Source organism: Scomber japonicus, chromosome 14 (assembly GCF_027409825.1).
Source record: "Scomber japonicus isolate fScoJap1 chromosome 14, fScoJap1.pri, whole genome shotgun sequence".
NCBI lineage: Eukaryota > Metazoa > Chordata > Actinopteri > Scombriformes > Scombridae > Scomber > Scomber japonicus.
Window position 1 is genome coordinate 22,024,060 of NC_070591.1, and position 112,696 is coordinate 22,136,755.

At 42.1% G+C, this 112,696-nt stretch overlaps 4 protein-coding genes across 9 annotated transcripts; 2 read left to right on the forward strand and 2 right to left on the reverse strand.

Moving 5' to 3' along the window:
- Positions 1-3,424: 3,424 nt before the first annotated feature.
- mcu (mitochondrial calcium uniporter) lies at positions 3,425-72,923 on the reverse strand. Of its 6 annotated transcripts, XM_053333119.1 has the most exons (10): positions 72,801-72,923; positions 68,629-68,759; positions 31,965-32,078; positions 7,811-7,874; positions 5,857-6,027; positions 5,400-5,504; positions 5,079-5,239; positions 4,183-4,386; positions 3,789-3,905; positions 3,425-3,606 (listed from the first exon to the last, which is right to left on the reverse strand). In XM_053333119.1, exons 2-10 carry the CDS (start codon positions 68,755-68,757, stop codon positions 3,526-3,528), a joined length of 1,146 nt encoding a protein of 381 aa, XP_053189094.1. In that variant the 5' UTR covers positions 68,758-68,759; positions 72,801-72,923; the 3' UTR covers positions 3,425-3,525. The 6 variants fall into 6 exon arrangements, with proteins under 6 accessions (XP_053189094.1, XP_053189096.1, XP_053189097.1 ...); XM_053333121.1 differs by lacking the exon at positions 68,629-68,759 and having other exon boundaries at positions 72,801-72,905; XM_053333122.1 differs by lacking the exon at positions 68,629-68,759 and having other exon boundaries at positions 31,965-32,075; positions 72,801-72,844.
- Positions 72,824-99,390, forward strand: micu1 (mitochondrial calcium uptake 1). Its single transcript, XM_053333113.1, has 11 exons — positions 72,824-72,987; positions 74,208-74,400; positions 76,402-76,564; positions 79,418-79,461; positions 90,670-90,784; positions 92,533-92,615; positions 92,831-93,031; positions 94,615-94,752; positions 96,276-96,384; positions 98,074-98,163; positions 98,357-99,390. Exons 1-11 carry the CDS (start codon positions 72,824-72,826, stop codon positions 98,515-98,517), a joined length of 1,461 nt encoding a protein of 486 aa, XP_053189088.1. The 3' UTR covers positions 98,518-99,390.
- Positions 99,391-102,494: 3,104 nt separating this feature from the next.
- Positions 102,495-109,403, reverse strand: nolc1 (nucleolar and coiled-body phosphoprotein 1). The gene is made up of 15 exons (XM_053333110.1): positions 109,284-109,403; positions 108,934-108,989; positions 107,884-108,041; positions 107,676-107,788; positions 107,461-107,572; positions 107,210-107,334; positions 106,981-107,095; positions 106,239-106,370; positions 106,067-106,159; positions 105,858-105,983; positions 105,246-105,688; positions 104,183-105,125; positions 103,954-104,078; positions 103,715-103,798; positions 102,495-103,614 (listed from the first exon to the last, which is right to left on the reverse strand). Exons 1-15 carry the CDS (start codon positions 109,392-109,394, stop codon positions 103,456-103,458), a joined length of 2,895 nt encoding a protein of 964 aa, XP_053189085.1. The 5' UTR covers positions 109,395-109,403; the 3' UTR covers positions 102,495-103,455.
- Positions 109,404-110,671: 1,268 nt separating this feature from the next.
- On the forward strand, positions 110,672-112,486 carry mrps6 (mitochondrial ribosomal protein S6). The gene is made up of 2 exons (XM_053333126.1): positions 110,672-111,132; positions 112,359-112,486. Exon 1 carries the CDS (start codon positions 110,794-110,796, stop codon positions 111,124-111,126), a length of 333 nt encoding a protein of 110 aa, XP_053189101.1. The 5' UTR covers positions 110,672-110,793; the 3' UTR covers positions 111,127-111,132; positions 112,359-112,486.
- Positions 112,487-112,696: the final 210 nt, after the last annotated feature.

Below are 112,696 nucleotides of genomic sequence, written 5' to 3' on the forward strand. Positions count from 1 at the left end.
TTTCCTTTGGACTTAGATCCAGGACGTTAGTAACTGAGGTCATGAGGTCCTAAAGCCTCCTTTATAGGTGCACCGAGGATGGAGGGTGTTTTTCCATTTATTGGGGAGTATAAATGCAAGCTGAGGAGGAATTATGGGGTAAATAAGCTGAAGATGGGGCTGGGGTTTGATGGAGAGCAGCTGGTTGGCTGGGATTAAGTCAGATTTGGCAGGGCAGATTCTAAAGACGCAGCCCTGTCCACTGCCCCTTTATAACTAGGAATCTCTACAAACAACGTTCTTAAACTATCTTTGCGTTTTTTTTGATAAATTGTCTTTTTTATTTTTACATAATTTTCCCATGTAAACATACATTCATGCAACACCCTCATTATAATAAAGTTCCCTATATTTGATATATTTTTGTTTTTTTTAAAGAAATGAGATAGAGAGAAAAATAAAAAGGCAATAAATGGCTGATGGCGTGATAAAAAGGAGGAGGTGATGATGGAGAGAAGTGTAGAAACAGCAGAGAGGAGGAGCAGACTGCGGACAGGGGCCTAAATTCTCTCACCTCCCATGGTCACCAATCACCAATGAAACACTGTCACTTTGAGTGTGTGTGTGTGTGTGTGTGTGTGTGTGAGAGAGACATTGTGTGTGCAAGTTGGCCTATTCAGGGGGGAAAAAATGAATTTAAAGCTAATGACTGCTATGAAGTGGGATGAGAGTGGAAGTGATTTTTTTACCACTACTGACAAGAAGTGATTAGGGGCAAAGAATTCATGAATATGGTGATCTGCACTTTGCCCCGTAGTTCACACACACACTCCTCAACACACACAGCAAAACTGATTTCCACTTCCCAATTTTCAAGGCTAATCTTCCTTTACATGAGTGTTTTTTTAACCTAAATAAGATCTTATCATTGCTGTTTACCAAATTGCTACACTGTTTATACTGTTGAAATCATCCATTAATCAACATTAATCATCCAAAAGGCACCATTTCCCTTGGAGATAACACACACACACACAGACACACACTCGTGTGTCTGTGTATCTGTGTATATATATATATATATATATATATATATATATATATATATATACCAGATTAGATCAAATCCTACTTTGAGATCTACATGGGTAACTCTTGATTTGAGCTAAAATCATGCATTTTTATAGAAAATCTGCAGTTAAACACACAGATCTCACCAGTAGGATTCAGCCAACTGTCCACACACAAGCAGGAGAAGATGAGTCTATGCACAGGGACAACATGTCATTGTGCATCCCCTCTGGAAAGGTGATCCACATTGAAAACAAGTGCTTTGGAGACATTTAAAGGGACGGAGAGAGGGCCAATCAATCCTCACCCTGAACAGAAAACTAAGTGAATCTGACAAAGGTTTATTCAGTGAACCACCCCCCAACAAAAATGAACATAAACATATGGCTTCTATAATCTTTAAAATAACCAATCAAAAGATGAGACTTCAGCTAGATGTGGCAAACAAAGGTGTCCAATTGAGTACAAAACTGCAATAATGCTCCTACACATTCACAAGTTTCTACTGAGGGCTTACCACAGCATGCAGTTTACCCTGCCTTGCCATGGAGGGAGTAGGGGGGCATTACAGCAACAGTGGGAGGAGAAAACCCTGGCTTTACTTCAAAGCCTCTGTGAATCAATGCCATGATGCTCTTTTCGTTATGTTTAGTTCATGTCATTTTGACTATAAGCATCACGAGGAAGAGTTATTAAAAAAAGCACATATGCTGCGAAAGAAAAATCCAATTCATGTAAAATCTGTTCAATTCTGGAAATGGTCATTTTATACCTCAGAGCACAATGTTTTTATTTGTAAAAAGAACAAAAATATAGGTAATGAATTAAACTTTTACAGAGTAGCATTCTTTCATTTAAAGTCACATTTTGCATGTTTTAAATTCATCACATATCTTCAACTATAACATGCCTGTGCCTGGGGAAACTGACTTAACAGTTTAACCTCTTCAGTATTACAGCAGATATGTTGGTTTTCATGATATGATTATAGTTGAAAAGCATGGTGTCATCCACATAGATATTCTGTGTTGCTAAAAAAACAAAAAACAAAACAGCAATTCCAATCAAAGCCATTATAGCCCTGATTTTGGCTTCAGCATGGTTCCCCCTGTCTGGTGGGCATGCGCAGGAGCCTTACGCCCAACCTGGACGTAGTTATTTATCATCACAGATATGAAATTGTTACTTCAAGGTAGTAAATGCCTATAATGTTTTTTGTATGTGTGCACTGGACTGTTAGAGGGGGGTGCTTCATGGTGGTTGATCTTCAGATGTAAATGAATTGCAGATGAAATGACATTTGTAAGAGAGCTCCTCCCCCCACTGAATGAAACTAGCCTCTGGTCATCTGTTTATTTGATTGTATACATATATATATTTATATTTATATTCTTTTCATAACAAATATACTATGGCTTTTAAAATAAAAAGTGCCAAAATATTTTTTTGGAATAAAAGAACACACAGTGATGTTGTTGTCGGTAGTACTCTCATACTTGCGAGACCGGGCCGCTACAGGATATCAACAGGAAGAGGAAACGAGGTGCGCTGCCCGTCATCTTCCCTGCATCCTGCGAGTCGAGACAGGCTCCTGACAAAGGTCACATGGGGAAGGACAGCTGTCTATCGCCTGGAGGAGGAGTCGCCCAGACAGGGAGAGGCAGCAGTGTTCAGCCGCAGGAAGACGAAAGTCTCCCTGATGGTGCGACTGCAGTCAGCCCCAGCTGTGGCATGTCGCAGCAGGTGGGGCGAGGACTTCCATGTAAACTTTAATGTGTGGGATAGAGACTCTTCCTAGAGCCTGCCCCAGCCAAGTGTGTGTGTCGACAGTTTGACTGCAAGGAGATGCAGGACTGCTGTACACTGCTGTGTCGACCCCCAGAATGGCCAGGGTCGGTGTCCCAGTGTAACCTGAAAGTCCTCCCCACACACACACACACACACACACATACACAGACACGCACACACCCAACAATGGCTGTCCCTCTGAGTGTCCTCTGTCCTGGCTTGTCACGAGAAGAGGCGCCCACCCTGGAGTTCCCTGCAGGCTGTCCCTCTGGAGACTTGAGGCATTTCCCTTGTGCCCAGTTTAATTCCATCATCATCATCATCATCATCGTCGTCGTCCTTTTCATCATCCTCACCATCCTTCAGGCTGTGAGAGTTTTTCTGTTCCCGGTATTCCCATCCTTTGTGTTTTAGCGGTTTTCACTTGCAATTCCAGCTGGAGTTTTTTTAAGAGGAAAGTAAAAAGAAAAAAAGAAAAAGAAAAAGGAAAAAAAAGGGGAAAAAAACTAACTCCCACAGTCAAGAAGGGGATGGGCTTATTGGGTGTGGGAGGGATGGGGAGGAAGGAGGGTTTGATATTGGGAGGGGCGGGGTGTTGGATGGAGGGAGGGGATATAGGGGATGGGAAAGAGGGAGGTGGGGGGGGGGCTTTGTAGGAGCTGAGAGAGGAGAGAGTCATTCTTCCCATCAATTTTTATCGGCGGTGAACTGCTGAACTGGGAGCTGGAGCTGGAGTGGGTCCCGAAGACGCTTCAGATCCAACTCCACCTGGAGAGTATCGACGGAGAGAGAAAGAGAGAGACAGAGAGAGACAAATGTGACATGTGTTTGGTATGAAAGTAGGTCTATGTACAGTGGTTACAAAGCCAAAACTATGAAATGTGTCAATCTACACTGTGGCTTCAGCATTTTACATAACAAAACATCCAGATTTCATCAAGCGACCGTACCTCAGCGATATCATCCTTCAGCTTGTTGTACTTCTCAATGTCGAAGCGTGTCCTTTTCACCCCCTTGTGGAAGAACAGCAGATACTGTCTGTCTCTAGCGTCGGGGTAAATGTACTCCTGCAGGTTATGAAGACACACAGACAGAGCACATTGTAAGAGGAACCAGTTTATCAAGATGTCCTCCATATTCTGATTTCTTGTTCTTGGACTAGAGCACACTATGGAGAAATCCAATATCAAATGGAACTCCCTGTCCCTGGAGTTAAAACTTTGTCATTTATCACCAGATCAAACTTTTTAAATAGCTAAGAAAATATGAAGATTTAGTGCAGGAAGTAACTGAGAGTGTCATAATATAAAATATGCACATGTTTTGCATTTCCTTTTGTCTTACCTGGCGTGTGAGTACAAAGTAGGCATACATGGCCATTGCAGTGCCGTAGGTGATGAAGTAAGTGACGGGCTCCATGATATCCCAGGAGTACTCCCACCAGGTCAGTCTGGCCAGAATGCCAAACTGGGTGGCCATGTACGCCATGCCGCCCCACAGCACCCAGGTGGTACGCCGCTCTGCCTTCTTACTCAACTCCTCCCTCACCTACACACAAAGCAAGAGGAAAACAGTCACACATACAACAGAAATCAGTGTTTAAAAAATCTCATGGAAAACAAGCGCAATAATTCCCCCAAAATGACATTATGGATATTCAGCACAAAAACACTAAGCACCAGTTGCTGATTAAGACTTAATACAAGATTAGCTGTCCTGCTGTAATCTCTCATATTCTACTTGTTAAGCCCTCAGTTATAACCATGATAGCTCCACTGGTCAGATCTTCTTTACTATGTTATTTTTAATATATGGGGGGAAACAAGGCCAGACATCTTGAACTAATGCTATGATTAAATAATTATCTGTGGATAAGACGATTATAACCAAGCCTAAAAACTATAAGTGACTATAAGTACCTGTGAAGTATTCAAGAGCATGTGACTTCTGAATTTAAAGGAGCAGTTTGACATTCTGGGGAGTAGACTAATTTGCTTTGTTGCTGAGAGTCAGATGAGAAGATTGAAGTCACGGTCACATCAGTTTAGCTTAGCATAAAGACTGGAAACAGGGGGAAACAGATTGCATGATTCTGTCCAAAAGTACTAAGACCCACCTACAAACACCTCTAAAGCTAATTAATTAACACATCATAACTACTATAGGAGTCTGGAGTGTCTAAAGAGCAGTCACCAGCAACTAGAAAATCCAAATTGTTGACCATGTTAAGGAAGTCAGACCTTCTCTAGGGGGCGGAGTTGAGAGTTGAGGTCCTCCAGTCGTCCAATTAGCTCACGTTCTTTGCCGAGTTGGTGCTCCTCGATGCGCAGGGTGGTGTATAGCTGCTGCACCAGAAACTTGACATCATTCAGCCTCTCCCCCTCCTCATGAGGCAGCAGGTCTGAGGCACACACACACACACACAAAGAAATGCAAACTGACTTCAATATGAACTTCTATCAACAAAGCAGTCTTTCCTCTTATTGGTAGCGACCCTGACAGTGAGGGAGCGACTCAAGAGTAGACAGTGCAGACTCCGCTTTTTCTTTGCAAGTCCTCACCTCTCCTTGGTGGCCGCACGAGGTGTGTGGTGTCATTGATGACAAGCTTGAAGTCATCCAGCAGCAGGATGTCTATACCTGTGGAGGAGGCAACCCTCGCTCCATCTGGAGAGAGACAAATGGGGACAAAAGGGAGGTGTTAATAGGAATGCAGCGCTGATGGGTGGCCACTTCATACACCCTTCACCTCTCTTACTAATAGAGCTTGTTTCTGTCCTGATCACCAAGAGAGAGGGATGCTGATGCACTACACACTAAGATTAGATCAGTTGTTAATGAAGCCACTGAGAGGGGTGAGGGCCGTAAAAATATTTCATGGAAAATGCAGCAGTGATAAATTCTAGTCCTGAACTGCAGCAGCAGGAACACTTAACAAAATACACTTGAAAGCACGTAAGGGCATTTATATGTGTAACCTGATGGGGTAAATGGAGATGTGCTTGTGTTGTGAGCATACCTGTGGAGTAGATGGCTACCCGGTCGATGCCTCTGTCCTCCGCCTGGAGCTGTTGCAGGAAAACTCCCACACAGTCACTGAGAGGCTTGAGGGTGAACTGACAGCGCTCTCGCCTGGACGGCAAACTGACTGAGATCACTGGCAGCCCGTTCTGATACACCACTGTCACCTCTGAGGGGGTTGCAGGCAAGAAAACGGGAATCATGACAAAATGTCACAAAAGCAGAAAATGTGAAATGACACCCTAAGCTAAGGTCTTGGATGAATCATGCAAAGAGCTTTTGTGTACTGTACTCCCTCTGAGTCAAGTAACTGAGGTTATCAGTAATCATGTTTGGCACATTAACACTTTTAACTTGAGCAGTTTGCTTGGATGGCACTGACCCAATCATTATCTGCAACAACACCACAAAACCTGCAGAGTCTGCTATTTCAGTGTTGCTAATTTTCAAAGGGTACCTTAATTTTTCAAAAATAGGGCATTCATTTGAATTTCCAGGAGTGTGGTTAGAGACCCAGCAGGGGGCAGTGCAGCAGCAGCATCACCTGATGGAGGTGTTTAACAGCAAGCAGCAGCCCTGAACTGGACTGTTCACATTAAACGCAACACATGACTAAGTCTCATTGATCAGCATGCTACACACATGCTGGAAAGCAGGTAGATATCGAAATACTCCAAGTGTTATTTGTCAAAAATTGGCCCTCTTTGGACTGTCAGATCCTGAGGATCAATACCGTAGATACTAACCTTTCCCTCATGGAACTGTGATGTCGATTTGTTGATGCCAAATATTGATATTTCTTATTCCCATAGAAAGGCTAAAAAACACCTCTAAATGATGCTCGTGTGATAGGACTGACAATCACAAATACCTTCAGGAACACAACACAATTTATCTAATTCTTGAAAGGTTTGACATGGAAGAAAAATAGAACACATGAAATGAACAGAATCTACTCCCAACACTCTCAGGTTTATACTGTATGGTGATAAATGTGTTTAGCGCTTGTTGCTGTAGCAAAACTATAAAAATTGCCATTTGCCAACAGTTGAGCCACTGTTCTGTTCAGTAACACTTCAGCTTTTTTTGGGCATAATAATGATAATCTGTAATGTAGACCTATTAGTCCGTAACCAACCTCTGGTTATAATGAGCCTGCACAGCTTATACCATTATCATGAGTGGCCCCTAATGACAAAGCGGTGAGCCCACAGCGGAGGTTATCCAACCTGCTGCTGCACCCAAAAACCTCTACCTCCTCCCCAGGACCACTGCAGTGAATCAGCAGATCTCTGCTTGGGCCCGCACCAACAAGAGAAACATCACCTGCTAGCACAGGCAGTGCCAGTAGGGCACAGTTTCAACAGTGTCTTCATCATTTTCAAAAACCACAGCGGCACAGGCACTTCATTTTCACCCATTTCTCCTAATACAGTGACAATTTGAAACCTAGCCCAGAGTGTCTGGGCTGTTGTGTGCCTGCACCTGTTCCCTTTGTCCTCCACTATCCTGTCATCACAGACATATCGCTGAAGGCAGGACGGTCCTGTGCCTATCTCTGCTCCAATCCCACAGCCATTAAAGCTCACTTTAAAATCAAATCAGCATTTTCTGCAATGCTGCTGCCTTCTTCTAACCCCCCCCCCCCCCACACACACACACACACAGAACCACACCTGCATATTCCATATTAATTTCTACTGGCTGTTAACTCTTAATGAGTCTCTGCTGTCTGATCGATGCAGAATTCCTCTCTTGCACAGGACTAATGTCTCTCGGACTGGGGTATTAGCTGGATTTGGGGTTGTACTCTAAAGAGGGAAACCCAAGCTTCTGGATGAGTTACACCTCAGTGCTGCTGCGGCACATATGGACAGTCATAAAGGGCTACGGTACGAGCCCAGCGCCTGTTATTAGCCGGGTGAATGAACTGAGAGGTAGTGAGCACTTACCTTCTGGAGTAGTGGAGGTACACATAAGTCTCTGGCCATGCCAAGAGGGGGCGCCCCTCCAAACCTGCAGACAGGAAGAGAAAGTGCAACAAATTGGTTATTTCACTTGCTTTCTCTCATCTAACACGGACACACTAATCTTGAGCGCAACATGACACCACCGTGATTTGTGCCTTTAACTCGTCTAATTGTTTACATATGAAACTGGTCGGGTATTATGTTACAAAATGGCTTCCTCTGTCTCAGTTTCCAGACATGTTTCTATATGCAGACTGGAGCCACACCCAAGAGGAGCAGATTAATAGATCTAACTGCAACTTCCCAGTCATGGAAATATTTTATAATGGGCTTATGCATGAAACAAAGAAAACACAGACACACACGCGCACACATACAAACTGTCACGTCCTGTCTGAATTCAGCATTTACAAAGAAACCACCACTTGGAGAAAAACACCACAGTGGGAGACACAGAAGGAAGGCAGCCAAATGCAGCCTGAATAACAACAGCGCGGTTCAGCAAGTATTCTCCACTTGTGTCACTGGAGGGAGGGGAGGAGACTGGAGGGAAGGAGTGAGGCAGGGAGAGAGGGAGGGAAGGAGGGAGGGGATGAAGACGAGGAGAGGAGCAGAGCTTGGGGAAACCCTCATCTTCTGTGTTGCTACTGAATACTCTTAGCACAGCAGAGTAGGAGCGTCCGTATATGCTGCACATGTTTCAAATTACAGAGCTCGTCACGTTTTCGGCTGAGCTGCGATCGAGCCTTTTAAGGCATAAGACGGGGCTGTCTGATCTACTCACACTTAAACAGAGCGAAGGGGGGAGAGGATGAGGCATCGGAAATCAAGCACAAAAAATTTGCCAGGGGGTAAAAACACAACTTTACTGATTTAAGTTTTAGTTCTGCACACACACACGAACAAAAGATGCCTCTACAGCATCAAAAAAGAGAAAAAAAGAGGGCTGTTTCTATGCCAACCAGGCCTAATATTTAATAACTGCTGGATGGAATCACCCAATATGTCACACTCTAATGCTGTATAAAGTGGGTGCTCATATGAATGAAGGATGTTGCCTCTGAAACAGGCTCTCAGTAACATGTTCATTAACCCATTGATTTCTTGAAGAACAGCGTCTCTTTCACACTGACTGCATAAGCCTTCAAATCAATCCGACTGTGTTGCATTCACTCTGTGCAGAAGTGTAGAGACCAGAATTATGCTGTGCACACACTAACTGAAACAAACTGAGCAAAACCACAAAGCTATTGCAACTTCTCATCTATGACTGTACACTGACAATTATGGACAGAAAAGATAGGCCACCACTGTAACTAGATGTGCTCTAAATCTGTAGCACTGAGCTGAAATCAAGTGTGCACTGTGGTTAACCGTCTACACGTCACAGCATCTCTGTGCTGGGCAGCGTACACTAGACCAGATGTTATCATTGCTCAGCAGGTGATATCCAGACTAACTCTGTGAACCAGAGCAACAACAGAGGAAGCACAGGTGCTCAGAAGACAAAGTTTTTTTCCTCTGAGCACCTGCACAGAGGTCCCAGTGACGCCAGCCTGAGACATGGGGAATATACTGTAGTGGCTCATGCTTCACAGTTCTGTTTCAGGTTTCTCTTGTACTTCCACATCTTTTTGTGGTTTATTTTGTTTACTCAGGTAAGGTTTGTCAAAGCCAGTTAGTGTTAAAAAAAAAAAATGTTATACAAATGCACAAAGTTCAAATTCTGTCACCTTTGCTATAACCTTGAACTGTCTGAACGTTTACTGTGGGCCAATCGGCACTCATTGAGCATTTATAGCCAACTTCTTGTAATTGTGTAATATTAATTAAACTTGCTAGCATTAGCTACCTTCATACATTTTGTCCAGTAATTTATCTGACAGCTTTAGTTAATAGTTACATTGCAGATTCCAATAATACAAAATACAAATTATGATATTAATATATCAATAAGGCCTTATTGTTCCCCAAGGGTGGAACTCACAAGCTAGTCAGCAGTATGTAAAGTAATGTATTTAAATAAATGAAAATGAGCTCCATATGAACACATTAATGCACCGATCATCATAATGCAATAATACAACATAATATATTAGGGGTGGGAATCTTTGGGAATCTCATGAGTACTCCAGTACACTGTGTGCCAAACCACTAACTGCTGTCCTTTATCCAAAGAAATACATTAGGAAATATAATTGGCATATAAAATAAATGGTTGCAGTCTTTTCATTTAAAAAAGTTTACTGCATTAATGAATTAATTTGAAAACATCTTACAGTCTCCTGTCTGTATGAGATTAATAAAATGAGGAGGAGGAGGAGGAGGAGGAGGAGGAGGAGGAGGAGGAACATTTTCAATGCAGGACTTGTCGTAATTTTACTCGAGTAAAAGTTTTGAGTACTTTTTTTCAGAATGAGAGCTTAAGGAGGACAGCGCTATACATATAGCACAGATGGATTCAGGGGTGACATGTAAGTAGAACTTAAAGTGGAGGAGAGTCCAGCACACAATGTCTCTTTCCTCAGTATTTTAATAAGTAGACAAACTGGATCAACTGAGATAACTTGCTCTTCAGGATTCCATTATTTAAGTATTGCAGCAATCTAAAAACATCAGACAGTATCTGTATATATTTCTTTTATTCATAAAGACATACAAAATTAGTGAAATATCTTGGTTGACCTCTTCATTATCTCTCTGATTAAATAATGTATGCAATGAAACCCGTGATCTGAGACAAATATGTTATGGCATCAGCATTAAAATAATGCTTCCTACCTACAAAGTCCTCTACTTCAGGTTCATGAATGAAGAAGACAAGGCCCTCTACAAGAAAGAATTGGAACAACTCTACGCTGATCAGTGTGAATGAAAAGGCCCAGAGACATATTCTATCTTGTCACTGTAACCTCAGGAAGAGTGACTCAGTGCATAGTTATTTTAAATGAACTGGTATACATGGAGGGTGTGTCAAAGTTGGCCTGAATCCTATGAAGAGGTGTTTGTTCTGTATACAAATGTTCTCTTCTAGGAATAACACAGCAAGCCAAAGACAGTCAGGAGGGTGTGGCATGAAGTCATCAAAGCCTCTGACGGTTATTATAAAGAACATTAACATTAAAGTGTTAAACAATTCCACACTGAGTACAATCCAATCTGTTGAACACACCTTTGCTGACCCAGAAGCAGACAGCAGTGGAAACATTCAAAAGAGAAGACATTAAGTTTGGGCCAATGGACAAGAGGATGCGCCAAAACATGACATCAGTGGGCACCAAGGACAAAGCTCTGAGACAGCAAGTAGCTCTGAGGGAGTGAGAGTGAAGGAGAGACTTTAACTGCCAGCCATGCACAAGTGCTGCTTAACACAATGAGGCATGACTGAGCAAGATTCTTGTCACCTTTTTCACTAATCTAGAGTTTGTAGATGTGAAAGTTAGAAAGGACCCAGCAGTGGGACTACCTATAACCACAGCATCAAACTGAGTTACAGAGACAAACAGTTAACAGCTGCTGATTAAATGTCTCAATTGTCAATTAGGGACTGTGACTGTCAATCGCATTTTCACAGTTTTGAATGAAACAGTCAGACAGTTGGCACAAGACAACAAGTAAAGATGGTGATGAGGGACAGTTAGCCGCCACTTAACACTCCAAACCCTGAAAACTGTTGAGAACGTGTCAATAAGCAGAACATGACCGGCATGAATTACCCAAGAGGTGCTAACCAGCATGTGGTCTGCTCAGGATCTCGATTGCTGCCACTGTAGAGCGACCAGGCATCTGCAATGCAACACTGACTGTCCAAGTCGTTCAGAGGCTCATGGAGCATACAGACACAGGCTTTACTAAGTGTTTATTATTCTGGTGTTGCATCTAGCTCCAACCAAGAGAAAGTGGTCATATCATGCCTCTTTTCCTGTTCTATATTTTATTTAATGGTCAAAACACATCTAGTCACAGCTGTAGAAGCCATGGTAGCAGCCCCTGTGTCTCTCTCAGCCTGAGTTGGACTGTTTGGTGGCTGCTCAATGCCCCCTCTCTTCTGATAGGCTGTTTTCTGGATGACACTGGGACAGATGGTAGCCCACTGTAGCTAGGTAAAACTCATCAGTAACTTGTAATATCCACTGCTGAGGATATTGTTGTATCTAACCTTTGGAAGGCTGTGCAATGGTAAATGTGCTTCCTAACATCCAACAACAGTGTTTTTTCTGTGACTTGTCTCTCCTCTCCTCTGCTCCATGTCTGTGTGTGAGCTCCACCCTCAGAGAAACGCAGAGGAGGAGAGAAACTAGTTTGACCATAGATGACAGCAATACGCAGTGGAGACTCTCACACTGTTGCTGAAAGGACAAAAGTGCACATAAATTAAGCAAGTAACATGAATCATGGTCAGCCCACCCCAAAAAAGCCTGTAGCCATCAGACTTTACAATGATAACATCATAAGATAGTAACGGCACTGCAATAATTCTGTATAGTCCTTCTTCCTTTTAATATTAATTTCTTATATATTTTTGCTTCATTTTATAACTTTTAGGTTTTTTTTGCATATTTTATTAGTTTGTATTTATTCATGTATATATGTTTATTTGTGTATATGTTTGAGCTATTGGATGCATGAATTTCCCCTATGGGGATGAATAAAATCAATCAATCAATCAATCAATCAATCAATCAATCAATCAATCTATCTATCTATCAATATATCAATCTATCAATCTATCTCTCTATCAATCAATCTATCAATCTATCTCTCTATCAATCAATCTATCAATCTATCGGAATGTGTTCATTACTCCATGGACTGAGTGATTGGATGCTTTCACAGTATTCATAAAGTCTTGCTTTATAATCAAATAAAGAAATGGAAATCACCCTTAACATTACGTCAACTTGAAAACTTTGTTTGGTATCTTTCAATCAGAGCAGATGGTAAAAGAAGTCTGAAAACACTTCAAGAACCACTGTAGCAGTGACACTGACAGGCCATAAAAGAGTGAATGATGAATGAGGCATGGAGAGAAGTGTGTTTGTGTGTCCTATACTGATTATCATCCAATGATACCAAGCGGAGTCCAAACAGTGATTAGGCTGATCAGATGTCATGCTCTGAAGGGCGTTTGGCTGGTCTGGAATAACTGCACAGTCTGGGAAGAGCAGTCCAGCTCTGTTTGCTCATTCATTAACTTCAGCTGCTGGAAGCCAAAGAGGAAAGATTTCACAGAGATACCCACAGCATCACCAGCATGGACCCACGCACCCTGAGACTGGGCGGCATCACAAACATATGCAAATATGCTTCTAGTGTGTGTATCCATCCATCTGTGGACTGACATGCACGTGTGAATGCACCTCTGTGTGTTTGCAGGTGGTGTGTGCGTGCGTTATGTGTGTGTCCACCCGTCTGTTCACCAGCCTGTTTGTCAGCAGTAGTTGGAGAGCAGCTGACTGAAGACCCCCTCCTTCCCCTCCCTCGGCACACAGCCACTGAAACACTGCCTGAAATATTTAGCAGCATAGCATAGCAGCAGTCAATAGCACAGCAACCTTGGAATCAATGTCATACGACTAAGAGAGTGGGAGAAAGAAAGAAACGGCGAGTACGGATGGGGAGATGGACAGATGAGCCGGAGAAGTGAAAGAGGTGTGGAGGGATGGAGGAGGAGGAGGAGAAGAATGCAAGGATAAATGGAGGAGCAGCAAGGGAGTGATAGAGATAAATGAAGGCTGGAGTAAAGCGGTGTGAGTCACGAGTGCGCTTGCGTTCCTAACCATGTGCTGCATATACTGTACAGTGCAGCAGACAATCCCTCCCTGCTGAAACGTGACTGTAGAGTGTGTGAGTGTGTGTGTGTGTGTGTGTGTGTGTGTGTGTGTGTGTGTGTGTGTGGTCAAATGAAGCAGAGAGATGGCGGCTGGGAAGAAACAAAGGAGGAGTGAGATGAAAGGAAACAGGAAAGGAAGACAAAGGGAGGAAAAGAGAAACCACGAGTGTGAGGAAAAGCAGAAGGAAGGAAGGAGAGGTGCTGTAGACTTGCTGGGGAGGAGTGGAGGGAGGAGGAGGAAGAGGAGGAGGAGGAGGAAGAGGAGGAGGAGGAGGAGGAGGAGGGGAGGGAGGGAGGTGGGGGGGCTGCTGATCACTGCAGTAAAGGAATCCCTTGTCTAGAAAGGGGGGTTGCCCCTCTCTTTCACCCCCCTCCTCCATCTCTTATTTTACTCCCGCTGAATCCTGATGCGCTGGTTTGATCTTCTCTCAATTCTCATCTGCACTGCGCTTTAACTTCCGCTGCATTTCATCAGACCCCCATGTGTGCATGTGTGCATTTCCCTTCAAACACAGTCCTCAATAACTAATCTCACTTTCAGTCCCTTAAGCATAAGGTAAGCAGGGACCAAGTAGATTATATGAACTGTGGGAGATGAAAATAAATTTGATACACTAAGGGGAAATATATGACTTCTTGCTAGCTGCACAGACTGCGAGTCCTTCCCTGCTCTCCACATGGCATAGTAACACCTGCGAGAGGCATGATATTGATCAGAAGCAAAAAATTAATCATACTCATACAGTACAGCTGGAACAATTTCACACACAGATGGGCCAGTTTTCAGGGAGAGAAACAAAAACAAAACACCTGAGGAGGAATTCAACATGTAACCTTTGAGAGTGAAACCGCTGCAGCTCTGTATACTATCAATATCTTGCCTGTGTGTAACCGTTGCCCTGTGCTGTGTTGTGAATTCCAGCATACATAATGACATTCTTGTTCTCATTTCAGTCCAAATTATGTATGTTGTGGAGAAATTTGCAAGATTGATTTGCCTCCTCCTCCTCCGGCACAGTCACACAGATTCATCAACTGTTAGCAGAGCTGCTTTGAGAGTGGATGGAAACTACTGCCAAGCTTGTTCAGCCACAGAAATAACAGTGTTATTTCAGGGATTTCCGTGCAAGTGACAGAAATCTGGAGGAGTCAGTGAATTGTATAACGTCTCGTGTCTAACTCACACTGTGGTTGCATATATAACACACATGTATGGACTGTTACTTCCTACCCCCACCTTTTTTGTTAGTACAGCTGGATCTGAACACAAAATGACACAGCAATTTAAAAATCTCTTCCTCCTCAGAACACATCCTTTTATCCCCAGACACACCGCAGGGAAAATCTGGATGTAGAGCAAAAGCATGTCTGAGTGTGTGCTGGTAACAGACACCAGTACTGAGGAATAATGTCACTGACATAATTCCCATTTCACAGTGCCCTTCTGGGGGTGTGGAAACCTCTATCATTTATCTCCACAATGACTACATCCATCTATGTGGTAATATGCTGTCCTGGGCCATGGCTGTGGACCAGATAACATGGGCAGCCACACAAAGTCACTCATGAAATCGTTCATGCATACAGAGGTCCGTATGCACCTCATGCATGTCAATAGAGCACATAGTCCTTCTAGGCATCGCTGCACAAACACATTTAGATGATCTTTTTAATATGATTAAACCCTTTTTACTTCTACTCTTCCTTTCACTGGTTGACATCAAACTGTGAGGACAGATTTACAGTCAAAGGCGCTGGGATCAATTTCCCATTGGCCCAGTCGTTTGATAAAGTCTAGGGTCAAGGAGAGGCGCCGCGCTCAATCATGCTACCATGACAGACAAAGCCAGGAGAGGAAGCACAATCAAGGTGGGGTCAGTAGGAGGCCAGTGTATGTAAAACAACAGCATACACCAAGATGGATCAATATGAAGCCGGTGAGCACATCCTGCCCCGAACCAAGAGACGTCCCCAAAAAACTTCTTCCATTAACCGAGTTCCTGGTGTCAGGTGCATCCTCTATCTCCATTTCCCATTATGCACTCTTTGAGCAATGTTGAGCTGATGTTAATGAGGATATAATTAAATTCAGAGGAACACCATCATATCACAGTATATCAACGACAATCAGCTGTGACACCCAGCTGACTCAACTTTTGAGGACTATTTCCATGTGGATTATTAAAAAAAAAGGGCAAGTGAGCTTTATGAGCTATTAAATTAGAAATCTACTATCTCCTCAACTGCTGGAAGGAATGTGTGTGTGTGTGTGTGTGTGTGTGTGTGTGTGTGTGTGTGTGTGTGTGTGTGTGTGTGTGTGTGTGTGTGTGTGTGTGTGATATCCACAGTTTTTCAGTGTCCTAGGGTTTCTGGCTTTATTACTCTTTTATAGCACATTAAGAGACTGCTGACACTTTAAAAACCCCTTTTTGCTCGAAATTCCTTACGTAGGCAGTATTTTTTTTATTTTCTCCAACAAATCAGCTAAATTATATTAAAAGAGGCATTTGTTTGATTTAAAACTAATTAGTTTAGGCCTCAGTATAGGTTAACTATAGGTTCTAAACCATAGTGGTAACCAAAAGATCAAACTGTGGCTGAAGGTACTCCAGCAATTTAATATTAATGCTAGAAATTTAGGGGAAAAATGATAAATTCCCATTTCCCAAATCCCAGGCTGTTATCTTCAAATGGCTTTGAAATTAAATGAAACAGAAAAAGAAGCAAATCTGTACATTTGAGAAGCTGCAAATGTTTGAAGGTGTTGCTTGATAACTTACAATTAATTGATTATGAATATTGTTTATTATATCCTGTTGATTGGCTAATCAATAAACTTCCTAAATTCTGTCAAACTAAAGCAAAAAGTCTTGCATGGGACAAAACAATGTCCGTCTCATACTTTATGAATTATACAGCTAGTATGTAAAGGTCATATTGCAGGACAGCTGATGTGTCCAGTTTTCTGCCTCACTGCTACGCTGCATGTCACCTCCTCTTCCTATCCAACTCTGGGGGCGAGGTCCTGTCCACTCAGCTCCTCGTAGCTCACACCTCCCGACTGCGGGGTTAACAAGTTGAAAAGCACAGCTGCGCCTGTTTCCGAAGCATTCACAATCCCTTGCATGAAGGAACCCCACATTCTCTGTCCCGCCCTCAGAAATGGCACACATACACCTCAGTTAAGGGCGGGCACTCAGCAATTGCCATAGAAGAAAGTGGATTTGAGTGCAGTGTGACAGTAATCACTCTGTTCTTTTTTTTTCAGGCCTCAGCACTGACAAGCTTATGTAACGAAGAAAAAATGCTGCCTTTTCTCTTCGGCGGTGTTCCTCGCCTGGTAAAAAGCCATTAACAGATATGAAATCTGCAGTCACATTCACGAACGCAACAGTAATAAGCAATCCCCGCTCCCATACTGAGAGGGAAACCGTGACAAAGCACAGCACGCCCAACAAAAGCCTGTACCAATCTGATCTCTCCACTGCAATGCAGAGTTGATAGTGAAAACAACCTTCCCCTGATTAGGCTATTTCAAACATCCAAACCCCACACCAGTTACAGCACGCTATAAATAATTCCGGCTTAATCTTTGGTTCCATTTCAATAAATTGCCTTTCAGACCCTGGATACGCTTTGATTAATTAATGCCAACTCATGGCCTGCTCACGGGATAAGATCTCAGCTGTGAATGAATCCTCTTCTGTGGCATGTGAGCTACTTCAGAGAGGCCACATGGATTGTCATACCCACACACCACCCCTGATACCACTACTCCCCCCACCCCCAACCATCCAACCTTGCCTGTGACCAGCAGCAGTGGAACCTGATGCATTATTAAACAGCAGCACAGGCTTTCAGGTCTCTGCTTAGAAGACAGCCGGCGCTCAGCCATTGTGCTTCGCAGTGCTGCTCTTTGAAGAATTCAACCCAGCTGAGAAGCGCCATCTGCATTTTACCAACTTCCGCCAGGTCACTTTGGAGATGAAGGCGCCGGGGTGCAGAAATTGAAAATGGTGTTTGCATGCATAATGTGCACATACAGTAAATGTGTGTGGTCATTCTGCAGGCACAGTATGACCCCCCCTCTCTGATTGCTCATACACCAGATGGCACTAGCTGCTTGTGTCAGTGTTAATTTCAGTTCAGGTCACGCAACACTCAGCCCTGCGCGCTGTTGCAGCCTGTGATGAAGGGACTTCTCCTTGCTCTCTTCATCACTTTTTCCCTCCTTTGAAAATATCTCACACCTGGCTGACATTCAGAGATACAGCTCGCATATAAGGATTGAAAGCAAATCCAGCCTTCTACATGCATACACACTTCACTGTTACTCTACGCTGGCCCCGATTTCCCCCAGTGATCGTACCAGCTCTGATTAAGCATCAAGAGTGTGAAAAGGTAGAGCCCTGCAGCTCCTTCACATCACACGCATCACAGGCTAATCAATGCAGCTGAATAAGCACTGTTCCATTCTTATTATCCTCCCTTTCTTTCTTCCCCACCATCATCAGTGTGCCGAGAAGCTTCCAATCCATCTATACTTTCCACCATTATAGTTATTCTCTTTACAAGTACGCCTTAGAGAGCAGAACTACATTTTACTCCAACATTTCCCATTGTTTCTGAATGCATTAATTACAGTGGGTGATAATGCACTGTGTTCCAAATTGAGGAATAATGTACCTCACGTGTGTTCTCTACAAGACGCTGTGGTCCTCTGTGGCCACAGCGCTGACTTTTCCCGCCGAAGTTGCTTGAGGCAACAGATAAGTAGCAGTATTCTGTCGAGGTTTACATTCAAGTTAGGCCTCAGGATTTTCTGTTAAACCGGCATGATTGCTAGGTGTAAGAAAACGGGTCCATTAAAGAAGTGTAAAAACACAACTTTTCGCAGGAGTCCTGTGGCAAAAACATTCCCTGTAGGATTCAAAGTTCATGATCACTTTTATTAAAACCCACACTGAATAAAATATCATGTTCAGAGTACATGCATTAGTACTGGGTCATCACCAATTTATCTCTCATCTGTGATGCTGAAGGGCGTAAGATGCTCCACTTTTTTTCTGTGCTGCTTCATCTCCTGCCTCGCTTTCGTAATCTGACCCCCAAGTTATGTTTTGGCAAACTTTTGTACCTCGTCTCATTTTCAACGGTAAATGATGAAATTAATCTTGTTCTCCACGTCACAAATCAGGTACATTAGGACAGTGGTTCTCACTTAAGGAAATCAGATCACGGATCCCCATCTGAAAGTGCGTGTAATCCATGACCAAAGCAGTCATACATTTAGTCATTGTGTTTTTATGGATAAATTAAAAGTGAAAATATACCCTGTAACCCCTTCAGGGACTCCTGGGAGTCCCTGGACCCCACTTTGAGAACCACTGCATTATAGGCTTTACGCTGATCTGATCGGCTATATCGGATCAGCCGATATTTTGCATTTTCACAATTCCATAGCCTCTCCTTTAGGAGAATGATATGAGTATTTTAATAATATAAGTGATCAAATCAGGAATCTAATGCACATGTAAATCAATAATGAAAGTTAGTTATTTGTAGCTAGTTGTAGCTCTAGATTTTAGTTTACTGTGCTACAACCTTCCCATGTGCATTTATTAAAGTAACTTCCAGTTAATCTGAAGTCCTTAATAGTTTTAAAAAGGTACAAAAGGCACTGAGCTTTTCACTGGGTTTGTTCACTTGAAGGACTGAATAATTAAATGTCAGCTGAGAGAAAACATGCACTGAAACTCACCAATGAAAATGTCAAGTTTAAATAACACGGCAGTCAGATTGCTATTTGTCTCAACTGGGGTGCTGTTTCTAGCTTTACAGTGGAATGAGGTGAAATTGGCATTATTGTTTGGCTATTAGAGACAAAGATGAAGTGAAGTATACAGGATCAGTTGATACAGTGAGTACATCACACACTGTTATTTTCCCTCTTTTTAAAACTTCAGCTAAATACATTTAACACTCATACACAGTCTTAAAAGTTAATACATTAACACATGGGACTTAAAGAAAGCCTTATTCATATGAGAAAAACGATTCAAGTCTCCCCCTGGATCTGAGAACCATAAGGGGATCTGTGGTAGCTGTAAAAACCTACCCACTGTTAGTTATTCATGAGAGTTGCTACCGTAAATGGTCAAAAAGCAGCAGGCGAAGTGCACGTCTTCACAATGTTTCCTTGATGCACAGCTGCTGCTGTAATGGGATTGGATGCTGTAGTCTCTGTTTTCTGAGAGTGTGTGAGGTGATATTCGGGGCAGTGTTCAGCATCCCACAGGCCACTATAAATTCCTCCCGCAGCAGCAACTGTTATTTATGGAGCGGAGCCTGGGAATGCTCCTTTTGAGGAATTCTGACAATATTCTTATTTCCTCTGGCCATCAATCCCTTAAACACGATGTAGACTGTAAAAATACAATGTTCATGAAAGCGCCCTCTAAAGTCGCCTGGAATATCAATGCAAGCTCCTCCGAGGTCACGGTTCAGCCATCAATCTGCTGCAGTAGCTGTCAAGCCTCATCACTGCATGGTCCATGGAGAGGACTAGAAAGTCCTGAAAACTGAATCCACAAAACTGTAACTCTCTGCCATCTAGGCTGCGTCAGCCAGTCTGTCACATTTTTATTTTGCGGCTGTGGTCCACATGGACACATGGCATACAGACATGCCAAAGCTAGAACTGGGCTAATGAATGCCACTCTGACACACACTGGGCCAGACGTCGCTAAAGTATCTGAGGGGAGGCTGCATATAACAGCTGACTCATACAGAGCAAGCTGTAGTGACACCCAGCACTCCTTGTAATAAATACAACTGGACCAGCAGCTGCTAGTGTGAAAATGAAGAGGAAAAAGTGTTTCGCATCTACAGCCAAGAGCAAAGCAGCATAAAGTTTCCCTACAGTAAATCAATATTTACAGATCTGTGTCACACAGTAGCAGTAAAGAGTATTTATGCCATAAATAAATATCATACATTTTATGGTATCTGGCAAACACCATAGAGTGCCTTGATGTAAACCCTAATCCTTAAATACAGACTGATCCCTGTACAAAACTCTTGAGAAAGTCACGCTTCAGATTCTTTTATTTTAAATTACCCCTCAAAACATCTGCTGTAAATTTTGAGACAAATCAAGCAAGACATGTCCAACAGTTACAGTGTATACAACCTTAATGACACAAGAAATAAAGGATATGGAGAATTCATTTACTCTGATGTAAAACTATGGGAAATGCTCAAAGCACCAAGCAACCAAATTTAATTAATTCATAAATTTCAATTCAATTTAAACAAAATTATAATAGTCAATATGTATTTTATGCATGAAATCTTACTATTCTTAGCTAAATTAAGTCCAGTCTTGGGGGTGTTAAATATTGAAACGCAAATGCAAATCTTTCACATGAAGTTCAACTTGAAGTGAAAACACGTGAATTAACACCAGTATCTGATAGCAAAGTTTTCAAAGTCTCATCAGACTGATGGCGTTATGGTCACGTAGTAGTCTATTTGCTGATTGCACAACACTAAGCTATGTTAAACATTATCTGATAAAACATGTTATGTCATTTCCACGTAGATGCTGAACAGGCTACAACTCACATTATTATAGTTTATTATCAAAGCCTTTAGTTTATTGATCAGCTATGCTTTCACATTTTTATTTAAGTGAGCCCTGAAATACTACCTCATCAGCATTTTTAAAAATTATTTCTAATACTGTGGCTAGATTTGTAGGTGGTGTCAAATGAAATTGCACATTAACAGCCATTTGTTCTCTTAGTTTGACTCAAATACAATCGTTTTTCTTAAAATATGATACTTTTATATTTCCCATCTGGCAACAATGGCTTCACATCTTAGTTAGCAGTAAGTCACACAGCTGTCTGGATCAGGCTCAGTTTAAATAAATTCATGTCAGTGTTAAAATTTAATCATTCTGACTTGTTGGAGGAGAATTTAAAGAATTCTTTTTAGAGAGATACTATTCTTAGAAAGACAGTAAGTCTAGTCCTATTTTTACAGATACATCTCAGGTTCATATGAGAGCAGCTCACTCCCACACCAACTTTGGCCAGTTTGTGGAAAGTGGGCCAGCGTCTCTGAAATGTCCATCATTCTACTTACCTGCAGGGCTCAGGAAATGGAAGTCACAGTAGTCAAATAACCAGGCAGCCCTGCTTTTAGATCTTAAAGGGTCTCGTACACTCCTGCCTGCCTGCATGCAACGTGACATGCCGCTACTCTACCAGTTCTGGGAGTTGTGACAAACACGGCGCCCTGATTCACAGACCACAGCAGGGGGTGGCAGAGAGGATTGGCGATGGTAGTACAGCGTCTAAATAACACCAACTGACATCAACTGACATCAGACTGCATAGCTGATGACTTTGTTAAAGATTGTCCCCATCCTCTCATCTCCCCCTTTAGCTCTTCCTCTCATCTTTGCCCTTTCATTACCGTTTAAATGACATCATGACCCAAAATCGAAGTGAGCTAGTGAGTCTCCCTAATACTTTGACAAAAACTATGCCCCCATATCTCTCTGTCCTCATGCTCCCAATCTCAATATCTTAATCCTCATCATCAGTATGCGGTTCATTGTGCTGCCTTTCCTCCTTCATTCCTTCCAGTTTGGATGTGATTTGATTCTCCATCTTTCCCAAGAGCTTCCTCCATCGCTCGACCTCCCACTGCTATATTGTTCCCCCCTATTATTCTCTCCCTCTCTGCAGGATTCTGTCTAGCTCGGATGGTGGCGGATGAGCTCAGGCAAGGGCACCCCGAGTCTCCCCATTGTGCTCACTCCCGCCACTGCAGCTCCTCTTGCTTCCCATGGCTGCTTCTAAAACAACTCGAGCAATTCAGCTAGCTGGAAGGAAAACGTCTTCCTTTTGTCTAACACATGTTAATGATGTGTACGCTACGTTAATCTCCAAGGGTTACTATTACTACAAATGAGAGGTTTAACAGCTTCAGTGTGATTACAGTCTTTCTGAAAGCAGTGATCTACAGTTTCACCTGATGGCACACTGCCACACATGACCTCATCTTCATCACTGCTGTCAAGTGGATAGAAGGAAGTCCTTTGCATGGACCATAATCCACCTTTAAACTTTTAAATCATAACTGTTTGTTGGTGCATTTTTCTCATTCTTGAATAACTACCAAGCCTCCATATCATCATATCACTGAGTTTAATACAAAAAATATTTATCTAAAGCAAAAACTGTTGATGTCAGCATTTTTTTTGTTTATAAAATTCAAAGGCCAAAGCTGTGCAGACTCATCATTTTGCACACTCTCAACAGTGTCTACATTTATACATATATGAATATGCGATTAAGACAGTAATCCAGGTAAGGCGGAGTCCCCATAAATACCATAAATACCACAATATGACAATGTGATTATGATTTTAAAGCTATTCAGCCTGCATAGCTATGTCACAGTGGCACATTTACTGTAAGCTGTGGAAATAACCAGCTTCCAGTTCATATATTTGAGGTTGCCAAAAAATTAATATTATTGGGAATAAGTCAAGGATTTTTCTCTGAAGGAAGGCTAAAGAAAAAGCTGAAAATGTAGCAGTTGTGTGAGGAGTACATGGTTTATTATAACACTAAGTAGACTGAAAACAAGTGAGGAGATAAGAATGGAATAAAAAAATCAATCAATCAAGTTTTATGGATAGGGTTAGAAGAGGCTATGATGTAAATGAACATGTTCTTGAAGACAAAAATGTGTTTAGATTGCTTGAAAATATATAATACATTTAAATTATAAATCATGTGAATTTACTAACTTGGCCAATTTGCAAAATCTAAGAGAGAAAAAAAGAGGGAAGGGAAAAAAGGTGAAAACCAATGCAAAGTGAAAGTAAATAAATGAGTGAGAAAACTGGAAATATTAAGTCACACTATAGCATTGTTCTAGTGCTATCTGTGTATTTGTAAATAATTTAGTGCATTGTTCGTATATCATTTTGCATCATTCTGGTGTTTAAATGAATGACACACCTTCATCATTAATAAATTCATACAAATCTTGCATCCTTTAAACAGCTGTTTCCTGCCCCAGTTTGTGGTTTAAGCATGATTGCTCCCTTCTTCTTCCTCTACATGGTGTTAATCAATATATCCTGCCTGTAATGTAATCTCCACTGTATCTCATCGTCATCATGTTTGTTTCTCTGTCACACTTGTGAACTCTCATAAGCACAGGAAGTGAAAGTGGTGTTACAGTATCATTTTCACTTTAGATGTGCATGTATCAAATATACTGACTATACATTTTTAAATGACATTTCTTATCGAAACTAATGTTCCTCATCCCTACTGAACAGCATATATTGACAATATGTCAGTGTTAGAGGATCTGAGGGAAGACTTTAAGACAAAATCCTCAACTTTAACAGCGATGATGACTTTTGGAGTTAAGAGCTTGTTTAAATCAATGAAAGTTTAAAGTGTGAAGATCAATGAATTTGTTCTGGCAAAAATGTCAAATGACATCCAGAAAGAAATGTGCTTGCTTCTGTTCACAGTTCACAGTTTAGACACACATGCAGACAAAGCTGTTTTAATCTGATGTTCAAAATCAGGAATGCTAATAAACAATCTGATGTTTCATGAAATGATTTCCTGAAGAAGCATTAGTTTATTTATTTTACCCAAAACACACTCATGAACCAAAGTATAAATCAACTATCTTTTTTAAACTGTTGATATTTAATTTGGGACCCACAAACAGTGGTGGAAAGTAAATGAGTACATTTACTCAAGTACTGCACTTATACTTTCAGTATTTTCATTTGCTGCTACATCAATATAAATATTAATAAATATTGTAATTTCTAGGTTAGGAACCTCTTGACTAAACTGTATATGAAATAGTTCAAACTAGCTCCACCTCCAGCAGCTACAACAGTAACATGCTGTTTATACACTGATGCTTCTATATTAATAATGATAAATGATCATATAATAATGAGTCAGAGGGACCAAACCACTACTTTCACTGCAATACTTGCTAGCTGATAATACTACCTTTACTTAATAATTCATAATTCTTACATTGTTGTATTGGTAATTTTACCAGTAAAGGATACTTCAATACGTCTCCCACCACTGATCACAAAACTGTTACACAATAATCTTCATAGCTGCCTGCTTGATTCTCCAATTTCACTTGTTTGTTTGCCAATATTGAGCAATACACAGGATGCATTTATTTGCTGTCACCCTGCAGTTTGAAAAAGTAAACAGAAATAAACATCTCAATATGAACCAAAATCTCATTTTATGTCAATTTTACCCCTGCAATATCTGTGAACGTTACAAACACACAGACACACACACACACACACAAATGGATCAATAATGTAATTAGACACAGGGATGTTATCTCTGACTTACAGGTAGTTTTAAGCCTTAGTAAGCTATTCTGTATTGTTGATGTGTGCATCATGATGGAATAATCCATTTTATTTGAAGGCAATAAACACAATGATACAAGACTTTCCCAGTGTACTTCCTTCACCCAGCATCAATGACACAGAGAGTAGTTTACATATCCAATCTGATAACAGCTGTGAGTCTTCATCTCACTTTGTGGCACTCAAAACATACAATTATACATGAATGTGGTCTGCCAACGCCATCATTTACTGCTGAGTTCATTCACGCTGAACAAGTCTAGTGCTTTCTAGATGTTCAAGTAGAATGGAGGATTATGTCTGTTTGCAGGAGGTGAACTCGAGATAATCCGTGTGTGTTAACAGCAGTCGGCGATGTCGTAAAACTTAGACATACAAATGCAAACACGTATCAAACCCAGTCACGTTAAATGTTACAACTATGTTCTTTCCTCACTTATTTCTCCTGGTCTTTCCCTTTACCCTGCCAGCCATGAAGAGAAGCAAAATAACTCAAATTAAAAAAAAACTGCTTGAAACTACAGATTTAGCTCAGTGGTCCCCTGGGAGGGACTGCACAGAACAATCAAAGGAGACCTTAAGCACAAGCAGGCAAGTCCCATCAATCTTTCGGTAGTTTATCAGCGCCCATTATTAGCCCCTGCTTGAAGCTTTGAAGTAAACTGCACACACACACACACACCTTTACGGACAGGCTCTCAGTTGTGGTGTTCATTTGACACCACACTGCTAGTGAGGAGACAGTCAAATAAAGAGGTCTGTAGATGAATCTTAATTGTTCATTATTGTACAATAAAAAGGAAAGATTAGGCCAATCCCTGATGAAAAACTCTCTCAGGTTATGGAGTGTGTGTGTGTGTGTGTGTGTAGGTGTAGGTGTAGGTGTTGTGCAACTATGACGTCAATGACTTATAAAGGTGTGTTTGTGTGCAAAAGGGCAAAAGGGCGAGTGAGGAGTGTAAGTCTTAAGTACAGCTAGAACAACAGATGTGAGACTTCAAAAATGAGTCTGATTTTGAGAGAAGGGCGTTGACTGATAATACTTTGTGACACTATTCAAACTAAATCCCCTCTTTGACCTCTACTGGCTGGTAGATGACCCAGACGTTTAGACCCACTGTTCCACACAGTTTGTGATTAATCAGCGTAAGTGGTCGGTATGGCACGAACTCTTGAAACAGGAATGTACGTACAAATACTAACAGAGAGAGATCCACACACACACACACACACAAAAAAAACACAACTAAAGGGAACTCACATCAGAACGAAACCTTTTGTCTTGAGGAGGGAACTGTGTTTTTTCATCTGTCCGAGCAGTTTGATGTCTAAATTAAACAGAGCCACAAACTTTTTTTTTCTCTCTCTCTTCATGACACACCTGCTTCCTGGTGAAAACAGGAACCATTATGTTCTGTAACTGGCCGTTATCCAGTAACCAACTGATGCAAGCACGTTACATTGAGCTTTGTGAATCAAAGCGGCTCGTCCTATTCTCAAGCTGCACCCACCCGCCAGACTGGATCATGTTTGATTACCTGAGTCAGTGTACATTACAGACCAAATCACCCAACAAAGAAAGCAATTAACATTTGATCTGATTTTTTTATTACTATTCAGTGTCTTCAGGTAGAACATTTCAAGACACGGCCAGGAAGTGTGACCCACTCAAGAGCTCCACAAACTCCCATTCCCCTTCTCCCTGCCTATCAGCTGCAATCCTTCCTGTTCCATCTATCTCATCTTCAATCCATCCACCGATGCACCCTGCAATTGATTCTCGCGTACTGTAATACACATGAAGTCATATAAATTGCATGAATTGGTTTCCAGTTTCCGTTAAGGAACCGACAACTTGTTCCCCCTCCTCATTTTCGATTTCTCTCTTCATGTGTCAGCTAGTCATTTCACAACTTCTCCAAATTGCCACAGCTCCCATCTGAAAGAGCTGAGCTGCAGATGGGTCGAGAGGTCCGTGCGTGAATAGTACTGTGTGCATGCATGTGTGTGTTTGTAGCCGTGACCCATCAGGCCTCGTGGGAAGCTGCAGCTCAACTGATGGATGCCAAGGAAGTACAGAGAGAGGAGGGAGGGAGCGAGGGAGGGAGACAAGTGCCTGTACTGCAGCAATGCAGGAGCAGCGAGGGAGAGGGATGTCAATGAAATGAAGAGAGAGAAAAAAAATGAAATGTTGACTGGAAAACAAGGCAGTACACAAATGTCAGATGCATGCCTGGAGTCAGTGTTTGCAACTCTAACAAGTTTATGCTGATTTTCATTCTGGGAGCGTTTCTGTACGGTGTCACTGTTTTGCTGATCTATCCACCTTACACTGTGGTTATGACAATATCATCCTCAGCCCAACCTAGCAGAGAAAACAAGCCCCGGCAAGGCAAACACTCCCTGCTGAGCCTCCCATGTCTCCTCCCTCCCATGCCCCCTGAACAAACAGCTCTCCCTCTGGAGGCTACATGGCAGGGAGGGGGACCTCTCGGGACTATTGACTGGCTCGCTCTCAGGTCTGTTGTTTCACCCCGTCGTGAACACGGCCTTGCTTGGACGACCCATGGCTGGTGTTTTCACTTCCCAGCAGCGTAAGTAATGTATACTTTTCCTCTGTTCTCATTCAGCAACCTCCCTTCCGATGCCTTTCCCTTTCCGACTGGCCTGCTGCAGTATGTAAACACAGTCCGAGGGAAGCCTCTACTCATTTTTCACTGTACAACTACCCCCACCCTGTGCAAACCCCGTAGCTGCCTTCTCCATTTCATATAGCCCAATGACACAAACACGCACGCACTAACACAAAGCACATTAAACATACGCTCGCTCCTCGATGCATGTAACTGCACAAGCACAGAAAGAAAGAAGAGGAGAGGAGCTAATGCACTGCTACACACAGCAGAAGGATTGCAAGCACTCAAGGAACAAATATCCTGTTCTCGTCATAAAATTTTCATCTTGTGCGAGCTTGCCGGTGGGCCCGGCCTATATCCTGGTGAAAAATATACACACTTAACCTTGAGCTGATCTTTTTAACATAATGCGACTGCTTTATTGGATTGTAGCTGGCTGTTCTTCAGGAATACCAAGTGCAAAGAGCGGTCTGACCACGGCAAGTTGGGGAACAGGCAAGGACAAAGTGGCGGTGCTGAGAAGTCCTTGTCTCGGATCTTATGACTGGTCGTCATGTTCTAGTGGAAGGACACTAATGTGACACCTTGTGCTGGGAACATTGCAAAAGTGTTGAGCTGAACCTGATGCAATAAAGAAAACTACTTAATTCCCACAACTCTGACGTATGTATACGTATGCATGCTCATTTTAATTATACTCTAAATAACTGGGAATATTAGTATACAAGATAATCTCATCTCAAGGTCCATTTAGAAGCTACTTTCAATTATAGGATGATATGACCTTCAATAGAGGATAATACTCATTCATTTTTAAGCCACCAACTGGTGATGAAAATGATGTGATATGAAAGCTCCAGAGCACCTAATAAATGGTCCTTTTCAATTTCTGTTTCTAATGTCAAAGATGAACTATGAAACTGAATTACACTTTAATTTAGCAGAAGATCTCAAAGTTAGTTAACAGAAAAGTAGGTCACTTTCACAGGAACTGAAGACTGCAAGTGAGATCTATGATAACGTGAGATGTGTTCACCATTTCTTTCTTGGTTTGTACCTGTTGACCTTCAAAATAACATTGACTGCAGCTATGTGGAAAATAACAGAGTACTTTCAACACCCATCCTCGGCATTTTGCAAAACAATTGATGCAATGTACCATGAACTTTTGCTGGAAAGCCCAAAAATGTAACGAACAACTAGAAATATTGTGTAACTAGAAATATTGCCTCACTGTTGTATACCTCTGCCAAAAAGGTTAAGATGCAGTTTACATCCATGTCTGCCCAGACATGTGAGATCGGCTGTAATGTCTTAATGTCGTCATGTTGAAACTTTTTGCAGATGCTCCCGTTGCATAGATTGCAGATGGCTTGTATTTTATTGGTCTCATTTACTCTGAAGAAGTTCCACACCACCGACATGTTTGTTTGAATCCGACAGTTAGTTTTGAGCCCTGTCGCAATGTAACGGACAATAAAGTTTTTTGAGCTATAAAATAAAATAAAATAAAGCTATTTGCAATCTGTGCAACACTAAAGTACCTCGTGGGGAAGCATCTGCAAAATGTTTCAACACCACAAATGTACCTGGAGAGGGAACACGAGGAGGAGTATGCTGAGTTTAAGAAACAGAGCGTGGACAAAGAAGACGTGATCGGATCAGTGATCGGTTTATTTAAACTCACTAATCAGTGATCGGCCCCAAAAATCCTGATCGTGTAAAGCTTACTTAATAGTAATTTCATAAAATCACCACAGTTTCAAGGTGGGCACCAAGATTAGTGTCACTACCTAAAGTATCCAAACTAATGTGAAATATGGTCACAATCACCTCTTCTGTTCTTAAGATATGGCATTAAATAACAGCCAGAAAAGTGTTTTGCTGAACATTATCACATTGAAGTTAACCGTTGACCTTTTCAATATTAAACATCATTACTTCTTCATTTTATCTTCCTAGACATTTGTGTGAAACTTTGTCATAATTAGCATATGACTTCTCAAGTTATGACCATAAATGTGTTCTGTGAGGTCACATTGACCATGACCTTTGACCACCGAATTCTAATCAGTTCATTCTTGAGTCCAAGAGGGAAGAAATTCCCTCAAGATATTCCTGAGTTATCACAATCAGGAGAATGGGACGGATGGAAGGACAATCTAAGAACATAATGCCTCGGGCCACAGCTCTCACCAGTGCAGAGCCATAAAAATCAATCAAATCTAAAATTGAGGAAGAAATTAATTTAGCATAAATGTCATGCTGCTGGGCCAAGCAACACACCTCACACAAAAACATTGATCTGTCAGACAACTAATTTCAGGTTGAAAGCACCATGAGTACCACATTGTTAGGAAAGTGCATCAAACCAGTTTTTCATAAGCACCAGCTGTTGATGGGATGTCTGGACTTTAAAACATTCCCAGCCAGCTACTTTCTGCTTTTTGTTTTTTTATATAGTGAGTTCTTGTCCTAATGATGTAAGGTGCTTTGCATCCAATGGAGCAGAGCCTACGTCATGGAAGCAAAAGCTAAACTGTCACTCAGCGCTTGTTGGTGTGTATGTGCTCATCAGTCACACAAGGGTAGGCAGGACAGGTAATGAGACCGCACATTTTGACAACTTAAGTCTGAATGGTTTTCAGCTTCTTTCCGGCACACAAAAAAAATACATACATGGCTTTTTACTATTGCAAGCTGCTATTCATGCTGTTTTATTGCTGTGGAATGTTGTTTTAGAACTCGTTTGTCTTGCCCGTCTACTATATATTGCTTTTAACATCAGTCATGCCTGTGAACGGTATAAGCTATGTAACTTTCTTAATGTCTAAAAACAACTAGATCTATATGTTGTGTTAATTGTGTACTTACATTATCCCAAATATTTCCAACAATGTTCAAATACAGAGAAATCCGTAATGTTAATCAAGGTAACGGTCCATTTCATTTGGTTGCCTGTCAATAGCAGCAGCAGTCACCCCCTACCCCTCCTTATACTGTGAAGCAGCAGCTGCACCCCAGCTCCCCTCCTGGGTCCCAGGCTGGGTACAATTTTATCCCAGCTGGACAATATATGCATCTGCAAGTCAATTTAAGTATATTATAATTTAGATGAATCTAATTTAACTGTGTGGATGTTAAAAAAAAGAATAAAAAGTCCTTAGGTGGCTCTTAGCATTATGCACGCATACATTACTATTAATTTCGTAAATTGCTTAGTTGAACATTTTTGATACGTTTGCTTTCAGATCAAAGTCACATGTCACAGAAACAGCTCGTTCTCCACTGGTACATGACATATTGGACTAGCAAAACTTCCTGGTGTTGGTAATCCAAATATATTCTTATAATCTGTTGATTTATGGGGCATATTCAAGTTTTATGGATAACTGGCTTCATATGGCAGCATGGACTGCATTATTTCAACAACACTGAATCATAGCAACCAAACCCCAGTGGAGAGGTTGCTTTGAACAGCTGGATTTTTTGACTATGTTTTGATAGATTGCTCCTCTTAATGTCTTTATTAAAAGGCTGGCATCCAGGGACCTCATCAACCCTTCAAGCCATCCTCCCCTAAATAAGCTTTCCATGCTAATCACCGGTAAACGGAAAATAATAGAAACAACAACCGATAACAATTAGTCAAAACAGGAACGTGTGGTGAAGGATTATTGCTGGTAGAGTTTTAGCAGCTGGAAAAATGCATCTAGACAAATGTGAAATTAGTGCTGAATGTGGGGTTTAGGGGCAGAATTTCATTATTTCAGCATTTTAAGATCTAAAGTGGATAAAAGTAACCATTAAAACAATTGCCACAGCTGGCAGCTTCTTAAGGCAAGATCACGCAGGTTACACTGACTGCCAATACCAAACTGGTTAATATTGATCTAATATCTAAAACAATCTAAAATCTTGGCATGATGATCATACAGACATTTACAGATTGACCTTTTCAAAAAAACTTTAAAAACTGCAGTCTGGTGATGCAGACCGAAGACTGCTGACGATGCTGATACTAGCTCTGGAGTCCTCTGGATCCATGTGCTGTCCACATCAATGAGGGACCCACGTACACACAGCTCATGTAATAAATATTGATTTGCTATAGAGCCCATACAACAGAAAAATCAATAATGTCCCAAAATGAAACACACACTAGTATTTTCAATTATATACATACAAACAGACAGATAGACTAACCTGTGGAGACAGGGCAGTGGGAGGCTGGCTGAAGAGTGTGGAGTGGGCTGCTGATCGTAGGCCATGTGCTCTCCTGACAGTCTGACGGGTGAAAGGAGCAGACAGTACCTCCTGCTGAGGAGAAGACACACAAAACAGATGGAAATATCAAGTTAGGGATCATCATCGTTAACTCAAAGTGGAAACAAAGTGTCTGGGATAACCATTACAACATGGAAAATGGCAGCTCTCGTGCTATTCTCAAAATAGGCGACATCAAGACCTTCAGTATGTTGAGCTACAAAGAAGCTTAAAATAATGATGCATGAAAGTGGTAGTTGTATTCTATTTTCTATTCTAGCCACAGAATAGTCACAGGGCAATTTCCTTTTTGCTGCAATTCAAACACACCATGTGGTCGGAGCAGAGTGTGCAGCACCGGAGTAATATCATGTGAAATTCTCTGTGTATGCTGGGGGGAAAGCATACGAGGAAATCTCCACTGCTGTCACTGTCAGTCAGCGATGAAAGAGCTGGCCGGCCTGCAGCTGCTTCACACCTGAACCAGGATAAGCAGTGACTTGGTTCTTTCGCTATCAATGCATGATGTTACTTACAAGCTGATTCTTATCATACTTGAGGAAAACTTTAGGTTATTTACATAACCCCGGTTCTCTGAGTAATATGAGTGAGATGTCTCACTATGGGATGCACGCCTTGCTGCAGCCCTCAGAAGCATTTATCTCATTACGCCAATCCTGATTGGCTGGTGAACGTGTCCGTCCGCCACAGGTAGTCCCATCTACCTTAAATAGCTCATGCGGACGGCACCACCCTCATTCAAGATAAGCACCTCTTCTCACTCGCCCAAGCAAGAAGGGTAGTCTGGTGAGACATCTCACTCATATTACTCAGAGAACCGGGGTTATGTAAATAACCTAAAGTTCTCTTTCATAATATTTCGTTCGATGTCTCACTATGGGATATGGTTGCTCCCGTATTGCCAGACAAGCTTATCGAGCGTCCACCAACCCACAGGGAAAAATGTACTCTGTTCCAATCAGGACAGCAAAACCGCGCGTGCCACGCACGGAGCGGAGACGTCCAGCATATAAAAACGGACAAAAGTGAGAGGCGAGGACCAACTCGCTGCAGCACAGATGTCCTGAACAGAAACTCCCCTGAATAAGGCCCAGGATGCGGCCAAGCCCCGAGTCGAGTGCGCCCGCAGACCCGCAGGTGTCTGCAAACCCTGACTCGTATAAGCCAAAGCAATCGCCTCCACGACCCAGTGGGACAGGCGCTGCTTTGTGACAGGTTTCCCCTTATGAGGATTAGCCCAGGAGACAAACAGCTGATCGCTCCTCCTGAAACCCTTAGTCCTGTCCATGTAAGTGCGCACCGCACGGACTGGACATAACGCATGTGACCGCTGCTCTCCAGGTGAGGCAGCAAAGGCCACAAGGTCAATAGGAGAACATGAGCCCACTACCTTAGGCACAAAGGCCGGGTTGGGCTTCAAAATCATCCTCACATCCCCCGGGAAAAGCTGAGTGCATGATGGATGCACCGAAAGCGCATGGATGTCACTAACCCGTTTAGCCGAAGCCAGAGCCAGTAACAACACTGTCTTGAGAGACAGGTGTTTCAAGCCTGCTCCCCCCAGCGGCTCAAAAGGAGGACCCTTGAGCCCCTCCAGAACCACCGCCAGATCCCATGGTGGCACCAGCGGTCTGGACACGGGGAGAAGCCTGCGCGCTCCCTTCATAAAACGGCAAACCAGCGGGTGCTGGCTCGCTGTTTGTTCCCCAAACCCCACGTGACAGGCGGCTATAGCTGCCAAGTACACTTTAACTGTGGAGAAGGCTTTTCGTTTGTCAATCAGGTCCTGTAAGAATGACAATATCACACCCACTGGACACTGAAAAGGAACATGGCCATTTCTGTGACACCAGTCCTCAAACACTCTCCACTTACAGTCATACAGAGACCTAGTGGAAGAGGCTCGAGCACTTTGTATAGTGGAAATCACACGCTGTGGGAGTCCCACCGCTGACAAATTGAACCACTCAGGGGCCAAACCCACAGCGCCAGGCGTTCTGGGTGCGGGTGGAAAACCGCCCCCCCCCCCCTGCGATAACAGGTCCCTGCGCAGCGGGAGCTGCCAAGGTTGCGCGCACAGCAACCGATATATCTCCGCCAGCCAATGCATCGCAGGCCAATGCGGAGCTATCAGAATCAGCGCGTGGCCGTGGTCCCTCACTCCGGATAGAGTGGGGGGTAACAGGGCCAGGGGAGGGAACGCGTAAAGAAGCTTGTGCGGCCAGACGTGCGCTAGTGCGTCTATGCCGAGGGGAGCATCCAGGCTGCGCAGAGAGTAAAACAGCGCGCACTGCGCGTTTCCTCTTGACGCGAACAGATCCACCGCGGCCCGACCATAACGGGCCCATATCTGTTCCACAATCACCGGGTGCAGAGTCCACTCCCCGTATACCGGCGCGCCCCTGGACAACAGGTCCGCGCCCGTGTTCAGAGCTCCCGGGACGTGCGTCGCCCTCAGGGAGAGGAGACGACCGCAGCTCCACAGGATCAGTCTGCGAGCCAGCATGTGCAACTGACGAGAGCGCAACCCCCCTTGGCGGTTGATGTACGTTACCGTCGTCGTATTGTCCGTCCTCACCAGGACATGATGGCCCATGAGAGACGGAAGGAAGTGTTTCAGGGAGAGGAACACCGCTGAAAGTTCCAGAAAATTTATGTGAGACCGCTGGAGGTCCACACTCCAGCGGCCCCTCATCGACCGGCCCTCGTGAATTCCGCCCCACCCTGTCAGGCTGGCGTCCGTAGTGACCACCGTCCTGGACAGGACAGAGCCCATGGGCACCCCGCGGGTCAGAAAATACGGGGCTCGCCAGTGGCGCAGTGCCCTGACGCACCCCGGCGTAACCAACACTCTCCGTGCGCCATGACGCACGGGATCCCGCCCGCATGAGGCCACCCAGAGCTGGAATTCCCTCATGTGGAGGCGACCTAGACGGACCACGAGAATGGCTGACACCATCAGTCCGAGTAATCGAAGACACAATCTGAATTGAACAGATTTGCCTGGATGGAAATCGTTCTGTCGCACCAGGCGCAGCAGGGATGCGTGTGTGAGCATCCTGAACTTGTATTTCCTGAGAAATTTGTTCAGAGCACGTAGATCCAGGATAGGGCGAATACCACTCCCCCCCCGTTTTGGGACCAGAAAGTACCTGGAGTAAAAACCGCTCTGACACTGTGCGGGAGGAACGACACAGATTGCTCCTTTGTTTAACAGTGAGAGGATTTCCTCTTGTAAAACACGAGCTGACTCTCCCTGAGCCTGGGAGTGTATTATGCCGGCGAATCGAGGGGGAACAGCGGCAAACTGCAGCCTGTAACCCCTCGAAATCGTCTTCAACACCCAGGGTGAAGCTGCGAGCGCAGCCCACTTCTCCCACCTGCGGCAGAGAGGTGAGACGCGCTGCAGCTCCTCCACCATGAGAGGTCCCAACCGCGGTGCGGTGGCGCCCTCTCGTGGTGGAAAACTGACATGGCCTCTGGGCGGTGCTGTGCACTTTGGCCCGGGAGGACAACGCAGTGACGGGGACCTCACTGCCCTCACCCCGGGAAAAGCCGCGGCTTTTCCCGGGGGTGGGACAGCAGGTGCCGCCACCGCGCTGTTTATTTTTATAGTTTTGGCTTTTATTCGCTGCGCCCTCGGCACTCGGCCTGGATGCGACAGCGGGACACATTCTATTTTCTATATGAAAACTTGTGTGTGTGTGCGTGCTTGTGGACATGGGAGAGGGGCAACCGCTGAACCCTCTGCCGTCAGATGTCCGTCTCTCCCGGTCTGCTCTGGCACGGTCCGTGGCAGCTGGGAGATGGGGGCGTGGGGGGCCCCGGAGTGCACGCTCGGAAGCCAAACAGGTGGAGCTGGAGAACGGGGAACTTCCAGCTGCATCACCGGTGACGAGAGGGGCGGTCAGGCCGCTCTCTTCCTCTTCCTGGCCTGGTGGCTAGTAGCTTGCGCGGGCTGTGCCGGCGGAGCTGTAGCTGGGGCCGAGGGCTTTTTGAACCAGCCGGGCCGCCCGGGCACGGGCGGCAGGGCGGGCTGAGGCTTCGGATGTTTCGGTATTTTGAACTGCGAAACCTGGGCGAAGGATTTACGCTGCGCAGGTGGAGAGGGAGCTGAGGGCTTGCGAGGGAGGCAGAGCTTGAGAGCTTCGTCTTCCTTCTTTTTGGCTTCACACCGTTGTTGCATCGATGCTAGGGCGGAACCAAAAATACCCTCCGGGACAATGGGCATGTCCAGGACGTCGTCCTTCTCTCTGTCTGACAGGCTGGCGAGGTTGAGCCACCGCGCTCGCTCCTGCAGAACCATGGTCCCCATCGCTCTTCCCGTGGCCTGGACCGCGCAGCGTTGGACACGGAGACACAGGTCGGTGATGACCGGTATCTCCTCCCACGCAGCTGGGTCCTGAGTTTGCGCAACATCCTCGCACAACTCAGCCTGGTAGGCCGTGAGCAGCGAGAGGACATTGAGCGCTCTGGCCGAGAGCGCCGCCGCCTTGTACGCATTCTCAGTCAGGGCTGACTGAAAACGGTCGGACTTGGACGGCAGGCTGGGGCTCCGGGAGGACACCGCTGACAGCTGGGGGTGAAGGTGAGCTGCAACAAGTGGCTCCATCGGAGGCATGCGGAGCAGACCCAGGCTCTCCATCGCCTCACAGTCGAGGGACGAGGCCCCGGGAACCGGGCTCCGGCTGCTGTAGGGGCGGTCTCTCCATGAGCGCGCCACCTCCTCCAGCAGCTCCGGGAAGACGGGGAGAAGTTGCTTCGTCGCGCTCTTGGCCAAGGGCAATTTCTTCCCCTCGTAGCGAGATCTGGTGGTCTCAGCTACGACAGCGGGCCAGGGGATGCCCAGCCGGGCAGCAGCGCGTTTGCACACGTCGAGCATGTCCGAGCTGGGGGAGGGAGAAGCTGGTGTGCTACTCTCATCTCCATCCCGAGAGTCGACGGAAGCCGCGGGCTTTGCAGCCCGAGCCGGCGTGATGAAGATGTCATCCTCTTCCTCATCCTCTGATATGAGGAGATCCAAGGCGCCATCATCATCTTCCCCATAGTCCAAATCCAGGACGTCTTCCTCCAGCGGGGGAACCGCGGCTAGCTCGAGCTGGGAGCCCCAGCTGTCGCTAGCCTCCGGTGTCGCCACCGCAGCGACCCCCACCTCCTCTCCGCCCTCGACGGCGGCGCCGTCGGAAGAGAGATGGGGGTCATGTCCAGACAGGCTAGCCTGGCGGGCTAGTCGTCTGCGGAGACTCTTGATGGTGAACACCGCACAGTGTTGACACGAGCCGGGGACCTCGATAGCCGCCCGGGCGTGTTCCAGCCCAAGACAGCACGAGCAGACCTGGTGTGGATCCATGCTCGATATCTTATTCCCGCAGCGACAGAGTCTGGCTCCGGAGTCTCCGTGCCCTCTGGTGTGAGGGGTTTTAGCCTCCATTCCGTGCGAGCTGGTGTGCAGGCAGGGAACCGAGGCAGTTAGCTGGTGTGCTAACCGTGAAGAAGCCGAGAATTAGCTGGTGTGCTAATGCCCGGTGCTCGAGTAGCCGTGGTGGGGCGTCGAGAGCAGTGCTGACCAAGCCGTGGAGGGCAGGAAAGCACTGAGTTCGATCTGGTGTGACCGACGAAGCAGAAAAATGTCCTAAGCTAGTAGCGCCCAGCGACAGAAGCTAAATAAGATCCGTCTATGGACAGTTAAGCTAGCTAGCCCTGGACGCGAGATATGCTCCGAGTGAGAAGAGGTGTTTGAATGAGGGTGGTGCCGTCCGCATGAGCTATTTAAGGTAGATGGGACTACCTGTGGCGGACGGACACGTTCACCAGCCAATCAGGATTGGCGTAATGAGATAAATGCTTCTGAGGGCTGCAGCAAGGCGTGCATCCCATAGTGAGACATCGAACGAAATATTATGAAAGAGAACCACAAAATATGATTGCTTTGATGTGTGAGGATGTGAGCATTTGTGTTTGTTTGGGTAGATAGAGGATTTCAACTCTGTGTGTATGTGTGTGTGTGTGTGTGTGTGTGTGTGTAGGCGAGTGTGTGACAGAGGGGTTACAGTAAACTGGAATGACTAAAATACTTTCACCTTCAAAGTTAGCATACACACTCAGATGTTGTCCGCCTCTCAGCGTGGAGGAAAGATAAGATGGAGGTAAAGCGGGATCCATTACAAACACTGAGAGCACCTTGACTCTACACAACAAGTGCACCCTCATATTAGATGCATCAAAGTGGACCTTGTTTAGCCACTTTTACAGTACAACGAGTACCTTAACACTCCACCAACCTGCTCTCGGCTATGAGCAGACGGCGTTCTACGGTAAGCAACAACCACCAAAAAGGTCAGGCTTGAAGATTACATTTTCAAAACCATCCACTGCACCGGTGCATTACAGAGACTGTACAAAATGAAACATTTAAGTCCAGAATGTTTCTTAGTTGAGTGTGTTAACATGCCAACATGAATACAGTACATAACCCGGCTTATGTTCCTGAAACAGAGGCAGGGAGAACATCTTATTGCCGCACAGGAAGGCTCCAGGTGGCCGCTCAATTCCAGCTGTGAGGCGACAAGGCCTAACCACTAAGCCAGCGTGCTGCCGATTAATGTCGAGTTTACATGAATTCATCAATAGTAATCACTGAATTATCATGTAATAAGAAGGCCTCCGCATGGCAATAATTCTCTAATGACATATCTGTTGTATCCTTTCTGCTATCAGGGCTCCAATCTATCAACAGGCTTATTACACAACACTATTACCTTTCTTTTAACAACTTCCAGCCTTTGGTAGATTACATTTGACTAGCAAGGACAGGGCTTGCATTGTGCCTGTTTGAGTTTTAGCCAGTGGTGACAGTTACGAGCGTACCTTCACACAGGGTCCACTTGTTAATATAGGGTCTGTAGCTTTTCTCCAAACAGTGTTGCATATAAAATAATAGTTTTATATGCTATGATTTTAACTGGCAAAGCTTTACTTCTCAGCATGGAGATCTGTAGAGGTTCAGACACAAACATTAGCTACCCCTACAATAACCCACATTGATTAAATGTGTTTTTTTCCTGCAAGCAAGCAGACTGACTTCTTGAAAAGATATGTTGTGGACAGTTAATAAAAACAGGCTGCCCACTCTTAATTAACCATGTATGACAGGATTCTTAACACACACTGAAGCTGCCCCCCCCCGGGAGGCCGATTTCAACGGTTGACCACCATCGCAATCCCAGAGAGGATTGTGCACCAAGGGTTTTTAAGGTTCTTTCAAACACAATGTCCTCAACATTAAGATGGGCAATGGACCTTGTTACTGCGATTGCATGTTGCAGCAGGATTATTGCCTCTCTCTCTTATCTATGACAAGTCAGGCACACAGCACCAACCCACAGGAGGGGTCCATGTTCAAGACGCCAGATATTATTTTAAAAAAGTGTCCACAAAGTGCCAAGAGAGTCTCCTCCTCTGCTCTGTTACTGAGGAGGAGGAATAGCATTTGTCGAATTGTTGCCGCTGTGATGTGGGATATTTACTGAAGCTAGGTATCTGCCAAGCAACCCAACTGACTCATTCTCATTCTGGCAGTGGACTCGAGCTGCAGCAATACAGTTACAGAATAATATGTCTGTACGGGTCAATAAGCTCCCATTCAAAAGACACACAGCAGGGGTTATTTATTGTGAAATAAAAATGAGTTTTAAAATGGGCCAAATCAAAAATCTAATGCTGTTGTTTTGGATATTTTGTGGAATTACATGGTTTATCAAAACAAATAACCTAATAAAAATCATTTAATGAGTTTCTGTTCTTTTTTTTTGAGAAATTTTGAGATAATTTAGTAGGATTAGGGCTTGACATGAGACCACTAACTAAAATAACAAGATCCCCAGAGACTCTGAGAAACACACAAGCAACCACTGAGCCAACCACTCTCAGTAATGAAGTCTCTTTATAGGGCAGAAACTAATGATTATTTTCAGTATTAATTAATCTATAGATTGTTTTTCTCAATTCATCGATTAGTAGTTTGGTCCATAAAATGTCTGAAAATTATGAAACATGTTAACTGCTTCCCAAAGCCCAAGTTGACATCCCCAAATTTCTTCTTGACCAACAATCCACAACCCAAAGACATTTAGGACTGAAGAAACAGAAAAAAAATTAACCAATTGGTGATTCATTTAAATGTTGGCAACTAGTCAATAAATAGTTGTAGCTCTGATTCATACACACATAATCATATGAAAAGTATCTAACTACTAACAGTTACAAAACACAACCATGATTTAATGCCACAGCTGGAACTTTGAATAATTTCCTTGTAAAGCATCATTTTAATCTCCCTGGCATTTAAAATGTGACTAATTGTTCTTTTAACACACAGTATACTAACATATTTTCCACCCTTTAGTCTATGAGGTGTTTTCGTAGCATTAGCTGTGACCTGTCTGCACCACCAGGCCTGCGATCCAGTGACTGTACTCCGCGTCTATTTCTGTTGATTAGATTGTCAGAGGACTACAGCTGCTCCCACTAGATACCAACTACAACAAACCAAGTAGGACCATACAGAAATATGTACACACTCAAAACACCACTACAATTACTCTCCTGATACAACAGCCCCAGCTGGTTGAGTCCCAATTGACTCATCCAGCAGAAGTCCATAGTGTGCATGCTCTGCCCTTAGACCATGCGCAGTATTCATTCATCCAGCCAGCACTGAGATGTCAAACCCGACACCAGATTAAAAACTGTACAATGTGAAATATAGAGAGATGTACCTGCCACTGACAGGTTTAATCAGCACTGTGTGAACTCATTTGGCAAGGGCTTGAATGTAGCGGACGTTCGTTAATATACAAAAGTTCCACAATGCAGGTTTAATGAAAATTAAACGTAAATAAATTAATAAGAGAAGGTAAGAAAAGTCCAAGACACTCTGCATGTCATTAGCCATATAAGCAGACTAATGTGCAATTTCAGTTTTACCTCATTTGAATTGCTGAGTTGTGGATGGTGACTAAAGGTGACTGTGACTGGGCTAGCATATCAGTGGTGTGATGGTTGAGTCTAACTTAAAACAGTCCATTGTAAAATGTGCTGAGGACACAACACAAAAAAATCAGGTAACACAAGTCTATGAAATTTAATTTGCTATCATTTATGTTTTAAAAAATAAGCATGTTACAGAAAAGGCTTTTTTTGTGATCAATGTTGTTATTGCATCAAAGAGATTCACTGATATTTAATATATGTAAGAGTGGTGTTACTTCAAAGTAAAGCGGCACTGATGCAGTTTCAGGCTTTCAGCTGTGCTTAAAACGTCCTCCTGTTGGTGTTTTTTTCCCCCGCTGTGGAGTAGAGCATGTTTAAGACAAAAAATGTATGGATGCAGAGAAAAGAAAACATATAGCATGTATCAAAAGACAGAATCATGCTTCATACTCCTTATCAGAGTGAGAAAATAAGGGGCTGCTTGGCTGCCACATATTGATTTACTGATTGACTTATAGCACGGTGTGTCATTAGCTTGCTTCTGCTTATGGAGCCATCTCCATCAATCACAGACATGTCAAATGTAAACTCTGTGTGGTGCACAGCAAGCAGTCTTTCATCGGGTAACTCTTTATACATCATGCTTCACGTTGTCAGTCTACTGCGTTTGACACCTGAGCCAGATCCATCTGATCCACAGCGACACATACTGGAGTGTTCACAGGAGGCTCGGAGCCAGAGCTAGACTCCAGTATTTTGTCACCTCTGCACATTCCCCATGCTCGACACCGATGTGATCCTCACCAGCCTTAATTACTGGAAACAACTCATCAGCAAGCAGCCAGGACACTCAGATGTCTCCTTATGCAAGTTATCTCACAGCTCAGATTGGGTAGTGGTTAATCCTTAGAAGTCACATAGATGCTAAGTTAAGTGAGGCTTTGTGCAAGCTTGTGAAATTGAATGTGTGTGTGTGTGTGTGTGTGTGTGTGTGTGTGTGTGTGTGTGTGTGTGTATAAAGGCAGCATCAGACTGTGTCTTTTTTTGCACAATCTACAAGAGAGCCAATTAGCCTCTAAAATCTCATTTTAAAAATAATGGATGGATATAGTTGGTAAGGTCTTATACAGCATTGACGACTCTGATAAGTCATCATGGGGTGAAATTCAAGCAAATACAAGCAGCAACTCAAGCCTGAATATGTGAGAGGGAAACCAGTGGGAATATCAAATACCAGATACCTAGTTTAAAATTGGCCAAAACAACCCACAAGTCTAAAAATAATACTCTGATTCAACACAACTCAGCAGTAGATAAATGAATCCCAATGGAAAAACTAGGCATGCTTGATGTACACATTTGACCTCTCAGGTTGGATCAATCCAGAATCAATCTGACACTTATATCAATGAATGCTTATAGACTATTAGACTAGATTAAAATTTTCCTCTTCACCTTAGACCTAAGACTGACACTTATATCATCTTGTCTGTGGCTTTTTAAGGTGAAATAATAAACACTGGTTTATAAGTCTAAGACTGCAACAAGCTGCTCAGTCATAGAAATAGCATGACAGACGGGTTGGACAGGCGTCAGGATATGGCGTGCATGTGTGTTGTTAACCACAAGCAGATCATATCAGCCCAGTGCATGGGGAGGGTGCTGAGGGATAATTGCAGACAAATTAACAGGAGTGTTAAAACCAGTACACCAGATGGAAAATGGAGGCAATCTATGGTGGCCGTTTTTTACCTCCAATATATGTCCTGTTGTCCCCATGTGTGTTCAATGCACACTCAATTATATGTTGAGTACATAAAGAGAAAGCCACACAGTCAGTTGTCTGTAGGTATTCTTTTTGTGAAGTGCTGCTGTCAGCATGCACTGCAAAACTGCTTCTTCTTAATGACTCACCACAGTGACCATTTATTGTACAATTTAAGTGATTCACATTCTGATCCGGTCATCTCTCCCCATTCGCTAATCTCTCTCTCTCTCACTTCTTCATCCCGCCTTGCTCATTCACCCTCTCTGCCTTTCCCTCACCAGTGAGGGAGATGCAGTCAGCCTCGGGGAGATGGGGCGAAAGAGGAAGGAGGGGGTAAGAGGAGGAGAAAGTGGGGAGGCTGCAGGCAATCTCTAGCTACAGAGAGGAGAGATGAGGGAGGTAAGATAGGAGTGGAGAGAGGAGAGTTCAATGAAATTTCCAACACATTAAGCACACCCTGTTACTCAGTGCCTGCACATGCAGGGTAAAGAGGGTGGGGGGCTGCTGAGGGACCACTGGCCAATGAAAGTATTTTATAGCTAAGGAGAATTGATCCACTGAGAGGGGTTCCCTGGAAGGTCCCTTATCATGGACAGAAGCTCAAGGACAGAAGATAACCTGTCCAGGTATGCCGAGGGGATGTTAAGGACTCAAACTAACACATAGACACAGACACTGACACCAACAGTTGGCCTCTTCGTTCAAGGACATGTAGACATTTCTGTGTGTGATTGTGGATGAACACGTGTGTGGTTGTGTGAGCTTTGGTGCAGGGGTGGACTAAAAAAAACTGCAGGGTTCCTGCAAACCAATACAAAGACAGATGGGGAGAGGGCTGCACGGTCATCGTGCACCTTCACCATTCATCACCTGAGAAATGTAGACACTCAGCCACACACGTGCCTGATTCAAACATGTAATCCTCCCTTTGCATTTTATTCACTGCTTTAAGTGGGATACACACATATGCACAAACAGGGTCATGAAGGCGGGGTGTGTGGAGAGTGGGGTTGACAGCTCGGCATCTCCCGCTGTAGCAGAGATGAATGGGCGGGCTGAAAACTGCCTTCATTCATAATGGAATACGACAACAAAGTAGCTTCATCCCCAGGTGTCTTGGGGACTATAAGAGCCGGAGTACAGACAAAGAAAAAAAAAGCAGGGGAGACAGAATGGTAAGAATAGGAGAAATGCAAGGCAGAACAAAGCCCGATACATGCTTGAGAAAGAGTGCAACATCCATAAAAATATTTTTCTGATTTACTGCCCCAGGTGCCACCCCTCCCCAAAAAAAAAGCTCAGAAGGGCAGAGAGAGCAGCACCATCGCTGTTATTGTTGGAAAGCCGGAGTGGCCTGGAAATGTCAGAACAAAGAATGCTGAGTTTATCAGACTTTTAAAGCCCTTGCTGTTCCAGCTAGCTTTAAAAAAGGAGGTCTTAAGGTCCTGTAAGCAAGAATGAAGTGACTGCAAAGAATTAAGGAAGGGCAAAAATGAGACATTGATGAGACATGCTGCAGTGATGAGGATGAAGACAGCCAATGGAGAATGAAAATGTTGGATGGAACGGTTAACTGTATCTCATAGAAAAGATATAAACGTATCCTCTTAGCAGCGTAGATAAAGCTGATGATCAGCAGCATGGAGAGTAGAAGCGTGGGCGGCGTGAGGGGGAGGAAGCATGGGCGAGAGAGACAGAGAGACAGAGAGACAGAGAGAGAGAGAGAGAGAGAGAGAGAGAGAGAGAGAGAGAGAGAGAGAGAGAGAGAGAGAGAGAGAGAGACAGAGAGAGAGACTGTGTGAACATCATCAGAGAGGAGAGGTAGGACCAGGCAGGAGAAGATTCTGCCTGTGTGTGTTTCTACATGTCTACTGGTGTGTGTGTGTGTGTGTGTGTGTGTGTGTGTGTGTGTGTGTGTGTGTGTGTGTGTGTGTGTGTGTGTGTGTGTGTGTGTGTGTGTGTGTAACCATTACAAAGCACTCATTCTTAGCATCAGTGAAAGCCACAAATAGCAAGAACCACCTACTGGCACAATGCTATATGAATAGCCAAGCTGAATTATAATAGTGGAACAGGAGAGAGCACATTTTCAATCTTTAAAAAGGCAGCAGTCTACGCCAACACTCACTGTTTACACAATTACGTTCAAAGTCGTGCAACACAGCCAAAAGTTGTATGTATGTGTGTGTGTATATATATATATGTATTAGACAAAATATGACTTACTGGCTAGTTCCCAATTGTGGCTCTAATTCTACACAGCCACCGAAAAACCCATCTATGGGGGTGTTTGCACGTGTTTACATATTTGTGTGTCTCAGAATAGGAACTAGTGGCTTATAACAGCCAGCTGCTGCATGAGCACATAGGACAACTGTGTCATGTCTGCACACTTTGTCTCAGGCAGGAGAGTCTCAATCTCACAGGCCAGATCCGTCCTCGTACTTGTTCTGGCTTCCTGACAAGGAACGCGTAGAGCGGCATCACAACACCGCAGCTCAGTTTGAGCTATATGGCGAGCCTGTGCTGTAATTCTAGTCAAGCTCATCAATCAAATGTTTACAGGCCTGTCATCTCTCTCTCTGGTAAAACGGAGTCTTACGTAGCAGGGTTAGCAGGTTCCCCTCAGGACGTTTCAGTGTATAAGACATTGCTATATTAGAGGAACAGAGATGGCCAGTAGTATGACAGGAGGCAGAGATTTTCCTCAGATTATCCCAGCAGCACATACACATACATACATAAATTACCAGTTTAGCAGAAATGTATTACATAGCAGGACTACCAATGTATAACTTATGTAGAGTAAATGCAAATATTTTTCACTGCAGCAGCACAGACTCTTCTTTCTGTGCAACACATTAAACTGCTTCTATTCTGTGATCACAGGTTGTGAAATTCAAAACCCAGTGTCAGAAATATACTTTCAAGGGTCATGTGCGTGACATGAATGCTAACACCATGTGTTCATGCGATTTCCAAATAAAGCGATCTCTCCTCGTGTCAGCTATTACACTGTACTTGGTTTTTTGACTGATTAAGCACTTCATTTACATTTTAAAGATTCATGGTATCTGATTTTATTATTTGAAGGGAACAGGATTAGCTGAACCACTTGACCGAACACTTGCCCTCTCACCTATGTCCTTCTCATACCGTCTCACACTGCTGCAGCTTGTGTGTCATTTCCACTGCAACCTCACTTCAGGAAGCAACCTCTCTGATCTGTAGTGTCATGACTGCGCTTGCACTCAAAACTTTATGCTGCTGCTTCACACCAAAAATGATCCATCAGCCAACCACTGCAAAGCATGTATCATAACCAAAGTGCTATATGTATTTAGCACCTTTCACTCTTCAGTGCAGCCAAATATAGCTGGTTAAATACAGATTTGTAAGCAACAGTTTGGGAAAGTGTCAGCCTTCCAATTTGTCATGGAATTGAGTTACAAATTTCACTGCACTTCCCTGTTGTATTATTAAAGCTTGCGCTAATCAATATTTTATATTCACAATGGATCAAATGACGATGTGTAATGTAAAAGGAGTCACAGGTAGTGAAGAGCTCAAACCCGTTTCTAGCCACAGCAGACAGCTGTTTTAAGACGCAACCTGCCCAACACCGACAGCCAAAAATGTGCCACCAGCATTTAATGGCCAAAGTGCCAGATTTTTTTAATAAGTAATTGACTAAAGCTAGAGGCCAGAGTAAATACTGGGCTTGAATCGATCAGGTGGACAGAAACATAACCTCAAATGAAGGCTAGCATTGATTAGTGTCTGCGGGATGTGTAAAAGTGCTAATATGTCAATGTTGTGTTCACCACTCATTGTGCTGCCTCCAAGTGGCCAAAAAAACACAATTAGGGTTGCTTTAACCTGTCATGGTTACATCACAGATCCTGATGAGCCATGAAACAGTGAAATTCAACAGTAATGTGCCCCATTTTGATTTACAGATACACTCTCATGCCTTTGCCCCCCCCCCCCCAAACATTCTGAGAAACACATTGGCCATTATTCTGATCAATGAATTCCAATCTGTTCCAATCTGTGCAGGAGGCCAAGTGTGGAAAGGAGCTCGGCTAAATCTTACCTTCTGACACCCCATCACCCCGCCTTAGACAGACAAAGTGTATTTTGGTGTGTAGGAAGATGTCAGTTCAAGGGTGCAGAAAGAGTTATAAACCAAGTGCCAATAAAGAAACTGTAGTATTATACCACTTTATGGAGTTTTTGTGACAAATAGTAAATAGGCAAAGGGAAAGATTTTTAAAAAATTACGCACAACAGCAACGTTCCTCAAAATACATGTTAACAAAATGATGGTTTTATATTCAATTCAGCATCAGAGGAAGTATAAATGTGAAGAAACGCCTCATAGGCAATTCAATAATTCAAGAGAGGAATGAAAACTGCCACTGCCTGTGCATCGTAGCGTTACATTCGTTGAAAAGCGCCAATTGAATGGCAGGGAGTGAAGAGTGCGGCGGGCAGTGTAGTGGCCCAATAGCCCAGTTGTGAGGATGACTTTCTACTATGCACACGTCTGCACACAGAAATGTTGTATCCTGCTGGAGGAGATGATGTCAAGAGTAGAGGGACAGTTTTTGCATAGGAGGCGGCGAATAGGAAACAATGAGATAGTTAACCTTTAATTCTCTGTTGGAAAAAGGACATTTTCTGTGTGCACAGTGTTACCCGGGCAACAGCAGCACCAGGTCTTTCGTGAAGCTCCAGGAACCTGCATATTTCCCTTCTTTTCTCGCATCAAAAACTGCCTCTGTCACACACTCTGTGGCCTTGACTGTCAGCGAGCAAGGTTTCTCACATCTCGCTAATTTAAAATACCTGGATTTACAAGACAGCACATTGTAACATTAGAGAGTCCTTCTGAAACTAAAAACAAAAGAAGCACTGAAATAGTGTTGCCATTCATCTTCCACTCCCACGTTCTCCCTCTATTCCCCTTTCTCTGTACCCCTCCTTTATTCTCTTTCCATCCCTTTGTGTTTCCCATCCAGTTCATGTCCAGGTTGGGATTTCCCCTGGGTTCCCCTTAGGACCTGGGTCGTTAAAGGCTCTGGCAGTGTGAAAGCTCAGCTGGAGGTACATCACTGATTCACTCTGATACTAAACACAGTTCTTCTGCCTCCTCACTGTTTAACTCGTTTCCCTGGGAAAGCAGCAGCCAAGCTGATACCTGGTAACTGGCTGAATGACAAGCTTTTGATCTCCATGCAGCGGTTGCACGGAGGAATAACTCTGTAACCTTTCGCTGACAACCACATAATTGTCTTCTGCCAGCGTATAACACAGACGTTTTGGAGCTTTGTCACAAAAAAAGGAGGCAAAACACCATGCCACAGCAAACAGGGTGAGAGGAATGTGCATCAGCTGAGTTTTTTCAGCACTTTCTTCATTCTCACGACACTGGAGAAAAGAACAACCCCACCCACTCTTAGATCAATACCCTGGAGACAACCATTACTCTGTTACCCACATTATCAGCAGAACAAGGAAACAGCTGAAAACCAAAACATTCAAATAATGTAATATAGCTGCCACGAGCTGGACATGTGACTACGCCGAAATACCTGAAGAGCGACATAATGGGAGTACAGTTATACAGAAGCTGACGTATTCACATGCCTCATACACGCTGCCAGTGGGTCACGAGCTCCCACTTGTACACAAAAGCCTCAAATGCTCCCACCGTCCGACACTGGCCTATGAAAATTTTAAATCTGCGTTTGTGTGTCTGTCCAACTCAAGACGCTTTGCATGCATTTCCATATTTTCTGTGTGTGTATATGTCTGTGTGTGGCATTAAGCGAGTGATGTAAGTTTTAGGAACACAAAGGGTTTGCAGATGCTTATTCCTTGTTGTTTCCAAAGCAAAAGCAGGATGGAGCCATATTTAGTCTAATCTCGAAGGACTGGGTCGACTCAGACATCTGCAACCGACAGAGAGGAACACGCTTGTTTCACATTGGTTTTTCCCAGCCTGCTATGGCAACGCAGTCCAGACAACTACATGTGGAATGTAAATACATACTTTCACTTAAACTAGCCCAGAATCCTATCCTGTTCAATGTCCTCTCTGATCACAAAGCCAAATCCCAATGAGCATTGTCTCCATGGAAATTAATTCTCCAACAAAGTCTCCTCTTCACCATCTCCTCCATACTATTTATAGAATGGTGGAGGGCTGGCTAGCTGGCAAAGGATGAGTAACACTATAGTGAGAATGGAAATGTCTAGTATATGCACCTCTCCGTGCTGCCTGTCTTTCTTCCTCACAGATTCATTTCAAATCAAAGGCTTGGAACAAGTGTTCAGACAAACAGCTGACTAACAATCCCCCAGTCTCATAAGAGAAAGTAGGTTTTGAGTGTGAAGCTGTGAGAGGCCTCTGTGTTTCGAGCTGATGTGTGAGGCCTGCAGGATGTACACACACACACTAAAGACACAGCAGGGTCATTGCTAACCTTGTCTGGCAGAAGGTCGTGGAAGTCTGTGGTCCGTTACTTTTTTTTTTTTTAACCTCTGTGTAGAATGAAGAAGAGAAATCCGTTTGAGGTTAACAGCTTCTCCTTCAATCTCATCTCAAGGAAGAATGGCCAGTGAGTGCATGCACAAGCACAAGCGCATGCATAGAAATGAATAAATAAAGCCACATATGTTTCTAATTCCCCTAATAGGTATGTGAAAGGCCGGACTTGCAAACCTACAACATACCTGCAGCCTCGGCCTACTAAGTGAGCAGCAAAGAGTCTGAAAACACAGTCTGAGCTCAAGGGAAAAGTCCTCCCCAATCAAGCTGACAGAGCTAATGAGCAATAGCCTACATGAATGTCATGCTTGTTACTGCAGTGCAGTTGCACATAAAGATGAGCTCCTACAAATAGTGCGGTATTAACTCAATGACCGAGAACAACAATTATGGCTGTCGGCTTTCATTAACAAAACACACTCACCCCCAATAACCGCTAAACAAGAAACCACGAGTCGCCATCATTTTAATCAAACACTACCATATCTGCGCTGCTGCTGCTGTTGTTATTATTATAGGATATACCTACTCGATTTGATGCCCTGATACCATTGTGACTTGAGCGTTAAGTGCTCTTTTAATCCAAAGCACAAAAGAATTTCTGAATCTTTCGCGCCTGCCCATCACGTCGGAGACCTCATCAACAACGGATTACAGCTGCAGGGCTATTTACATAAGCAATTTACTTACTGCTCTGCTTCCCGGAGGTGCCTTTGAGAGGAGGAAAGATTGTATCTCTCACACATCGTCCCCCGTTGGACCTACCTTCCTGACTTTCACACATCAGAAGGCACAACACCATAATATAAAGCGGGGGCACAGTGTTTTAGACCATGACGGATTAAATAACACATATAACCTGTATGTTCCTTTTATGTAGTCAATACAGCTGTGTATGTCTTTTTAGATTTATCTCATTCACGCTGGTGCAACATCAAGTCAAAGTGGAAGTATTCATTGGACTATTTCTGTAGACAATACACATTGTGAGATGAGAGAAATTAGTTGTAAAGTAGGTAGCCTTTCCTTTAATTGTCATTGCCATCAATGTTGCAAATTAACAAAGCTGCTTTATGCCAATTTACAGATGTTTTTGCATCAGTGTGATGAAGTGCCTTCATTTTTTACAGCAGGTTGAATTTACAATTCACATGTTACATAATATCACAATATTTAAGTGCTGCAATGGTTAGTCAATTAAGCAATAACTTGGTTGTAGCAATGCTGAGGGAGGGAGGGTGGGAGGGAGTGTTTTTATGTATTCTTAGGTGTTTGTGTGATTTCTATGTTGGTTGTCTGTGTGCCATGTTTGTGCCATGTATTGCGGTGTTGCTGCTCGGACATTTTACATTTCCCCTTGGGGATTCATAAAGTATATCTATCTATCTATCTATCTATCTATCTATCTATCCATCTATCCATCCATCCATCCATCCATCCATCCATCCATATCTAATTAGTTAATCTGCAGAAAATTATCTTCCCATTTGAATAATCCATTAATCATTTCGAAATCCATTTATCCTGAAATTTTCTCACTCTAGCCTCTCAAATGTTTATATTTTCTAGTTTCTTTAGGCCTCAATTACAGTAAAGTGAATATCGTTGGGTTATGGACTGTTGCTCAGGACAAAGTAAGCCATTTGACATTGTTTAAAGAAATGGTGATCAACTTTTTTTTTAACCACTTTTTGATATTTTATAGACAAAACGACAAACTGATTAATCAAGAAAATATTAAACAAATACATTCAGCATCACAATATCACCTTATACTTTATATCTATACTATGGTGGGAGATTTCATCCATATTGCACACTGATAAGCTGGAGTCCCCTCTCAGACAGGCCATTCATCTGTTTATATGCACTAACTGTACACTGCTGTCATATTGTGTTGTAGCACGGAGACATGGAAAATGGATTACACTAGACACTAAATGTAGAGCTGTTTTGAGACAAATAGAGACAGATTGAGTCTCACCATGTATATGAATGAAAGAGCTAAATCTCATATCCTGCAATACATTCAGTTAACAGAAATGCTGCGTTGATACCATCCTGCCTGCCACACAGTCAAAAAACATGATATGATAATTTGACTTGCAACATTTGCACAATACTCTTCTAATAGGATTATCCAGTCAAAATCTCTTGTCCACATAGAAATGCAGCATACCATAAAAGCGACTGGTTGGAATGAGGCTTCCTCTGAAATGCTGAGGAAGCAAAAAAAGAGCCTTAATCCCTCCAACCAACCCTCTACAGAGTATTTGACCCCTTCCCTCCCCTCCCCTCTTCTCATGACCTCTCATACAACCTCAGTTCTCTGTAAAAGACGAGCTCATTCCACATGTGTCTCCAGTCATTGATCCACTTGTGCTTGATATAGGAGTTAATTAAAGAAACAGGGCTCAAAGCTCAAACCCATGATTCATTTAAAACAAGCAGTTCAGCAGTCAGAGGCGAGCTTCCCATCAACAGGAAAATTATTATAGTCAGACCTTGTAAATCTGTAAACAGCTTCACATGTACACCAAAACACATTATGAAAAACATGAGCTTGGGTTACAATTGAGCTTGCCACGACTTGTTTGAGACCCGTGGTGCCTGTCCCTCCGGTCTACCTAATCATTACACATAAAACAATTGGACTTGAGGGCTTAGAGTCCATTGTTGGACGTAGGTGTGCATCCTTGTTTGTTTTCTCCATGGCGAATCCCCTGTGTGCTTGTGTCTAGCATGGCACTGCAACAATCTGGGTAATTACAGTGCAAACAAACTGGGCGCCGGGCCGAGCAGAGAGTCTTGCTTTCTGGGGCTCATTGACTCCCTGGATGTGCTCGGTGTCTGATCAATCTCAGTTAAGGCTTGGTTCTTGACTTCTGGTTGTGTAATGAGATTTGTCACAAGCATCATTCAGAGAATACAGTCGGCTCATTTCAAGCAGGCTGGTGTTAGAAAAGGAGATATATTTTAGTTTAGTTATACTTTTTCGTAGTCAGCACGAACATGCCTTGAAGCTCCTAAAGAAAAGAAGAGAAAAACGAGAGAGAACAGCTGGATCCGTTTCCCCACTAATGTGCTATGTTGTTTGTGGCATTTTTCTGTCCCCTGTCCCCATTTTTTGTCATGACCTTGCAGACTGTGTGTTGTCTCTGAACAGCTGCCAGGAAACCACAAAGGACCCCTCCACCTGAAAACCAGACTGCTCCCTCAACTTCACTAATATAAGGATCTTCTGTTTTAACGGTGTAGATTTTCCTGATTAAAAGGTATGCTTGCTCATGACCTCATTAAAGAGAAAATGGTTATTCAAGATGCTTTTCATTATCGAATGGAGGAGCTTTGTTCATTTAGCATAGAAAAACAGTAACGTATTTGGGAATTTGGAGGCCTTTCAGGATCAATTAATAGCATCATAGAGGGACTGTACCTGTATTTTACAAACTCAAAAAAGTGGATTTAGTTTTGAGTTCATTTTTAAAAGTCGACCCTTTGGAGTTTAAATTCAGGCCTCATGAGTTGAATGTGTTTTCTAACTCAAAGAACATATGTCTGTGTATGTGATAAATATAATTGGATGAAGCATCTGTCTGTCATCTTTAATCACCATTTTACCTCACGGGGCAGCTGGATTTGTGTCTCTAATTGGTTCAAACCACTGGTGGTTCAGACACAAGCGCATAACTTGAAGCCTAACAAGATGGATTCTCACGTGATCGCGAAATGTTATGATGTCTCATGAATCCACCAAGGTAAATGTGTTGTCATGGGCTTCCACAAAACATATAAAACAACAAACCAAGGCTCACTAAAAAGCATGAATAATTTAGCAACATCAGAGATCAGAATTTTCAGAGTAGTTTAAAAACACATTTCTAGGAATTGAGATAATGATACGTCATTATGCTACTTTGTCAATTAACATATATCCATTTCCTTTGGATTTTGAATTTGCTTTGATCATTAGAGCTAATGATGACAAACCAATTTTTGCTAAGGAGACAACGTGTCAAATATTCTTTGATCATGCTCTTGGTATCATGGAGTATATGTGTGCAACTTTAAAACTAGCATAATTGTGACGGCTAACTAATGCATGCCAGCCACCCAGGGTAAAAAAAAAGGAGGAAAATGTGAGCCAATGCTAAAAAGGAAACAACAAACAGCAGCCTTCTTGGCACCACGCCTCACTAAGCCACCATGGAGAGATAATTCCTCTCAAGTCGACACACACTCCCACTAGCCACAATGACCTCGACGCGTGGATGATGTCACAGCTCCCCATACATCCTGTTTAACCATGACCAGCAAAGCCCTCATTTCCCTGGTAACCCAACACCCATATGCTTCACCACACAGATAAAACTCTGAAACGCGTGCAGATTTCCTTTCAGCAGAGCAGCCTCATCTGTCGCCTTCACCTCAGAGACCGACCGGGTTTTTATCAGGGGAGAGACTGGCACGTATTTTAAAATCACCAGGGGAACAAAAAAAAAAAAAACAGTGCAACAAACTTGAAAATGTCAAGCGCTCTTGCCATTAACCCTGTGCATCGATCCAGCAGGAACAAAAGGACTGCTTATGAGCTTAAGTGCTGTTAGCTTTGTTTAAATTTTGCCATGGTCCCTCTTTGATAGTGAACTGTTCAGTAATTTGCATGCTTTATTTTTCTTCCAGGGATTGTCTCCAGTTAAATGTTGTACTCTATTTTGGTTAAACTGTAAAATAATGAAGCATATTTGTGTCCTTAAAAGTCTGGTTAAGTATTACTTCTTCCTCTAACAGAGTTTATAGGTGACTTTTGTGTACTGAAAAATCTTACACAGTAATTATACATAAATCAGTTGTCAGGGAGTGGACAGAGAGATCTCATTCAGATGTATGCTGAAAAATTTTGGTGAGTGGTGATACGGCCATTTTTAAAATGCTGAAAGTAGCGCCGCCACGCATGAAAGTTAGTTTAACCCTTAAAATGAGCGTTTTTTTTACCTGGGTATCTGCTAATTTAGCTGGAAACAGGGTGAAAGCTGTCTGGAATTTCAAAGCCAGGGGTGTTCTGTAGTCAAACGTATGCAATAATCGTTTCAGTTCTGCTACGAGTGCGATGGGAAAGCTCTAATGAGGAACAGTCATGCTTACCCAGTTCCTCCTCAGTGAAAGAGCTTGAGCCTGAGGCCGAGGGAATCCTCGCATCACAGAATTTCAACATTCCTCTAAACAATTTTTTTGCCATTACTCCACCAATAAAAACAGGACTCATTCATACATAATGACTGCTAATTAAGAACTACCTCATTATAGACACATGAGCTAGTTTCTTTTCTCCTGCTGCCAGCCTAACAATGATGCCTCTCCTCCTGCTACCCTGCTTTGATATGATTGTTTTCTGCTTTTCACTACGCAATTGTAATTCATGGGTCTGTCAGATTCAATACACCATATTGTTTTCGATATCCAATAAAGCAGTGCAATATAGATAAGGGGCGGCAAGGCTGGAACACTAAGCAGAATGGAAGAATACAGCTCTATTGTGGGGCTGATATGAGAAGCTCTACACACAATAATCTGATATCTGGTTTTCACCTTCATTAGGACACAAATCCTGCTTAATCTAGTGAGTGTGCCTGCTGTATTTACTGTATATCTGTAGATCAGAGACATTTAAATGAGAGTATCCAAACAGGTAGGGGTTACCTCTCAGTTAAGGTACAGCCAGGCTCAAATTTGCTAGGCCCAATTTACTGATAATGTAGGCAAGTCATAATGATTTGCACATAAAGGTTGCTGGGGCTAAACAACATGCTCTCAACAGCATTCACAAGTTGAAAATTATACACCTATCAAACACTTAACTGTCACTTTGCACTGTCAGTCAGTGCACTCAATAAAGCCAGCGTCCCTCCCACTCTACCACTTGCATTAATTCACCATGAACATGTGTAAAACAATCAATACTTCCTGAAGGACAGGTCAGTCACGCCCCCCCCCCCCCCCTCTCTCTCTCTAATTAGCTGAATATTTTGCATCTAACAATATGAACTCTGTGTGACACATGCATCTTGTCCTCCTTTTTCACTGAGATGAGTGAGGAGTGAATTTGAGAGGAGCCAGAGGGGGGACACATACATGGACTACATTTTAATAAATGCCTGAACACACAAGTACACTAAAAGGTATAATATACTCACATCACGTCCATTTGCAGTTAGGCCGTCCTATTTTAAGGTCTTCTTGCCAGCAGATATAATTGACTCTCTCCCCTCATATTGTTCAGCCATTAGCCTTTTGTTGCTGCCATATTATTTTTCACTTTCTAAGGTTTTATGTAAATCAGGATATAAAACCTAATACATAAATAAAACATTATTTTCAAGTCCAAAGAAGACCATATTAACACAAAGTACAGTATCTTAACTGCAGAGTTAATAGTCAGATGATAAACATAAGTAGACATATATTTATCTGTTCAGATTTTGGCAGCAGACTTATACAGTGCAGTGGTAAAACTGCAGGTGTGTATGTTAACACAGCCATAACCATACTGGTTTAGTTGTGCAGCAGACAGGTTGTGACCCAGTGTCCCACAGAAAATGGGGGCAAAATCTCAATGTGAAAAAAGCTTTCACATAACTGTCACACATGTTTAACAGATTTGGCCACAGTTGAACTTCATATACAAGCGAGATCTGCCAGGTCTAATTCACACCGTTCATTTGGAACCCAGCATTGCTGCAGATTTGTTTTGCTGTCACAGTAATGAGCTCAGTCCCAAATCGAATAGCAAGAAAGGTTGTGATGCTTTTGACCTTCAGGTTCTGGCAGCGGCCTCACCTGCCCTCCTGGCAGAGGACGCCAGCAGCTCAACGTCCCAGAGATGAGAGGAGGTAACCAAGCGTTGCCGCCATCCATCATCACATTACACACGTTGGCCTAGTTTAATGTCCTTTTCAGACTTGACTGGAGGCACGCTGGGCCACACAGAAACACGGGAAGCGACTAATTAGTCTATGCCAACAGCCGAGGTTCACCAGTCATTTACCACTTCAAGGGTGAAATCCCTTTCGGAGTACTAATGAGGACTTTGTCCATCACAATAGTCTCATCCATTACAATTCTACAGCATCGCTATAATGAACAGTAGATTACTGAGGCATGTGGCCTCGCTGTCAGTGCAGCCAATCAGTCTAGTAAGAAGTCAAAGCATTAAAATAATAACTGTACTGTATATACCAACAAGGAGACAGATGGGGAGAGACTTTCTTCAGTAAGTGTCTAATACTGAATCTATTCACCTTCCAGGACAGTTCTTTTGACCACAAGGCAAACAGCTGGTGAGTATGAGAGAGGGCACAGTGCTAAGCAGGTGCTGTAATGTGATGGGCTCAGACAGCACAGGGAAATTAAAGGAGGAAAGCACTGGGGAAACAGGACATACACCAGCATGCCTCTGGAGATACAGCGGAGTGATGGAGAAGGAGTGTTTCTTCCTTTGCTCATTAATTGGTTGAAAAGCACCTTCTCTATGCAGTCATATAGTGACAAACTTCACCACTGTCCAACGGGCATGAGTAAAAATACCTGCAGTAGAAGGTGTTTCTCACAGGATAACGTGCAGTTGCAGTGTCACAAGCCATTGTGTGTTGCAATGTGATTATGACTATACAATATCCACCAAATGAAGTATAATGAGTCTCTTTAGTTGATGGGATATAGATGGTTTCTCTTAAGCTGCTACAGCCGTGTATTTGCTCTACTGTTTTTTTTAGAACAAACACTGAACTGTGAGGAAGCCCATCTTAGGCTTCACCATCTCACAGACCTGTCAACTTATGCTAATAGAAACAGTGTGATAGATGACAAAAACCCTGTAGAAAAGGAGAGGGTCAAAAAAAAGGAGGCCTCTGCTGAACAAATGCACCACTCTCAATTGGAGTATAGAAAGCTGGCCAGGTCAGCCATACAACTCCCGAACCATAGCAGACATTGAAAATCGCCCCGGCTCCTGCAGCATGTGCTGACAAGAGCTCTGTCAGAAGCACAGCCACTAAATCCATCAGTATTTCATCACTGTGCTAAGATGACAACACACATACTTGTTATTTTTCTTGAGTGTGACAATGCATGACATTTTCACTACCATGAGAGGCCAGCAGAGGCACTGAGACGTGACTCTCACACAGGTAAAACGGGTCTGTTCCACCTTTTCTTTGAGGGAATGACTGAGTGTGAATCACTGAGTGTGCAACCTTCATGCAGGTCACTAAAGTCCCAGGACACAGCTACCATGTCTGGGATCTTGTTCCACGAGAGTAATCTAAAAGAAGAGAGTTTTGTTTAAACCAGGTAGTAAAAAAAAGCAAATGTGCACCTCTGGCAGGGTGAGGAGAAAAAAAAGAAAGATAAACCCTTAACAAACTACATCATTTCACAGGCTACTTGCATCATTAATCCATCTTTGAGTGCACTGTTTTGATGTAAATATGAAAGATGTTAAATGTGTCCCAACAAGGTAGTGCTTGGCTGCAGTTCAGCTGGGTTTCTAAAGCACTAATAACCGGATAAATTTGGTTTGATAAAGAATGAAGCATGATATAAAGAGTGACTTGACAAGGGTATGGTGTTGAAAATTGCTCAATACAGTGTGCTCTGTTGTAGTGAACATTCTATTATCTAGAAAAGCTTGTCTGTCAACTGCAGGGTGTTTGCAAGCGCTTGTTTTTTCCCCTCAAAATGTATCCTCCCCTGGTTTGGATGAATTGGGAAAAACACAATCATTCTGAGCACGAATGCCTTTCAGTATCTTGTGTTTCTCATTTGATGTTCAAATAATCAATTGCAGCATGTTTACTGTACTATAAGTCCACCTTATCTTTTAACTTGATCCCCCTTGCCTATACACAAACATGAGAGCAAACAGCAGTATAAAAAAGAACATACTGCTTTACTGAGAAAACAAAAGGAGGAACTATTCCCAATGCAAACAATACAAACAGGTCACAAAGTCTAGATTTTACTCTGTTATAGTGCCATCCAGAAGGGCAAATCTAATGGGTGAAATGCAGACATTTTGTCTCTAGAAATGGGCTAAACTAAGATAAGTTGCCAGCCACTGAAGGAGAGGGAACTAACGTGCCTGCTTGCTGATATGAGATTGCTTGTCTCTCCGTTATTTCCTGTTCATTGCTCTGCAGCCCACTATCTAGAACTAATTCACGTACTAAGGAAGACGACAGTCAGTAGTGGACTGAACTTCTCTGTTACGGGACAAGCCGGCCTGAAAGCTTTAATGTATCTGTGTAGGTTTCTGAGAGATTATCAATCCAGGCTTAGCAAAAACGCTGCAAATTAGTGATACATTATAATGACTTTATTCTATAGCTATTACATAGTATTATACTGCTAATCTGATTATGACAACTTGATAGCTCCCAAGCCCTGAAATAGGATCTTCTCATGTGTGATCCTCGCCTAGGCAGCTTCTTCTTTTTTTCCTCAGAAATGGCTGAACAGCTTTACCTGATTTCTTTTTGACTAGCACTTTGTAAAAAGTTTATTCATACAGCACTCAAACAAATCTAGAAGGTAAGACCCATCCTACTAGTTTGATTTGCTCAGTAACAGAATCTTTACCTTGCAATGTAGCTGGACTCGCGGGATCACATGAGAATCCATGTTGTTAGGCTTATCTGAACCACCAGTGGTTCGGACCAATCGGCATCACAAATCCAGTAGGCTTGCAAGGTGAGACGGTGATAGACAGATGGTTCACCAATCATCTGCCAATTCTTTTTTCGAAAGTGCCCTTTTCCAAACAGTTTCCAAAGACAATTTCTCAGATGGTTCAGACCATCTGGCGCATCAGATTACCAAAATGTCAGGATGTACTTGAACAAAACTTATTGTATCTTTATATGCTGTAATAATTGGAAACTAAAAATTAAAAAGATGACACATTACCCAGGCCAGCTGATGCGAATATGGAAAATCTAAGCATAAACACAAGCAGCAGGAACATGAACAAATATCCAGTCAACTGATCAAACATTGTAGTAACCATAACTCCGACTGATTGAAATTCTATCATTTCACTTCGTCTCAAATAGCCTAGCAAGAGTGTATTAAACCCCACAGGAAAACTCCGATCAATTTTCTCACCCACTAAAAAAAACCCTCTAAATTGCACTTCATGCCCATTAAGATTTCTTCTGTGCTACAGTAATCCTATATCAATGAAAGGATGGAACAGTACAGCTGCATCAACTGATGATTATGAAGATTCATCTCCTACAGATGTACCAGACATAATATGATAAGATCTGAGAACAGACTTACTGGTCATCATAAACTTCTAATGTATTGAATAGCTGCGACACTTTAAGTCCCCTATTCATCAGTTTATAGGCAGTCTACAAACATTTAATGAATGTTTATAGCACCTTATAATTTAGTTGTAAGCAGATTAAACTAAAGTGTTAAATAACTAATCTGGCAATCAATTATTTTCCACACAGGAGACAACAATACATCTGTCAATCATTGAACTCTGAAATGAAGAATTAACTCATTAATTAGCCCAGACCCCATAGATGACAGCTATTGTGACATTCAATTCATCATTTCATGTCAAAATGTTTTGTCCTTGACACAATGCTGGTTTCCCCCTCTCGGTCATACATCTAAAAGTAAGATCATGAATGCAAGTCAGAAACCGGTATGTCCATTAAGCACAGGATTACATTAATGAGGCCGCCATTGAAGACGGGTTTGTCAATCAGTCAACCATCTTATCACCTTTCTAGCAGACAACAGCCACGAGTTGACAGTCATTCTCTTATCGCACTAATCCGGATAACTTCAACACTGAGCCCATGAAGCAGCAGCAGGGATAAATTAGTTTACTCCTACACTGATTGGATTAAAAGCCAGGAGTGGGCCTCGACCCCTTGGCCCCGACTACTACAGCCTCCGACTGCTCAGCTTTAATGAACGTGTTGGTTTAAATGGAAAAACAGGAAACATGATTGGATCTCAGTCTGAGGAGCGCTATCTGGTATCATTTTGTCTCCAATTTGGCCATGAAATAACATACTTTAGGTGAAACATATGAATACTGACTCGACATACTCGTACTATAGAAAAGCCCGCCTTCAACCTTTGATTTACAACCCTTTTTACAAGGACTGTTTATTCGCAATGATTCAACTCCCCTGCCACACTTCAAGAGAGCAGCATTTTATATGACAGCTGACTCAATAGTAATCCGGTGCTGGTTAAATGTGAGCCTCTGGAGCCCATGGTCTGCTTTGGTTCCCTAGGGGGACGACCCATCATGACTGCACCACCGCTATAGAAGCAGCAGTCAAAGTGATTAGCCTGCTCACTGCAGAAAATTGAGCTCCAACCAGCATACTTTTGTCTTTTGAGGAACACGTCCCCCTCGAAGACACTACATGCTTAATGACAACTCATAAGTAAATGTCCCACTGCAGCTTTAAAGACAAGTCTAGAAACAGAGAGTTCTCACACTGCAGTGAAGGACTCATAAATGAATACAGAGGCTTGGCTGTCACACAGTGACAGGCCTGCATTACGAGTTGCGGCAGCCACGCTCCGATGGACGGAGGTACAGTATGACAGGCAAACAGAACTACAACCTGAGCTGGAGTAAAATAAAAACTCATTAGACCCTCTCTCTGTCAAGATACTGCGAGCCACGACTCACCTTGCTAAATCAATTACAGTTTAAATAGCCCCCCCTTATGTTAGAAGAGAGGGGTATATTACTTCTCCATAGGGGTAAATGTGTTCTATTGTAATAGTTTGCAGCAGGAGACAGCACCAAGGGCCGGTGTGCAGATGTGGACCAAGTGTGTCTACTCTGACAGCCACTTAACCTCCAGGCCAGCCAGTTTCGCAGGAAGGAGAGCCTCGATTCATTTCACTGTGGCATGTGTGCGAGCATTTGCATAAGGGAGCAAGAGAGGAAAAATGTTAGAGGGAGAGAAATTTGCAAGATAAACTGAGTGCAAGACAAAAAAAGGGCAGAAAGGGAGTGAGCCGTGTGGCAAAAAAGACTCAACAATATTCCTAGCTACAGTGAAGAGGCAGCTCTTTCCTGGGCTGTAATGACTTCCTCATTCTTTTGTATTCCAAGTCCATCCTGTGTCTGACGTTTCTCATCAGGCAGCTGCTGTAAAGGCTTAGAGTTACAGCAGAGGGAGTGGGAAGTGGAGGTAGGAGCAAGAGGGGCAACTATCTCATTGTAGTGGCAGTATTGTAAATTATTATTGCATGCATATTTTTAAAGGCTGCATCTATTGCCACAGTGGCCTTTAAAAAAAAAAGATCTGCATCAGCTTGCAGGAAAACCCAGGATGTCCCAGCTGAATGGGGAAACACCCGCAGGGAGGTGGAGAAACAGCAGGCATGGCTGGAGAGTGTGACATCACCGAAGTGCGGGCTTCCATGTTTCTGTGAAGTCTTGTATGTGAGTGTGTGTACATGAACAAACAGTGAGTGTAGTTTTTTCCCCTCTTTCTGCTGCAGCAGCCCCACCACCACACTCAGAAACTGCAGTTTCACACACACCGTGTAGGAACAGAGAGATGAGGGGAAACATCGGTCATGGGCTGGCAACTAAACCTTCCAGAAGCTGCAGCCAAAAAAAAAACAAAAAAAAAACACTTCACACGAAACATCCTTATTGCAACTGCACACAAAAATGTGGACACCCATCCCCGGCCGTCGGTAATCAAACCAATCCCAACATCTAGGCTACTGCAGAGACTCTGAAATGATCCAACACCTTCAACGGGATCGCATTCAAATTCACACACGGTAATCAGTACAGCAGATATGTGCCTACAAAGTTGAAGGACAGGGGAGATTATGAGGCATTATGAGAGAGCACAGCAGAGTGTCTGAAGGCTAGTTACAGTAAACAGCCGGGCAGCGCCAACGAGCTGTAGATGGGCTTCACCAAGCGCTCAAAACAAAAACCCCTGCATTGCCTCTATGAAAGCTCCACGTCCCATTGTGGAGAGACAATACAAACCAAACACGACACCAGGTTGGGGCACACGTCATGACTCATCTTGTGCCTCACCTTTCCGTAAAGCGCAATCTCAAGAAAAAGACATGAGGCTAGTTAGCTTTACTTCCTTAGCCAGCCCAGCCAACACCGTCGCTTCTCATCGGTCCAGCCCGGCCGGTCCTACACCTCTGCCTGTGCTGCACAGACGTCCTGGGACTTACCGGTCTTATGTGCTGATGATGTCGCTGTGAAGACACAACAAGTGCAGGGAGGTTGCCGGCCACCGCTCCGCTGCTCCGGGACAACAGGAGTACTGATCTGCACACTTTCGCAGCCATCTCTGTAGTGAAACCTCGCCGCGAAGGAGACTGCTGCGGGCGGACCGAGACGCACCGAAGGGTAGAGGGAGGGTGGTGGGCGGGTTTGCGGGGCTGGACTACGACTTCATACACATGCCCAGTGTTGCACCAGTATGCAAAGATAAAACACTTTCATGCTGGCTAATTGAAAACAATCAAACGCACAGCATCTCATTCGTCGCAACTATAAACATCCATCATACAGTTATTAAAGGGAAGGTCACCAAAGCATGATAATCATATAATAACTTTATAACAAGTGTGTACAAATGGGACTGTATATTGATGAAATAGGACAGCGAAGGGTACTTTGTGAAAGGGGACCTGCAAAATGGATTTCAGTTCAATAAAAATGATCTGAAACTTAAAAAATGAAAGTAAAAAAAAACAGTCAAACCACAGTTTCCTGTCACACCCCTTATTCTATGAAGGTTAAACTGTAAGAGAGCATGTCATACTTCTAATGTGTGTAAATCATGGCAGATATGTTACAGGTATGTGGGAGTAGCCTAATATTACATAAATATTGGCATGTTTTCAGAGCTAACACACAGCTGTCAGTCCCCATACTACTAAGAGATTAAAAACAGCAACATGAAGTCAGTGCTAAGTTACTTTTGACAAACAACTCTGAATCTGTAGTGATATCATATTTTAAAAATGCTTGCTTCCTCTGGGTTAAATCTGGACAAATAGATAATCTATTAGCAAAAGAATTCATGCCACTCAGAATTTCTTGACACTAGTGTCAGCCTATACAGTCAAAGGTGTATTGTTTCTTGCGCAGTTGATTATGGGAGGATTATTACAGGACGTAGTGATTGTGCCTCTTTGTAGCTGTACGTCTGTGTCTATTCTCAGTAAAATGTGGCACTTTGTGTAGAACTGGCTTTCACTTCAAAGATTGCTTATTTTCTTGAAACTGACACACACAATATAACTTGAGTCTGAAACGTCTCAGTGCTGCCACTGGCCACACCATCAATTCCTCTGTAACTGTGTGTCTAATATTAGCTTGTCCTTTAGTCACTCTCGTGACTATGTCCCAAAAGAGTACCCTACAGGATCAAATCTAATTGAACTGATCTTCAGTGACTTTTAAACACTGCATGCTGCTCTCTAATGTACAAGCCTTTTAATGCATTTCAGTGCTTCTGTCCCCAAACGGCAGAACACAAGGGCAAGCAGTCAAGTATGAGGCTTTTTGTTTTCTCCAGAATCACTCAACCACTGCAAATGTAGGTAACAGGAGTGCTAATGGGTCTTTTTGGTCAATGAGTGTCAAGGAGACACCCTTTAGTGGAATGTAACATGTTCAGTTTAACCTTTGACTGAGCCTCCTTTACAACCATCTGCCACACCTGTATTGGTCAAAGTAGAGACCAGATAACATACAGTATTTTTTTAATTGTTCATGCACAAGAACAAACATACTTTTGTCATTTTCACTGTAGTTATTCTAACATGGCTGAAGCTTTACAGAATATAAAATAGGTAAATAAGAAAAAAAGATAAAAAGCATATGGAGTTTCTGTTGTTTTGTTTATGATTGTGCTTGTCTTATGTTTGTTGGGGAAATACAGTGATAATATGTCATTGCTCCTGAATTCATCCCAGTTTCTTCTGTACTTCTTCAGGTGCAGTGCATCAGACTGTGTGGGCGATGCAATTTAAATGCAAATTGTCAGTCGTGGACAAGGACCTGCTCAAAGCCTCTAGGCTGCATCGATTCACAAAGCGAATCCTTGTGTGGTGCCAAATACTACCAAGCACTGTCTCACGTAAAGCTTTACTGTACTGCTGTAACTGTACCGTGACAGTATGTATTTGCACACGCTGTGTCAGCAGTTTAAACAAAAGAAGCTGCATAAAGTTAAAAACACACATAGGTATTAAATTTCATATACTAACTAAGTTACAGTTTTTAAGTTCTATGTTGCTCAATTTTGTTTGATCTTTGCATTGTGTAAAACTTTGTTGAAACCTAATTTTAGTAAGGTACATATTCCTGTATAGAGTTCAGACTTAAAGGGCACACCTATCAGGATTTATGAAACAAAAACGTATTTATATAAAAGTATAAAATATACATGCCGTAAAATGACAAATCATATAATAACTGACTGATGAAAGAGATTAGTTCCACCATATGTCATGTTTGCAAGGCACTACTTTATCTACAATGCAGAAAATCAATCACAAACTTTCCAACATGAAGATATTGGCAGATACCAGGGGCAACAAATGTTGTTGTGTCCTTAAATGTTTCTTGAAGAGATCACTCTGAATAGACCCACCAAAGAGGAATTCACAGTATTTTTTTTATTTTTTATTACTAATCAAATTTAATCTAAAGACAGATTGTCAGTCCACGCTGGGCTTCATAAATTCCACTTTCAAACATATGAGCATGACAAAGTCAGACAATTTTAGATTTATGCAAATATGATCTGTTGACAAATCCTTTTTTCACGGTTGTCAACCAACTGTAGAACCATGTCTTAAGGTCACAGATGGATTCATTGAGCATACAAAAACAGGTGTGTATCCATGCCTGTTTGCAGACATGTCTGTGTATGACAGAAATCTCTCATAGCAGCATTAGAGAGCCCTTCCCATGATTGTATGGAAAAGGTTATGGCCAAAGCAAGCATGCGTGGGTGTGCAATTTTTATATCATCACACCACCAGTCAGGTACTGTATAATATATTAATTAGGGTGTGCATGTTGCCTTTCATTTCTTGCTTACTCACAGACACCACACAGCAATGTGACTGCTGAAACTGGAGCCTTCTTTTGTCTGCAGGTCCTCATCTTTCATCATGATAGAGACGCAGGTTGTGGATCAAGTTTCGCCGTAGTTTTCATTCTACAGAGTAGCTCAAATGAAACATGTCTCGAATGCACACAAATTGCTGTAGGTACTGTAAAGCCAACACTCCCCTAAGGATTTACAAGTGTGTTCTTAATGTGGCTCTCAAGGCTGTCAAGACTGAGCGACCCTCTTAAACTAAACAGAAGTCACAGTGGTAGCAACACAGTTGTTAGGCACAACTGACCTGATAAGGCCCTTCTTCCAGGCCTGTCTTATCTCCTGCTCCACCTTTGCACTGCCTCAACACTAGAATGGCATTAAACAGCATGCACAAGCCATTGTACGGATTACTGTTAATATGGTAGCAAGGTAAACAATTACCTTACATGCTTAACCTTCAACCCAAATTAAGTAAGACAAATGGGAAGTGAGCTGGAGTCACACAATAGAAACCTGAGAAAGGGGAAGACACTGTGTTTCTTTTATGGTTTACACGACACTTGGCTGATCCTTAAGACCTTACTTCTAATCGGTCGGGACAATGATCCCTACATCATGGCCAGGCGTCTTGAATATGGTGACATCTAAAAACACATGAACACAAGCAGTAGAGTGCTGCTAGTTCTCTAGCTTACCTTTTGAAAAAGGGAGGAAGGGAGGAAAAGAGAGGAGGGGTGTATTCAAAATTGCTTTACAGAGAATGACAGGAAAAGACTAAGAGATTAGTATAGATAATGGTGTGGAGGAGGGAGCTTAATACTGTAAGTTGTAATATGTGTACTGAATATTTTAGTGCTAGTCGTCTATCCAGAAAATGATTACCTTTGCTTCACTGAAACTTGATTGAAAATAATAACTCCTGTTTATTGGCTATTATGTAGCAACTATAAAACAGCAAATGCAGTGACCCGACAGAAAATAGTCGCAAAAAACTGCTGATGACCTTTGACTTCTGAGACCACAGGTCCATTTGTTATTGTAATAGTTGTATTGATTAATCAATATATTGACAGAATGCTCAAGTTCTGGCCCCACTCGGACAGTCTTCCATTTATAAATGCATTAAATCACATTATCGTTATAAATCAAGAATACTCAGAGGAGGAACTTTTGGCTCCATTTTCACAAATTCATAGCTTATGAATCAATCTAAAGCCATTAAACCTGCCTGCATTATGTATCGCACCGAATAGAATGTCTGAAAAAGTTGATGATCTCACACAGCAGAGTAATACAAGACTGGAGTTATTCACATTCTTTAGGTTAAGAGAAGTCAATCTACCGAAGCTGGATCACAATAAAAGGACTGTGTTGTTATAAACACAACACTGAAGCAGTAGCGTCTCCAGGCACACTTAGCAAAGAATGCATCCAACGTGCCTCCTCTTGTCTTTTAGATTGCAGAAATTTTGCAGACCAGTCTGATTGCATGCATGTGTTAACCTATTAGATGAAATGAATCTGTTTTTCCAGTAATTTCACTTTGCACAGGGCAGGAGGTACATAGTAAGGGGGCTGTGTCTGACCAGTCGAAATACTGATTCACTGTGCTAAATGGGCACTCTAAAAATCTTTCATGCCATTAGCAATTAATTAAAATTCATTAGGGACAGAGATCTATCTGAGTGGTTTTGTCATTTAGACGGAGCAATTTGTTATACAGCTTTTTAAGTTTAGGAGTATTAAATAAAATATGAGTATGAACAGAAAAAATATCAGCTAGTATTGTTGAGAAACACAAACCTGATTGATTACATTGTGGCTGAGATAAACTACTCAGTCATCCCTTACATTTGTTAAAGAACCCAACAGTTGTATTCTATCTCTCTTTATTTTATTTATAACCTCATTAACATTAATGGTCGGTCACATAAAGCAGAAATTTGACCTGCTCTTTCATTGGATGTGACAAGTCCCTGCAACCTGAAGATCGATGACACATTCACCCTCGACTCAGCAGTTCTTCACATTGTCCTGTCACATTATGCATTCAGCCCAGCAAATATGTATTCAAGGCAACAATTATAGCTGGCATATTACAAATAGGCAAGTAATTTAACTCTGATACATTGTTATACTGGAGGTCTGTCAATGTGTGCACGACTGACAAGAGGGCCTCTCTATCTCCTTCTTCAGTTGTGTTATTGAAATGAATAAAAACATCAGAAATACTGCTTTAAATTTCAAAACCTACACAAAACAGTTTATCCATTCAAACCATATGCTAAATATTTAAAATAATGAGAACATTATGTAGAAACTGCATCTAATCATAATTATCTTATTTAATATGCACACAAAAAATATCTCAAAGGGAAAAATACTATACAAATGCTATGACCTTTAATAACAACATCTGGGTGACAGCAGTTTATTGTCTTGTCTTTGTGTGTGTGTTACTTTGATGACCTTTTCATTCTTGCTTCATTTTGATGTCACTGATTGGACTGATTTAGATGATTGTACTTGCAGGGAACAATTGCTGTGGGTTTTTTATGTTTCAGCACCGATGACAGCTATGACCAGAGGCATTATGTTTTCAGGTTGTCCGTCTGCTTGTTCATCCATCCTATTGTCAGGAACAAGATATTCCAGGACCGCCTTGAGGGAATTTATTCAAATTTGGCACAAAGGTCCACTTGAATTCAAAGATGAACTGGTTAGATTTTGGTGGTCAAAGGTCAAAGGTCAAGGTCTTTGTGACTGTTTTGCCCACAACCCAAGTCTCTAAGTGAAGACAGCATGTTTCTTACTGGAAATTATTCACTGGAATCAACCATGTCAAACTAGTGATAACCAGACAAACAAATAAAAAAAACACTCAATACATTTGATCAAATCCCTTCAAAGTTGTCACTACCAATATTATATGAGTCTGGACAGACATGGATGTAAATTGACTTGATAGAAGCGTACAGCCAATTTACCGTACCCTAGTTTTGCTGGCGTAATTAGGCTAACTTAATATGTAACTGATGATACTGTGCTGAAACGCCTAACACCATGCCATGTAGCTAAACACCATAAAATTATATTTGATTTAGTGTCACTTACAGAGAGGTTGAATCCCCTCCAGCAGTGGGAGGGAGGGAGCAGCAGGGGCGGGGAGAGGAGGGGTTGTCCCACCCCTCTGTCTGCACGGCTGTTGGTGAACACGGAACTGCTGCCTGCGCTGCTCTCCATCTCTGCAGTCACAGGAGGTAAAGACGCACTCTGAGACGGCGAAGACATTGTCATTTTGGACTGACCGGTGTTCGTGTTGTCATTAGTGTGAGTAAATTAACTGTGTCGCTTCTTATCACAGACAGCTCTCTAACTATCAGTGTGTAACCAGGAAAAACAGCAACTCGCTGAGCTAACAGCGGGTAGTTAGCTCGCTAGCTAGTGTTGGCTACCTTACGATACACTTAGCTTTATCAACACGATAGCTTCGCATGTCACACTGAAACAAGTGATACAAAATAAGGTCTGACGTTGAATTAAAATATATATTACCAGTTAACAGATAGCTAACCGCTACTTTACAGCAGGCTCTTGTCAACAATGTTACCTTGTGGCTAAAAACAAAACATGGGGGTTCTTGTGCATCACAGGAACAACTTTTGGGGGTCTGTGATCTGCTCAGCAATTTTTACAAGTAAAACAAAACCATAACACTGTTAAAACATGTTTTTCAGCTATGTGCTGTGACGTTACATGCTAATTGGCTAACTATTGACAGCAGTTTTGTCCAATTCTAAAAACTGTAAATGTCAACAGACCCTAACTCACTGATGAGGTCTCATGTCACATCATCAGCCACACCCCATACGTTTGAAGTTTTGTTAATTTGACCCTCCATCTGAGAAGAGTTTTCTTAATGTTGTTGGGTAGTTAGATGTATAGCTGTCAGTTAGGAAACCTTTTCAGACAGTCTGCAGTTGTGCCAACTTCTGCTAGAGATCTGAGATTAATTTTGTTTATGGACCCTTGAGTGTCTGTGGACTCCAGTTTTTGGGGACCTGTGGGGTCTAAGCAAAAAAATTATCTGTGGGCTCAGTGCACAATGATAATGTTATTTTATCAGTCTGTCATCTTAGTGAAATGGTATACTGGCCTAAACCTCTCTTTTTAAACAGATTAACCTGCAACATACATACATGCATATGTACACTTTATAAACCTGATGTTCCTGTAAGACAACGAGGAATGGCTAACTATGTTCTGAGTCACTGAATTGTCAAAGGGACCGAACCGTAGTGTTAGCCCGATGTATTTGGTTTTATACTAATAAATATTTAGTTTACTATTCAAAATTGTGGTCAAATTGATATGGCTCAAACTGAAAAATACATATGTGAGCTTTAATTGGTGAATATGTGAGAAGGTGTTGCATGTCATAAGTAGGTTATAGACTATATATAACTATACAAAGTCTGAAAGTTTCCACATTGCTGACTGTTTTCATACTTCCCATTGTCTGTGCTCTGTTAACTCATGACAATACTCCTTTGTTTATATTTACTGCTTAGAGGCAGTAAATGTTCCTGAGCAATAGAAGAAGTGGAAAGTTTAGTGTCTCAGAATTATTAGGTTTACTATTATTTGAGAGAGACACATCATTAGATGCTGCTAAATTCTACACACTGCACTTTTAACAGATTGACTGCCATAACAATAAATGTTTGTCTGTATTTGCTGACAAGTTTTCATAACATTACCTGCTGTAATAATATTATTAAGCATTAGCTCTGGCGCTTGCACTTTACTTTATGGATGTAAAATAAAGCCAGGGAAAGGTGGACACAGTGGGTGATGTCTTTTAAGGGCAGATTTTTCGGCAGTACCTTTAGAAAGCTTTTACGAAACATACCAAAATGAGGACAATTATGCAAAGCTCGTCAGTGACACCAATATATCAATATGTTTTGTATGTGTTTCAGTTTATTGCCCGGCTTTGGAAAAATACTCCTATAATGTATAATTGAAATGGGTACATTTTGTTTCTAAAGTCTGGAAAAAAGATGGAAAGGATGTTTGTTTGTTTAACAGTGGTATTGTAAATTATATGGGAAGCAGGATTTGGTCTTTTTTGTCTAATTGTGTATTGTAAGTCCATGTGGTAAGGGCATTTGAAAAGGCTTGACAGAATAATAAAAATCAATCAGTCAATTAAATGCATAGTTAGCTCAAGATGTTGTCCGTAATAGGTCTGTGTCCCTAATAATTCAGTGCATTAAAAAGGGGCATCTATACAAAAGGTAAAATCAATACATGTTGCCATACTTACTTGTAATAACAGCATCCCCTTTAAGTGCTGTGTGACGGTGGAGGATGCACATGGCCTTTTGTAGCAGACTCCCTAATTGAAGATAGATTTTACATCCCAAGTGTAGACCCAAAAAAGTTGTGACAGGTCGATGACAATGAACTTTGATAGTGATTAATTTCAATTCAGTAGACATATTTCAAAGGCCCAGGCGGACATTGATTACACTAACCTAAAGTGGCGGTCCTCACCTGGCTGCTCAGCTGAGGGCCGCCAAATCAAGAAAAACAGTGTTGTGTTTGTCTTGCTGCCTCTTGGTTATTATTTAGGCTTGTCTAGCATATGTGTCTGCATATTTCATACACAAAATAAAGACTTACTATTGAGTGGCTCCTGAATTTGAACATTTATCTGTCAGTGGCTGTTAGATGTTCACATTTAAAAAAGTTAATTTCCCACCCTTGTTACAACATGTTTCTGTCGGGGTGAGCAGGAATGAAAATATGCTTTTCAGTTGAACAAAGATCCTCTAACTACATTTCAAGCAGATCTCATACAAGCTTGAAGAAATTCTACCATATTAACATTTCAGCAATTTTCAGAAATGATGTTTTACACTGAATTACAAACGTGCTTGTTTCAACACATTGCATAAGTGAGTAGTCTTACTGTAACTGTGTGTGGTAAAAGTCTTTCAGCATCAGGCCCTCCAGTTCTGCATATGTAGTGTGCTAAAAAGCTTGTGACTCATCAGTCCCTGTCGTCATGGGCTCCTGAACACTTAACTTAGCATATTTCATGTCTTTCTGTTTGATTTCTGCTGAATCAGTCAGACTATCACTGTCTGAATTGTTAGAGGATATTTACAGGTGGCTGCTTCAGGCCTCAGTGCGATGAACTTCTCCGTCACATACTTTTCTAAAGTGCACACCCCGAGAGCTACAGACACACACCAGTAGCCCCCCTACTTAATTGTTAATCATCTTTCCGTGACACTGATGAATTAAGCAACAGTGTAGTCGAAAATGAAGTTCTGGAGCTTAGCTTTACTGGTGGCAATTAGTTTTATCCCTGCTTTGGTCTTTCTGTTGTTTATTAATTGAGGTGTGTGAGTGTTCCAGGACATTTATGCATTGACTGCAGTGCTGTAGGAAGACAGATCCCAAGAGTTCAATCCTTTTGTTCCAAGGTTTGCCTCTTGAGATGAGTATTAATTAGTTTTTTTTGACAAATTCTCCAAATCCTTACCTAAGACTTCAATGGCTTATCACTGGAGAAATGTGCTTTAATAGCATGGTGGTGGATGTGGGCCAGCTTGAGCTTCTGTGTGACATTTAGATGACACAATGTTGTATAGTATGAAGCAGTTTTATCCTTTTGGGTGTTAGAAAAGCAGAGGACGCCACATGTTTGGCTGGACCGCAACAGCAGGGAAGCCCTCTAACTGCAACTCTCCGTGACTGACTGACTGAGTGAGTAGCTTAGTGACAAAAGGACACCATTGGTCGGGCGACCGCCGCTACTTCCTGGGTGTAATGGTATATGTATTCGTCTCGAAACATCGTGGTATCAATGTTACAGTTGGGTACATGCAGTAATATGAATACAATCCACGACCTAAACATTTACTGCACACCACTTAGCTGTAGTGTGTTCAATGGCTAATGGGCGACGCCCACAGCCTTGCAGCAATTTTTTGGGCTGAGCAGGGACTCACAGGTGAGGCCAGCAGTAAAATGACTGCTGTGCATATTCAGTAAGCTGCAAACCTGGAAGCTATAAAGTTTTTTTCGCTGTAGGTGCCAGAAGAGCAATTCTTATTGGACCGAATTTTGTGTACCATTACACCCTTATTCCATTTACGTCAAGCCATGTACAAGATTTTGACTCAGTGTTGTTTTTCTGCCATCATATCCTGGATAAAATGCCTGAAATCAAAATGGAAGAGCAAGTGCCTGTCTTCTCTGTGTCACCTCACCTTTACTCTTTTCTCTCTGCAGGATGTTCCGCCTGCGGGCATTGTCCGCAGTTTCGGTGGGTCTGGGGCAGCTGTCCCGACGCTACCACAGTGGGGCAGCGCGAGGGTCAGGGCGGAGGAGACTAATGCTGGCAGCCCTGGCTGGAGTAACTGGTGTGTCTGCTAGTGCTGGACTCCTCTGGACAAGGTAGAACTGAGCCCATTAATACATCCTTATGCTCCTTTGTTCTAATCAGAAAACAATAATGACCTTCTGCTACTTCAATTAAATTCAAATAAACACAAGCAATTAAGCCCCACAGATAAAAACAGTCTGAAAATACAAAATATGTTGGTGCAAATATAATAAGTGAAACACTAAGTACACTCCAAATTAAATTAAGTTTATGTTTGCGACCAACATGATGTGTTTGCTTTGCCTTTGATTGCCATTGGCTGGTAGTTGAAACTCATTTTCATGACTCCTTGATACAGTGTTGCTTGTAACTTTCTGGTTGGATTTTAATATTTGTATGTATTGTTTGTATTTTGAGCAACGTATTTCCGCTTTTCTTATCACATCAAACCTGTTTGTCTTGAGTGACGCACCACTCTTTGAAGCGTGTCGTCTTGTGTCTTTTTTTTAGACAATCATTCCTCTCTTTATCTGCTCCCATTAAACAAATAGACCTTGATCCATATTGAATCAACTAGCATTTGCTTACGGTGCAGTATTAGACAGCAGTTTAACTTTTGAGCTCATGCCAAATTCGATTCCCCCACATTACACAGCCGTTGGGGGACACCAACCCTATGAAGTTTTCTTACCTGTATTTCTTTTGACATGCCGAGGAACCGCCCAAAGGGTGTGACAATGTTTTTATGGCTATCCATTACTAAGGAGGCTTGTGTTTGTTTAGGACTAAGCTGTATAGAGGGTGTTGACGTGAGAGCTCCATGGGGACAGAGTGACTGTGCTGCAGGAGGCAGAATGATGGATGGTGCCTCAGGGCATTTGAGACCGATGGGAAGAGACTCTTCCAGGCCTCAGGCTTTATTCTACTTGTGTCTCATTAAACTGAATTATTAAGTTTGCCCCAGACAGACCCAGATATTTATTATTATAATTATTATTCCAATTTTCAATTTAGTCCAAAGATCCCCAAGTGGAAGTTTGCCATGGCAGACCTATCCACACTGCACCGACAAGCAAAACACATTTAAGCACATTATCTCTCTTATTCCCTCTCTTTTAACTCTTTTTAGTGACAAAACAACAGCACATACTACACTCTGTACTAGACTAGAGTATAAAGCTGAGAAATATTGCTATAGTTAACCTTCCCGACAGACTACCTACTGTAAGAGTGTCCCCCAGGTGTTCACCGGTTTCTAATCAGATTTTTTGTTGCTGTCATTGAAAACTAGAGCGTATGCAGATGCGGGGCCTTCTGTTGGACACTTTGAGAAGCCAGGCGGAGAGGAAGCTGATTTTGTGAAGGATACAGACTCGGAGACGGAGTCAGAGAAATCAGTGGAGGCCAGCAATGGAGATGAAGCAACGGATGATGGTGGTGAGGGGAAAAAAAAGAAGCCACGCTCTGGATTCCGTGACCGCAAGGTAATCAATAAACAATAAACATTCAGCCGTTCAGTCAGTCTGCTGTTTAATTCACCTCAAGAATGGTGTTTTGAAAGTCCTCCCAATCAATGCTCAATATGCAAACGCCAGTATATTTTGACAGAATATTTTACGGAGACACACAAAGGTAATCAGCATGCATTTCTGCTGTCATAAACAACAGGAATGTACCACCCGTAAGATTTTATTGCTGTTAATTAGGCAATGGATGATAAAGGACAAGCAGAAAGGGTCTTACGATGCCAAATAAACACAGTTTAGTTAGCTCTGCATATTAATGTTGGATGACCAGGGAGAATGAAAAGGGAAGTGCTTTAAACAATAGATGCAATTATTTTCAAACACAATGTGATGAAACGGTACATCTGACTTATGGGTAAGGATGTGAAGATTGCGCAATCACTCTTGCAGCAGCCATCGTCTGTTGAAAGCATATAGATGTCTAGGGAGCAACCCGTTTGATTGAATAACAGGTTGTTTGTGGGAGCTCACTCACAGTGTCAAATAAAGGATCTAGGTTTGCCAAATCTCTCTGTCTGAAGTAATCTCTGTGCAAATACTGTATGTATGAGAAAATGTCCATGCAGTACTTCGAAGGCTGTCCCTGATGTGGTCAAATTTTGATGTGATTTTTACGGTATGTGTGGTGCAAAATACTTAAACATTAAACGTAGTTTAATTTTAGTAAAAAAAAGTTGAGTTCCTTGATCCTTCAATGTGTTTTTGTCTTTATTTTGTCAAACATGTAAAAGGACTTTGTGAATAATATCTACTTGAATGCAAAATTCGTGCCAAGAGGGAATATTCACTGTAATGTGTGTTTTAAAATTCACTGCATTCACTTTCTCCCTCTTAAACTGATTTACCACGCTTATCTCAAATGTTGCATAACCTTTGAAAGTGTGTGGTAAAAAAAAAAGAAGATAAATAACTGATGTGACTTGGATTTCACCCCTCTGGCTATGTGTGTGCAGTGTTTGTAATGAAAGAGCACAAATGGCTGAAAGCTCAAAAGAACAGGCTTGATTCTCCATCAGTGCGGGTGATGTTGAGATCAGTAGTCTGTAAATCTGAGGAGATGAGGTCCAGAGTGAGATGACAACATAGCCCTAGCTTTCCATCAGTCAGATTCCCTGGCTTTTCCGTATGACTGTCCCATAACCTCTCATCCATACACTGATGGCTGCCTCTTGTGGAGACCCGCTCCTGGTGATTTCCCTTAAGACATGTAATATCCGCTAAAGAAGAGGAACCAACAAAGAGGCATGTAATCATAGTTTCCAACTCAATAAGAGAATCTAGTTTGATTAGAGGCTTTGTATCACTATCTGTTACCAAATTAGAGTAGATAACATCAGAAAGTAGAAGCTGTAAAAATGTGTGTTACTTTTTCCATGGGAAGTTGGTGCAGTGCACACGCGTCACATAAAATAACAGTCTGTGTCCCAAACCGACATAGCACTGTCATTTTCTCTGCTGTGCAGCATCTGTTTCAAACGTTCTGCAGAAAAGAGTGTCAAAACAAACACTGATGTGGCTCATGTGTGGAACAGAGCTAAAAAATATATTTTTCTCCTATTTCCCAAAATGTTGAATTGCAGTTTGTCAGTGACATCGTGCTCTTAGCTTATCATTCTTATGTGTGCTTATCTGTGATAGTCCTCTGGTTTCCTTTTCTGTCAGTCACACTGATCCTGAAAATACTTTCTTTCCTGTTTTGATTAAGTGGAAGTTGACTCGGCGACTGGTAGGTTAATAACCCTTGCTAGCTAGACTGACATCTTGTTTTCCTGCTGCCACCTCCTTCTGTATTCTGCTCAGTCCTTCTTTTCACTCTCCCAGAAAACCTCTCCTTTGCTTAACGTAGGATTGGCATATTGCTGGTTCTTTGATCCTGTTGATGTTTAGGTACATCAGAGTAGTGTTCATGCCAAGTGTGTGAAATTGTGTCATACATTTTGCTTCTTGTCTGGTTGGCAGGTGATGGAGTATGAGAACAGGATAAGGGCCTACTCAACTCCAGACAAGATTTTCCGCTACTTTGCCACGCTGAAGGTCATCGGTGAGCATGGAGATGCTGAGGTTTACATGACGCCTCAGGACTTCATACGCTCCATCACTCCTAACGAGAAGCAGCCAGAGAGTGAGTCTTCTCTCTTTCCCCCATCTATCCTTAGTCCCTGCCAAGGACTTCTTCCCTATTACACTCACTGGCATGGCATGTTCCCGTTACCCATGCTGAGATCATATCATTCCACCGTCAGAGCCTTACCCAACACACCTCCCCCAGTGCTCCATCCAGCTAGAGGAACACGTGGCGGAGAGTAGGGGGGGCAGGTGGGGGGCGGGTTGGGGGCGGGTGGTAACAGGGCTGTCCGATCATGCTGAGGCGAGGGAATCACGGCACAGCAGTTGGTGTGTCAATTAACAGGTTCAAACCAGAGCAGATCTCTCTTGCGTCACACATGGAGCCAGCGACAGATATTTGATCTGCAGCCACAGGAGGGTTGGGAAAGCAGAGAGCTTAAAAAATGGCACAGACATGTTTCAGCACCACTCTTAATTTTATCTGTCATTAACAGGTTATTCTAGTGCACCAAAATTCATTTAGTTTTGTGTGACATTTTATTGTACTGGGGTATATTAGCTTCCATCACAGACCTGCGGTTGAATGCTCACACTTTTAGCGCCATTACAGTCTGAGAGTTCATCCACAGTGAAGGAGTCAAGCCTGCAGTTAGCACTTAAGAAAGACTTAGCTGGGCCTGTCACGTCTGCATCGCCATTCCTGCTCAACTCAGCACTTCCATCTCTAAAACACACTCAAGACATTGCCTAGCTCGGCCCCAATTGAGAGGCACATCTCACGATTCCCTCAGCTCTTCCTTTCTTTATCCTTACTTTAGCCCATCCAAGCTGGAATTAAAGTAGCGATGAGCTGGGCTCTGTTCGGATAAGTGAAGATTTAGGAAAAGCAGATGGAAAAAGTGAAGAGAAACTGGAATTTATTTCATAGGCAGCCACGTCATTCTCTTCTCCAAACTTCCAGACACGAACCTGATGAATAACAAACATAGTTAAATTGTTTATGCCCCATATGAATTTGAATTTGGGTGTGACAGTACTAAAACCGGTAGACAGAACAGCTGCGTCCTAGTTCAGAGGCTGAATCATCAGAAGGACATGGTACACAAATTAGGGTCCTTCAAAGCACCCGAAGGCCAAACTAAACCTGCATCCCAAATAATCTTGCCACATGCAGAACAATGCTAAAGGTGCTTTCAGGTGGCCGTTATCAACTTTTAAAGTAAAAAATGTAGCTGCCAAAAGTTTGAAAACAACAGGAAGGGAATATCTTACAGTTCTTGACTTCTACTTAAGCACATGAAGGATGACTGGAAGATTAGGTGCAACTATGGTAAATATGCCCATGTCTTCTATGCAGTGCCTTAATGTCATAGCCAGTGGTCTTTTACCTGGTTTTCATTATTCACACCTTGCAATGTCTCTGGCCATGTTTTATATTTATCACTGACTCAGTGTGGAGTGCACATACCTGGTGAATATAACATAGTTACATGATATCTCCTGATGTCACGGTTTGGCATTGGTTGCTTGAATGCTTGTATAAGAACTGACCAGCACAAATTGGATATGTGATAATGACGGCTATGAAGGATAGACCATTTAAGTCCTCCATATCTGGGCAAAAATAGACTTGTGTCTCTAAAATGTGACAAGCCCTGTTATTCTGTCTACAAATCCAGGCTTAAATTGGAAACATTATTAACAACGATAACTGACCGAGGTTAAGTATTATTGATGCAGGGACACAATAGGCCATGCTGCCTGATCCCTGGATAGTTTGTTTCCCGGTTAAAAGATCTGGTATTAAATTTGGAAGAGAATTCAGGTTTAATAATGTCCTGCATGTATTTACTTGTTTACTTTAATTACAGCAGAGCAAAAGACAGTGGTAAGGGTTTACGGAGGCTTCTCGTGTGATAAAGTGGTAATTTCTGTAATGCTGATGAAGCCAACATCAAACAAACACTTTATTGGTGTTTGGTTCAGTTTATTCTACCGTCACCTTCAAAGTCAGTCTTATTTAACACTGATTTAACAAGTCAGTGTGCTACTAGTCTTTGTGTGACTTGTCACTGCATGCTTCATCATTCAACAGATACAAACGGTTTCCTCGCATTTTTAGAAAATATGCTACTCGACAAGGTTTATTAGTTTCAATTACTTAGTTTGAAGGTAAGATAGATTTCTTTTTCCTTAAAATTCACATCTCATGTTTGAAGTATATTTGATTTACTTTAGTAAGAAGTAGGGAAAATCTAATTTTGTGTCATCCTTGCAGGGAGTAGAATCATATTCAGCTACAAAATAAATTAAATAACTTGTTTTTGTTTGTTCTTTTACTTTTGTATAAAAAGACATGACATAACTAAAGGACAAAACACAAGTGCACAGCAAAGACTAATAACTCTCATCTGATTTGTATGTGTACATCACTGGAGTCCTTAGTCACTGTGTTAGCATGATATAATGACAGTGATTTCCTTACTGGTTTCAAACTATTGTGTATATAAATGTAAATAAGGATTTAGCTGCTAATTCATTTCTTCTACCTCACATATTGCATATTGTTGATCTTTGTGCTGCTTAAACCCTTGTTGAGAAGTCTGTTATGACAAATGATTACAAAAATCAAAGCCGAATGGTGATGATTGTTTGTTTTAAAGATTTGGCAAAATGAAAATGGGCTATTAATGACTATTATTAATCTTTAGCACGTCAGTGATTACCAGCGATGCAGTAATGGTACCAAGTAGATACATTTGGTCTGCTTCACGCCAGGCATACATCTTGATGGCCCCGCTGTGTAACTAGTGTGCCTCTCATCTCATCTCATCATCAGCGTTTATTATAATATTTGTCTCCTAATCTGCATGTCTCTGTTTATTGTCTCTGTCTGTCTGTTTTTCAGACTTAGGCCTGGATCAGTTCATTGTGAAACGCTATGATGGGAAGGTAAGAAGTGGCCGTCTTGGTGGTAGAGAGTCAAAGGGTCAACTTAGCAATCATGGAGGCAGTTTTTCATAATTATATAAATGTTTCAATTCTGCCATAAATGTAATTTAAAAGAATTATTTAAAAAATTGTGTTAACTAAGTGAGTACTGTGCAATGTCATGTTTCACTTTATTCTATTCATATTTTATCTAGGTTATTTTTCTTGTCACTGCACAACATTCAAGTCTACCAGAGGGGATTGTTCCCCAGACTAGCCAAAGTCAATAATGGCTTAAAGGGTCAGGTCACCTTAAATATTAAAAACATATTTTTCTCACTTACCGTAGTTGGAGGTGAATAAAAACAATGCTCCTTAAATGCGAAAAAATATAATGTGAAAGCTGAACAGTAACATGTTTTCCCACAAACAATGCTACAGTCACTCACAGACTTCTCAGCAGTTTTCATATATATGGGCGATTTCTTCAGTCTGAAGTCATTCCAAATAAAAACTTAGCATTCAGCAAAAACCTTAAAACCAGTCTATACTTTTTTTGTGGGAAAGTTATCTTTTCAGAAGTTTGTCAGAAATCTGTCTCTCCTCAGAAAACATTAGGCCAATAAAATCCTCAGAATACAGTTTTAAAATGTACAAACACAGAGAAGAAATGATAAGTTAGGTTTTAAAAAGTATGGTCTCATGTCGATGCAGTAGTGTAGGAACTGTTAATAAAGTGGGGGGAAAAATATCAAAGACGTTATTATCTCTGAATGAAAAAATAAAACCCCACCAACTGACAGAACTGGTCATTACTTATCAACACAATGGTGCCTTCATGTGTATGCTTCCAGGTAAATGAACTTAAGTTGTTCATCAAAAGTTATTTTAAATGTGCCTGTTGCTGAATCTCAATCCTTATAGATTTAATATTATATAATATAATGAAATCCTTCTATGAAATTCAATATAAAGAAAAGAACGACCACATTCCTTTATATTGCAGGCTGAAATGGCATTGAAGAAAGTGGATAAATAGAACTGGAGTGATGAATTGAGGTGATAACTCAGTGTCGTGGAAATAAACAAACACTCAGGGGCAGTGGGCTAACTGTTCCATAAAATATGATATATGATAAGAGATAGTAGGGCAAATAAACACCATTGCATTCTGTCAGCAAAGTGTGCAGATATTAATGGAAAAAATCGCAAATTATACAGTTGGAGAAAGTAAGCTTGCACTTCTGGGCCTTGTTAATTGTTTTTGTACATATTATTCTTTGAGTATATATTTGTTTCAGCTTTTTCTTCTCTGTCTGCTCTTTTAAAGTCAACTCAAATGATTTTAGATATGCAGATTGAGATTAGATCTGAGACTCAGAATATCCTTCTTCCAAATATTATTGAAGCTGTCAGCATGTTCAGAAAAAGGCTTAAAGGTAATGAAGATAAAGATTGTTGTCAACCTAAGCAAGAATCCCATAATGTGCTTTCAGTCGCAAAGCACATTATGAGATAATTCAGATACCTGTTTAAGAAAAGCCTGGCAGCTCCACACCTAATGATTGAGTGGGGATATGTACAAAGTGGGTCTGCCCACTGCATAATGACCTATTTAAAGACAGTAACCGCAGGTGAACCTTGGACTATGCTCGCCCTCTATGGCTACAGATTGACATGAAGGAGCTAGTCTCAGTGCACTAAGTAATAACATTTTCTCTGTTCACAGTCAGGAAGGTAGAAGCCATCAATATATATTATAAACATCATTATTTTCATTACTGCTTTCCCTGATATTGATTTGTGACCATTACTGTCCTCTCTGTGATCCCAAGAAGCATCTCTCACACCCAGCTGCCAACCGCGCTCATTCATTTAGTGTTAGCTAATCATCAGCATGAGGACTGTAGTTTCTAACCTCATTACAAAACCCATCAGGCCTCAGGCTGGTATGATGATGAGTAACTGTGTACCCCATGTTGTAGTCAGATAAGCTGCACAAAGGCAGTCAAGCAATCAGGACAAGGCACATTTCTTAATCACAACTTCTCTCATTTAAACTCTTGTCCACTCCTGAAAATCATGATTTTACTGAGACCTACTGTATGTTTTGTGAAAGAACCCCCAGAACTCATATTTATAAGGCCTGTCAACCAAAAAGCTTTGGCTATACATTAATCAAAAGGCAAACTCTGTGGCAGGAGGCCATCCCCAGACTAAAATCGAAATGTAGCACTCTACATTTATGGCCCTTCTCTGCTTATGTAAATATTGCTGTATCTCCAGGTCGTGTGTGTCTTTTATTTGCCAGGCAAATCTCTGGACACATGGCTTTCTCTGATACTGTATTTAGCTTTGGTTATTCTCAGAGATTTTCCTGCCATGGCCAGAGTGGTCTGAGAGCTGCCCACCCCCTTTTGCTTACAGACACATGCCTGCTCCTGCATTGGCTAGATGGGTACCTCTAGCTAGTTGGAGGAGGGAAAAACCCTTACTGTTTCCTGCCAAGAAGCCATGAAATCTAGTTCACATGAAACCAAACACTGCAGTAAATTAGATCTAGATGAAATAGCCACGGCAGTATAGTGGAGCAATATCTGTAGTGTGTGTAAATCATGAACTTGATGCAGGGTGTGGTGAAGTACAAAGGGAGCTTTTCAGGTGGGGGTTGGGTGACAAACTAGGACGAAGGCTAAGGTCGATGGCAGAGGAGAGTGTAGTATTGTGTGCGAGTAACATGAGAGCTCTCATAAAAGACCTTAGTGTCTCACTTCCTGTGGTTTTATTTAAAAATAGGCACACCAGCTAAGAGATTTGTCACATACGGACCATTTTGGCCAAATGGGATTGTGTGAAAATGTTCGTGCTATGAACCTCTCACTTCACCCTCCACCCCTCCCCTCCCCGCCCTCTCCTGCTGACACTTAATTTGTTCCAGGTTCAGTCTGTATGTAAGGCAAACATAATATACCCTGTATGGTTGTTTAATTATCGTGGTTCGTATTGACTCATCCTGTCTGTTTTTTTTATTTTCCTGTCCTGGGTACACAGCTATTTTAGTCTTTTAATGGGATTTCTTTTGTTTGTTCAGCCGACTGTGTCTCACCTGTTTCTGATGTTAAGTTGTTAATCTGTGTTTTCTCCTCCAACCTTATACATATGGGCATGCTTTCAGCTGCCACAATCTTACATTGACGTGACCTGATGTAGCCATTGTTGAACTGTTGATTATTCTCTCGTATAAACCATCCTCTCTCATTCACATAACAAGTAATCCCTCCATTTTCTCTCTCTTCCCTTGAATAACCATCATCCTCCCAAAACCCCACTTTTTCTCTTTCCCCCCCAATCATTCTACCTACTGATCCCCATTCTCCACCCAAAAACTCCCCACCCCTCCTCCTCCTCCTCCTCATCTTCCTCCCTCCCTCCTTCCCTCCCTCCCATCTCCTTCCTTTTCTGCCCCTCCCTCTCTGCAGGACTTCTGGCAGGTATGGGGTGTGTGCCGAGCAGCATGTGTGCACCTGAATGAAATACTGCACTTTGTAGTCACTACCTACTCCCTACTTCTACTTTATACTTTTTTCCTTCCTATGTCTTTCTCTATTTTTTATCTGTTTTTTATAACTCACTCTCTCACTCCTCCCTAGTATTGTGGAGGGCATAGCTACTCACTGTTGTTAGTCCAGGGGAACAGCTAAGTAAGTAGTTTCTCAGCTTCAGCAAGTCTGAAAACTAGAGTCGTGGCCCCAGTTACGTTTACGACCACTATGCATAGGACAGCAGCCAAACTGTGCATTAAAGTGTATATTTTTTATCAAGAAATCAGTGGACTGGTCATAAAATGCTGAATTTACATCTTGCCTTTCTCACACAGGGTGTATGAGCAGTAGGTGTCGCACACAGCAGGAAGGGGGAAGTTACACAGTATGAGGATAGAAGTAGAATAGAGCACCACTGCTGTATTTTCTCATATAATAAGCAGATTATATCATGGCCACTAGATTATTGGTTGGCAGGTGTCCAGCAAAATTGCATAGTGGTTCATTTCAAACATACACTTTAAACTGCAGGTAACCTTACTAATGCAGCTTTTCCCTGTGGTAAGTGACCATGGTATAAGCACTATGATACACTCTGGGATGTCCTAATATGGAAAATGACACATTCGGTGGAGAAAGCACCACTCTGCCTCTTCACCTCTGCCTCATCTGTTATTTTCTTATATAAGGACACTAATTCAACAACATAAATGTGTATAGTTTGTTCATTTCAGCTTGTTTCTAACAAGGTCAATGTTTCAATTTCACCAAAGTGCATTTGAGAAATCTTCGGTGCTTTGAATGTTCTGATATACACATTTATGTGGATAAGTTTAGCTAAATGAGCTTTGACCTATCAACTTTATCTACTAAATGATTTGGCCTTTAAGCAGGTCTGAATGCCTGTCAGTCAGGGTGATATGAAGATAAGCAAAGAGCAGCAAAGGGCAGGCTACAACCTGTTGAGCTTTTTAATGATGGGGAGTGTCAGAAACTGAAGAAGGTACGCACGCTATTGTGTGTGCACTCAAATATACATACTCTGTATTGTTATTGGATGTTGTATTGGAGACCTCCCCACTGCTCTTTGTATTCTTTATAGGAGACAGCTGTCTGCCATGCCTTCCCTGCTGAATTATTAAAAGTAAAGAATTTATACTTTGCCTCTACAGGGATTATTTAACACTACTGCAGCACTGCTACATAATTTGCTGATTAGTCATTGCCCCAATGTAAAGTTTACATACATATGTACTATAATTTAAAAAAGTCAAACCTTGCAAAGCTGAGATGCAAAGAGCAGCTAAAATGAGTCCTTTATAAGGGACTTGTATTGGTCAAATGATAGCAGTGCTGTTCCCCTGCACTCCCTCTGTCTTGCTTTATAAATACTCCTTTTCCTCCTCATCCTTTCATCTTTTCGAAGAAATATCAGTTCCAGCTTTCTACATGCTTTGGCACTCTTGTCTTTTTCCCAGCATGCCTTGCTCTATTGCCTGTATCTCTCAGAGAAAGTAGCTGGTGGTGGCGCCCCCTCTCTGCGCATGGTGGCATCACAGGGTGGTTTTGGACGCAGGAAATGGCTCTGTTAGCTAAAGTTGAGGCTGTATCGATGTGCTTGATAGCCTTCACTAATCCATCTTCTGGATTGTCCAGATGTCAGTGCTGCATGATTTCTGTAGAGCATGGTTTTAGACTCATTGAAGGCAGCACTCGGTCTGTACATCTGAAATGTATCCAAACTGTTCCTACATGCTGTGGCCCTCTCTGTATGAAAAGCCACAGCGTCCCCCGCCTGACCTGCTGCGACTGGGAGCGGACACCTGTCACTCAGGGGGAATGCGGAGGGGGCTGTACCAATGGAAACAAGCCTCTTGTCACACCAACTGTTGTCATGTTCACTCTTTCTAATTTCACAGGAAGCTCCCGAGGGCCGCTGTTTGGACTGTCACTGCTCTATTTCTCTATCTTTTGAGGCTTCAATTCTCACTTGCTTTCTTTTCCCTCTCTGTCTTTCTGTATTGGTGTCTATGAAAGCTCACACATACACACACAAACATATTCATACATTAGATCCTTCTCTTTCTCTCTGTCCTCTTCTATTGCTGTAGAGTTTGGATTGATCTGTACACCTGGTCAGCTAATTGGGTTCCCTGTCCTCTCTTGTGAACAGCTGCCATTCCTCAGAGACTCAAATTTGTTTATTGAGTGTTCCGCATCAGGGTCCATTATTTTGAATGTGCTCCCAGAATAATTAGGAGTTATTAACAGTACACCTGCTCTGTGGTCACCCCTGGGACAAGAGGTGGAAAGCTAATACATTAGTGTTCTCTCCACCCACACACCCACCCACTCACCTAAAGAGTGTAGTGGTTTGGTCTAAAGGTATCAGCCACTCCGGTGGTCAGTAATAGATTTTGGTTATGTGTGTTTGTGTCAAGTATGCCACTGTGTAGTGTGTACGTGGTTTTCTTTGGAACTTGGATGGAGACAGTGGTCTAGTTGTACATGTTGCAGCATAGGGCAAGTGAGAGCTTTCAGTCACCATTTAAAAATGTCAGCCTCAGTCCTGAGTTGACTTTACCCTCATTGAATTCCCTTTTTCCTGAAACCCTTTCATTCTGCCTGCCAAATAGTAACCCCAGAGCAACCAGATCACACAAAGCAATACAAAGGACATACATGTAATGGTACCGATATATTATTAATGCACCCCCACCGTCAGTCCTTCCGTCTGTCTGTCACTCCATACACATCTCCTTTTTAAATCAGTATATCCCTACTGATCCTGATCCATCGCTCCAGTACACAGAGTTCTGTTGAGACTCACCTGTACAAAAGATGAGAGGCCGCTTGAGGACAGGCATCACTCAAGCACACACACACACACTCTCTATACACATAAATGCGTAGACTAAGAGAGTGGGAGCAGATTCCCTCTTTGCAGCACAAGCTTTTCATCTTTAGTGGCAGGTTGCATAGTAAATCCATAAACTCATCTCTTTGTTGTGGCGGTCAGAGGAGACTGCACAGACAACAGTCATACTATAACATCTTTGAAAAATCATTGTGTTCTTAGTTTGATAATCAATATTTCAAAGTTTGAACAGAAACTATGTGGCTGACTGTATATACTTATCTCTCCTCATCCCCTCCCCTCTCCTGTTATCGGGGAGTCTGCAGCTGCAGTGTTGGACAGGGCCACAGATCTAATCAATAACTAAGCACTGCAGCCAGTACAGTGGCATTAGAGAGGGCCAAGTCCATCAGCTCCTAAGCCAAGTGCCTGGCCACACAAACTGCTGGTGGAGCAGTGTAAAGTGAATAACGAGAGTGAAGCAAGCAGGAAATTATACAATGGATTGCAGGAGCGTGGCCTATTTTTAATAACTGAATATCCATGTTCGAAGATTTCAGAATAACGTGTTAAAAATGTCTCTTCTCAATTACAGTATCTTGGAAAAACTGCCTGTTTTCTTTTGTTATGACACTGTGACACTGCGTGTCAAAGAAATATATGCCTCCGTATTGGCACAGCTGTCACATAACTGAACCCATCACAGAAAAAGTGCTCTGTGGTTCATTTGATCATATTTAGTTGTTTATGTTGTATATTTGTTTGGAAGAATAAATGGAGGGAAGATATTAAAGCTTTCATCATTGTTGAGAGTTATCTGCAGCCAGTGATGGTTCACTGAAGCGGAGGGTGAAAAATACATTTAAAAAAACAAGTTATTCCTCAACACTCTGGATTTAACAATGAAGTGTGAACATGCGGCAGAGCTGTCACGTAGTTTCAGATTTATGCCTTCAAACTGGCGACAGCAGCATCTGTCAATCCCATTCTCATGAACGCGATATCTCAGGAACGACTTGAGGGAATTTCTTCAAATTTGGCACAAACATCCACTTTGACTTAAGGATGAACTGACTGGAATTTGGTTGTCAAAGGTCAAACTCAGTGTGATCTCACTTTTTGGCCATAACATATTCATATGCTAATTAGGACAACATTTCCACATAAATGTCTAATAGGATAAAATGATGAAATGGTGACATTTCATATGCAAAAGGCCAAACGTCAACTTCACTGTGACATCATAATGCTCTGCAAAACACTTTTCTGGCCCTTGTCAAGGCCATAACTCAAGAGCAGATTGGTTTGAGTGATACTAATCTAGGTGCCTACGTTGAAACTGTGGTGATTATATACTGTTGATCTGCTGAGCTACGGGATTGAAGATGTGTGTGAAGCATCCACGCTTTAGAATTCAAACATCCATATCTGAAGGGTCCTCAGCTGTCAGAAACACAACTTTGTATTCTATCAGAATTCATTGGCTAAGCATGTGAACACATACAAGGAAAATACACTTGGTACATTTGTTGAATTTCTTCAAAGTCTTCACTACAAACATTATGAAATTGGGCAGACATGGCTGTAAACTGCAATTTGACTGGTTGGTGGAGGCATACAACCGCAAGCTGATATTTCTCATTCAATTTTTAGTTTAGTTTTTAAGTTTCACTTTGCAGTTTGCTGACAAAGTGTTTCTTAGCCACTCATGTGAAATGAGCAGTTAGAAATGTAGCCTTTTTGCATGCATGCCACTGGCTGTTTATGACTTGCGTGAGTCTCATTTGTTGGACTCTTTAAGCTCGGGCTAGTTGAAATTTGGCCAGGGCTGCTTGGTAGCCTGGTGCACTGAAGAGATTAGCCCTGATCAGACCCTTAACCCCGCCTGTGTGTGTATATGACAGCAGTACAGTCAGCTGCCCCACCGCCAGCACCATCCAGCCAGCAGCTCTGTCAGCACTGTGTTTCTGCCTCAGCTCACAGGCTAGTTGGGCTGCTCAGTCTTTCGTATGAGCACTGCCTGTGGACTTGGACATAGAGTAGCTGACACAGAGAGACACGCAGGAAGACATGAATGGGCTCAAGGCAGAGACTTGGAAGTGAAATCTCGCTCTCTTACATACATCAGTAACAGAGCTCACACTGATCAACAGACACACACAGACAGACAAGGCGTTAGCTTTTAATTAACTTGAGTGCCGCTGCAATTAGGTTTGCAGTCATTTGAAGATCAGTACTTTGGGAAACATTTACGAAGAGTGTTAAACAGTGACTCTGATGTAGTTGGGATCCGTGTAGTGATTGCAGCAGCAGCATGTTTTATGGTCATAACGTCCTCTGAATTGATGAATCAAAACTGATAAAGGACAAGAGTGATGAGACACAGAATCCAGGTCTGTCTGGGGAAGAAAGTGATGTAATATGTATCTTGCTTAGATAAAACTTCTTCATCATTTGTCTAAAGTATGTAATCTATTTTGTAGTGTGAAGCAGCATCTTGCTGGATCACCTCATGCTTCATACCTTCAGTGAGTGGTAGAGGCTTACACCAGTGATAGAAAGATAAAGAATGATCGGGAAGATAGGACAGCAGAGCCACAAGCTTAAAAGCCAAAAAGATACCCACAGCACAGCTTGACAGACACAAATGTCTCACACTGCCATACGTCTTAATGTCGACTTGAGAGAGAGAGAGCAGAATGTCAGAGAGATTTGTCAGAGAGATGTACATATGATAGCATAAGTAAAAGCGAATAAAAGCTTTTTGTGTTTTTATTGGTTCATATGCCAACACATGCTTTGAAATATTTCCTTTAACAGCTGTTTATGCTCTTTGGTTCCACTCTTCAGCTTTTATATTTGGATTTGTTTTCCTTGAATGTCATTTTGACTATTCTGCGGGGGAGTTTTTGTCCTTGACATATGACGCTGTAAAGTGGGAGTTATTAGACCCAGTGTCCTCTGTGCCTCTGTTTTGATCATTATAATGAGGCCAAGTGTGTTTATTTCTCTCATGTGCGTGGTTATGTGGGTGTCTGTGTGGGCAGTATTTTATGTGTGCGCCCATTGGAATATAAAGTCGAGTGGTTGTGTGTGTGTTGTTTCTGTTATAGTGGACTGACATCAAGGCTATAGTTTACTTCAGACCCAGAGGGCTTTCTGTGTATGGCATCGTTCTAAACTCAGTACTGGATACCAACCTCTTTCTCATTCACGTTTTCCCTCTTCTCTCTCTTTTCTTTCTCTGACTGTTTTTAGTTCTCTATCACAAACACATCCAACGAAACACATACAAATCTTCCACTCTCAAGGCACCAAGAATATCTCTCGTTCTCTCCACGAGTAGCACTGCTCCAAAAATAACTTTTTTTCTCTCTATCTTTCACCTCCCCCACTCCCTTCTCCCCATATACTGTAAATGTAGATACCATCAATAATAAATGTTGCTGTAGAAACCACTATTTTCTATATTTGCATCAGTGACGTGTAAGAGTCAAGATGGACACGAATTGGGGGTAGTGGTACATTTTGTAAGCTTATACCGATCGTCTTTAGGAGCCATTATATGTATCTCACGAGGAGGGAGTCGGTATATGCCTGTTTAGGGGACTGCCACCAAATTCTAGTTTTCAGATATGTTTCCCCATTAAATAAATATTTCGCCATCTCTTTCAGGCAAGCTGAAATCTGAAATATTCAGATTGCCTGAAAAATATGAAATATGAGAAATGGTGGAATGGAAATAATAGGCACAAATAGTTGTTCTAACAGCCTTGTCAATAAAGCTGTTACTGACAAGGTTGGAAAATAAGTCTTTGCTTAACACGCTTAAGACATGCTTTGCTTCAGCTGAAGACATAATTGAATTCTTAATTTGTGTGGTATCCCCTAATGGTCTTGTTTTGGACACTATGTTTTGTTTGTGTGTGCTGTGTGCGACAATATGAATGCACTTGCGTCTTTGTCATTCAAGGCCCTGCTAAAGACAGCAGAGGCCATGCTGCTCTCTAACAGTTGTCTCTCCTCCTTCCTCCTCCTCTGAAATGGACCTCTTACAGACGGAGGTAACTCCACAAGGGCTCAGCGTGGCCCAGCCACCCCCTCCACACTCCTCTTTAGGCATGCTCTGTCCGTCTGTCCACTCTGTTTGGTGGAGTGTCCTACAAGTGGGACACTGTATATCAAGTCTCTCTCACTGAGTGTGTCGTGTGCATGTGATTAAATCACACTTTCATGCAATGCTGTGAATATACACATGGTAACAAAAAACAACCTGTCAGCTAACTGTGCGTTTGTGTGTGTGTGTCTGTGTGAAAGAGAGTAAAGTCACTTTGCTTTTAATGATTAATAGCTTTGAGCTGTGTCACAGATATGGTTTATCAATAGTGTGTGTTTGTGCTACAGTCTCTCGTGATGTTTCTGCTCTCTTTATGTCAATTCCACTCTGTGAGTACAACCTCTGGTGGATAATATTTGTACGTGAACTGACCACAGACTAATTGTTTGACACTGCCCACTCACCTAAGTTGTACGGCTTCATGTGTATGCAGCACTTGCATGACTGTTCTACTACTCGACCATCTCTCCATAGTCATCCTTATGCATTGTGATTTTGTTTTAGTGTGTGTGTGTAAGCACAGTGTGTGTGTACGTTTCTGTGTTTGAGCATGTCTCTGGATGAGCTTCGCTCTTAAACACACACTTTTGCTTGCACACACACAGAGCCGCCATACCTGGGGCACCTATACAAGCTACAAGGCTTGTGCTGAATCATGTGAAATGATTTTAATATAGCTTCTTCCTTTTTTTTGCTGTGGCGTGGATGAGCAGAAGATAGCCCAGGAGAGGGAGAAGTTTGCAGATGAGGACAGCATATTTTTCACGCTGGGAGAATGTGGCCTTATCTCCTTCTCTGACTACATCTTCCTCACCACTGTGCTGTCCAGTAAGTACATTATTGAACTGTACAAACTGTCCAGAGATTTAATATTTCTTATGAGCCACCCCATTCAACCTTGCGTTCCTCAAATTTTGCACACTGATCACGAATCAAATCCCATAACGATCTCCTATCTTTCTTCTCTGCTCTCTGCTTTCTTACTGCTGTCAGTTACAACAGAAAGTGATGAGGAAATAATTTTTCCAATATAACATTATTAGCCAGGATAGAAAGCTGCCTGTCTGTTTAGTAAGAATCTGTAGGAGTGGAGTGGATAAGGCATTACTAGAAACAGGAAGTAAATTTCACATTTATGCTTCCTTTCTGAATGTGTCGACTGTAATAAAAAATGTAGCCCTGACCTTCCTCTCCAATCACTAGTAAACTTTTATCCCGAGCTTAGCTTCCATTTATCATAATCAGTTCATATGGAGAAATTCTCTGGGGAAGTTTTCAAGGACAAGTCAGTCTTAAGCAGACAGGGCAGGATGCCTTATGGTTGGTTTCAATCCATTTAACACGGCCACCAGAATAGTACAAAGGAGGACATATTTAACCTAACAGACACAGACATTGGTTCCAACCTCAGAGTGATACATATTTACTGCTTTGAATCTGAATTCTTTGTCAGAGAAGACAAGATGAATCTTTAATATTTCCCTTAAAGGAACTAAGTTGTTGAAAGTGTAAATGTAGTAAGAGGAAAAAAGATGAATTTAACAAATAAACGTTATACAGTGTAGTCTGTGGATGTCAGGGCAGCAACACATTTTGTTATTGTTTTGGCTCTGTACTTCAACACATTGGACTTGAATTGAAACAGTGATTATGAGGTTAAAGTGCTGAGTTCAGCTTGGATTTGATGAACAGAATAGAAAATGTTTCCCTTTCATAGTTACACAAAACAACAAATGGGTTGTTGGCCAAATATGGACAATGCTTTATAATCATAACATAGCATTAAATATTAAATGTACTGTTCAAAGTATAGATTTTAGTAGTTATTGTCTAAATAGATTAGGATAGTAAAAGCAAAGTCATAATCCATATACAGTATAGTACTGTACAGTAGTTTGATGTGAATCTGTACCAGATACCATACATACTGATTATATGTAAAATATGCTCTACACAAGATGGAAGTATAGTGTGCAGCAGTATGTAATGTATACAGTGTGGAATAGTTGTAAGCATTTGAAAAATACCAACAAATGATTTCATATTTTATAAAGCTATAGGAATTTTGTGAGTTGAATATGTGAATTTACAGTGAGTTGATCTAATATGAAAAATATGAATCATATATAAATGAATAATGCTACACAGCAGCTTAGACTTATACCTACAGAAAGTAATCTGGGATGTATTATGAGGAATAATGTGTCAGTATGTTGCAAAATGATATTTTCATAAAATGCACTGATTGCAAAAACAGTGCAGCAAATGCAAATTCAAATATAGTTTATTTCAAATGTTGTATTCCTTGTTCATATAGACACTGCAAAGTCTGTTGACAGAGTTTGGGACTGATTGTCTAGTGATCATTGTGCAGTCTGATGGCAACTAAAGCACCATTGGGGGCAGAGATGAAGGCTGAAAATTCTGCACAGTTGCTGTGTAATGACTGAGCCACTATAGAACTCTTAAGCTGTTGTCTGGGTTGATCCAGTGTGGCATGTTGTTTTTATATTGTGATGTATTGATTTAAGAATGTGTTTCTTTGTTTGTGTCTGTGTCTGTCCTGTGGTGTCTAGCTCCCCAAAGGAACTTTGAGATTGCTTTCAAGATGTTTGATCTGAATGGTGATGGAGAGGTGGACCTGGAGGAGTTTGAACAGGTTAGTTTGTGACCAGCATACAGTAGTCACACACTAACAAACAAAATCAATAAATTGAAAGAGACACCAGGTTAAATGGCCAGTCCACACATTCAAACTGTGCTTTAATATTTGTAATTAACTGTGATTTTTTCTTTCTTTCTTGTTTTTTTTAACTCACTCTGCCACTTGAATCTGGTCGATGTTTGACCCACATTTCAACTCCACTTCTCCAGGTCCAGAGCATCATTCGCTCCCAGACCAGTATGGGCATGCGGCACCGTGACCGCTCCACCACAGGAAATACCCTGAAGACAGCCGGCTGCAGCTCCGCTCTCACCACCTACTTCTTTGGAGAAGACCTGAAGGGAAAACTCACCATAGGCAGCTTCCTGGAGTTTCAGAGGAAACTGCAGCATGACGTGCTCAAACTAGAGGTAATGAAAAGGGGAAAGTGAATGAGGTGGAAGATTACACTGAAAGTATGAATCTCCTCGTTTACTGCACTATTTTGCATGGTTATAATGAATTCATTTAGCAGCTTTGTTATCATGTTAAATCTTCTGTACCTATCCAGGGACTACATAAAAATTAACAGCTTCCCGACAAAGAGGAAGTAAATATTGCCATCTGTATTACATTTACTCCCCCAGTAGACAAATTAACTAAAATATGTTCAAATCAAGAGCAGGAGAGACGTAAGCAGGCAGTGACAGTTAAATGTTACACAGTATTCAAAGGAAGACACTGTGCATGCACTCATTCTTGACTGTATCAAGTATTAAAATCCATCTCCTGTCCTCAGTGATGCCACTTGCTTCTCCAGTAATATTAACTGATTGGTGTTGAGCATATGGTTATTCTATTAATTAGCGTGGGTAGTGTCGAACTCATACTCTGAACCATAATTGGCACTGTCATCTAAAGCTCCAAGAGTAGGACGCAAGTCTGAGCATCTGCCAGAAAGAAAGAGCTAACTGTCAGGTCTTAATGATAGCACGATGCTCTGAGAGTGAAATCATAATGCTGCAGATAAGACTGACACTGTTTTAACATGGTTCTTATTCCTGATGTCTCTATTTTACATGCTCGCCCTCACCTCATCTTTTTATGTAATTGCTGAGACTGCATCTCACCCTCAGGTCATGTTTTATCAGATGGAGACATTTTTTCACACATCTTCCCTCACTTATCCAGGGGTTAAAGTTCTCAGTCACCATGCTGATTTCAGGCGTAGAGCAGTTTTAAATTCATATGATACTTAATTCAACACATTGTACACATTTCCTCCTGGACAGCTTTTCAGTCTCACAAGTCTTCTCTCGATGTAATCCCTGCTTGTCTCACTTCTCTTATTCTCACAATTTGTAACACTTATAAAACCACTCTTTGAATTTTAGAGCTGCAACGATTAGTCGATCAACAGAAAATTAATTACCAGGTATTTTGGTAATCAATTCCTCATTTTTAAGAAACAATGGGGAGAAAAGAAGTTGTCTTAAACACACCTGTAGGTCTATGAATTACAACAGAAATGTCATGATAAAGCTACCATCATTAACTGGACCTCACAAACAGTAGATTCTTCATGGTCAAGTAACCCCTGGCATTGGCACTCCAGGGTTACTTTGGCTTAGTCAGCTGCCTCTTTCAATTTACACGACAATAACGTTACAACAATAACATTTTGAGAGGTCGGCACATTCAGAGAGAGAGGAGGAAGGCAGCCGTGTGGTTGTCAAACAGCCTCAGACATAATTCAACTGGATTGACCTGACACAGCCAAGGCCCACTGCTGTTAAGCCATTCTCCAGTGCAACATTGTAAAAAAAAAAAAATGCACATGTAGATTTAATGTCACCAAGCCAGCCGCAAGCATGATTCAACCCGAAGTCTGACACCAGTATTTACTGTTTCCCATCTCCCCATGTCCTCCTTCTCCTATTAATTTGTTTGTCCCTCTGCACAGCACTCAATCTTTATCTGCCTCTCTCTCTCTTGCCCCCCCCCCCACCTCCAGTTTGAGAGGAACGATCCTGTGGATGGCAGAATCAGTGAGAGACAGTTTGGGGGCATGCTGTTGGCCTACAGTGGCGTCCAGTCTCGTAAACTCAAGCAGATGCAGAAGGGCTTGAAGAAGATGTTTAAGGATGCACAGGTAGATAAATATTTGTGTTTTTTTTTTTTTTATTCCTGTGTGCATAGAACTGTGAGATGAGCGATTGTGGTGCTTTGCAGTTATATGTGGTTGTGAGTGTTTTTAACTAGCAGGCCGACACACACAGATGTGTGACAGACAGTGTGTTGTCTATAGGAATAGGGACATTTTGAGTGTGCGTGAAAGACAGTATTGAGAGGGAATGCATCACAGGGAGAAGACAGCACATTTGGGGCCTGACGTTATCCACCTCACCAGCACTCTCTCCAACTCCTTTGCCTTCTGCTATCTCTGTTTGTGATGACCTAATAAAGTGTGCCCAGTCCTCAGCAGGAGGGCATAAGTTAGTCCTTGATCCCTCCCTGAGCTCCTTAGTAAACTCCTTCTCTATCAGTGTCTCTGTAGTCTTTCACCTCCTCTGTTTGGCCCCCCCTAATTTGCTCTTCTATCAAACAACAAATGCATATTCAGTTTAGTCAACTTCAGACTGAATATCACCATGACTTAGCAAGGTTTCTAAAAAAAAAAACATTTTTACTTTCCTTTACTCAGCCGTTCTTACACCCAAAAAGCACCTTATTGCTTCAAGCAAGTCAAATGGCTCCACTGGAAAAACCAAACGGGGGGGGGGAATCTAAAAATATTCAAGACTTAGAGGGCTTGAAGTCAAATTCAGGACATGCTTATCCCTTTTCCGTTTCCAGTGATTGGAAGTAACTTTTGTTTCACGCTAGTTCTGCTTCACTGTAATGAGCCCCATCAGTCAATTGACTGAAGTCACCCCAAGCATATCCCCCAGAGGTGTTGCAGCAAAATACCCCCCCGCCCCCCCTTTTTAAAAATCTTTAAAGCTAGCAGGCATCACAAGGTTGCTTGTTGGTATACATTGAAGCACCACCGATGTCAGACTGAGCTCTGATGAGGAAAGTTTGACGATGAAATGCAACGTTTAGCAGACAAAAGAAAACGCTGCTGTTCCTCCCAGGCATGAGAAAAAAAAACGAGCCGGGGTGCTGCCAGAGCAGTGTCTCTCTAAGGAATTAGACTGCAGTAAGCATCTTTCTCTCTCTCTCTTCCTCCTCTTCCACTGTTTTCCCCACTTTCCCCATTCTGCTTTCTTTCTCTCTCAACCTGTATGATAAATAAAGAAAGAAGTGATATTTACTGTCTAAGACCAGCTGTTTACTTTTTTGTATGAGAAGAAGCTCATCAGCAGCGTGGCAGCTGTGTGACTGTACATCTGTTAATATGCCTGTACGTATGTCCATGTGTGTCTTAGACCGTCTGTTCTCCTGTCCGCGGCACACTTGTTCATCCATGTGTGTCCAGTGCTTCTGCCCGCTTCCTTTCGGTCATTTGTGTCACACCGCTGCACTGTGCTTTGTGCAGTTGCAGCTCTTGTCATGACAATACTTGGTTGATTTTTCACAGGATTGCAGTGCTGTGATGTTTCAGGTAAAAACTGTCAGAACTATTTGTTCCCGACCTTTTTTTTTTTTCTCATATATTCTTTTCTTGTGTAGGGCATCACATTTGAGGAGGTGGAGAATTTCTTCACTTTCCTGAAAAACGTAAATGATGTGGACACAGCCCTCAGTTTCTACCACATGGCTGGAGCGTCCATAGATAAAGGTATACCCCAGATTTGCCCTTTTCCTCCGATATTCTCTCTTTGTTCCTAATTCCTCCCCTTTAGAGATCTAAAGGAGATCTAAAGGGGAGGAATTAGGCTGCCATTCCCTCTGTCTCTCAGGGCTGTTAACACTCCAGCCAGCCAGATCAGCTTCCCACATCTCCTCTTTTTTTTCTCTTCCAATCCTAGCTCAACCATTTGCTTAACCATTTGCCATCTGTATGTCCATCCATGCATTCATCTACTACTACTTCTTCCAGGCCTTACAGCTTCAATTAAAAGACCAGGAGCATACATGCATGACAGATTACTTACAACTTGACAGTGCAGGCCACTGATGTCTAGTGACACATGCCAGCATTATCGCAAGGAAATGCAGGAGTGCTTTCACAATGCTGAGCCGTCATCACATGGTTGGTTTTGCCTCCTAATCACCAACAATTCACTGCAGTCCTACTTCTTAAGACTGTATCTTCAATGCATATTCACTAAGGCTAATTAGTAAGTGTCATATAATAATTTTTAGTTGATTATTTCTAACTAAATTCATTCACCTTATAGATTCTCAGTGAAAGTCAATTTAATGTGGGAGCAGCACAGACAAAGAGAAAACCTGTAGCCTTTACAGCATGGCAGTTGTTTGATAAGTCAATGTCTCGTTCATTAATTGCAGTTATTCAGCCCCTCGATAAGCCTCCATATGTTTTCTGTCAGCACATCCATTAGCTCAAATTCAGCGATGGAACAGCTGCTGCTTTAAGGGAGCGCATGATCTACCCCGAAGTGCTTGTTTCCAGAGTATGATTTCAGAAGTACGCCTACACACTAACAAGCCATGTGTGTGTGTAAGTGTGTTGTGGAGGAGCATTAAAAACATCTCGCTCCTCCTCGTGAAGATCTGCCAGGCATACGTCTGCAAATTATCTCCGTCCTCCTACCATTCCATCAGAAGGACTTCTCATATTTTTCTCTTCACTGATGAATCTTTTTCATCTCACTCTCAAATCTGACCATTTCACACCCTTTTACTGCATTTTCCCATATATATCTCATATATATATATATATATGTGTGTGTGTGTGTTATCTGGATGTGTCTTCAAGGTAGAAAAGAAATCCACTAATGAGACTTTTTGTGGAGCAATTTGCCTTTTTTCATTTCCATTTTCAGGGTGATTTTGTCAGGTATTCTTTTCATCCTGGCCCCTCTACTGATTCTCATATTCCTCTGTTTCTCTTTACCTTCCCTCCTCCGTTTGTGTGCCTTGAAGTCTAATAATCAATGATTGTGGTCGAGACCAAGGAGATTTTCATCATTTTGTTGTTTGTTGCATGACAGAGGCATTTTTCTTCCTAATCCATGACACCTCCATCTTTTTCTCATTCCTCTCAGTCAGTCTCATTCTCAGTAAGATGCTCTGATGCTGTCTGCCCCTCCTTCTCTTCCTCCTCCTCTTCTTCCTCCTCTCAGCCCCTTTTTTCTCTTTCTTGTGTCTATCAGACAGTCTCCCCTGTGAATGGCAGCCCTGCCTGCTATTGATCCAAAGCAGTTTGACTCACACACCATGTCCCTCCACATGGGCCATTTATGAGCTGGCTCGAGTGAGTCTCTGTCCACTAGCACCTCTATTACTCTCTCTCACAAACAGTGAATCTTTTTATCTGTGGTTCCCTCCCTCTGTCTCCTAGTTACCATGAAGCAGGTGGCCCGCACCGTGGCCAAGGTGGAGCTGTCAGATCATGTGTGCGACGTGGTGTTCGCTCTGTTCGACTGTGACGGTAAGTAGCCAGCTGGTTAATCACAGCGCTCCTCTGCAAATATTCCTGCGAAGAAATAACGCCTCTGCTGTTGGGTGGAAATCATCAAAATCTATTGAATCCTCTTACTTACTATCCCTCTATTATTTCATCATCTCCCTCCACTGTCCATTGCCCCTCTCCTCCCCTCCTCTCCCCTGTCTGTCCTTTTCAGGGAATGGAGAGCTAAGTAATAAGGAGTTTATAGCCATTATGAAGCAGCGTCTGATGCGTGGGCTGGAGAAACCCAAGGACATGGGCTTCACTCGTCTGGTGCGTGCCATGGTGAAGTGTGCCCAGGACACCGCCTGGGACTTCGCCATGCCGAAGACATAATCGAGACAGGACGAAGTGTGTGAGCGTGAGACAAAGACAGCATGCGAATACAACATCAGCAGCATCAAAGGCATTCTCCTTCAACAGGTCACAAGAATATAAATATACAAGTAATGCAATGAACTCATTAAGACAGATGCTCTGAGGGGCACCATCAATCATTACCGCATGTCAGTGTAGTTCAAGCTATCAATATAGTTCCTGAAGCATGCTGACGCCGCACTGTGTGTCCCGAAAGGCTTTTCCTAGCATGTCTCTCTAAGACATCACAGGTATTTGTAAATGTATATTTGCCATATTCTGCAGAGGAATGCCAGCAGGTAACTCTGTGACCCCTTTTTTCAAACGCTAAAACAGCACTTTTTTTTATCAGTAGTTAACATGTTTCATTGCAAAAGGGAAATATCAATCAAAGAAATCAATCTTATTTGTATTTTTATCTGTATAAATGCTGCCATATGTCTGTCATTTACTAATGACAGACATTTATTTCTTTGATGGGACACTGACCCTCGTGTCTGTAATCTCATAAGCGCCTCTTTGTTCAGCCCGCTAGCTCCAGCTGCATCTTTGCTTCCAGCAAATTGGCTCATAAAGGATCCATGATAAAGTGTTGTTCTATAATGTACTGTTTAAAGTGTGTATTCTTCTGATTATTATTGCTCTCTGAAATACTTTATATATAAGACGGATGTTAAAAGAAATGCTCTATTAAAGATGTTTTTAATAATGTACATCTAATTACATTTAAATGATTGTTCTGTATGGGGTGTAAGTCAGGTTGTTGTCTTGCCATGTTCTCATTTTCACTCTTTTGGGATTAGCAAAACTAATCTATGGGGCACCAAGGAATTTATTTGTCGTGTAATGAAATGGGGTGTGGGATTTTTTGCAGTGGCTTTGAATGAGTGCCAGAGGAAGAAAAAGGTGTGTGTGTGTGTGTGTGTGTGTGTGTGTGTGTGTGTGTGTGTGTGTGTGTGTGTGTGTGTGTGTGTGTGTGTGTGTGTGTGTGTGTGTGTGTGTGTGTGTGTGTGTGTGTGTGTGTGTGTGTGTGTGTGTGTGTGTGTGTGAGAGCAGTCAGCAGTTTTGTCTAATTGAAATGGACGGCATAGACAGTCCTAGTCCTCTGCTGCCCATTAAAAGATTGTCCTGCAGCCCCCTCTGTACACACACTGTGCCGCATTGGCCTGAGACGAGCTGACTGGCTCGCTCACTTGCACACGGACACAGTGCGACTGACAGGCGGAAGTGCTTCTCAGGAGTGATTGCTAGGCAGGAGATAAGGTTGAAGCAGGAGTTGAAGTCTGGCATTGCAATCACTTGGAGTTTAAGATTATATGAACCTGAACATCCTCGCCTTCACAGTTGCTTATTTGGACAGGCCAAACCACAAAGACATTCAATTTGCAAAGATACTAAAATAATGAAAGCAGTAAATTGGTGAATGATTGAGTTTCTTCCAGTTGACAACGCATTTTTTCACACATTTAAACTTCTACTTTCAAAACCTGCCTAATAAAGGCTCCTGTTGCTCACTGTGGCTAAATAGAGTTCAGCATGTCTCCAAAGGCACAGAGTCTCCCGACAACAGTTCCATCTGCACTGAAAACTTGCCCAGTAACAGCTCTAGCTGTACCGCACACCCCCTGCTCAACGGCTCAGCCACATAAACCTCGAGCAAGAATGCTCCGTCGAATTTCTCTGCTTGGTGAGCACTGAAGCAACGCTCAATGGTTAACTGTTGTCAGACTGGGGAGCGAGGCTATATTTGGAGCGACTGCAGAACTCCCTCTTAAGTCAACAGTTCTTTGTGTTTATGCATAGAAATGTACACATTCCCTGTATGGACAGTGCATGAGCTGTTCCTAATGTGTGCACTAGAATTAAGCTTTTTCTTCATGCTGAATGCAGTGAGTGTACACTTCATTAGGTCATATGTTCTGTACCATCTGTCATGTCATTGAAAAACTTAATTATTGCACTCATGTAAGTAAGGAGTTTAAGGAGGGGCTATATAAAAAGGGGCACAGATCTCTATTTTAACCAACTGGTGAGCAGTAATGTTGTCTCTGTACATCCAGGCCTGTTTAAAAGGGAATTTAAGGAATCTAAGGGGACTACATTTGCTATCAAAACCCACCAGTTTTATTGCCAGTATTGAAAGACTACGCATCTGTGCTTTGCGAGGGCAGGGAGTGACAGGAGCTGTTCAAGTAATTTCCATTTCACCTCTGCTACGCTGTAAAATATTCTGAAACATCCAGGATTTAAAGGCTGATATTTGTTTCAAAGCCAATTAAACTGGAAGGTTTCAGTGAGAAACAGCCGAGTGTCATTGGTGAAACAAAATGTGTATAGCTATAGTTGAGCCATATGGCAACACGTGTGATATTTATAATGTCCAAAATATCTCTGGCTACACATAATGTTTTATTGGAGAGGGGAGCGCTACACTCATTCAGATCAGGAACATAAATAACCAGGCGTCAACTGAAACCAAAAGAAATTGGTACTACGTTGGTATTTGACTCTTTACAACCAAATACCAAGTATAAATAATCATCAAACTCATCTAATTAGTAAAACAGCAAGCATCTTTATGTGACTACCAAACTCAAAGGAGTCTTGTTACTATGTTAATGTAAACGATGAAACATTTAAATGATTAGATAATGGATTAATAGAAATTTGCCACTCTTGTACAGTACTTGTAACCAAACTATTGTTTCAATGTCAGAACACGTCATATTTTTATTTATTTAAAATTGTACTCATTCAACACAAGACTCAAATATGCTTGAAGGGGTCAGTGAGCTGATCAGTAGTGTAGAGATCCAACTGAAAAGCTGAACAATGTAGATGTTGAGAGCTTCTAAGGGCTGATGGACAACAGACAAGTTATTAACTGAGGGCCTTGACATTTCACTTCACCCTGGTTTAGAGTGAAACAGAACATCCTATACATGTAACTCCGTTCAGCACAGGTCACAAAAAACAGAAATAAGCACTGTGTGATACCTGAACTTAGCAGACAGCCTCAAAACTGTCCCATGGAAAGTGAAGATGTGAAAGTTAACACAAGTGAAGCTCAGTGATGCCTGACTGCCATCTAGTGGCTACGATGAGAGCTTCGGGTTCAGTCACTGAGAACTTGGGATCACTTTATTATCTGCATACCTCCAGAGGAACACCCAGTATAGATGGACTGATTGCATAATAGTCTTCAAGTTTGATTTGAGCTGGGGCAGAATTAACAATTATATTTGTTCAGTTTATTTGTCATTATTTTCTGCTTATTTTACATAACCAATCAACTTATTCAAGGAATAAATAATCAGCACATGGAACTATAATGAAACTAATAGTATATTAATAGTATTTTTAATAATAATATTTTCTGCATTTAGTACTTCTTTGAAAAACTTACATGGTAATGCATACTATCACTGAAGTGACATTAGTATTTTAATGCTGTTGTACAAGTATATTTACATGAGTAAAGGATCTAAATTCTTTCTCCACCACTGTTTGCCAAGCAATTTTACAAGAATGTCTTTATTACAGGAGAAAAGCTTTACACAGAATTAATATTATCCATATAGTGCATTGCCTGTTTCTCATAACTCATAAGTGTGTCTACAGTAGCAATGATATTTTTTCATTAAAGAGGTATAAAAAAGGTCTTAAAAGTAATTAAACTTGTACTTAAAGATGTGCAGATACCCAGCATGAATCATGGATTTGACTTATCTTCCCTGGACTATTACTTTATATCAGACTGACTGTAAGCACTTCTGGATCATAAATATACAGTCTATGTTTTGGAAAAGTGTCCTGTTTTCATGGCTACTTATGACATTCCTTACTATTCTTTATAAAAGAGTAGGGTCAGCCTTGAACACCACTCTTAGAGAAGCTGCTTAAACAACCAATAAGAAGTGTCAGTCTCAGTTTGAAGGAAGAAAAACATATTTCATGATACCAATCACACCAACATTTAATTAGTCAGGTCTTTAATTACACTTACAGTACAAGAGTTGATCCTAAAAAAATTAAAGCATTATGCAAAAATTCATAGTAACTGAAACAACATGGCTCCTGATTATGTTGTTGAATAACAGAGTACATACCAATGATCAACACAACAGAGAGGTTTACAGGAGCATCCTAACATTCAAAGCAAGATGGCTTGTAAATAGCATGGACAAAAAAATCTGAGGTCCTAAATGTTGACATGGAATAAAACATAATAAATACACAGCATAAAACGTCTTATTCGCTGAACACCCATGTTGTTGTGTTGTAATGTTAAAAGGAAAAAACCCAGGTACAGTACTCTCCAGTTTCCACATTTAAAGATGGCTAAAGAAAAATGAACATGCAACCAAAGAAACATCAAGAATCCATGTGATCCGTTAAAAATCGGTTTCAGCCTTTTCTTAACATATAATAAAGGACCTGTTAGGATGGATGGCTGTCTTTCAAAATAAATGAGAATGGAACATTTGTTACAAAGAAATGCCATTTGGCTCTTAAGAAAAAGGTTTAAGTCAAAAACAAACAAAAATAAAAAGGGGCTCAACATATAAATTGGCTATTTACCATTAACTGGTGGCCTTCAGCCACCTAGTGGCTATAAGTAACAATGACACATGGATGTCAAAGTCACAGCTGGGAACTTCTTTCTCCTGCTGCCATAGCTCCACTCAACTGTTGCTGTCAGATCACAGATTAAACGAATGGTCTCCATTACAAACTAAGGGCAAATAGCTGCATGTAAGTGCCAGCTCAGCTCTACAGGTCACATTCTTCTGTCAGTGTACTGCTGCTACAGGGTGGTGATGGTAGGAGGACTGTTTACGGGGGGGATGAAGCAGACAACTGGTAGTCCTGATCACACAAGTAGAGAACAGTTCAGGTGGGACAGTTACTAGGTCCTCAATCACTGTCAAACTTGATAGAGTTGATTGTGGTGGAGATCGCTCCACCACGGTAGCTTCCCCTCTTCTTCTTTGTCTTTTCGTGGCGAAATGATTTGCCTTTAGTGAACCTTAGTACATCGTTGGCTTTCTGGCCCCAGTCCCCTTCGGCTCCATACTGGAATAGCAAAAACAAATTAAAATGTATGATAGCTAATTATTCAGTCACCTCAGAAAATCTAAATTTGCAGTGATGCTGAAAAAGGTCCTGAACTCACCTTCGCATCAAAAGAATTGTCTGCAAGACGGGGATCCACGGCTACTTCCTCCTCTCTTATTCTCCGGAAAGGTACGTTGGAAGACTGAAAGATCGTTATATTCATTAACTTATGAAATTATGTGTTTTTCCTATGAAAGCACTTATGCACAGTTGTTTGATTTTATAACTGATGTGGTTTTACAAATGTTTGTAGCAAGTCAGTCTTAAGACCGACTTTCGGTCAGTAACAGCTCTTACCTTGTTGGCTTTAGGAAACGTCTGTGGTGTGGTCGCCTTTTTCTTGTTTGTTGGTGTCTTGACATCTGTCTCGTCCTCTTCACTTTCTGATGAATCTTCATCCTTTTTTCGCTTTCCATTGGTGCCTGCATGAATCAAGGGGGGGGGGGGGGGGGGGGGTCATTACATCACAATTCAAGGCCAACTAAGGTGGGGTAAAAAGAAATGTGGCCACACTGTGTTCAGTTACCATTTGTTGTGGGGGTGGTGGGTGCTGTGGCTGCTTTACGTGGTGCTTCGTCCTCATCTGATGAACTGTCTGATGAGCTGCTGCTGCTCTCCTTGGCTTTAGCTGCTGGGGTTGTCTTGGTGGAGGCAGCTGGTGTAGTAGGTTTCACAGTACTTTTACTGTCCTCTTCTTCAGAGCTGCTGTCACTGGACGAGGACTCCGCTGGTTTTGCTGGAGCCTTGGCTGCCTTGGGTGTTGCTGCCTTGCCGTTGGGGATGACGGCAGCCTTTGCAGGGGTTTTCTTTGTCTCTGCCTCAGAATCTGAGCTATCCGAGGAGTCAGAGCTGCTCTCCTCAGTCTTCTTTTTGGGAGCTGAAGCTGCCTTTGTGGCTGCAGGCTTCGGTGCCGGTGCTGCCTTCTTGGCTTCCTCCTCATCGCTAGAGCTGTCGTCACTGGTGTCTGCAGGAGCCTTGGTGGCACTAGCAGCAGGTTTCTTGGCAGCTGGAGCTTGTTTTTTCACTGCAGGTTTGGCTGCCTCTTCCTCAGAGTCTGAGCTGTCAGAGTCAGAGCTGCTTTCTGCTGCAGCCTTTGCTGCAGGAGTAGCAGGCTTTGAAGCCGGGGTAGCTGGTTTAGCTGCTGCAGGTTTAGCCTTGACTGGTGCTTCGTCTTCAGAGGAAGAGTCAGAGTCAGAGCTGCTCTCTGCTGCTGCAGCAGCCTTTGCTGCAGGAGTAGCAGGCTTTGAAGCCGGGGTAGCTGGTTTAGCTGCTGCAGGTTTAGCCTTGACTGGTGCTTCGTCTTCAGAGGAAGACTCAGAGTCAGAGCTGCTCTCTGCTGCAGCAGCCTTTGCTGCAGGAGTAGCAGGCTTTGAAGCCGGGGTAGCTGGTTTAGCTGCTGCAGGTTTAGCCTTGACTGGTGCTTCGTCTTCAGAGGAAGAGTCAGAGCTGGTCTCTGCTGCTGCAGCAGCCTTTGCTGCAGGAGTAGCAGGCTTTGAAGCCGGGGTAGAAGGTTTAGCCTTAACTGGTGCTTCGTCTTCAGAGGAGGAGGAGTCAGAGCTGCTCTCTGCTGCTGCAGCAGCAGCAGCAGCAGCCTTTGCTGCAGGAGTAGCAGGCTTTGAAGCCGGGGTAGAAGGTTTAGCCTTAACTGGTGCTTCGTCTTCAGAGGAGTCGTCAGAACTGGTCTCTGCTGCAGCCTTTGCGGCAGGAGTAGCGGGCTTTGAAGCCGGGGTAGAAGGTTTAGCTGCTGCAGGTTTAGCCTTGACTGGTGCTTCGTCTTCAGAGGAGGAGTCAGAGCTGGTCTCTGCTGCAGCTGCAGCCTTTGCGGCAGGAGTAGCAGGCTTTGAAGCCGGGGTAGAAGGTTTAGCTGCTGCTGGCTTAGCCTTTACTGGTGCTTCGTCTTCAGAAGAAGATTCGGAATCAGAGCTGCTCTCTGCTGTCTTGGCAGGAGGTTTAGCAGCAGCAGGCTTTGTTGGAACTGCAGCTTTAGTGGCAGGTTTTGCCGGAGCTTCATCTTCTGAGCTGCTATCTGAATCTGTGGTGAAAGAAACAATATTTTGAAAAAAGCTAAACATGAATGTACATAACAAAAAGGGGTGACAACAGAAATTTTTATATGGTGAATACTAAACTGTATTCTGACAGGACAACTTTTAGAGGAAGTACTCAAATGATGAACTTGCATGCTCACAATCAGGTCTTACCTGAGCTAGAAGAGTCATCTTTTTTAGCTGGGGTCTTCTTAGCAGGTGTGACTTTAGCTGGAGTAGCCTTAGCTGGAGTCACCTTCACAGCAGGTTTTTTCACCTCCTCTTCATCTGAGCTTGAATCTGGAAGGACACAAGTATGTCAAAAATACCCACACATGGGATCACACAAGAGAAATATCGCTGACTGGAATGATGATAATTACCTGAGCTATCAGAGCTGGACTCCTGTTTCTTTGCAGCAGGTTTGGGTACGGCAGGTTTGGCGGGAGTGGCCTTCTTTACCGGTGCAGGTTTAGCTGTAAAGAGTATGCTGTTAGAAAAACCATTACAAAAAAACACTGACACATAGAAATGATAAAGGTGGGCAACTCTTACCAGCTTTTTTCTCTTCTTCATCACTGCTGTCATCACTGCTGTCTGAGGAGTCACTGTCTTTGGCCTTGCTGGCTGCTGATGCAGCTGGAGCTTTCTGAACTGAAGCAGGAGGTGGGACTGCACTGTAAGCTCCTACCAAGACAGAGGCAACAGCATGACAAAAAGCCCTTGACCTCAGCACTACCTTTATGTACTGGACAATGTTTTAAGATAATTCCAGGTTGGACTAGGTGATCGTCTTTTCAGGTAAGTCACACTACATGGTGCAAACACAGGGCTGTGGACAGGAAGGATAGAAACGGTGTATGGTATGGGGAGGAATAAAAGGTGTTGGGAGGAGGGAACATAGCCTGTCATGATAAACATGGCCTTCATGAAGCAAGCATGTTTTATCTTATATTTGGACCAGACAGCAAAAAATAAGGAAATGGTCTTGAACTAGTTTTTGAAGATTGGGAAAGAGATGATCACAGACACTATACTCTACAAAAGAAATCTGGGTAATAAAAAGGGAAATGGGCTTCCTCAAGGACACTTAAATATCTAACTACTATCCCATTTAGCACTGTATGACAGTGTAGTCATTAAAGCAAATATAAGCTGAAGACTGATCCCTGATGGTCAATGTTACTCTATGTGCCTCACACCGTTTTGGACCATGATGTTATTGTGCATCTTTTGGTGTAGTGTGGAGAAACTATTGGACATGCTATGGTAAAAAACAATAACAACATTAACACACCTGCTTTTGGTTTTTTGCTCGGTGGAGCCTCATCTTCAGATGAAGAGTCTTCACTGCTTGATTCGGCAGCAGCAGCAGGAGTGGCAGCCTTCACTTGGGCAGGTTTGACTGGCGTCTATCAAGACATGTGAAACATTAGCCACTGATTTAACTTGTGCTACATTATTCTAACCTCTGATAAAGACAAAATCATGCAACAATATTTAGGGATGGGAAGCCTTTAGCATACCTTGGCTGGTTTTTCGTCTTCAGAATCAGAGGAACTGTCTTCACTGCTGCTCTCTTGCTTCTTCTGAGCTCCACCTTTAGCAGCAACAGCAGCTTTTGGTGCAGCGACAGCAGCTGCCTTGGGTTCTGTTATTCATAGTTAAATAAGGTCAAGTCGATGAAACATTTTAAAAGCATTTTCCCTTTCAGCTTAACTTTAGTTAGCCATTAATAACAGTTGCATTACAACAAGATAAGAGGCTATAAACTCACTGGTTGCAGGGGCTTTGGCTGCTTTCTCATCCTCAGAGTCAGACTCTTCACTGCTCGAGCTGCTGTCTTTCTTCCTTGCGCTGCCTGCAGCAGCAGCAGGCTTTACAGGAGCCTACACACATAAAACTATGTTATAATAATAGCATAAACCCACAACCATTGTCTTACAGCAATGACTAGATCTGGGAATTGCTCATTCGGATGTTTCTTCCTACCTTTGCAGGAGCCTTTGCAGGCGTCTTCTTCTCCTCCTCAGAGTCACTTGAGTCTTCACTGCTGCTGGATTCAGCTTTAGCAGCTGCTGCTGATTTAGCAGGAACCACCTTGGCTGTTAAAATAACATTGCAAAAAATATAATCTGACAATGACATACAAGGCTTCCGAATGGTACATCACTGTGTGTGTTAAATATATTAATATTACCTGCAGGGGCTGCCTTTGTTGGTTTTGCGACAGCTTCTTCATCCTCGCTGCTCGACTCTTCGCTGCTGGAGCTCTCTGCACTGGTTTTTGCCTTCTTGGCTGATGGGCCGTTAATTGCTTGGGCAGCAGGTGCTTTTCGTTTCTTAGCTTCAGGAGACCTAACATGACACAGAAAAAGGGATTAAAATGGAAAATCTATGCTAAAAAGAGAACTAATCTTCCATTCCGCAAAACCACAGCTTAAATATTTATGAGTATGTCTTCTCTTGAAGCTTTACAGTAGATAGATTGCATTGCTGATGTTATCCAGAGACTTTTAGTGATTAAAAAGTGAATAAACCCCAGGTTATTGTGACAGCACCAGCAGTAACATAATTTTAAAACAAGGGAAAATTAACGTTTATCAAAACATTATAAATGTGCCTCTCTTGGCAAAAATATCTCATAGTCAACTGTTGTCCATGACTTCAAGCCACAAGTGAGAGCCTGATAAGCTCCCAGAGTCAATCACAAACTCCCGCATCTATTCACCAGCTAAACTTTGTGTCCCCTGATCACACTGCCAGCTCCAGTATTGCCGTTTGCTGATATAAGATTTACAGTTGAAGACAGTGTCTGCTTCAGGATAAACCTAAATTATACAAATTAAGTTCAGCATTACAGATCTGAATCTGAATATGGCCAGTTTTCTCCTCAAGCTAGACAGGAGATCGCATGGTTGAAGTTATTGAGCAATTATGGTGTAGCTCCTGCACACAGAGTGAAAAAACTGTAGGATACTGTCACAGCAAATGACTAATTTTAAACTGTTGCCACGATATTGAATTAACTATTAAAATACATTTAATGGCAGAGTAAAGTACAGACTTGTACTTTTGAGTGGACAAAATAACAGTCTAGACTTGAAACTTTCTAAATGGCCGCAATCATATAATTTGAGAGGGACAAGACAATCTGAATGGTATTTTTCAAGTTTAATATTGACATTACAGTAATAAAAATAAAGTTGAGCAGTAAATAATCAATAGAAAAAGACAAGTAGCAACTCACTTCACCCAGAAGTTGAAGATGTTGACAAGACTTTCTTCATTTTGATCCTGTGGGTTCTGAAGAGGTAAGGAGAGAGAGAAAACTTAAACAATAAGCTGTTTATAATAAATAAAGCAGCTTCAATAAGACAACATTCACTATCCAACAGTGGAGAGAGAGATACTGAGCTCAGAATAAATACGCTAAATAAACGTGTGCCGCTCCACGTGCTAACCCCACGAGCGCCCGCACTGTCTTCACGCAGCTATGAGGTTCCTCGTGCAGCCCTTTTAAATAATTTCACGTGAACACACCTGGAGACGGATAGCTCGTGCAGCCAGCTATCGGCCACACACCTGTGAACGTCTTACCACTTTAGTCTGTTTGATAAACTCCTGCGCCGCCTTGGTGAACTTGTTCTCCAGCAGGAAGGAGTAGACAGATTTATAAAGATCGCTCGGCACCGACTTTTGCGCCGCCATGTTTAACACCACGTTACGGCAGGAAGGACCGGAAGTAGAAGGGAACGTCTCTTTGTGGACGTGCACGCATGCGCACACTCACGACGACGAAATAGGTAGAAAAAAGATAGATGTTCACTCCGTTTGATAAAATAACTTAACGCATAAACACTGACTGTTCTTTAGTCATGTAGTCATAAAATGCATTCAACATCCACTGTTACTTTATTCATTATTCGTTGCACACAGAAGTAGCAAAAGTACTCACATTCTGTAGCCTACTTAAGTGAAAGTACTATGTGCTTATTCAACTCCTGTACTCAAGTAAAAGTAAGAAAGTAAAGGCTCTGAAATGTACTTAAGTACAAAAGTAGAAATTCATTTTTACCGTCAATGTTTTCAATTACAATTTACAATTTTTGACATGGGCAGCCTTCAAAGCACACACACCAAAAGAAAAAAAATGTTCTATCGCTTATTTGTACGTCATGTCTTCTTTTTATAATGTCACTGAGGTTAAAACAAGTAACGAGCCTGTTTTGACAATATAAGGCGTAGAGAGTACACATATTTGTTCAAATGTAGGGAGTAGAAATAAAACGTCATCAGAAGAATAAATAGGCTACTCTAGTACAGATACCTGAAATTCTACTCAAGTTACTACTACTTCGTTACTTCAAACCTCTGATTGCACACATCTTGTTTCATTTTTGCACAGTGCAGTCCATACTTCCTTTGTAGTTTTTCATTTCAAGTTTTTTCCCCATTTAAATGTAAATTACTTGTTTATTTTATTATTTCATTATTATTAATATTACTTAACTTCTATTATGTGATTATTCTTCTATGTTGTGAGAGCACACGCCCAGACACATTCCTTGTATGTTTATATACTTATAATATAGTATAATATAATAAACAGACTGGTTGACCCTGATCAAAAGCTATAGCTCTGTATTTACAAAATGTTTCCTTTTTCGGTTATACCCAGGAATCGAGGTAGAGTAAGACCTCTTCAGCAATTTCAAGTTTCTCTACGTCACCTTGTGTCAATAATGATAAATAGTACGGCATAGAAAAGTTAAGTCGAGGTCGATATTATATAACATATATAACATTTTATACATACATTTTATATTATTTAAAAATCGTATTAGCCATGTATGATATGCAGAGGGGGAGGGGTGGAATAAATAACATAATGTTACATACTGTTGTCCAGTAGGAGGCGGTATTACACCTTAATGTTGATAAATTGAGAGAAGAAGAAGATGTGAAGCGCTGCGCATGTTTTAGACGTCAGGGCTAAAGACCTTTCCTGTTCCTCGTGTCATAACATTGGACTGGTTAAACTGGCAATGACACCAGTGCAGTGCTAGCTGAATTAAACGTGTGAATCGCGGGTTTCTTGGTTGAAGCCATGCCTCGGTACGAGCTGGCCCTGATCCTGAAGGCGATGACCCGGCCGGAGACAGCGGCTACTCTCCGGCGGACCGTCGAGACCTTGATGGAGCGGGGCGCGGTGGTGAGAAACATGGAGAACCTGGGAGAGAGACTACTGCCCTACGCGATCACCAAGCACAACCAGAGGCACGACCGAGGGGCTTACTTTCTGGTCGATTTCTACGCAGCTCCTAACATCCTAATATCCTTCCTGGATCACCTGCACCGCGATGTGGACGTAGTGAGGCCCACCGTGCTCAAGAAGGACCCTCAGGTGTCGGGTCAGACCGGCTGTGGACCCCAGCAGTGATTGAATGTAAGGCGAGAAGGATGATGAGGATGAGGCCAAGTGCATCAGAACTAACACCGCTTCTGTTTAGACTTGAAATCAGCAGTGATGTCTTTATCCAGGCCTAAATCCTTGGGTCCACACTGTAAATGCAACTGTTGCCTTCATGGAATCAGGACTGTAATTAGTTCACCATTTTGTAAACCTGCTTTATCTGTCAATGAATCATTTCCCCAGAGAAAAAGACAGCACAATGAGGCCTTCCTCCTAAAGTTTAACACACAACTCTGGAGTCCACCAATGATGTATAACCAATGAGGAGTAATTTATGACACTGCAACACATGGTATTGATGTGAATTAATGTAATAAAGATATTATGAGTAATTGGACTACTTTCTATTCACCAACAAAGCATCAAGTACTAATTTGATTAATGAGGCGATGGATTGCACGGTAGTAAAACTCTGTATACACTGTATATTTTACATTTTTGAGAGCTTTCCCTCAAAGACAATAGATCCTCAGCTGACTTAACAGCCATTCAAATGTTTATTGACTATAAGAGATACTTCCATATAATTGAACAATCTGTGAAGCAGTTCACTGGTTGTACAATTAACCTCCTGACCTTTTTATAGTTAACAATGGTGATAATTGTGAGTTTTAAGTACAGAATGACACAATCTTGTAGCAATGCCTCTTACAGTGAAAAAACATCAGACAATGTGAGTGAAAAAAAGAGAGCAGAAATATTTGAGCTTATCAATTACACATTGTGGTAACAGCAGTGCAGAAATTCCAAAGATATGGTGAAGTTATTCAGAGGTTGAGTAGGTTGCCATTATATAGTTTGTCCACTAGAGGGCACTGGCATGTTTATTTCAGTCTATGGTTTATTTACTGTCAAATGTCCTGCTTTATACACACTATGGTCTAACTCCTTTAAAAAAAAACAAATGGACATTTGTTGGCTGGTACATGACAATTGTATTTTTTTCCTCTCCATTGTAGCTAATCGTATTGTCTGCAGAAATCCAGTATTATATATACATATATATATATATATATATATATATAATTATTATTATATGGGTCAGCCTCTACAGTAACATTTAAGTGACAACAGTTAAAAGATTTCATAACATGTTTGTATGCAGTCGGCCTTTCTTTAACTTCTATTTATGGAGACCACGCTGTGCTGACTGTGCTGTATCTTTACCCCATATAATGGTTGCTCTTCTTGTTTTACAGGGTTCACAGCTCAAGTCCAGAAGATGTACAGTGTGATGTTTTCCTCAATGAACTTTTCCATAGACTTTGACCTGAATTTGGATGTTATGTCTTAAATAAAGTACTTTTTTTCTACTTGACTTGCAATTTTTGCTTTCTTGTCAAAAAAAGACCAACACGTGATGTTAAATAATGTGTTGTCAGTTTAATTTACTTTCATTTCCCTCCTATATATGCAATTCTGAAACTTTGAAGTGATATATAGTGTGTATTAGTCACCCATACTGCCCTATGAGAAAACACTTAAAATGGACAGATATTAAAATAGAGCAGCTCAAACTAGCCAAATAACCCAACAT

Bases quoted from the DNA above. Each gene is read 5' to 3' on its own strand.
- mcu (XM_053333117.1), bottom strand. From the start codon at position 68,811: ATGACAATGTCTTCGCCGTCTCAGAGTGCGTCTTTACCTCCTGTGACT. The intron at 7,875-31,964 runs GTTAGTCTATCT...TCCTGTCTGCAG, and splicing joins CCACTGCCCTGTCTCCACAG to GTTTGGAGGGGCGCCCCCTC. The intron at 6,028-7,810 runs GTAAGTGCTCAC...CAACCCCCTCAG, and splicing joins TACCTCCACTACTCCAGAAG to AGGTGACAGTGGTGTATCAG.
- micu1 (XM_053333113.1), top strand. From the start codon at position 72,824: ATGTTCCGCCTGCGGGCATTGTCCGCAGTTTCGGTGGGTCTGGGGCAG. The intron at 74,401-76,401 runs GTAATCAATAAA...TCTGGTTGGCAG, and splicing joins CTGGATTCCGTGACCGCAAG to GTGATGGAGTATGAGAACAG. The intron at 92,616-92,830 runs GTTAGTTTGTGA...CCACTTCTCCAG, and splicing joins ACCTGGAGGAGTTTGAACAG to GTCCAGAGCATCATTCGCTC.
- nolc1 (XM_053333110.1), bottom strand. From the start codon at position 109,394: ATGGCGGCGCAAAAGTCGGTGCCGAGCGATCTTTATAAATCTGTCTAC. The intron at 107,096-107,209 runs GTATGCTAAAGG...ATGTCTTGATAG, and splicing joins AAGACGAAAAACCAGCCAAG to ACGCCAGTCAAACCTGCCCA. The intron at 103,615-103,714 runs GTGAGTTCAGGA...TTGCTATTCCAG, and splicing joins ACAATTCTTTTGATGCGAAG to TATGGAGCCGAAGGGGACTG.
- mrps6 (XM_053333126.1), top strand. From the start codon at position 110,794: ATGCCTCGGTACGAGCTGGCCCTGATCCTGAAGGCGATGACCCGGCCG.